At 45.3% G+C, this 143,709-nt stretch overlaps 3 protein-coding genes and 1 long non-coding RNA gene across 8 annotated transcripts in view; 2 read left to right on the forward strand and 2 right to left on the reverse strand.

Annotated features, from left to right (window-relative positions):
• Positions 1-27,315: 27,315 nt before the first annotated feature.
• On the forward strand, positions 27,316-66,629 carry GALNT15 (polypeptide N-acetylgalactosaminyltransferase 15). The gene is made up of 10 exons (XM_060011513.1): positions 27,316-28,450; positions 44,259-44,425; positions 45,832-46,036; positions 49,994-50,161; positions 56,524-56,641; positions 57,958-58,152; positions 58,887-59,018; positions 59,605-59,709; positions 63,606-63,749; positions 66,337-66,629. The coding sequence occupies exons 1-10, from the start codon at positions 27,774-27,776 to the stop codon at positions 66,481-66,483; spliced, it is 2,058 nt and encodes a 685-aa protein (XP_059867496.1). The 5' UTR covers positions 27,316-27,773; the 3' UTR covers positions 66,484-66,629.
• On the reverse strand, positions 58,422-71,835 carry LOC132425111 (uncharacterized). The gene is made up of 3 exons (XR_009519340.1): positions 71,804-71,835; positions 62,132-62,196; positions 58,422-58,512 (listed from the first exon to the last, which is right to left on the reverse strand). It is a non-coding gene; the product is annotated as an uncharacterized lncRNA (long non-coding RNA).
• Positions 71,836-105,396: 33,561 nt separating this feature from the next.
• DPH3 (diphthamide biosynthesis 3) lies at positions 105,397-110,456 on the reverse strand. 2 transcript variants are annotated; one of them, XM_060011514.2, is made up of 3 exons: positions 110,214-110,426; positions 109,628-109,702; positions 105,397-107,890 (listed from the first exon to the last, which is right to left on the reverse strand). In XM_060011514.2, exons 1-3 carry the CDS (start codon positions 110,319-110,321, stop codon positions 107,825-107,827), a joined length of 249 nt encoding a protein of 82 aa, XP_059867497.1. In that variant the 5' UTR covers positions 110,322-110,426; the 3' UTR covers positions 105,397-107,824. The 2 variants fall into 2 exon arrangements, with proteins under 2 accessions (XP_059867497.1, XP_059867498.1); XM_060011515.1 differs by lacking the exon at positions 109,628-109,702 and having other exon boundaries at positions 110,214-110,456.
• Positions 110,457-110,691: 235 nt separating this feature from the next.
• Positions 110,692-143,709, forward strand: part of OXNAD1 (oxidoreductase NAD binding domain containing 1) — a 55,876-nt gene continuing 22,858 nt past the window's right edge. For 2 of the 4 annotated variants that reach the window (XM_060011517.1, XM_060011519.1), the window contains exons 1-5: positions 110,692-111,037; positions 120,824-120,976; positions 122,767-122,884; positions 123,196-123,259; positions 138,310-138,416. In XM_060011517.1, the coding sequence (XP_059867500.1) occupies positions 122,775-122,884; positions 123,196-123,259; positions 138,310-138,416 (281 nt within the window). In that variant the 5' untranslated portion in view covers positions 110,692-111,037; positions 120,824-120,976; positions 122,767-122,774. The remainder of the gene's footprint in view (positions 111,038-120,823; positions 120,977-122,766; positions 122,885-123,195; positions 123,260-138,309; positions 138,417-143,709) is intronic. The other 2 variants (XM_060011518.1, XM_060011521.1) reach the window with 2 other exon arrangements.

The following is a 143,709-nucleotide window of genomic DNA, read 5'->3' on the forward strand; positions in this document are numbered from 1 at the left end:
TAGGATGGTCAATGTAGCCTCAAGGGGAAAAAAAAAAATCAGAGGCTGCTACTAACTAAAGAATCTGTGGGACTTGAACACAGGGAGGGGGTGTAGGGGTGAGGGAGTGGACAGGCAGGGCACCAAAAGGACTGACGTCCGAAAAATCCGTCTGTGAAAAAATGGCTTCCAACTAATTAAACATAAAAAACCTCTTTTAGGGAAGATGATCCTATTGGATCAACTTGCAAGGTTTTTCCAGCCAGCTTCTGCCTCTTGGAGCTTCAATTAAAAGCTGTTTCACAGATGGCAATTTCTGAGTCACAAAGTTAGATGCTCTGGCAACCATGTGCGCTTTTCGTTTCCCAGGGGATCCTGGCCACATATGGCCCTGGAAGAGGTGTGACAGTGCTTTCTTGGCAGGCAGTAGACAGCCCCTCTCCCATCTTAACACACAGATGACAGGCATTTCAATGTACCCATCAAGGACAACTAGCAGGAGGGTCTTCCTTGTTAATTCAGGAATTTGGGGGCTCTGGAAGTCGTAACATATCAATTGATTTTGCCTGAGAAATGGAGCAAAACATCATGTTTAGGAATGGAGCCTAAACGTCATCTAGTGCAACCCCTTCTTTTTACAGAATGGAGAAACTGAGGTTCAGAGAGGTTATGTAATCTATCTAAAGTCACCCAGCAAGGGAGAAGCAGAGTCAGGACCAGTCTCATTTTTGTTTACTATAGACATCACTTCTCTGTTTATTTTGGGACTGAATACATTGCCTGATCCTGTCCTTATACTCATGGCATTCCTAAGGGACATCTTCCCAATGATCTGACAAATTGGCCAGCAGAGGGGCTTGAAAGGGTCACTTTGTCCACCTCCTGCTTCATTGCAGGACAAAATCAGGACCCTCTGAAGTGGAAATTCATTGCTCTCCTCTTCAAAGCTTCCTACTAATGTTGAAGTCACAGCTTCCCTCGGGTGTTGTCAAAGAGAAACAAAGCTGGACACTAGTTAAAGGTGGTAGGACAGATTTTATTCTGTTCTACCGCAGCTGGGGAGAGACTTCAGCTCAACTCCACTGAAACGGAAGATGGGAGGCCTTTAAACACTAGGGTGTGCTAAAGGAAAAGTACTGAAGGATATGATGTGGGGTTAAGTGTTTGCTATTGAAGTTAGGCTCCCACCCTCCCATAGAGGCTGGGAGACAGGGCCCTGCACTTCTTGGTGATTACATTTCAAGTGATGGCTCTCAGGTCCTTGAAAAAGACAGACCTGGCTTGTGGAAGATACATCACAACAGGACAGAGAAAGGATTTACAATCGCAAGTTCTTCAAAGTAAATGCTTCTAAGAAAAGGGAGGTCAGGGACATATAGTCAGGTTTTTGGAACAAACAGGAAATACTTTTGGCAGTGTTGAGATTTCTCAGGCAGGAACTTAAGGGGACTGGGACCATTGTCCTAGGGACGCAGGCTTGAGGCGTTAGTGTTGTTCAAGTCTTTTAGGGTAGAAAGTGGACAAAATCATTTGTGCCAAGAGTCTGCAGTGCTCATGGGCCAAAGATGGAGCCAGTCAAGAGCTCAGAGGAGCCTGATTCAACTTTGGCCAAAGACAGAGTCTCTCTCCGTGCCGGCGAGACTTCTGCTGCTCTGACCGTCAGGAAGTTGATTCAAATATTTCCCCCAATATCCCACTATGGTTTAAGCCTATTTCTTCCTGTTCTTTACTGGGGCTGGAAGTTGGTTCATGTTCTACTTGGATTGCCTCTTCATATATTTATAGTCAACCTTTCCCAAACTGGATTTTGAGTTGTTTGAAGATAGGGCCCATGTATCACATTTAAAAAAAATCTTCCATTGTACCTTGTAAGTAGCTGGCTTGATAATTATTTTCTGACCAAAATCCCAGATGACATTGCATTTTCAATGGTGCTAACAACATTCTAAGGCCATATCCTATTTCTAGAACCATCTCTGTGGTTTCTTCTGAACCCTCTTCCAACATGGGAGGCCAAAATAAGGTTTTGCCATTTACCTCGGTTCATTTCATGAGCACATTCTCTTTCCAAAAGGCCCCCAAGATTCAGTTTGTTAACGTCTTACTGAGCACGAGCTATAGGCCAAACTGATACTGCCCTGGGTGCTGGGGAGGAAAAGATCAGTGGGTCAGGGCTTCTGCTGTCAAGTAGCCTAGGAGGGAGACTGACTGGTAAATCAGTGATTCCAGGACTTAGCGAGGAGCTCAGTGGTAGAGGTGGGTGCACAAAAGAGGGGTCCCTAAATCAGTGTGGGTGGAAAATGGTCCGGGAAAGTCTTCCCAGAAGAGATGATGTCTGCTTGGGTGGGGTTCCCTCAAAGCAGAGTCTGGAAGGAGAAATCTTGTACAAGTGACTTATTGAGGGAGAGCAGAAGAAGCCTGTGAAGAACTGAGGCAAGTGAGCTAGAACAAGGGAAGAAGTTGGGTTCCTGCTGGAGTCTAGCCTCTAGTCCTGGAGGGTAACTGGACGGAGGGTGAATTACACCAGAGTTGTCCTTCCTTCAACCAAAGACACCAGACTTTTGTACTCCTTATCATCCAGTCACTGGAGTGTTGGCTTCTAGCTTTGAGCTGTTAGAAGCTAACACTCAGAGCAGCTGGCGGATGGGTGTACCTGCCCAGCTCACAGGGATCTGGATGGGTGCCCCCAGCTTCCCTCTAGTACAACACCTGAACTGACCCCTGAGAGAAGGGAGTAGTCAAAGTTAGTTAGATGGGATATATGGGAGGGGAAACAGTAGGGCATTTCAGGGCAAAGTTACAGAGGGAAGAGAGGACACGATGCATTTGCCAAAGACAGAGGTTTCGTGCATGGTTTTTTGATTTTTTTAATTTATTTATTTTTGGCTGCGTTGGGTCTTCGTTGCTGTGCACGGGCTTTCTCTAGTTGTGGTAAGCAGGGGCTACTCTTCATTGTGGTGCACGGGTTTCTCATTGCGTTGGCTTCTCTTGTTGCAGGGCATGGGCTCTAGGCACACAGGCTCAGTAGTTGTGGCGCGCAGGCTCTAGAGCGCAGGCTCAGTAGTTGTGGCGCACGGGCTTAGTTGCTCTGCGGCATGTGGGATCTTCCCGGGCCAGGGTTCAAATCTGTGCCTCCTGCATTGGCAGGCGGATTCTTAACCACTGCGCCTCCAGGGAAGCCCGAGGTTTTGTATGTGCTTTAACTCAGGCTGCTATAACCAAATGTAAAGGGGGTGGCTGATAAACTACAGAAATGTATTTCTCACAGTTGTGGAGGCTAGAAGTCCGAGATCAGGGGGCCAGCACTGTCAGGTTCTGATGAGAGCCGTCTTCTGAGTTGTAGACTGCTGTTTCCTTGTTGTATCCTCACATGGCAGAAAGAGGGCACAGAGCAATCAGGAGTCCCTTCTATAAGGACACTAACCCTAATCACCTTTCAAAGGCCCCACCGCCCAGTACCATCACACAGGGGGTTAGGATTTCAACTTATGAATTGGGGGTAGGGGGACACATACATTCAGTCCACTGCACTGCAGATGGGATAGACAGAATACTGGGTTTAAAAAGAAAAGGGTGTGTGTGGCAGCAGTTAATAGAGCGGGCGAGGAGTCCTTTCCCATCTTGGTAATTGATGTCCACCCTTCTTCCACCTTAAAGGAGACTGCCGATACCGTCACTGGAGAAACTGAACCAGAGGGTGGAAGAGGGCTCTGACCAGGATACACAGAATTATGACCAGTTGAAGTTATGCAACATTTGAGTGGGTCCAGTTCACAAGGTTGTATGAATTTCTCCCCCAGAAGTAGGAGATGTTTATAAAATCTTCTCAGGCCAGGCGCCGTTCTTTCAAGAGGCATTTGATTTATTCACCTGCAGTCAAACAACCAAGAAGCCCAAATACAGTCATTCATCACTGTGCAATTGTTTACCCAGCCTGTCACTCTCACTGGAGGCTGAGTTGGTCCTGGTCCCAAATCCATCTCCCTCAAGCCAAGCTGGTTGCTCAGGACCTCGAGTTCTGCCTGGTGACCACAAATGGATAAATTGGTGTTTTGTTCTGTTTTTCTCTTTTCCTGAGAAGTTCTTCCCTTTTGAAAACATGGGCACCATTGTAGCTTTTCCCCCTTCTGGGACCTCAGTCTGCCACGTGTTCTCAAAAATAATAGCTGAGTGTTTTGCAGTAACACTTGTCAACAACACCTTACGTCTCACACTTTGCTGGCTTGAATATACTCATCTTCAAACAGCTCTTCCTCTATGGAGTTTAAGTTGACAACAACTTTCCCACCTATGGGAGACGATACTTGTTTTGGTATGTGATTATAGTTAAATCTTTGATAAATGCATTAACGAAGTTGCACGAACCAAGGATCTACTCTGAACCTAACTTTTAAGGGTGTCAAAAGATTATCAAAGGCTTTTGTTGAGATGGTGTGTGTTAGTGTACACACAAATTTGATTGGATGGTGGTTATATGCAAAATTACAAAACAGCATCCAAGTTCCACAGTTGTTGTCCTATATAAGCTGCATATCCTTCTGCACTTTCCTAATCGCCAAAATAACTGTGTATCCTCAGGAACTGTTCTGATTTTCATTTTCACCTTGGTGGCATTCCTCATGTATTTTCAGGCTGTTGTATCCATTCATTCATCCCATAAATATATTACAGAGCATCTGTTGTACGGCCAGGTGCTGGAAATACAACAATGGACAAGATACTTAGGGTTCCGGCTCTCATGGAGTTTACAGTTTAGGAAGAAAAATAGATACTCAGTAAATCATTTTAAAATGTTTAATCACGATTGGGAGAGTTTTAAGAAATAAAAATACAGTGGTGTTCTGGTCACCTATGGCTGCGTAACAACCAGCCCAAACTCAGTCTGAAAGTCAACAGACAGTGTGATGTTGATGATCACTGGACAGGGGTGGCTCACCCAGCTCTGGATGGCGTTGGCTGGGGTGGCATAGAAGCTGGGCGCCGGAATCATTTGAAGGAAAACCCCCTTGCCTGTCTGGCAGTTCATGACGGCTCTCTGCTGGGACCTCAGCTGGACCTATCAGATGGAATACACCACGTGGCCTCTCCGCCTGACCTGGGCTTCCCGACAATGTGGTGGCGGGGCTCCCAGGGTGTGTGTCCTGAGAGAGAGCAGGGTTGCCGTACCATCCATGCAGTCGCAATGTCCTGCACAACTTCAAGGGGAAAGGAAATAGTCCCTACCTCTTGATAAGGGAAGATGAGGTTTTGGAACAGCACGTAAGATCACAAACGTGGCTCGGGCAATTTTTGGAAAATGTAATCTCTCCCAAGTGGCTATGAGAGAGCTAAGATTTTATTAGAGGGATCCGGGCAGGGGTTTTTAAGCTGGGACCTGGAGGAGGGAGGGAGGAGTGGAGAGCATTCTAGACAGTGGGTCCTGGCTCAAGAGGAACGTGGCTCTAGGGAGAATGGAACGAAAGGGGGCCAGGGCAGCCGTGGCATAGTGAGTGAAGGCGCATGATGGAAAACTGTCAGCAACGTAAAAGTCCTCAGTGGGGGCCCTCAAGGTATTTAACCAACCTGTAATTAGCATCTGGCTTACTATCGCTGCATCACAAACTACCTCAAACTTCTTGACATAAAAGAGCACCATCATCTGTTATTTTTCTCCCACGGTTCTAGAGTTGCCTGGGCTCAGCCGCGCAGCTCTTACTAGGGGTCTCTCATGTGGCTGTAGTTGGATGGGGGCTGGGGTCATCACGAAGCCTTCCTCACTCACATGTCTGGTGCCTTGACAGGGAAGACCCCAGCAGGGGGGGCTCCTCAGGCACCTCTGGCTCTGCTCTCTGGTCTCTCCATGTAGTGCCTCCAGCATGCAGATCCAGGGCAGCGAGGCTTCTTACAGGATTCTCTGCTGTCACGTACCACTCACCCAGGCAGTCACAAAAGCCCATCCGTTTCCGAGGAGAAGGGACACAGACTTCTTGATGGTTAAGAGTGTCAAAGAATCGGCAGACATGCTTTCAAACCACTACATCTGGGGCGAGCGTATAACCCACTGTCCAAAGCAAGACATCCTTGAGAGTGAAAGTAGGTGCTTTTCCAACATGAACCAGGACTGTCCTTGCTAGACCAAGACATATGGTCCTTCCTGCTACAATGCCCACAGCCCTCTTCAGCTCCTTTGCCTTCTGACATTCACTGTGTCATTTTCAAACACACTCATTGAAATTTGTGTTTTAAATTTTATTTTCTGTTTCTTGATCATTTCTCACTTCTAGATCACAAATAGTATCTTGAGGTTGCTTTTTCCTAATGAGCTTGAAACTTGATCGTTATAAATCTTGTCCTACAATATCTTTCATGCAAACTGGGGCAGCTTCTGGCGCTGTGGATATAAGCACTTAGGATGCCTTCCATGTCAGATGAGAGAAACCCAAGCAGTGGAAGATTTTGCTTCGAGAAATGCTTTTTTAAAAACCTCATTTTTTGGCTAAGTGGTTAAAAAAAAAAAACAAAAAAACACAGGGATGACTCACCAGTTGAAATCAAATCCTTCATCCCAAAAAAGTGTTTTTATAAGAAGTGGGTGTTTTTTTCTTTCCCCAAAGGCAGACTGCATAATATTTGGTGCTTCTCTCTTCTGAGTAATATATTCCATCTCAGCAGAAAGTGACAGTTTCTGACTGGAGCCAATAATGCTTTATTTTCAGAGCTGGGCATGATACCCCCTTATGTGCCTTCAGCCCTAAGAAGAGTTCAGCTGTGGACACACTGACACAATCCCCCTTTGCCTCCCTTCCCTTCAGTCAACTATTAACCTGTCTTTCTGAGGACCCTGGAGCAGAACGGATGCTCACGGAGAACATTTGGAAACAGCACCAGGTGTAAACAGCACCAGCTGTAAACAGCAGTCAGGCATTAACAAGCACGGCAAGTTTATCGTCCTTCAAGAGTCCAACCACTGTCCAGCTTTCTCTCCGAATCCCAGTTCTCCATTCAGGAGCCTTTATTCTTCTCACAGGTCTCCACCAGAAAACCTTTTCTTTCTGTTGTTTCTTTCCCAAGACTCCACAACTCTGTGTCATTACTGAAAAAAGTCGATGTGATTCATTTCTGATCCATGCACCCCATTCCACTCTGTTTGTCTTCTTGGAAGCTTCCACAAACACTCCTTGCTAGAAAACAAAAATGTAAAACTCGTATGCATTTCTGTTCCAGACTGAAGTCCACAGGAAACTTGTACGAGTCCTAAGCTATCGCCTCAGCTTCATAAATTGAGAGAGTATTTAACAGAGATATAACAAGAGATGAAGACTAGGAGAACAGAGGGGAAAGAGTTAAAAGAGCCACTAAGGGTGGCAACAGCAGCACCAACAGCTGCTCAGAACACAAGGGGGGTTGGACTTAGGGTGACCAACTGTCCCATGTAGCCTCTGGCTGAGTGGGTTCCTGGGCCATGGGACATTCAGTTTTCCAATCTAGACGTTCCCAAGAATACTAGGATGAGTTCATCACCTGAACTGTCATCCTCTTCCTTTTTTTTTAAAATTTTATTGAAGTATAGTTGGTTTACAATGTTGTGTTAATTTCTGCTGTATAGCAAAATAACTCAGTTTATATATATATATATATACATTATTTTTCCTATTCTTTTCCATTATGGTTTATCACAAGATATTGACTAGAGTTCCCTGTGCTCTACAGTAGGGCCTTGTTGTGTATCCATTCTATATATAATAATTTGCATCTGCTAATCCTAAACTCCCAATCCATCCCTCTCCTCTCCCATACCACCCGCCTTGGCTGGAGTCCTCTTCCTTAATCAGAAGCTCCCCACTCTGCTCTGCTGGGAAGAGCCGGGTTCTGCTCTGGAACAGGAGGAGGAAGCAATGCAGGGGCCTGGAGGGAAAAGAACAAAGCCAGAGGACTGCTGGTTACTTAGGCTTCTAGGTTCAGGGGACTAAGGGATGCTTTGGATAAGAAAGTGGCAGTGGTAATGGTGAACAATACTGTCAATGGATCAAAAGGACCAAGGCAGAGCTCCACTCCATAAGGAAGGGATCACTTAACGTGTGAGATGAACAGGTTCAAATGAGCTTTTAAGGTCCCTTCTGGGCAGCCTTCCAGAAGAATCTCTGGGGTGAGGGGTGGTCTGGTCTCTAGTCCAATCCCAGGTCTCCACTCCATCCCTCTCACAGGCTCTGGGCCCTCCTCTCCATGTCCATCCCCAGTGGGAGGGCATTAATTATTCAAGCTTCTTTTTTTGTCCTCACCAGCCATCTGTACCCCTTGTTGCTTCAAGCCAAGAGAAAAATCTGGCGGTGCTGCCCTGCTCTGAAATAGCTGGAGGGGACAGTTAACATCACCATGGACTCCCCTCTCCAGGTCACTTCTCTCTTCAAGAAAAACAATTTCCAAAAGTCAGAAATAAAGCAAAAAAGGATGCAGAAAAGAATGGCTGCCTCAGGGGCATTGGACCTTCTAGAAGGAAATAACTTTGACTTACTATTTACTCTTGATTCCATATTTCGCAAGTCTCTAAAATTAGCTATTAACTTGTTGAAAACCATTAAGATACAAATGGCTTTTATCCAAGTGGTGTAAATGATTTTTTTCCTGTAGAGATAAAAATGACTTTCTGTTTATAGAGAAGATAACACTAAAGGTTGTAGTTTTATTGCCTCGAAGAAAAATAATCAGTGTTGTATCTAACTTAGCGATCTTAACTGCCCATTTTTTTCTTTTACTAACCATATATCAGGTTGTCTTATACATCTGGTTCTCTAATGAACGAATTAAAACAAAACTTTGACATGTACTCATTAGATACTTGTAGGAGAATTATACTTTCTTTTGCCTTTATAACTTTTTTTCTTGCCTTTTTAACATTTTAAACATACTTTCCACAGTTCCCCCCAACCACCACCACAGCTCTGGTTCTGGTTCCCTTTGGACCCACAAAAATGCAGTTCCAAGTCCTCTGTGTCTTTCTGTCCTTGAAACACTGATGACACCCTGGGCCTCCCTCAGGGCTGTGGTAAGCGCACCTTTGGGTACAAATTCTTTAAAAGGAATTACTCAGTTGCAGATAATAGCAAAATCTGGACACCGAGATGTCCAGCAATAGAAAATTATGGCACATCCACACTAAATATCATGCAGCCATTAAGTGTGATCGTTGTCAAGTCTATTGCAGCCACAGGTAAATAAATGCTTAAGCAAATTTGTGAAAAGATGGTGCATAAACAATGAACCGGAAGGTAAGACCAACGTGAAAATATCTGTGAGGAGGGGCTATTAGGAAGCTTTCTTGTTTTCTTCCCAATTTTTTAACATGGTTTTTGTCCTCTCAATCAAAACAAATGTAAGAAAGAGAGTTTAAACCCCAAGCAAGCAGAACACTAATATTATATGATATTATGAATAGGAAATGGATAGTTACCACCAACATGGTCATAAAACGATGGTTGGGAGATTTCACTGAGTAACTCTCCTGAAATCTCCCACAATTACTCATTCTGTCACCCTTTCACCTCCGAAAGCTTAGGGACCTCGGAAGTCCCTTTAACTCCATCTGCTCTATGGCTGGTCAGGGAAAGGCAAGACCCAGGGCGTTAGACGAAACTTGGTGGGGGAGCTTCTAAAGGTCTATGAGGACACACACAAGACCTCATCTCTCAGACTCACGGACAGATATTAGCAGCTCTGCTCACAGACCCCAGGCAGGCCCCCAGGTCCCTTTAGGGGGCTGTCAATTCCAGCTGCCCATCCCTGCCCGTGTGACATTGTCACAGCTGCCAAACCTCTGCCAACCCACCCAAATACACCTTTGGGCCAGAGAAGCTGAATGTGCACCCTCTAGACCCCACACTGGGACCAGGACCCATACCCTTTTGCTCACCCTGCCTTCCCATCACTTGGAACAATCACCCCTGGCCACGGAGAGCCCTTCCTGACCATGGACGTGGTGCCTAGCTATCCTTCTGAGCACAAACGTTTCCCTCCCACCCTCTTGGAGGAAACCACAAAAACAAAGCAGGAGCCAGCTTTGTTCCGAGGGGAATGTTTTCACCCTGTTCCCACTTCATGAAGCTCTTGGGCCCGTAACACAGGCAATGAAGCATTTTGAGGCTTCCCAGAGGTACCTATGCAGCTGGCCTAATGGCCTGCCAGCTTGGACCTCACTTGGAGCTGCTTTCATTTCTCTGGCAGCTGACATTTTTAAGCTGGCTCATCTTCTGAGTACATGTATTTACAAACAGACTTTACTGACATTCCTTAAAAATCTCCCTCCTTCCAAGTCCCTGAGTCAGTCACAGGGTCATATTTTATTTTGTTTGGTAGGTTGGTATGTTCTTAGCTTTTTTTTTTTTTTTTTTTTTTTTTGGCGGTACACGGGCCTCTCACTGTTGTGGCCTCTCCCGTTGCGGAGCACAGGCTCCGGACGCGCAGTCTCAGCGGCCATGGCTCGCGGGCCCAGCCGCTCCGCGGCATGCGGCATCCTCCCGGACCGGGGCATGAACCCGTGTCCCCTGCATCGGCAGGCGGACTCTCAACCACTGCGCCACCAGGGAAGCCCCTTCTTAGCTATTTTTTAAGCGCAGATCCCGAGCATAAGCTCCGGATGGGCAGGGACATATTTTACATTTTTTAACATCCTAGCAGCTAACGTAATGACCTACACAGAATAAATATCTATTGGCAGCCTGGAAACAATCCTAACATTCATCAGTAGGAGGGTGGATAAACAAATTATGGTCTATTTATACAATGGAACACTATTTAGCAATAAAAAGGAAAGAATCACTGATGCATACAACAACGTGGATGAATCTTGAAAACATTACACTGAGCAAAGGCAGCCAGACACAGAGGAGCGTGTACCGTATGATCACATCTGTTTGAAGCTCTAGAGCCAGCAATGCTAATTTGTGTGGACTGAATGCTTGTACCCCTGTCCCCATTGTTATGCTGAATCCTTAACCCTCAGTGTGGCTGTATTTGGAGATGGGGCCTCTACAGAAGTAATTAAGGTTAAATGATATCATAAGAGAGGGGCCCTGATCCTACAAGATTAGTGTCCTTTTAAGAAGAGATAACAGAGGTCTCACTATCTCCAGATACAAAGACGAGGTCATGCTGGAACAGGGTGAGAAGGCAGCCATCTGAATCGACTGGAACCTTCCTCTTGGACTTCCAGCCTCCAGAACCATGGGAAAGTAACTTTCTGTTGTTTAAGCCACCCAGCCTATGGTATTTTACTATGGCAGCCCAAGCTAAGACAAGACCAGAATAGTGGATGCCTCTGGGGGAGGCATTGACTGGAAAAGGACACAGAGAACTTTCTAGGGTGAAGGAAATTACCTACATCTTATAGGATGGCGGTCACATGAATATTTACATATGTATATGCAGAAAAGGTTTGAGCTGTATACTTCAGACGTATGTATTTTACTCTATCTAAATTATAACTCAATAAAGAAGTGAAAATTAAACCTGTTGCTAAGAATGATTATCTCTTCACTGTGATTCATACCCTCCAACTGATCAATTTGGGATGAAGGTTTGACAAGCACCTACTGTATACAGATTCTTGCACTAATCACTGGTGTAGCAAAAGGGGAGGGGGTGGGGGTGCAGGGGAGCCACCCTGGACCCTGGTTCCCAGGGACACTTCTCCAGCTCCAGAATCAATACCTGGAATTCCTCAAGCCACAGCCACTGAGCCAAATTGGACCCAGAACTAACAGCTCCTTATTTAAGAGACTTTTTGACACCCGGGAAGCCACGTTAACCTGTCATGCTTCCACAGAGGCAGCTGTTGCCTGGTTCCTTCGAGAACCAGCCAGCCCCCAGATCTGCTCAGCTGCTGGCAAATTCCACCAGGGAAAACAAGAGGGAAACGGGAAAGCTGATGCAGGAAGTCTTAATGAGATATTAAACTGTGAAATTCTGACCGTAAAGACTCCCTCTACTCAAGCAAAAGAACCTGAAAAACAACCTATGCCCACATTCCAGCAGTTAGCTTTTCCATGGTGTGCAGAATTAACAGATCTGTTAGCACCTTGGCACAGAAATGAGAAATGCCCCCCCAGGTGGCTCCCACTCCCTTCTTTCCTGACTTTGGCAACGCCGATGAGATGCAGTCAGACCCCACCGCAGAAGCATCATAAACAGGAACAAAATCTACGTGTTCCTCCCCAGGGAAAATTGTGCCATTTCACTTGGGGATCCTAGGTTCTTTGCAATTGAAAAAAACAAACGTTCTTTTCATAAAATCGCTGACATTCTAGAAAAGGTAAACCCAAGGCATGCCTGCCACCCATCTTCCACCCGGAGTCCTTAGCAGATGTTCTTAATTGAATGTTGTTCACCATTTGTCACTGAGCCCAGTTCTAGAAGCAGTGATGTGTTGGAGCCGCTGGTACCAGCTCATGAGAGCCGATGGTTAAATTTCAGGAATCTTGGGACTTCCCTGGTGGTCCAGTAGTTAAGACTCTGAGCCCCCAATGCAGGGGGCATGGATTTGATCCCTGGTCAGGGAACTAAGATCCTGCATGCTGTGTGGAGCAAGCCAAAACATTAAAAAAAAAAAATTCACAGGGCTTCCCTGGTGGCGCAGTGGCTGAGAGTCCGCCTGCCGATGCAGGGGACACGGGTTCGTGCCCCGGTCCGGGAGGATCCCACATGCCGTGGAGCGGCTGGGCCCGTGAGCCATGGCCACTGAGCCTGCGGGTCCGGAGCCTGTGCTCCGCAACGGGAGAGGCCACAACAGTGAGAGGCCCGCGTAACGCAAAAAAAAAAAAAGAAAAAGAAATTCAGGAATCTTGCTAGCTGCTTGTTAAGCATATTCATTATTAAAACTTAAATGATATAAGTTTATACTTAAATGGATTATATTAAAAGAAAAAGTAATGGCTACTCAAAATTCATCCCTTCCTAATTGTCTTGTCACATTTTATTATTATCTGTGTGCCTGAGGTTACCTACAAATATGGTATCTGGCAATACTACATGATGGCATTCTACTGTACATCTCTTCCCAACTCTGTGTTGACAGATATAATATCCGTAGCTTGAAATATGTCACCATAATAGTATTTACATCACAGAAACCAGCAAATCCTACAAGTCAAGGCATCCTTCCCACTCCCCTGGCAAGAGCCAGTTGTTAAACATCTACCAGCACACCACCATTGGATGTCAACGTCAGATGATGAGAGACCCCAGAGGAGGCAGACTGAGCCAACTAAACTCCTGCTGCCTGTGATGGGGGAAGGAGTGTTGGTCACCATGCCTTTCCTTTAGAATCGAAAGATACAACTCTGAGCACTCATAGAGGAAGTCGAAGCAAAGAGATGGAGAGAGTCAGTAGATCCAGCCATGCCTGAAGCCAGCCAGATCTGCTACATTTCTTACTCATGTGAGACTTGACTAGGGGCATTGTTTTCTCACTCTCACAAAGACACACAGCTTAGACCAGGAGGGGACAGGTAATTGTTTGCCCTGGAGTCTTCCATGAGAGTGCCAGAAGGAGTCAGCCAAGGGCCACGGGCCAAGATCAGTCAAAATCAGAAGCAAACACGGGGTGTAGCAGCTGGAGAGGCTGGTCAGAAGGAGGGCATTTGGGAAGCCGTGAAACCGGAGAGTGGTGCAGGCAGGGGTGTGAGGCTCCAGAGAGCTGATCTGGGGGTTCTTGCTGGGCAGCCTGGCTTGGCTACAAGGGGTAGCAGGGGCTAAAACATGGGCAGAGAGCAGGCCCAGGCCTCAAGGAACTTGCTCACAGAATTGTAACAGAGATACTTTTTTCTTATTTCAGGCAGTGAAACCCACAAAGGGGAAACATCCCCACAGTCGGGACCAAACGAGGGCACTATGGATAAGTGTAGGAGCCTGAAAGTCTGCCTGACTCAGCGACTCCAACAAGTGCTTACCTCTCACAGCTTATTCCCTTTCTTTTTTTTTGTTTTTGTTTTTGTTTTTGCAGTACGCGGGCCTCTCACGGTTGCGGCCTCCCCCGTTGCGGAGCACAGGCTCCGGACGCGCAGGCTCAGCGGCCATGGCTCACGGGCTTAGCCGCTCCGCGGCATGTGGGATCCTCCCGGGCCGGGGCATGAACCCGTGTCCCTTGCATCGGCAGGCGGACTCTCAACCACTGCGCCACCAAGGAAGCCCTCCCTTTCTTTTTTCCCCCCTTACTTATTTTGACTTAAAATCCTGCTCTAAAATACTGGAGCCCAATCTTCGCCATGCATCAGAATCACCCAGGTACCTTTCCTAAAATGCAGATTTGGGGGCTGTGCCCCTTGGAAATGTGATTGAGAGATTCCGGAATTAGGCCAGGAATTAGCCAGGTTGTGAGTCCCTCGGGTAAAATTTCCCATTTTAATTTCAGTTTTTTCCATAACGGCACCCCTGGCAAAAGCAGCATAAGTGAATCTGTTTGGGTGGAACGAAGGTGGAGGGGTTGCCTTTGGGCTGGGTGGCAGGCAGATCTGGCCGCGGAATTTGCAGGGCCTGGCGTAAAGTAAAATGCAGGGCCCCTTGTTCAAAAATTATTAAGGAGCTCAAGATGATGACAGCAGAACTGTTAAACCAAGCCTGGATGCTTCTGGGCAGGGGCCTTAATGAGTGAGTGTCCCTGAAACCAGCCCTGGTAGCAGGGCACCATTTGCCTGTGGGGTTCCTGTGTCATCTAAGCGTTTGTGTTACTGACCACGGTTCTTGGCCTCCTTAATCAATAGAAGTTGATCAGAGAGCAGACAAGAAATTCAGGGAAGGCTTTACTGGGGCCCCTGCTGCAGCAGGAAGGATCGAGAACAAGTAACAGGTTTCGTTGCTCGCTCACTCCTCAGGCAGGGGCAAGCTGGTTCCTTACATGGGGTGAGGGTAGCGGTGTGTCCAGGGGTCGGGCCAGAAGGGTGACTTAGGTGGTTTGCCCACCTCTTTGGTGGTGTTGTGTGCAGGGGGCATGCACAGTACCCTGCTTTTTCTCCTGACACCCTGCTTTTGCTCCTGGCTCTTCAGAAGTGGCAGTTGTGGTTTTGGTCTTTTTGTATCTTGTTGTCCATAATTGCCCCCAACTGTGCATGTGGGCAGTTATTTTTAGTACCTTAGAGTTTCTTTGTATTTTGTTGCTGAAGGAGACGTTTGTCCAGGTGAAAGCATTGCAGCAAAGGGCCCCAGGTCCCAGGTCCCGGCCTGTTTCATTCGTACCCCAGGGGCTGCCCACTGGCTTTCCAGGACAAAGGCTCCAGGCAAAAGACAGTGAGTCTCAAAGCCCTGTGTCTTGACTTTGGAGAAAAGCCATGGTCCTACAGCATCTGACAGAGCAGATCTTCAGAGTTTGGGGAAGTTCCACTTCCTCCCAGGCCCCAGAGGCCCCAGAGCTCTGGCTGGGCCCCTGCTGGAATCCGGGATGGACACAGAAATGTCTCAGGGAGATGGGAACAGAGGTGGGGGGGAGAGGACCCTGCATCTGGCAGCCCAGGTAGAAAGGAAGACACAGATAAACATCCACAGAGGGTCAAACCCGCTTGGCTTCAGGCCTGACTCACCCTTTCCACTCTCTGATCCTGTCTTGAGAAGAGACCAAACCATTGGGGTGACCAACTCATCCCAGTTTGCCTGGGGCTTTCCTAGTTTTAGCAACGCAAGTCCTGTGACCCAGTTAGCCTCGGTGGACCGGGTTGGCTAATCAGCGTCTGTAAATCAAAGTCACAACAAATGCCCACCAGGGTCCTGTATGCAAGGGCTCGGGTATTCCTGTGGGCAGGTATCCTCCAAAACTCATTGGCTAAGTTCCCACAACCTGATGCAGCAGGTCAACAGCTTCACTACCTGCAGGTTCATATTTCCTCCGTGTTCACCAGGATTTTCCATCACTCACAATCAGATCCAGCAAGGACAGCTTATTAACTGTGGGTATGGCCAGTGATTGGTTAGCAAGCTGCTCTGGGGTTTTCCACCCAAAACAACCCCATGCTCCGAGCAGTGGTGGTCCCCATCTCTGGGGACACATTAGAATCCCCTGGAGGACTGGACTTCAGTGTTGTTCAGACCTCCAAGGTCGGGGCTTCCCTGGTGGCTCAGTGGTTAAGAATCCGCCTGCCAATGCAGGGGACACGGGTTTGAGCCCTGGTCTGGGAAGATCTCACATGCTGCGGAGCAACTAAGCCTGTGAGCCACAACTGCTGAGCCCACGTGCCACAACTACTGAAGCCCATACGTCTGGAGCCTGTGCTCCGCGACAAGAGAAGCCACCACAATGAGAAGCACGTGCACCGCAATGAAGAGTAGCCGCCGCTCACGGCAACTAGAGAAAGCCCGTGCACAGCAACGAAGACCCAGCGCAGCCAAAAATAAATAAATAAATTAAAAAAAAAAAAGCTCTAAGGTTATTCTGATGCATAGCCAAGGTGAAAGACCCACAGTACTAAGACCTAGAACACTGGGCACTTAATTTCCCCTCTGTAGGGAACCCTCTTTCACTGTTGGTGAGAATGTAAATTGATACAGCCACTATGGGGAACAGTATGGAGGGTCCTTAAAAAACTACAAATAGAACTACCATATGACCCAGCAATCCCACTACTGGGCATATACCTTGAGAAAACCATAATTCAGAAAGAGTCATGTACCAAAATGTTCACTGCAGCTCTATTTACAATAGCCAGGACATGGAAGCAACCTAAGTGTCCATGGACAGATGAATGGATAAAGAAGATGTGGCACATATATACAATGGAACATTACTCAGCCATAAAAAGAAACGAAATTGAGTTATTTGTAGTGAGGTGGATGGACCTAGAGTCTGTTATACAGAGTGAAGTAAGTCAGAAAGAGAAAAACAAATACCATATGCTAATGCACATATATGGAACCTAAAAAAAAAAAAAAAGGTTCTGAAGGACCTAGGGGCAGGACAGGAATAAAGACGCAGACATAGAGAATGGACTTGAGGACATGGGGAGGGGGAAGGGGAAGCTGGGACGAAGTGAGAGAGTGGCATGGGCATATATACACTACCAAACGTAAGGTAGATAGCTAATGGGAAGCAGCTGCATGGCACAGGGAGATCAGCTCCGTGCTTTGTGACCACCTAGAGGGGTGGGATAGGGAGGGTGGGAGGGAGGGAGATGCAAGTGGGAGGAGATATGGGGATATATGTATACATATAGCTGATTCACTTTGTTATAAAGCAGAAACTAACACACCATTGTAAAGCAATTATACTCCAATAAAGATGTTAAAAAAAAAAAATTTTCCCCTTTGTCCCAAACAGTTTTTTTCAGGACACTCTTGGCTCTGCGAGGGGTCTCTTTCAGCTCACCTTTCTGCAGCTGTGGAACGGGCCTCCACTCAGGCATAAGTCCTGGTTTAAGCAATTTTTTTTAAACCAAAAAGAACATCTGCCCTATATAACATTTTCTGGATTATCAAAGCATTTGGCACTGCCCTTTCTGATCAATGCAGACATTTTATCTCCAGGTACCTGTCATTTAAAGATGAAAATCCTGAACTCCATGTTTCATGGGCAATGACCAGGAGGATCTATTGATTGTCCAGTTGGAACATTCTTATTCTTTGGGTACTGTGAACCCGATGACCAACCGTGTTCCCTTCCTTACATTGGCTGCTAGGAAGCTCAGAGTGGTTCACTTTTGCAATTGCTTACATAATTTGTGTGTTAACTTTACTTCTGGTTTCATCTTACTCCCTAAGCTTACTTTTCCTTTGACCCAGTGTCCTTAGCTATTTATTCTGTCCTATTGAATTGAATGTACACTCAAGCCACCACAAATCCTTTCCAAAAAAGGAGACTAATATATTGATAAAAACAAAGTGCAAATGGTAACTGCTATGATTAGGAAGAAGCAGAGCACAAAAAGTACTGTAGACTCTACAAAGCAGGTCATGCTGACTTTCATGATGCAAGGCTTCCAATCTCGGATGCATGCTTCTGCCCCACCGCCACCTCTACCTCATGGAGAAAGAAGTATTAACGCTCAAACACCCAACCCAGGGAATTCCCCACGGCCTTCTCTCTGAAACTGTCTCCTGGCCTCTCCACACAGTCCCAGCTGTAGAGCTGACAAATGCCTTCAACAGCACACTTATCCTTCCCAATCAAGGGCACAATTATCTTGATTGGTTCATAAGCTCAACTCTGTGCTCTGTAGGGGTGATGTCACTGCTGGGTCGGAGAGCTACCAGAGTCAGTTATTCTAATGAATTCATTTACAGAGTTGCCGCAGGGCCTTTTGAAATCAATATGCAAATGTCACTTAAAACCTGCAGCGATATTTTGAGCCAAGAGCATGGGCCTTTTTATCGGGAATGCAGGGTCGTCTTAAACACCTGAAGTAAAGCTCTTTGTGGCTGAAGACTTGGTTCTCTGTGGGGTTATATTTGTAGAGGCCAGGAAGTTGGTTATTCCAAGAATGCTTTTGCTCAGAAGGCAGGGAGGCTGGGTAGAATATTTAAGGTTTCTTCATTTTCCTCCAGCTGCGTGACTATTGGGAGATTCTGTATAAATGGCTCAGGCACGATCTCCATTTTATAATGCATGTTCAGTTTCCATCATAGTGCCGAAAAATCTCTGGAGAACATTTAAGCCAGCCCTTTCCTTCCGTGAATATATAGGGACTTGCAAGTTCACACGGAGAATAGGTTGCAGAATTTGGACTGGGATCCAACGTCCATCACACCTGTGACCACCCCAGAATCAGGTGCATTACCTTCAGTTCTAAGGTTTAGGGATAATTTAGGAGTTTGAGATTGAAATATACACACTATTATATATAAAATAGATAATCAACAAGGACCTACTGTATAGCACAGGGAACTATATTCAATATCTTATAATAACCTATAATGGAAAAGAATATATATATATTTATATATATGTATAACTGAACCATTATGCTGTACATCTGAAACTAGTACAACTTTGTAAATCAACTATATTTCAATAAAATTAAAAAATAATAAAGTATTAAAAAAATTCAGTTCTAACTTCTTAAGACAAACTTCATAGACTTCCTCCAAGCCCTACCTCCAATCTACTCAATATTCAAGGTACATTCACAAAGATGCCCATCCTCCAAGCATTGCAGAGTTGCCTGGAGCATCTATGCCCCCAACCATCTGCATGAGCAGCCTTCTGAACACATAACTGAGCACGAGTCCTGATGGAAAGCACCATAGACCATGAGAGTTCTCTGTCAGGAATCCAGCCCTGCCTTCCCTCCACAGCCAGCAAAGGCCTACATTTCTATCTGTCCCACTCTTGCTTATTAGCAAACCACTTTTGTCAAGAGCCATCTCCAGCTTCGTATACACTCTCTTTCTCAGGGATCATATCATGTTTGCAAAGAGACTGCACAACGTTTTCAAAAGGCTCTTTTAGAGACAGTCCCACCCTTGCAAATTGGGACACAGCACAGGGCACATCCAAGGGGTAAAGCCCAGCCGCCATCTTGGGAACTGTTGACCTCATGGCCTTCCTCCACCCACGTGTCCTCCCACATGCCACCCTCCCCTGTCAGGTCTTGCACAGTGTTTGGGGAGAGTTGGGTGCTAAAGTGACAGCATCTGGATCACATCAGATCTTTAAATGTCAGGCTAAATGTATTTCCTAGTCTTTCCCTGAGGGCTGAGAGTGGACTACTCGTAAATTCATCTCCTCTCTATCTGCATGGATTTCACCCTGTAAACATTCACAGATCAGCCATTTCCAATGCCTTCCCATCCCATGGAAGAGCTCAGCCTCGGCCAGGCTGCCAAGACATCACGAGCTGTAGGCATGTGACCCATTGTTTGGGTGTTCAAGATGATAGTAATGCTGGCTGGAGTTTATTTCACATAGCCACTCTGTTGTCTCTGGCTCTGGTCCAGCCTACAGAAGGGAGGCAGAAGCTTTGAAAAATGATAATAAACAATGAGGTCACAGACCAGAACATCCCAGCCCCACTGGACCCAGCCAAACCAAAACAGTCTTAGTGGCAACAGAAGCCCCGTGGGTCACTGTGAGTCAGGGAATCATGGCTGGTAGTGCCAACCAGACTGGGACTCACAAATTGGGGGATCCACTTAAGGGTCATGGCTTAGAATTGAATCTCAACACCAGTCTCAGACTGCCTGCTATCCTAGGTTCTAATCTCTAGCACCTCAAGCAGTGCCCAGCACACAGCAGGTGGTCAATAACCCCAACTGCCTTCCCTGTTGGGCTGTGATTCCAGAGCCCAACACAGCACCTGGCATATAATAGGTATTCAATAAATGTTGGTTGACTGATTTCATTCAGAGAAAATTTACTGGATGGACAGATGCATGGAAGGAAGGACGAAAAGAAGGAAGAAGAAAGGAAGAGAGGGACAGGGGGAGGGAGGGAAGGAGGAAGGAAGGATGTTATTAAATCTCTGCCTAAAGCTAACAAGTCAAGGAGTTGGACTCAGGTCCTCACAGGGCAATCCCTTCAGCTATCGGACATTTACACTAAATGTTATAAAGTCCTCCCACTGATGGAGCCCAAATCTGCCATGTTGTAACTCGCTCTTGGCAGTTCTAGTTTTTTCATCTATGTCTTCCTGGATCTTTCTAGAGCATCCTTCCCAAAAGGAATCAGACCTTCCCTCCTGCATTCTCTTTCTGTTAGCATTGGAAAACTAGCAAGAAACCACATAAGGTTTTAGCCGCAGAATCACAAGAAGGGAGGATTTTAAGAAATCAACAAGTCTTTGTTTCCTCGTAGAATTTGTCTGTTCTGGTTCCCCAGGCAGCTGTGGAATGATTTCTTTGGAAAAACCTAGGTCTGCCAAGCTTGTTCCTGACACCAAGAGCAAACTTCCCTATACCAAGATAGTGGCCACAGAGCACTGAAGCCCATGGACATTGTGATGACTTCATAAGGTATCAATTAGCTTGACTGACCTACATTTCCCAGAATGCTCATTTTTACACATTTTCAGTGGGGTTGGTTATATTGTTTTCCCCAGTTCAGATATTTGAATGGATTCTCCAGACTCCACAGAGTATACTTACATTAAGACTTTTATTTAAAGATGAAAGATCCAATGGAGGGAGAGAAAGAGAATGCAAGGGAACAGGGTCGTTTCTGAGAGACAAAATTTGTGCATCGGGGCCCAACATTTGTCCACACAGGCCACACTGAATCTCTGGATTGAAGGGCCAAGATCTGTGTGAGGAACCTTGGCTTTAGGAGAACTCACTGAAAAGAGCCAGGTGGCTTTTTTTTTCTTTGACAGGAAAGTAGGATTTATGGGTGGGCATGAGTAAGGAGGGGACACAGCCAACCAAGTGGCTCTTTAAGTCATCCAGCCAGGCTTCTCAAACTGGGGAGGCCATTGCAAACCGCTGGTAAAGAAGATAACCCTGCGCTTGTCGGGAGAGGTTCAGACCTCACACAGCATACCACACATCCCATTGCCTTTATCTCGGTCATACGTCAAAAGTCAGACATTCAGGCACCCCCAGAAGTGAAGACAGAGCTGGTCTAGTATCTCCACAGTGGGGCACAAGAGTGATTCTTGGGAAATCTGGAAGGGCAGAAGGGAAGCAACAGACATTAATGTAGCTCATACTACATAATGTTGCTAATCTGCTGACTCACGTCATTGGTGGGAAGCGGTAGAACTTCCCCTGAATCCTCCTTCAGCTCTTCCGCTCCTGTGTCTGGGCCAGGGGTCTGCGTTTAGCTCCACACCAAAGGACGCCTGCTTCTGCAGGATACCCACACCACTTACACAGAGGCAGCAAGGATTGACACGGGTTTTAGTCCATCAGTGTGGGGTTCCATCTCACACTGGGGTTCCAGCTTGGTCTTGATTTCCGCCACTTTGCATCTATCTTTCCTTCGTAGCTGCCTGTCTTGTGGACTTCAGGCTTCAGCATCAGATGTGAAGACAACAGCTTTGCAGAGACCGCTTTCCAGCTCCCAAGATTACGTGAGATCATATCTCTGTAACGAGTCATATATCTCCCATTTATGTCTCTTGGTGGATCTGTTTCCCTGGCTGACTCCTGACCCCTGGCTGACAGGTGCTCTGCATTTCCCTGGGAGCACAGCCATTGGCTTCTCCCTCCCTCTGAGTTGCAGAAAATGCCAGATGGTGGCCAATTCCCTGGGCCCTGCTTCCCCACACACTACCACTCGACTTGCAAGCTCCTCTGACAATTTCTAGTCTGTGTGCAGGTGGAAGGCTGGGCAGGCAGCCCTGTTCTTAGTGATGGAGTGGGCTGACCGGCTGTGCAGATGAGCAGATGCCAGACGAATAGCCCAGGAGGCTCAGCTAATTTCTCACAGGAGGAAAAATGCCAAAACAGTGACAAGAAATCGCTGGAGAACTCCTGTAGCCACGAGGAATGGTGGTCCTTGGACTTCTAATAAACCTTGAAGCAGGAGAGTCAGGTGAGCTCACCGGACAGACACAGGGACGCCTAGCCACATGGATGTCAGGGCAGACTTCTAGGCATCTCTTGGCACTCCCAGAAGGCTTAGCGTGCACAGGAGATGACGATCCATTTTCTCCAGCCTCATACCCAACAGGTGGGGTTTCGCGCACCTTCTACCAGAGAGATTGCAGATTGGTGGTCCGTGGGCTGAAGTTGGCCTGCCGCCATGTTTTGTTTGGCCTTCATGGTGTATTTAAAAGTTTTTAAATTCACTGCCAGCTTTTACAAATTTAGGATTTCACATTTTTAAAAATCTGAATTTCCCACTTTTCTTGAAAAACCAGAAGATTTGGCAAGTCTCGGCCTATTTTCCTGCATGGCAAAAATTGGCCATAGCTGAGGAACAGCTGTTCTTGTTAGACAGGAAGAGAAACTCTCGGGTCCTGCAGCCCCCCTCGGCCTACTGCTCTTGCTTATATTACCTGCCTGGCTTCTGGAAGCATCTGAGTTTACAAGCCCTGGTCATGCCATCTGCAGCAGATGCTTGGATCCTCTCCCCCTGTAGTAGAAACCCAGGCTGGACTTCAATCACCAGCGTCTGTACCTCTTTCCCTGAGGATTTCCTTTGGCATTCAGTACCTCTGTCTGCTCCCTAGCAGGCCCTGAGTGCCCCTCCCCAGCAGACCTCAGCTGATGGGGGGTTGGTGCATAAATACCCCAACTCCCTCTCCCTTGATTGTGATCACCCTGAGGCGTGCTCTACTGTGGCTCCCAAACAACTCCAATGATATTAAGCTCTAGGTCCCCACAGTAATAGCTGCCCTGATGACATGCTCTTCAAAGGCTGCCTTCCCTTCCCTCTCTCTCTTCCTCTCTCCCCTCCATGAATAAACTACTTGTTCAGTTTTTTTGTACAGTAACAAGACTTCGTAGGAGTGATGTTCTACAAAGTTGCTATGAATACTGAATTAGCAAATACAGAACCACTGCTCCCTGGTCTTCTGGTCAACCAATCAATACATAACCTTGTTCTATATGTTTATATTCAAAGACACCTTAATATATTTAATATATATAGTGGATTCACTAACATTGAACTCACGGCCAACAGCACTAGAACTTATGCCGGAATGAAGCTCATCTAACACATGCATTTTCCCCGTAAGGCTCATCACAGCCTTCTACGCTTACGACCCTAGACAGCACTTCAGCACTAGGCTTGGGGGCCATTTTAAACAGCAAAATCACCAACATAAAGCACAAAAAATGTGTAAACATAGCACTAGATAGAACAGGTTACTTGTTTATAATACGAGAGCTGGAACAAGGTCAGAGTGTCACCTGTGTGACCTCAGCTGGGAATGTGCACATCACATAAGTCAACATTTCTGCCACTCCGCACTCGTCCACAAATGATTGTGAAAGTGACACAAGTGTTAATTTCGAGGTTACAAATAAATTGTAGCAAGTAGGCAAATTCACACAACCAGAACGCATCAGGATGAACTATACCCCAGAGCCCGCTACTAGGGGACTCCAAATGAAGACAACATCACAGAAGTGCTTTCCTCCTCAAGTAATTCAGAGGCAACTGAAAGCCCTGGAAGAAGTATAAAACAATAGTTTCAGGAATTGTCCTTAGGTAACAGGGAGAGCATCCCTGAGAGAGGGGAAACAAATGAGGTGAGACCTGTGAGTGTGTTGCCTGGAGACCGTTTCCAGGCTACCGTGCAGGAAGGGGATCCCAGGTGGAGCGGGGTGTGGCCCTGACTTGAGATAGAACTGGGAGACTGGGGAGGCCAAGGGGGTTAGAGCATGCAAAGCAGAGGCCTGGGGAGCAGAGAGCTACACACAGAGAGCTCCGGAGATTTGCAAGGAGCCCAAGTCTTCACAGGAGCTCTGATCAGAACATCCCTGTGGGAAAACTACTCAAGGCCAGAGAAGGAACCAGCTAAAGGAGCAGAGGGAGGACTCCTCAGAGCTCACACAGGGCGGGGAATAGTCAGTGCTCCCACCGGCGAGAGTGGAAACTCGTCATTCATGGGGCATCAGGCCGAGTACTCAGAAGGTCTTGCTTCAGTAAGTGGGGGGAAATTGGCCCTTAGCTAAAGACGGCTCAAAGATCAAACCATTTGACCTTCCAGAGAAAAAGCTCAAAATATGTATAGAAATACGGACATATCCAATATCCAACAAGATAAAATTCACAGCATCTGGAATCAAAGTTAAAATGACTAGGCATGCAAAGAGCCAGTGAAAGATGACCCATAATGAGCAGCAAAATGAATAGAAACAGATCAAGAAGTGACACGGATGAGTATCTTACTCACCGAGTATTGAGAAGAGCCATGGAGACACGGAGAAAGCAGAGGGGAAGCAGACAGACAATGCCACACGTGGATGGAGGGCTTCTGATGGGAAGAGGTGGGTTGGGGAGCTCTCCCTGAATAGGCGATCTTGGAGTTGACATCAAAGTGGGGAAGTGAACCATGTGGCTGGACTTCTGGGGAAAGGGCCATCAAGCAGAAGGAAGGCCAGGTAAAGGCCCTGAGGTGGGACGAGGCTGGCAAGTTGGAGGCCAGTGTTACTGGAGAGGATGGAGGAGGGCGCTCTGCCCGAGGGCGGAGACTGTGCACCCTTAGATCTCCGAAAGCTTCCTGGAATCAAAACTCTCCATCCTATCATCCTCGTTAACCCCCAGATGTCCTTACATTCTAAACCACATCTCCCAGAACGCCTGCCTCTTAAACCTGGAAGTCATACAATTCCCATCCCCAGGACATCCTGATGTGGGATTTGGAAAATACAGTCCAATATGGCAATTCCTATGAGCTGTCCATTGGGCGCTGTGCTGGGCTGTCGAGAACAATCGTTTAGGACCCACTCTTTCACCTCTGACTCAGTGGCTTCAGGGAAAACAAATGTGAACACACACACATGCACACAGGCTGGAAGCAGCAACTGAATCCAAAGGAAAAACATTTTTTTCCCCATGAGATGTTTATGCTCACAATTTAAGATTAAATCAAATCAGAAACAATGAGCAATTCATCCAGGAACCCTGCAATGACAGCCCTCCCCACCCCACCCCTGGTTCCTCTTCAGACATCAGGATGGTGGCATCTCATGGTGCCAGCTACCCACCCTCCATCAATCCGGTCCACCTGACGCCCGAGGCCTCTGAGCTCGCTGGCTCCCCTCGTCTCTCCCGTCTCCATCACTCCCTCCAGGATCTTCAGGCACCATCTATGTGCTGCTGGCGTCTGGCTGTTTATCTTCAGGCCAGACCTGTCCTCTGACCTCCAGCTATCATATATCCCCAGCATCCATATATCCAGCTGCCCACCCTTCCCCTCCCCTTGGCTGTTGAAACGCCATCTCCAACTATGCGTGTCCCCAACGGAACCACTGCTTTCACTGCCCTCTCCATGCTCCCAGCCTTCCCCATCTCCCTTGACGGCAACTTGATTCTTCCAACTGCTCAGACCAAAAACTTGTAATCATCCTTGACTCATCTTTCTCTCACACTGGACGTTAATTCACCAACCAATCGTATAGGTTCTTCCTTAAAATGCGTCCAGAAGCCGAGCACTGCCCCACCTCCAATGATGCCCTTATCACGTCTCACCGCAGTAACACCTCAGTTGGTCTCCCCGCTTCTGCCCTGTTCTCCCCAACTGTCTAACCTCAGCATAGCAGCCAGAGTGGACCAGTTAACGTCCGAGTTGACTGTGTCTGTCTTCTGCTTACAACCCTCCAAGGGCTCTCATCTTACTCAGAGGAAAAGCCAAAATCCCGACCTTAGCCCCCCAAGGTCCTAAGTAATCCCCCCTCTTACCTCTCTCATTCCATTCCCACCCTGCCCACTCTGTTCCAGCCACACGGGCCCTCTGCGGGTCCTCAAAAGGCCAGGCATGCTCTTGGTCGCAAGACCTTTGTACTTGCTGTGCTCTCTGCCCCAAATGCTCACCCCACTGAGCTGCCCAGGCCTCCTCGTTCACAAATGCTTCTGAGAGCCCTTCCCTCGCTCAGTGTCAATTGCCAACCCCAGCCCCTGTTCCCCAGCCCCTTTCCCTGCTTTATTTTTCTCCTTAGCCCTTATCACTGTCTCTCCCACTGTATATTTTATTTTTTTATTATTATTTTAAAAAATATTTATTTATTTATTTGGTTGTACCAAGTGCTAGCTGCGGCAGGCAGGCTCCTTAGTTGTGGCTTTTAGGCTCCTTAGTTGAGGCATGGATGTGGGATCTAGTTCCCTGACCAGGGATCGAACCCAAGCCCCCTGCATTGGGAGTGTGGCGTCTTAACCATTGCGCCGCCAGGGAAGTGCCTCCCACTGTATATTTTAATTATGTCTGTCTGTCTTTCCCACTAGAATGTAAGTTCCACGAGGTGCACATTTTGCTGTTTTATTCGTTGCTATACCCCCAGTCTCCGGGATAGTTTTGGCACATGGTGGGTGCTCATCAATATTCATTGGTTGAATGAAGGACATTTACAACTGAAGGAGCATGCCCCTCTTCTTCTGACTCCCCACCCCCCACCCCCAGCCTGCTCAGAGGCCAGCGCAGAGCAGGCATTCAGGTGCTGTTGTGGGCAGGAGGGGCTTGTGACAAAAGCATCTCCCCAGCTCCACTCCTTTTCAGAAGGTTGAGGACGGTGGTCCTCAGACCTGTCGGAGGCTGAGTGTGCAAATAGGCAGCGAGCTCCCTGCATTTCCATCCCAGGTACAGCCTTCCGGAAATTAGGAGGGCATATTCTTTCCCGCCCCTTTGGGTGGGGAAAGAAGCCTTCCTGTGAAGGAGATTCGAATCAGAACTCCTAGGGTGTTCCTGTTGGGTTTGGTCCTAGCGGTGACGGCGTTTGTTTTCCCCGGAGTCGGGTTCCTCCGGTTGCACAAAGCCTGGGAATAGTGAGGGCATTAGGACCATGAGCGAGGCGCACGCCTGCGGCGTCTGGCAGAGCTTCTCGGGCCGGCTGCGCGGGGAGCAATGTGTGAAAGGAAATTAGCCTGCTGCCGACTTCACATCTGTTGAGCTGACCCGACTTGCAGGGTCCAAAAGAGGACGGCTGTCAGCTTTGCCAGACTGAGGACCCACCGGCTACCCCCAGACATCTCATAGCAGCCTGACAATTCGTGCAAGGGGGGGGAAGCGAAACACGTGGGACTAGGACCCCTGAGCAGAAAGGAAACATTATTTTTCCCAAAGAGGAAAAGGGCATCAAAAGGTGGGGGTGGAGGGAGGCGCAAACAGTTCAGTCTGAAGTCCCTGTGAACGGGCTTTTGGAAGGCAATTAAAGACGTCCGCTCAGAGGGGACCTGGGCTGGGACTTGGGTCCGTGGCTTTCTTATTGTAAGTGGAAGCCGGTCTTACACACGCTGCTGGCAAATGTCAGCGGGGGAAAAAAGGAGCAGGTTAAGTGACCGGCAGAAAAACCTTCCAGGTGGACCCAGGACGCCAGGTTCTGCTGCCAGCTTGGAGGAACCCGGAGCAGGAGGAAACAGTGAATTTGAACATGACCTGTTGCGTTTGGCAAGTTCCAGCCACATGCTGGTAAGGAAGCGATGCAGGCGTGGACCTTGCAGGCTGCAATTCCTGCTGCTGGGATGTGTGTTGCTGATGCTGGCCGTGCTGCACCCTCCCCTGCCTGCCCTGCCCCAGGCTGTCCCAGCTCAGGTCGCCAAGCACGACCCCGAAGCCGGGTACCGCCTGGACTTTGGGGAATCCCAGGAGTGGGTGCTGGAGTCCAAGGACGAGGACCAAGAGTACGGCCCTCTGGAGGGTCTGCCGCCCTTCATCTCGCTGCGGGAGGATCAGCTCCTGGTGGCTGTGGCCTCTCCCAGGGCGAGAGGGAACCAGAGCCAGGGCAAGAGAGGTGGCAGCTACCAGCTCATCAAGCGGCTGAGCAGGAGGCCGGACGAGGACGCCCCCGAGAGGGACTGGGCGGCCGAGGAGGAGGACGCGGGGGCATCTGAAGAAGAGGCGCTGACCTCGCTCAGCCTGGAGGAGGCGCTCAGTGCCCGCATCCCCCTGCAGAGGGCGCTGCCGGAGGTACGGCATCCACTGTAAGTAGGCCCTTGCTTCTCCTTTCCCCGTTCCTGGAGGGCAACCAGCATACTCAGGGATGCAGACTTTCTGCATTCTGCTTCCACTGCCTCAGGGCAGCGCTTCTCCACGTGTGGTCCCTGGACCAGCGGTGGCATCCCCTGAGGACGTGTTAGAGATGCAGAGGCAGAAACCCTGGGTGGGGTCCAGCGATCTGTCTTTAACCAGCCCTCCAGGGGAGAACCACCGTCCTAGAGACAGAAAAGGAGGAACCCTTCCCTGTCCCTTCTCTTCCCGTCCTGGGTTCTAGTCCTTCTGTCTCTGTGGATTGTCAAACAGCTTTATCTCTATAACCCAGAGGGGCCTAGGGTGGATGTTCTCCAAGACGCTTCCAGTTCCAGCACATTTTAATAGTATGATTGTTGGGTTTACTTTTATTTTGGATGAAGGTAACAATTGCAGCTAACCTTTATGTGGCTCTTGCCATGTGCCTGACTTTAATCAAAGAGCTTTTCATGTATTGACTCAAAAATCCTTACAACTTATAAGGATGGGTGCTAGCACTACGATCATGCCTATTTTATGCGTATGAAAATGACGCACAGAGAAGCCAAGTGACTTACCCACAGTCACACAGCTAGTAGGTGCCAAAGCAGGGATTTGCTCCAAATTGCCTGAGCCCCCCACTCTACGCCCCCTTCCTTAGTCGGTGAAACTAAGGGGACAGGTCCAGGACCCAGGATCTAGAACACTGCACTCATGCAGCCTGACCTGGCAGGGTGCCCCCGCCCCCAGGAGGCAAGCTGGGAAGTAGGATGACATACAGGCTGTGCCCAGGGAAACGGTGGGCTCGTCCTGGACCCCCTGCCCTCCCCACCATTACCATGGCGGGTGCAGAGGAGGGGTCTGGTTACCAGCATCCAGGAGCAGGGCAGCTGGGTAGTTGGGTGACTAGGTCCCTTCCCTATAAGCACTGCTCTTTCCAGAGCTCAGAGTTTCCCGGGAAGCAAACCCATCCTCCAGCCCTCTGGGCGGGAGGATTGGAGTGAAGCAGCAGTTGAGAGCCGGACCACTTACTTCTCAGATCCCTGATGGGGCTCCTCTGAGCCTGGCCACTCAGCCACTCGCCCTCAGGGGCGTGCAGATGCAGTCGCCTGGAGGGTGAAGCCTCCTTAGACTGTGTACCTCAGAGTCTCACCCATGTCACCAAAGCCCCAGCTCTGATGCTCCGACTCCAGGTCTTGGCTGCAACAGCTCTTTTCAGGCAACTCCCAGACCCATCCAGGCCCCGCCCCCTCATCACAGGTTTGTGCTCTCTGCAGCCTTAATTCGTAACACTCATGACAACCGAAGCTAAATGGTCATTGATGTATCCGTTTATTCGGTGCCTGCTTCCCTTGCCATGCAGTGAACCTGTAGTCCCAGCACACAGTAAAGAAACAATTGCTGAATGAATCAATATATCGTTTTCCAATTCTTTTGATACATCTTTTCATTGGCCTGGAGCAAGGACGTTTTACCAACCAGACACACGGCCTCGATCAAGAGTCTCTGGCTCCCAAAGCTGTGAGTGTGTGTGTCTCTGTGTGTCCGCATCGTGCAAGTGTGGCTGCATTGTGTTGTGCGTGTGTCAAATGGATGCTGTGCATGTGTGTTGTGTGTAGTGTGTTAGTGGTGCCCGTGTGCCTGGTGCCTGTGTATGCTGTGATGTGATGTGCACGGGTGCAAGCTGTGTGGTGTCTTGTCATGTGTGCATGTGTGTTGTTGCTGTGTCAATGTTCATGCGTGTATGCATCGTGATTGCGTGACACGTGCACGCATCATGTATGTGGTGCACATGGCATTGTGCCTGTGTGTGTTGTTATGTGGTGCTTGGGCTGTATGTTTTTGTGGTACGTGTGTCATGACTGTGTGCACGTGTGTGATATGTATGGTGTGCTTGTGTGTGTTGTGTGTTTTCCCATGCGTTGTGTAAGTGGTGTGAAGGGCACGGGTGTATTGTGTGTGTGTGGTTCATGTGTGTATGCTGTGCACGTGGCGTGATGGGCACCCCTACTGTGCTTGTGTGCCTGTGTGTGTGCTGTGATGTACGGCTTGTTCGGCGTGTTTGTGTGGTCTGCGTACATGCGTATTTGTTGTGAGTGTGCTGCACATGTGCATTGCGTGGTGTGTGCTCCTTGTGTTATAAATGTGTTGTGCAAGCGGCGCGTGTGTACTTTTGCAAGTGTGTTGTCTGTGTTGTGCTTGTGGTGTGAAGTGCATGGGTGAGTGTTGTGCATGTGTGGGTACACTGTGTCATGCGTGTGATGTGCACGTGTGTATGTGCATGTGTGCACCACTTCTGTGTGTGCTTCTTCCAGCCAGAGTGACCAACTAGTTTCAGTTTGCCTGGACTTTCCCATCGCAGTAACCCCTCCGTCCCAGGCTAACCAGGCCGGTAGGTCTCCCCGCCCACAGCTTGGTTCTGTCCGGCAGGATGTGGCGCCCTCTTCTGGCCGAAGCCTGTCCCTGCAGCCTGTGCGCCCGGCCTGAGATCCCAGACTCCCCTCCCCCAGAAGCGCACAGGCACTGGCGCCGCCCCTTCCTGGCAGGCTCCAGGATGCACAAGGGCTTCTCTGCAAAGTAAGGCCACAACCCTCCCTCCAGGGTGCCAGGACTCTCCTTCTCCCATCACTCTATTTATTAAATTTTTTTTTTTATTGGAGCATAATTGCTTTACAATGTTGTGTTAGTTTCTGCTGTACAGAAATCCGCTATATGTATACATACATCCCCTCCCTCTTGGACCTCCCTCCCCCCCACCCCACCCATCTAGGTCATCACAGAGCACAGAGCTGAGCTTCCTGTGCTTTATAGCATGTTCCTGCTAGCTGTCTATTTTATGCATGGTAGTGTATATATTTCAATCCTTATCTCCCAATTCATCCCACCCTCCCCTTCCCCACCCCCACCCCCGCCCTCCGTGTCCACATGTCCGTCCTCCACTTCTCCGTCTCTATTCCTGTCCTGCAAATAGGTTCATCTGTACCATTTTTCTAGATTTAAAACTGGGCCCAAATACAACCCATAAAAGAACAGCCATTTCTCAAGCACCTACCCTTTGTGTCTGAGGACACTCTTTATGCCCAGCAGATTGCATAGAGCCTGTTTCTCAAATTTCAACATGTATGCAAATCGCCCCAGGCATCTTGTGAAAATGCAGAGTATGTTGGTAGTTGGCCAGGGGTGCAGCCCCAGATGCGACATTTCTATCAGGTCCCCCAGCACTGATGGTCCAGAGACCACAGTTTTGAGCAGCAAGGGACTACATCATTGGTTCCCAAACGTATGTGCATGTTAGATTCCTGCAGATTGTTTGTTTAAAATGTAGATTTTTCAGGGTTTCCCTGGTGGCGCAGTGGTTGAGAGCCCGCCTGCCGATGCAGAGAACACGGGTTTGTGCCCCGGTCCGGGAAGGTCCCACATGCCGCGGAGCAGCTAGGCCTGTGAGCCATGGCCGCTGAGCCTGCGCGTCCGGAGACTGTGCTCCGCAGTGGGAGAGGCCACAGCAGTGAGAGGCCCGCGTACCGCAAAAAAAACAAAAAAAAATGTAGATTTTTCAGACTCCATCGCTAGAGACTATCGGTGGCTCTGAGTTGGAACCCAGCGATCTGAATTTTTACAAGCTGATACTAGACAGGATGGTGAGTGGAGAGGTAGTAGGGTTCTGGAAGTTTCCATGGAGGAGGTAGTTCTGGGATTGGAGAATAGAGAAGAGAGGCAGAAAGGAACACAGCCCCCTTCATGGCCCAGGGTTTTACACTTAAACGCAAATGTCAGGTCAGCCGTAGCTGGCTGCACGCTACCTGCCTGTGCCAACTTATAACTTGTGTTTACCATTTGGCCCACGTTTCCCTGGTTTATATGCCCGCAACTGTGACTAAATCATACGCCCGTAGAACAGTGGACCTGGGGTTGAATTCTGGACACCAACCCTTACTGTGTGACCTTGTGTAATCATTCAACCTCTCTGAGCCTCGGTTTCTCCAACTGTAAAATGGCGATGATAATAACACCCTTGCGTAGGGTTGTGGATCAAATGAGATGAAGTGTGTGCTGATTCCCCCCCCGCCAACCCCCCCCCCCCAGTGTTCAAGGCCAAACAGAAGATGCCCTTATTGTATTCTCTAGCATAGGCCCTAGGAGTGAGTTGTAAAGACGGAGGAAGATTGGAGCGGGCAGCTGTGGGCCTCACACCACTGTCCTTTCTCTGACCCATGGGTTATTTTCTGCCCCTCCAGCTGCTAAGTCATCACAAATTTGGCAGCACATCGGAATCACCTGGGAAGTCATAAGAAGGACTCCTGGGCAGGTCCCACTTTCAGGGATTCTTATTTAGTTGGTCTGGGGTGAGGCCTGGGTGTCCCCTGGTAGTTCCAACATGCAGCCAGGGCTGAGAACCAGGGCTGCGAGGCACCAGGCACTCCCCTGCCTGGGAGAGGGAGTGGGGGGAGGTAGGAAGGAGCATCTCCTCCTCTGCTCACCCCGCCCCCCTCCTGCCCCAGAGGCCCCTTTGGCAGGAGCTTTGTTGTCAAGGAGGAGGGGTGCTGCAGGCCACAGGGTCAGGTCAGTTCCTGGTGGGCAGCGAGACACCCCAGGATGACTTTGGCACCTGGGCTGCAAAAGAGAGGAGAGGCAGCTGACAGGGCATCACCAGTAAATCTGGGGGAGTGGGCATGCCCCTTGGGGAGGGGTTAGTAGCCTGGGGCAGAGACTGGGGGCTGGAGCCCAGCGCATCCCCCACCCCGGCAACAAGAGAGGGAAAACAACCCAGTGTGTGTGGGACTTGGCCAGCCAGGTGTCGAAGGGAACCCACAAGCACCAAGCCCCCGAGGCCAGCGTAGCCACGGCCGGGAGCGGCACCTCCCTGGACCTCCACCCTGGATCCGGCCCCCACAGTGGGGTTGTGGTGTAGACAGAGCTGAGTGTGACTCTTTGAGATCGAATGCACTTATGGTGCCCAGTGCAGTGGGGTCTTGTCTTGTGCTTCGGGCCAGCCTCGGGGGTTAGATCAGAAGTGATCCACCTGCATCTAATCTTTTTTTAATTACTGGGGAAAGCTGGTGTTATTTACTGCAGTGCCACTCAAAGTGTGGGCCTCAGACCCGCAGCATCAGAAATGCAGAGTCTCAGGCCCACTCAGACCTACTGCTTGAGAAACTCTGTTTTTAACAAGATCCGCAGGTGGTTTATGCTCGTGTTAAAGTTTGAGTAAGCTGATGAGGGTTCACAGCCCTGCCTGCATGTGAGCGTTTTGTGAATCATCATGGCCAGGCTCCCCACCCGCAGACCAACCGAGCAAAATACAACTGACCGGGACTCGCTCTCTAAGTGATTCTTGTGTGCAGCTAGGCGGGGAGCTACTGATCTAGGTCCTCTTAGGTGAAAAGGAACAGAGACACTCATGTGACTGCAGGTGGCAGGGTTGCTTCGAGTCTTCCCAGGGAAGTAAGGAGCAGGGACTGCCCAGGGAAGACTGCAGGCAGTGCAGGAAGGGGACTCACGGGTCACAGTGCTTCTGGGATTGTGCCTTCCTGACGTCCTCTGGCAGCTGGAGGCCCGGCACTCACTCCTGTTGCAACTTCCCTGCTGATGTCTTGTCCTCTACTCAAGCTGTCGTCTAGCACCCACCTGTATCAGCATCACCCGGGAGCTTGCTCACGAGAGATGCAGACTCTCAGGCCCCACCCCAGACCTCCTGGACCCCAAATCTGCATTTGTGGAGATGCCGGGTGATGTGGGTACCTGTTAATATCTGAGAAGCGCTGGGCTACCTCTTGGCTTCTGCTGCCTCATCGTTGGCTTACTGCCCATTCTGTGACCTGCTACCAGCTGCTGACCCTCGCCGTGTGTCTGAATATCACCTTGAGACCAAGGATCGGTCTGGGGCAGCTGGCCATTCTTGGGGCAGCTGTCCCTGTTAGGCGGAGCTCTTGCACCAGGAGCCTTCAGTGTTCAGACCAGAGACTCCTAGTCGGTACCCATCTTTAGTCCAGGACTAGGGAGCCAGGATCAGAGCAAAGCCAAGGGTGCCTGGAGCCCCTCAGAAGGAGGCTGGGAGAATTCAGAGGACTCCCACAAAGGGAAGGGGATTGCACGCACCCTGTGTGACTTGTCTCCACTGTGGCGAGTGACAGCCTCAGCCTCACCTACAGGCTCCAGCCCTTCCACATTTCTCGCTCATCTGTAAGCTCCTTTGTCCATCCTTCTAAGGCACTGTCTGCAGGCTGTATCTCCAGCCGCTCTATCCCCAGGTCTGGCCTGGAAATTGGTGTCCCCAAGATGAGCTCTACCAATTAGAGACACAATGGGCTGAACCTCGGGGTTTTCCCAGAATGCAAGAAATTGGTATTATTGTCCTGTGTCTATAGACAGCCAGCCTATACACCCCTTGAAAGCAAGAACAGTGTCCACCTTCATTCATTGAATAATTATTTGTTTAGCGACTATTGGAAGTGAGAAGGTGAGCAAGCCCCAGCCCCACCCCCAAAGAGCTCAGGGTACACTGAGGGATGCAGCTGTTACATCACTGGGCTCAGGGCTGAGACAGGGAAGCCCATCTCAGTGGGGGGGCCTCTGCTGATTTGGTAGGAGCAGGGGGTCAGTCACTCCAAACCAGCTTTAGAAAACCCGGCAGAAACCTTTGTACTCTGGCCAGGCAAGGGAAGGGCAGGAGAGGGTTTGTGTCACAGCCAGGCCATCTGGTGCACTGCCGTGACTCATTCTCTTCAGAATCAGCCTCCAAATTCATGTTCTGAGTTCACGGGGGACCCTGGAACTGCATGAAGTGAGGGCGTGCATCTTTGTGTAAACACAGACGCAGGCTCTCCTGATCTTGGAGTGTGAAGACATAAAGTTTGCACTCATTGAGCGGCTCTCCTGGGCCTGAATGATCCCTTTTAATCCAGGCAGCAGCCGTGGGCTGGAGAAAGGTCTCAGGCTCCCTGTGCTGGCTAATTAAGGGATATAAATAAATAACAGAGCCAAGATTCAAAGCCACATTGATTTGAGTCCAAAGCCCTGGGTCTTTCCTTCCCCACCTGCTGCCACTCAGAAGATGGACAAATGAGGTCAGGGTGGGCTTTTGGATACTTGTGTGATGTGTACAAACTGGGACAGTAAAATATTCACCAGGTATATGGTTGAAGGACAAAGAAAATGCCTCCATTATTTAATAATGAAAACAAGGATTTCTTCTTGGATCGCTTCATGAGTACCTGGTGACATTTGGACACTGCTTCGCAATGCACAAGAGCTGTTTCTCTGCCCTGCCTCATTCACGCCCCCCAGCAAAGCCGTGGCACAGACAGAGCAGGAAAAACATCCCCACTTGACAGAAAGAACCCAGGTCGCCAGGGGAGGGAAGCGACTTGCCCAGGGCCCCTGTGTGGACCACTTACCTTTTGCTCTCTTCTTTGTTTACCTACGCACTTTATTCCCTCAAAGGATTTGAAGATACATTATGAAATACAAAATTGCTATTAATATCATGTTTAGTCAAGATAAAGGGAAGCACACTTTAGAAAATCTTTCCTTCCTTTCCTGGTACAGGCCAAGCCCCTTCCCACCTCCAGGCCTTAGCAGAGGCTGTGACCTCTGCCAAGAACACCTCTCCCCTCTCAGTTGTTGAATAATTCTTCGGTTTTCTGTTTAATAGGATATAAACTCCATGATATCAGAGACTATCTGAGTTTGGGTTCCCCCAAAGCAGACCCTGAGGATAAAGAGTTGTTTTGCAGGTGATGCCTGGGAGCCCTGGTAGGGAGCAGCCAATGAAAAGTGGGTTTGCAGGCAGTTACCTCTGCAGGCAGCTAGAGCTCAGCCCTGGGGGGAACCTGGGAGACAGCATCTCGTTGTTACCCACCCCCACCCTTAGGGTCTGGGTTGCTGGATATTAATACACCAACTCATTTTAGTCACTGACTGAGGGCAGCTCCCAGGGGTGGAGGGAGGTTACTCTCCACCTTTTCAGGCAGCTGGTGCTTAAGGAGAGCATCTCTGGCAGTCAGAGAAAACGCTCGGGCAATTGGAAGTCAGGCTGTGCTGTATTATATGATATCCCCGAGGGGATATGGGCAGGGCACCACAGATTCTGCTTCAAGGATTTTATCTACTTAATTCATCTTCCAGTCCTCACACATAGTAGGTTGTCAGTCAATATCAGTTAAATGACTGGATGGAGAGATGGGAGATCAAGATCAAAGAGAAAATTAGAATGAAAATAAGCAACCAATGACTAAATATCCTAATTCCTTACTCTGAGCTTCCTGGCAGCCAAAGTGAAAAAGGAAACTCAATAAGTATCATGATCCTTGTTGCTCAGGAACAGGAAACACGCCAGGTCCTCAGAGGAGGAAAAGCTTTTCCTGGCACTTCTATCTGCCAGGAATTTCCCCCTAAAGTTGCATGGAGGGGATAGAAAGCGCTGGAGGAGACAATTCCCCTCCACAGGTGTTACAGAGACTGTAATGCCAACCAGGTGTCCTGAAATGCCTTCATGTACTGTTCTCTGATCAAAGCTGAGAGCATGGTGTCAAGCAGAACTCCACAGAAGCAAATTTCTAAGGCAGCCAAGACAGTGGGATCAAAGTAAATTGCTTTCTGAGGACTTTACTGAATCAGTGTAGACAGTCCAGAGCTTGTGATGAAACCAATGGATTGCATGTTCTTCAAATAACGCCCCCCCCATCACAGTCAGTGTGATCTGGACATCAGAACCCAAGCCTTATGACTCTGAATCCAGAACATTCTATTAGCACTTCAGTCCAAGATGGGGATATGTATATACTGGTCAAGAGCACAAGGTTTAGAGTCACACTGACCATCAGCAACTTGCTGTGCAACTTTAAGCAAGTCACTTAAGCTCTCTGGACTCTAATTTCCTCATCTTTAAGATGGGACAGTGTATCCATTATCTAGTGCTGCATACACACGACCTCAAAATTTAGTGGCTTAAAAATTGGACGTCATAAAATTTTTAATTTTGTGCTTGAAGAAAGTGAAGACACAATCCCAGAAATGGTAGAAAATATTTGCAAATCATATATCTGATTAGGGATTTATATCAGAATATATAAAGAACCCTTACAATAACAATAAAAAGATATCCAACTTAAAAATAGGCAAAGGATTAGAATAGACATTTCTCCAAAGAATACATAGAAAATAGCCAAAAAGCACATGAAATGATCCTCAAATCATTAGTCAGTAGGGAAATGCAAATCAAAATCACAGTGAGGTACCATTTCACCCACACTGGAATGGCTAAAGAAAAACCCAGACAATAACAAGTGTTGACAGGGATGTGAAGAAGTTGTTGGTGGAACGTAGAATGGTGCAGCTGCTTTGGAAGACAGTTTGGCAGTTCCTCAAAATATTAAACACAGATTTACCACATGACTCGGCAATGCCAGTCCTAGCTCTATACCCAAGAGAACTGAAAACATATGTTCACACAAAAACTTATACATGAATGTTCACAGCAGCATTACTCATAATAGCCAAAACTGGAAATACTCAAATGTCCGTCAACTGATGAATGGATAAATAAAAATACAGTCTATTCAAACAATGGAACATTATTCATCAGTAAAAAGGAATAAAGTACTGATACATGCTTCAACACGATGAACCTTGAAAACATTATATTAAGTGAAAGAAGCCAGACACAAAGGCTGCATGTTATGTGATTCCATTTATATGAAGTTTATAATCTTTAAGTAGTCCTCTAAAATAACTCTACTTCTTATCCTCATTTTACAGATGAAGAAACTGAGGCCTAGAGAGGTATTCAGGCCTTTGGGAGGCTTACAAGAAATAATAATAACTAGCATGTATTGAACTGTTACTTATGAGTAAGGCACTGCTCTAAGTACTTTGTATGAATTAACTCATTTGATCCTTCCAACAAATCCATTTCACAGATGAAAAATACTGAGGTTAAGTAAAATGCATGCTCAAAAAGGACATACTGGAATCAAAAGTATTTCAAAAAATAACAATTGATTACTACAGATGTGACTGGTTCTGCGGATCTGGAAATTGTTGAAAGGAAAGATGGTTATCAGAGAGCTTATGTCGCTTGTCCGAGTCACACAAGGACAGAGCCAGGATTTGAACTCAATGCCAAAGCTTGATGACACATACGGACTCTTCCTAAGATGCCCTGAACTGTCACGGTGTTTGAGCTCTCAGGGTATCGCATGCCACACCCCCCTTCTCCACACTATGCTACCACATGGACCCGTCTGCCCATCCCTACGAGACCCGGTGCTGCCCACAGGCTGATGACCACCGACCGCAGAAGCCCAGGCATGTATCCAGAGCCCTTCCTTCCACGGGGCTCTACACAGCCTGCCCTGCCCACAGGTCCCTGCGCCTCCTCACCCCGCCCCCCAGAAACAAAAGAATCAATCCTGGTTCCTCTAAAGAGCATCTCCCTGGCCCCGAGACACAGGCCTCACCACCCTCTGTTGATAATACTTAGCACCGCGCTCAGACTATGGTGAGAGCACTGGCCTTCCCGCAGGAGCCCACGGCGCTCGGCCCTGAAAGACCACGGTACCGCCACGGCTATTTCCAGTTTGCGGCTCCGGGCAGTTCTGCGGTTGCCTGAAGAGGTGTTCCAGCACCACCTGTTTATGTCTTGGAGGCCGTGTGAGCATCTTTCCACGGGGCAGGTGAAGGGTCCTCTCGGAGCTGGTGCCAGGACATCTGCCTCCGCGGCTCAGGGAGGTACCGCCCTTGGCCTTGGAACAGCTTCCAGAAGCCCATTTGCCTTTCAAAGTCCTCACAGCCTATTGAGCTCATCCCAGCCTTGCCTGTCATCTTTTCACCCACCTCTCTCACCAGGAAGAGAGAACACAGTTCTATCTATGCATAAAACCTAGAAAACCCTAGTGGAGGGAGAGGAGAGGAGTCCTCTGAGATTCTCTTTGAAACCCCTGCTCCCCTGGTTTGTCCTCTTCCCTTCCCCCTCTCCTATGCACAGAAGAGTCAGGAACACAGAATTTCAAGGCTGGAAGAGCCTTCGTGATCCATCCTGCAGTGATAATACATCCTCTGATCATGGCAGCGAATACTTACACAGCGCTCAGTGCCAGCACCGTTCTTAGTGCTTCGTGAAAAAGCCATCTCATCTTCACAGCAGCCCTGCAACACGGGGGCTACTGTCACCCGCCTGCAGAAACCAAGGCCCCAGGAAGCCACGCTACTTGTCCAGGGTCGTTTACACAGTTAGGAAGTAGCGGGGCTCCCGCGTCCACAGCTGAATCACCTCTGCAGGGAATGTCCTGTGAGGCCAAGGAGAGAAAGTCAGTTGCCCGGGGTCCCCATCTCTGTAGCCTGGCAGGAAGCTCCCCCGTCTCCTGACTTGAGGAGAGTTAAATATTGAGTATATTACCCAGAGAAACTCAGGGAGCAGCAGGGGGGAGATTCAAATCAAAATTTTTCTGATTCCAAGTCCAAGCTCTTTTGACTACCATTCTACAAGGACATATGGGTGCACATAGACAAAGACACACAGACACACACACACAGAAGTGTTGTTTCCTGTCCACATATTCTATAGATTGGGGTGGAGAAGGGGCCAGGCCCCGGGGAAGGCTGTGTTCTGCCCTGAGGTGATGAACTTCATTTCCTCTGAATCTGCACCCATGGGCGTCCCATCTGCAGACCTCCTTGCCCCCAGACTCCTCTCCTGTCTGACTTGGAAAACAGCCAGCCTCCGAGCAATCGCCCAAGTAATGTTTTTTGGGTTTTCTGTACTCACTGAATCCACTGAGGCAAGATTTCTTTTCAACAGCCATTGGAGGTCCCCATCTCTAGAACCCCTGGATCCGCCAATACGTACAACCACACAGGAAATGGAGAACACACAAAGGAAAATTGGAACCTGTTTGTTTGTGAGCAGATCTAGAGCAGTTCTGGGGGCAGAGTGGAACTTCTCTAACTCGGATAGACTGCAGGAGGGCCTGGGGTGAGAGGAGGGGCTGCGGGGTGGGAGAGAGGGAGGGTAGAGGGGGTCGAAGACTCAACCGAGAGCGCAGCGTGTGCTGGGGCCTCTCCGTTATCGTCCCAAAACTTCATGGGAACTGGTTCCACTTTGGATGCGTTATTTGACCATCCTGAAATCAAGCTGTAAAGGTTCATGTATAGTATAGTTCATTATTGTATTCATCTTAGGGATGCTTCTAAGGACACTGTCATCTCTTGAGGGACTTCTTTCTAAAGTCCTTAGGAATTTCTTTTAGCAATTAGTGCTAGGTGTAAAAACTAGGGAAATCTAAATGAGGTCTGTATTTGAGTTAATAGTATGGAACACTGTCAGATTCCTGGTTTGGATCATTGTGGATCATTCGGCAAAGCTGGGTGAAGATAACATGGGAACTGTCTGTACTAATTTTGCAACTTCTTTTGAGTCTTAAATGATTTCAAATGAAAAAGTTATAAATTGTAAAAAAAAAAAAACAGTCTAGAAAGAACATTGCTTTCCCCAAAATATCTGGTATGTAACTTTTCTGATGGTAATAATTCTACTGCAGAATAAACCTCCCATTTTACTTTGGCTACCAGGAAGCTCAGAGTCAAATTTTAGATTCTCTCTAGAAATACCAAGGCCCTTTTGACCTATGAATGTATGTTCTTTCTCCAGATGTTGACTTTCTACTTGTCAGCTAAAGAAAAATGCACAACCTAAGAGTTTCCAGTTATGTTTTATTTGGGAACCTTACTGAGGACCATAGCCGGGGAGACAGGCTCTCAAATAGCTCTGAGGAACTGCTCCAAAGAGGTAGGGGAGGATATATAGGAGGTTTTGCTGAAAACAAACAAACAAATAAACAGACAAACCATGGAGCTGAACATCAAAAGATAACTGCTAATCACAAAACACAGGTATCTCAAGTTAATGATTTTAGTGCTTTTCTACATAAGGGAAGATGCAAAAGTCTGGGCTCATTGAAATTATTCCTTAGATAAGTAACTTAAGTATCCTCTTTTTCTGCATCCTGAATCCCCTCAGGGTGCATTGTGGGTGAGGGATGCACTGGCTGTTGGCTTGATGGCTACAACGTTCTTTTCTTTTTACTGGAATGGCAGGCGACATTCTTTGTCCGCACACTCTTACTTCTATTTCCCTACTCTTGACTTTTCAGCCTTATTTTTTCTTTTACCATTATTTTATGGTACTTATTTCTTGAGAGTGACTTTAAATACTTTATGAAAAGAAATAGTGTATAAATACAGAAACAATAAGACAGTTGTCACAGCTACCTTATAAGATGTTCATGCGCTTTTTTTTTGCGGTACGCGGGCCTCTCACTGTTGTGGCCTCTCCCGTTGCGGAGCACAGGCTCCGGACGCGCAGGCTTAGTGGCCATGGCTCACGGGCCCAGCCGCTCCGCGGCATGCGGGATCCCCCCGGACCGGGGCACGAACCCGCATCCCCTGCATCGGCAGGCGGACTCCCAACCACTGCGCCACCAGGGAAGCCCTCATGCGCTTTTTTGTTTAATTATCTAAGATTTCTGTTTTACCATTAAGTTAAAGCACTTACCTAGTATCAATCCCCCACCACATAGGATTTTGCCCAGAGAGTCACGGGCAGGTTTCCAGAGTGTTGAGAGCTCCAGCTTTGGCTGGGACGCACCCGGCAGAGGGATGTCCAGCAGGTGAGCAGCTCGGGCTGACCCTTCAGGTGGCATCTCCCCCGAGCAGGGCCAGCCTCCTCTGATCATCCCTCTGTGTGCAGTCCCACCAGCACAGATGCCTTTAGATGCTGGAAGTTTGAGGTCCTTGGGACAGCCCCAATTCAAATGCAAATACTCCTCTGAGGAGGGACCAGTGGTTTCAGCAGCTGCAGCCTAGAAAGGAGCACTCTGGAAGTGCATTTTAGGAAAGTGCCTTTTGTGGACAATGTGAGCCACACATTGCTCCATGGACCAGATTGTTATTAGAATTCATTCCACTGTGGATTCGCTCAGAGCTCTCAACAGACCCGATGCACAACAAATATAGAGCATCCCATTCCCCTGGAGAGGAAAGTGGGACCTGACAGCCTCTGGGCAGAGGCCACACCACGCACCGCACCGCCCCACAAGTTAAAAGATAAAGAGAGGATTCTAAAGGCAGAAAGAGAAAAACAAAGAGTTCCTTACAAGGGAACCCCCATAAGGCTGTCAGTTGATTTCTCTACAGAAACGTTCAGGCCAGAAGGAATGACAAGATATATTCAGAGTCCTCAAGGGGAAAAATCTGCAACCTAGGATACTCTTCCCAGCGATATTATCATTTAGAATAGAAAGAGAGAGAAAGAATTTCTCAGGCAAGCAAAAGCTAAAAGAATACAGCAATACTAAACCTATCCTAAAGGAAATATTGAAAGGTCTTCTCTAAATAGAAAAGAAGTAAGAATCTATAGGAAAGAGAAAATCACAGTTGGAAAGTAAATCATTTAAATAAGGCAGTACACAGATTTTTTTTTAAATTTTCTGTTAAAGCGATCATAACCACAATGAACAGCAAAAGAATGAAAATGAAGATGTAAAATCATAAAATCATCAAAATCATAAAATATGGAGGAGAGTAAAGAAATATAGATTTTTTTTTTCTAGAATGTGTTTGAGTCTATATGACTACCAGTCTAAAGCAATTAGATATAGGAAGATGAGTTAACATACTTGAAAAACAGGATAACCACAAATCAAAAATATACAATAGAGTCACAAAAACCAAAAAGAAAAGAACATGAGCATAATACAAAGAAAATCATCAAACCAGAAAAGGAAAAAGAAAAACAAAGGGACAAAGAAGAAATTTAAAATCAATGGGAAAACAAGGTTAAAATTGGCAATAAATACATATCTATGAATAATTACCTTAAATGTCAATGGATTAAATGCTCCAAACAAAAGACACAGAGTCGGGCTTCCCTGGTGGCGCAGTGGTTGAGAATCTGCCTGCTAATGCAGGGGACACGGGTTCGAGCCCTGGTCTGGGAGGATCCCACATGCCGCAGAGCAGCTGGGCCTCTGAGCCACAACTACTGAGCCTGCGCATCTGGAGCCTGTGCTCCGCAACAAGAGAGGCCGCGATAGTGAGAGGCCCGCGCACCGCGATGAAGAGTGGCCCCCGCTTGGCACAACTAGAGAAAGCCCTCGCACAGAAACGAAGACCCAACACAGCAAAAATAAATTAAAAAAAAAAAATGACACAGTCTCGAAAAAAAAAAGACACAGAGTGGCAGATTGGATTACAAAAAAAAAAAAAAAAACTACAGTATGCTGCCTACAAGAGACCCACCTTAGGGCAAAGGACACGCATAGATTGAAATGTTGATTAACATGTATTATGTGTCAGATGCTGTACTAGATTATAGAAATACAAAAATAAAGAAAATAGTGTCCCTACTCCTAAACCGATGATCTTTCATGTTCACAGGACACTTACTTTGTACCTCGTCCTGTTTAAACCTCACAGCAGCTCTAAGAGGTTGGTGATATTGTCATTCATTCCCACTTTACAGATTAGGACAGTCGTCTGCTGAGAATGGTGGTAATACCTCTCAACTGCTATGGGAGAGGCACGGGTTAACACTGTAAAGAAGCTCTCGGAACCCGAGTCCTGGGAGATAGTGGACAGCACTTCTGTCAGGGTGTAATGGGTTCTGTTTATGTGGAAATTCTGAGAAAACCCAGAGAGAGCCGGTGAGTTGGGAGGAGAGCCATTGGCTGAAGAAGCCCCAGCCAGGGCCTGCCCTTCCCCTCAGCGCCCTGCTTCTCTTCCCTGCAGGTGTCTGCAGCAGCAGCCCGGAGACAGCCTGCCCACAGCCAGCGTCATCCTCTGTTTCCACGATGAGGCCTGGTCCACCCTCCTGAGAACCGTGCATAGCATCCTGGACACAGCGCCCAGGGCCTACCTGAAGGAGATCATCCTGGTGGACGACCTCAGCCAGCAAGGTGCCCGCGGGCTTCCTCCAGGTTCCCTGGGGAGGGCCTGGACCCTGGGGGGTTCCCGTGCACAGACTGGGGTTTGGAACCTGTGCAGGCAAGGTTCCCCCAAGCAGACCTGCAGATGGGATGCAGGCGCAGGTAACTCATTAGTGAAGAGCCCCAGGGGCACTGCTTCTCGGTGAATACCAAAGACGTATTCTGCTCATTGAATCCTCAGATGCAGAACCCTCAGACACAAGGGCTGACTACGCTGTCCTTTTACATAAGGCACTTGAACATCTGCAGATTTTGGTATCTACGGGGGCGGGTCCTGGAACCAATCCCCTCACCCAGATACTGAGGAACGACTGTACATTGTTCTTTCCATCTCCACTAGTTTGCTTATCTGGGTGTACTCAGCCTGCCCATACACATAGCATTTCTGATCTTGAGTACAAAGCCTAACAAGCTTCTCTCATGCTGTCAACTCTATAGACTGTCATTCCTAAAAGAACGATTAGACTTTTGGTCTCAATTTCCTACCTCCCACTTTCTCTTCGACCCACTGCATTTTGCCCAGTCACCGCTACCACTGCAGTGAGACCGCTTTGGCCAGGGCCACCAATGACCTACTGGCAGTCACATGAAATGGACCCTCTGTCTTTGACTTCCTTGACCACTGTGTCTTAGCTCAGGTACCCTAGAAGCAGAGCCTGAGATGGGGCCTCATGTGCATGTGATTTGGCGGGGGCGGTGCCCTCCGGGGAACACTGTAGGGGAGTGGGGAAAGCCGGAGAGGCAGAGGAAGGAGCTGAACTTAGATGTGGTGTCAGACGAAGTTCAGCCACAGCCTGATCCCAGGGGGAGCTCTGCAGTGTAAACTGCACCTCAGCATCTGTCTTGCCTTGAGGCAAGGGAGCGGGCTTGGTACCCCGGCAATGGCCGGTCGTTGACTCTGGCACCTGGCGTAAGGGGTATCATTCTGCATGACTCCCTGCCACTTGCAGGACAGGTGGTTCCAATACTCTAGGGCACATCTCCAGGGAAGGCTGCTGATTGCCGTTAGCAGCCAGCCCACAGCAGCTGGGCACATGCAAAGCAAACCAGATCAGTAAAAGGGATCTCAGGGCTTCTGAGTAGGGCACCAGCAGTATCTGCTTCAACCTCATTGCTGCATTTAGAGAATGTGAGCGGGTTCTCTCCTCTCTTAGTTTTACGAGACCATTTCTTCTGGTGTTTAGTGGAGAGAATCCTGACCCACCGAAACTAACGAAGCGTTTTACACCTTCACAACCACCACCATGTACGTGCTGCTCGGGACTCTTGAGCTCACCACAGCTCCCAAGATAGACCTGTTGACAGTGTTCCTAGTGAGGGTCATGGCAATCTCGCGGGCTGTGGCATCCGTGACCCCACTGTCCTGTTGCTTCCAGGACAGCTCAAGTCGGCTCTCAGCGAGTATGTGGCCCGGCTGGAGGGGGTGAAGCTGCTCAGGAGCAACAGGAGGCTGGGCGCTGCCAGGGCCCGGATGCTGGGCGCCGCCAGGGCCACCGGGGACGTGCTGGTCTTCATGGACGCCCACTGCGAGTGCCACCCGGGCTGGCTGGAGCCGCTCCTGGCCAGAATAGCTGGTGACAGGTAACTCACCCCCAGGGGCTGCAGAGCAGGAGGTGGGAGAGGGGGAAACAGTCCACAGCCTCAGCCGCTCAGAGAACACCCACCCATCACTGCCTGTGCTGACTACCAGCTCTAGGGCCCAAGCCAAGGAGTAAGAGTCATGGCCAGAGAAAAAGGAGAATTTCCAAGGGGAAATGGGCAACACCCTCTTAGAGGTATTCCTGGCTCCAGAGGCTGTCAAGAGGCTCAAGAGCTGTTTCCCACGCGAAGACTGGTCTGGGCTCCTGTCCTAGCAACACCTAGTTCTTAAGGTTACCTAGTTCTCAGCCGGGGCTGGGCCTGCTCCACAGGGAGAAGCAAGGTGGGGCAGGGAACAGAGCACCTCCGTTCGAGGGCGTAAATGATGGAAGGCAGTCTGAGGAATCCTGTGTGTGTGTGTGCGTGCGCGTGCGTGCGTGCGTGTGTGTGTGTGTGTGTGTGTTGAAGAGCAGCGAGGGGATCAAGATGCCTCCAGCCCTGCAGAGGGAGCAGGCTTCCTCCTGTCCGATGCCCACAGGAAACTCTCCAGCCTCCATCCTTCTCCACTCCCCTCAGCAGGCAGAGTCCTGGAAGGGCCAGCGTCAGTCTTGGGGTCGCACCTGAGCAGCAGAGCTCTGGGAAGAGGGAATTCAGAGCTTTTTGCTTCTCAGTATAAGATACTTCTCACAAACACGGAGAATTTGCGTGAACTTCCAAAATGACTTTATACGTTGTAGAGCTGGAGGAACATCCAGGCCTGGGGAAAATAAAGAGTGGGTGAGATGAACTAGGGTTCATTCTTCCTTGCGGTAAAAAGTTTGGTTGGGAAGTTTGCAACTGCAGGTAGCTTTTGGCTCTCTGGACAGTGGCGCCTTGGTTGACCTCACGTATTTCAGTTAGCTGGTGTTTGTTGATGGCTCCATTGAAACCCAAACGCTTGACCTCCTGGAGCTTAGAAAGGCTTAAGAGAGGATCGATCTCGTGTCTGCCTGAGAGTTAAAACCCAGTTCACAAGTGACAGGATGATGGAGTGAGCCCTCTCCTAGCTCCTTCCAAGTCAGACAGGGAAGCTTTGCTATTTTGTTTTAAGTGAAGTCCAGGAGCACCAGCTACATCGGTAGATTCGAAACACAAAGCTAAATATAAGATTTTTTTTTTAACCACCTTTTTTCGAGTCCCTAGACTGTAGTTACTTCCTAATTCAGCTCTGATTGGGCAGCCGCTATGGTCCATGGGAATGAAAACCAAAACAAGGAAACATCTTTCACCTCATTCATTGACACTTTATTCTTTATCTCTATCCAAAATGTACTCAAAGAGGCTTATGATGAATCACTTATGTATCTGGCTAAAATAGAAGGGAAAGGAGATTTCAGAAAGGAAAAGATAGTGTTAGAAATCGGGGATAGGGACTTCCCTGGTGGTGCAGTGGTTAAGAACCCACCTGCCAATGCAGGGACACGGGTTCGAGCCCGGGTCTGGGAAGATCCCATATGTTGTGGGGTAACTAAGCCCGTGCGCCACAACTACTGAGCTTGCTCTCTAGAGCCCCCGAGCCACAGCTACCAAGCCCATGTGCCACAACTACTGAAGCCCGCACGCCTAGAGCCCGTGCTCCACAAGAGAAGCCACCACAATGAGAAGCCTGCGCACTGCAACGAAGAGTAGCCCCTGCTCGCTGCAACTAGAGAAAGGCCGCACGCAGCAACAAAGACCCAACACAGCCAAAAATAAATAAAGAAATAAATTTATTAAAAAAAAATAAAACATACAGGGAAATCTGGCAAATTTAAGTTTAAAAAGAAAAGAAAGAAATCGGGGATAATACAGTTATTAGAAGTGAGCTTTACGTATGACTGAGCCTCCAGCAAGACAGAGTAAAAAGAGAAATTTGATGAATTTTAGGGTGATCGTTTTCTGATGAAAAGGGATGTACACCTTTTATCAAGAAGGACACAGCTCAGAGGTCTGGGATGAATTGATTGTGTGGACGCTTGAATGCAGTTTCCTTTCTTGTCCTGTTACCATTACTGAGATGGCACAAACTTGATGGGGTTCTTCAGAATTCAGCCGCACAGCTTCCCTGCCTCTTGATTCTGAAATTCCACAAAATGCTTTGCCAGTAGCCAAATACATCTCGATGGCTCAGCTCATTCCACAGTAAGCGGAGACTTGGGACGGTGCCCTCCTTTCCTCCTTGACCTTGCTTCTCACTTTTCTTAGGTCAACGCGAGGTGCCCCAAAATAGTGGAGGCCAGAGAGATTAAGTTCCCCTTACCTTCCAGAGGGAACAATGTGAAAAGCGCAGGACAAGCATATCAAGATCCTTGCTGTAAATATAAACCCATGACTCTTCATGCCAAGGCCAGTCACTTGAGGCCACAGATTAAAGCAGATCATTGAATCCCAGGATCACCCTGGCCCTCTGCATAAGCGCCGGGCTCGTGCCAGCCCTGGCTGTCTCTGAGGTGGATGGAAATTGATGGGAGTATGAACAGCATGGCTGGCATCTCTTTTCCAGGAATCTTCCTTTTCTTAGACTGGTAACTTCCAGCACCCCTGAGTTCAGGCCTGATTCATCGCATGGTACGGATTTTAGAAGAAACTATTGTGAGAGGTCAGAAAAAAAAATGTGAGTGAGATACTGACTAGGTAGAGGGCAGCTCCTGCTACACCTAAGTGATTACTTGTTTAATTAAAAGGCAGAGTTTCCAACTTGTACCAATTTTCCACATTACCCTCTCTGAGGTCACGTAATCCCAGGCTGTGCAAAAAAATTGGGATAAAATACAATTACCAACAGCAACAGTAAATGAGCGAATCAACCTAGACTCACGACTTTGCTGACAGACACCACGTACTCATACATACACACACCTTAACGATGAGGACCCTTTTGGGGCTTGACAATCCTGATTCCTCAAGCCAATGAAGTTTTATGATCCAGGGAGGAACAAGAACTAGACCCTAGAGCAGTGAACCCTCTGCAGCTGTGCACGATATTTTGTATATGTGCATATGATTATTTTCTGGGGAGGGGTCCATAGATTTCCCCTGATTCTCAAAGGGATCAAAGACCCCCAAAGAAGTCAAGAGCCACAGCCCTAGAGCATTACAGCTGAGAAAGACCTTTGTGAGAAGTAGTTCAGCCTCCCATTTTATGAATGAGGAAGCTGAGGCCCAGAGAGGTGCAACAGCTATCTCAAGATCATACAGCACATTAGCGGCAGAGCTGAGCCTAGGTCCCTATTCCCCTGTGTCTCAGTTTTATCCTGCGAGTTTTTTGTTTTTGTTTTTGTTTTGCGGTACGCTGGCCTCTCACTGCTGTGGCCTCTCCCGTTGCGGAGCACAGGCTCCGGACGTGCAGGCTCAGCGGCCATGTCTCACGGGCCCAATCGCCCCGCGGCATGTGGGATCTTCCCAGACCGGGGCACGAACCAGTGCCCCCTGCATCGGCAGGCGGACTCTCAACCACTGCGCCACCAGGGAAGCCCTATCCTGAGAGGTTTTTAAAGAAAGGGGCAGGCATGCTTTTTAATGAAATAGGCCCCCGATTCCTTATGGAAAAATATATTTTCTAGGAGAGTACTGCTCAGTAGAAATAGAACATGAATCACAGATATAATTTAAACATTTCTAGCAGTCTCATTACAAAAGAAAAAGAGACAGATGACATTAATTTTAACAAAATATTTTAGTAAACCCAATATGTCCAGAATATTATCATTTCAATATGCAATCTGCGATTTGTACATCTTTTTTTTCAAACTAAGTCTTCTAAATCCAGGGCATATTTTACACTTACACCACATCTCAGTTCGGACAGATGCTATTTTAGGTGCCCAGTAACCGCATGTGGCTGGTAGCTGCCCTATTGGGCAGCACGTGTCTGGATTATGTTTCTGTCTCCCAGCAAGTTGAGGGTGTGTATCCCTAATCTGATTCCACGATTCTTTCCAGGAGCAGGGTGGTGTCTCCAGTCCTAGACTCGATTGACTGGAAGACTTTCCAGTATTACCCCTCCAAGGACCTGCAGCGCGGGGTATTGGACTGGAAGCTGGATTTCCACTGGGAGCCTTTGCCGGAGCGAGAGAGGAAGGCCCTCCTGTCCCCCATCAGCCCCATCAGGTGAGGCTCCTTCACTCAGCCTGCCTTGCTTTTACTTCCTCAGGGTGGACTCAGCACCAGACTGCCTGGGCTAATCCCGGTTCTCCTAGTTTCCTAGCAAGTTACTTAATCAGTAAATTGGGGATAGTAACGGTACTTACCTTACAGGGTTGTTGTGAGGTTTGAATGAGCTAATATATGAAAAACATTCGGAAAGTGCCAGACACGCAGCTATAGGTGTTATTATTCTTACAATGTTATATGGATGGAGTCCAGCGAAGCTTCCAGATACTGGAGTGGAGAGTGGAAGCACCTTGTCTGGGGCCTCAATCCAGCTCTGTCTTACCAGGTAACACTGGAGTTTCCCTGCCTGGGGTGCTTTCTTGGTAAAAAGGAAGAATTCAGCCGGGTGAATGCTAGGACGCCATAAGTCTCAAAATATGTCCAACTTTATGGTTTGCTTCTCATGTGTTTGGTTTTTGGACAACTATTCTATTTAAGTCAATGTTCTAGATACCTTCTGCTTTATAACAAACCATCCAAACTTAAAGGCGTGAAACAGCTGTTTTATTAAGAGCATGGACTCTGGGTTGTGAATTCTGAAAGGGAGCATTGGCGTTGGCTGTCTCTGCTCCGTGGGGTCTGGGGCCTCCGCAGGACTATCCTTTACTAGACTAGACTGGCTGGAAATGACTCAACAGCTCCGGGCAGGAATCCCCTAGAGTTTGACTCTGGCCGTCGCTGGGACCCAGCAGGAGCTTCTTCCCCATTCTCTCCTTGAAGTCACTGAAGGCAGGTTAGTTGGGGTTTCCTACACCCCGGCATTGGGTTCGGAGAGCAAGTACCCAAAAGGAGCCAGGCAAACCAAGCTGTATCCCCCGACCGATTAAAACAATAATCTATTGAGGTGAAATTCATTTAACATAAAATGAACCATTTCAAAGTGAACAATTCAGTAGCATTCAGTACATTCACAATATTGGGCAACCACCACCTCCTTTTAGTTCCAAAACATTTCCATGATTCCAAAGGAAAATCCCTTCCTTAGTGTCTCCAGCTGTCCCCTTTCCCCAGCCTCTGGCAACGCCCAATCTACTGTCTGTCTCTATGGATTGATCAAATCTGGGTATTTCATATCAATGGAATCGTACAATAGTTAACCTTTATGTGTCTTCTCTCACTTACTGTGATGTCTTAGCGTATGTATCCCCTTTTATAACTAAGTCTCAGAAGTCACCTAAGGTCACTTCCTCCAAAGTCACAGGCCCACCCAGGTCCACAGGAAGGAGACATGGACCCACCTCTCAGGGGTGTCAATGTCAATGTCATGTTGTAAGAAAAGCCCGTGGGATAAGGAATCTGCCACAGCTGACCTGCCCAGTGCCAAGCAGTTACCCAAGTTGTTTCCAAATGCCTAGTCCAGGGACACGAAGTGAAGGCATTAGGCACAAACAGGACTTCCAAGGGACTGCCCGAGGGTGTGCAACTCTCACAGCTGACATGTGATAAACCATGAGCTTAGATACGCAAAAAATATTTCTTTTTATTTTCTACTAACCGGACTTAGGCAACTTCTGTCTTGACCCCTGCTTCCTAATGGCAGAAACCTTCCAGACAAATTAGACAAATTCAGTGATAGCTTAGTCATCTCATCTTTAAATCTGTCATCCATGCTTGTCCACCCTCCCGTCCCCCCGGGGTTGACTTTGAGTTCCAGGCTTCTGTCGGGGAGGTGGGTGGGGAGGGAGTGCCCCACCTCAGGCTTTAGCTGTCCTGCATCGGTGTTCACCACGATGCACTTTCACTGGTCGTGGCCTCTGATGCAGGGCTGGCACGCTGTCCCCAGTGGCCTGCACCTTCCACGTGGCATCTGCTGAAGTCCCACATCTTCTCCTGGCCCCCATAGCACAGCACACGCTGGTGTGCTGATGGGCTAGGGGTCTCCATGGAACTGCACCCACCACCTTCGACCTGGATCCCCAGGGCCCCCGTGACCTTCTGCCTGGGTCCCCAGGGTACCACCTAGACCCGTCTCCCGGGACCGAAGGTGGTCAGGGGGTTCCTGAACTCCCAGGGCAGCCAGATGGGAGGTGGGCAACATGCCCCCTGCTCTCTGATTCCCAAACAACAAGCATGGGATCCTCTTCTTCCAGGAATTAACCCCGAAGATGTAAAGGTGGACATGAGGTCCTTCTCAGGGATCTACCTGCACCTTTGTCTCTTGGTCTCCCCACGGGCTCTCTCTTCTCTCCTCAGGGTGGAGGATCTTATCTAGTTGGACATAGAAAATACTGGCTCTGTGAGGGCGATCCCTCATCTTAGGCATAGGCGGCGGCTTTGTCACTCAAACTTTAAAGCTCAGAGTCTGGTGTCTTCGTTCTTGGCTGTTGGGCCATGTTGTAGTCAGCTCAGTGGTCATAAGAAAATACTGCATGTTGGGTGGCTTAACCCACATTAAATTTATTTTCTCACAGTCCTGGAGGGTAGAAGCCCAAGATCAAGTTTCTGGCCAATTTGGGTTTTGGTGAGACTTCTCTTCCTGACTTGCACACAGCCACCTCTCCCTGTGTCCCCACAGGACAGAGAGGGGGTCCTGGGGTCTCTTCCTCTTCTAAGGGCACTGAGTCTATCAGATCAAGGCTCCCCCCTTATGACCTCATGTATCCTTAATTACTTCCTCAGAGGCCCCATCTCCAAATACAATATACGCTGGGAGATAGGGCTTTGCCATGTGAATTTGGGAGGGACACATACATTCAGTCTGTAACAGGCCAATACCAACCTTGGGCCTTGTATACCCAATGGGGAAGTTTCATGGTATTAAGATGTAACTATGTGGGGTCGGGGTGCAGAGCCAGATAGATTTCACCTCCTTCCATCATAGGTATGAATCCTGAAAGGGCAGAGAGCTTTGAATGCTTTCTAACCTCTTTCCTGGTCCATCAGCCTCTTCTGAGCACCTGTTTTATGCCAGATACTCTAAGGGCTGTGGACACAAAGAATTGAAAGAGAAGTTTCCAGACCTCTTCGATTTATGGTGTGGGGAGGGTAGTAGATTGGTGAGCAGTATGAGGGGTACCGGACAGAGGGGCCCACAGGGAGTTAAGAGAGGTGCTCGCTTGAGGGAACAATTTATTCTGCTCCAGCCGAAGCAAAGGGATTCTATTGAAGAGAACAGACTTCTCAGAGGACCTTTACCCAACCTGAGGCAAAGGCACTTTGACCCCAGGCATCAATCCTCTCTGGAACCTTCTAAGCCTCAGGGCCTCTCTGATGGTCAAGGTCACTGTAGGTCACCTTGACCTACCATCGGCCAAAGTCAGCGCCAGAGAGAGCCCAGCCACCTTTGCCCTCAGCAGCCGGTCCTTCCCTGAGACCCGGCTGCTACCTGGGGCCCCACGGAGGCCTCAGCCTCCCTATCCAGGGCCCAGATCCCTCCTCACACACATTCATACTTTTCTACCTATGTCTTCCCCACCCTGAATACTCTGACTTCATGGCTTCTCTCATTAGTCTGGTGAGAGAGCACGAAACGAGGAATTAGGACAAGGTTTGGTACAGACTCTATAGATACTAAGAAAATTCGAGAAAGGGTATCATCATTTGTATACTTGCAAATGATAGTATTAAGGAATATTTACTGAACATATATTATGTGCTTAGCTAATGCTGTAAACATAGTATACATATTAACTCAAACCTTACCATAATTCTGTAAAGCAGTTATTGTTACTAATTACAGTTATTAATCCCATTTTACACGTGTGAAAAGTGAGGTGTATAGAGATTAAATTACAGATGAAACCCCCAGAGGTTGCCCAGTTCCATAAGGTTGTTAAGAGGTAGATCCAGGGTTAAAACCCTTATGGCCTGGGGCTTCCCTGGTGGCGCAGTGGTTGAGAGTCCACCTGCCGATGCAGGGGACACAGGTTCGTGCCCCGGTCCAGGAAGATCCCACATGCCGCGGAGTGGCTGGGCCCGTGAGCCATGGCCACTGAGCTTGCGCATCCGGAGCCTGTGCTCCGCAACGGGAGAGGCCACAACAGTGAGAGGCCTGCGTACTGCAAAAAAAACCCCAAAACCAAAAAAAACGCTTATGGCCAGTCCCCTGACACAACGCTCTTCACGGCTCTGATCTGCTGTGTTCTTTTGTTTTTTTTTTAAATTTATTTACTTGTTTATTTATTTTTGGTTGCGTTGGTCTTCATTGCTGTGTGTAGGCTTTCTCTAGTTGTGGCAAGCAGGCGCTACTCTTTGTTGTGGTGCGCGGGCTTCTCATTGTGGTGGCTTCTCTTGTTGCGGAGCACAGGCTCTAGGCACACCGGCTTCAGTAGTTGCAGTGCATGGGCTCAGTAGTTGTGGCTTACGGGCTCTAGAGCACAGGCTCAGTAGTTGTGGCACATGGGCTTAGTTGCTCCACAGCATGTGGGATCTTCCTGGACCAGGGCTCGAACCCGTGTCCCCTGCATTGGCAGGTGTATTCTTAACCACTATGCCACCAGGGAAGTCCCCTCTGCTGTGTTTTAAATACAAGTTTTAAATACAGTCTGTCATCCCCAGATACCCACGTCAGTTCAGGACATGGTTTACTGCCAGATGCATCATGAAAAAGCAGTTGATTTTCAGAGATCTTTGGATTTTGGCATGCACATGTGCTTTACATGACATTTCTTTTAATCCCCACAAAACCCTATTATGAAACACTATTACTGTACCCGATTAGAGGTAAGGAAATTGAGACCAGACAGGTTATCTGTATCATCCAAGATCTTACAAACTGTGAGTGGTAGAATTGGAAATTGTATCAAGTAATAACTACACTACTGGTTTTCAGTATTGTGGTATAACTTAGTATATTTAATAACGTAAAGGTCAGTAGTTTTGTTAATGTAAGACTATTTTCTTAGTAATTAAAAAAAACTCTGAGTCACTCACTCCTTGAGGCATACCCAGAGTTTGGCTGCATTAAAATTTGTTCTTTTATGGAGGTTCCTTAAAAAACGAAAAATAAAATTACCGTATGACCCAGCAATCCCACTACTGGGCTTATACCCAGAGAAAACCATAATTCAAAAAGACACATGCACCTCAATGTTCATTGCAGCTCTATTTACAATAGCCAGGTCATGAAAGCAACCTAAATGCCCATCGACAGACGAATGGATAAAGAAGATGTGGTATATATATACAGTGGAGTATTACTCAGCCATAAAAAGGAACGAAACTGGGTCATTTGTAGAGATCTGGATGGATCTAGAGACTGTCATACAGAGTGAAGTAAGTCAGAAAGAGAAAAACAAATGTCGTATATTAACGCATATATGTGGAACCTAGAGAAATGGTACAGATGAACCGGTTTGCAGGGCAGAAATGGAGACACAGATGTAGAGAACAAACGTATGGACACCAAGGGGGGAAAGTGGTGGGGAGGCAGGCGGTGGTGTGATGGATTAGGAGATTGGGATTGACATATAGACACTAATATGTATAAAATGGATAACTAATAAGAACCTGCTGTATAAAAAAATTTTTTTTAAAACCAAAAAAACCCCAAAAAACAACAACAATGAAAATTTGTTCTCTTTTGAATAAAGAGATCGCCTCCATCCTCCCCAGTTAAACCCTTCTGAGGGATGCTGTTGCCATCTTCATTCCCTCACTCGGGATTCCAGCTTTCTGTGTTTTTAATTCATGTGTATTTCCCCCAGAGCAGATGGGGACCTATCTACTTCCAGAGTCCCTGGGGGATTCATCTTAGAATTGGGGAGGGGGTGAATGGTCACGAAGCAAACAAGAGCGTGAGATCAGGGGTGAGGGAAGAAAGAGGACTGCCGGTTTCCTTGGTCCATGCCTGGTGCTGCCGGCCTTAGGGCATCTTATTTAACCAAGGTCTTCTTCCCAAAATCTCGCCAGAGGGGCCTCTCCCTGAAGGAGCAGTACCGGAGGATGGGGTATAAAAGGCCCAGGCAACCAGAACTCTCTCTCGCTTTTTTTTTTTTTTTTTTGCGGTACGCGGGCCTTTCAGTGCTGTGGCCTCTCCTGTTGCGGAGCACAGGCTCCGGACGCGCAGGCTCAGAGGCCATGGCTCACGGGCACAGCCGCTCCGCGGCACGTGGGATCTTCCCAGACCGGGGCACAAACTCTTGTCCCCTGCATCGGCAAGCGGACTCTCAACTACTGCGCCACCAGGGAAGCCCATAGAGCTCTCTTTTCATGAAATACTGGATTTCTGACATGCTTGCTTGGCTCCAGTCTTGAGATCTGTCTGAGCCCTGAGTCCACTCTCTGGGCCACTGGAGCGCCCCCTACCTGCCATCCCCCCACCGCTCACCAGGTGCTCCAGGTTCTGAACTTTTCTACATAGTCTCACCTTCTCTCTCCAGGAGCCCTGTGCTGCCCGGCGGGGTCGTGGCCATGGACAGACATTACTTCCAAAACACTGGAGCGTATGACCCTCTCATGTCACTGAGGGGTGGCGAAAACCTCGAACTGTCTCTCAAGGTACTTCCTGGGCCAAGGGAGGCCCAGGTGGGTTCTTTGGAGCCCTGTGTCTGGTCACAGCTTGGAGGTCAGGGCTAAGGCTTCGGGCAAGTTACAGAGTCATTATACGTAGTGTGTCAAACCCTCATTTCTCCCCCTTTTTCATCTCTCTTGAGTTCACCCCAGCCTCCTTCTTGAACTCGCCTGTCAAACCTGCCCTTAGGAAAGGGCGAGTTTTCAGTCATCTCCACCTGAGTGCAAAGCTTCCCCTACATTCTCCATTCCCGGCACCCTTAGCATCTTGACAGTTTTCACAGCACCCATTGGCCAAAGCAAATACCAAGCAGTTCTGTGCATTGAGTAGTTTGGTCCAAAGAACTTAGTAAGTATTTGTCCGAACAGCTTAGCACCCACTGGGCGCCAGACAGTTTCTCAAACCTTGGAATCAGATTGGACCCGCCACCCTCATTTCCTGTTCCATGTTGATTTTTAACCTGATGCAGCAACCACTGAAAACCCACCCCAACAAAGACATATATCGCTAAAAGGGCAGTGATCTAAGGTTGAAACAATGAATTGCCTTGAACTTGTACTTTTCAGAACACAGATGTCACCGTGTTTCTCCTGAACAATGAAAATATCCCACATGGCCTTTGAGTTTGCTGCAGCACCCTGCGGTGCCTTGGCACCCAGTTTGGGAACCCCATCGGTTTGGGTTCTTGGTGTGTTTTGCTTCATGTACTGCCTATCTTAGGCATGTTTTCACTTTCCTCTTTATTCCCAAGGGGAATAAAAGGCTTCCTGTCAAATGAACTTCAGGCATTTGGGAGTAGGAGGGAGTGAGTGGAGAGTAGAGAAATTTCCAGAAGTAGAAAGATTCTGGTTGAGGAAAGCTTGCTTTGACCTCCACACAGATGGCTTCTGGTGCCTTTGCAGCAGGAGACTGCACAAGCTTTTAGAAATTCCCCGGCCACTAGGTATACCCTTTTCCCCGAGGAAGCAGCCTTGGGAGAATCCAGGCGCTAACTACGGCATGGCTGCATCCTCTAAGTGCTGAATCTGGTCACGTGTTTCAGTAGGGGTGGGGAACCACAGGTAGTGGCAAGGGGTGTGAGCCCCTCATACCACGAGTTCTGACCCAGGACAACCGCCCTCATTCTCCCCACCTTGTCCCTCCCCAGCCCAGAACCCTCAGATCTGGAAACCCTGCTCCATCCTGAGAACAAGAACCATCGTTCTCTTCTGTGCTCATGATTTCTGGTGCATTTTGCCAGCCCCTCACTCCCCACGTTGCTGGCGAGGAGTACAGAGGTGTTGATCTTCTCCTTTCTCTGCAGACCTGGCTCTGTAGGGGCTCTGTCGAAATCCTTCCCTGCTCTCGGGTGGGGCACGTCTACCGAAATCAGGATGCCCACTCCCCTTTTGACTGGGAGGCCACCCTGCGGAACAAGGTTCGCATTGCTGAGACCTGGCTGGGTGCGTTCAAAGAAACCTTCTACAGGCACAGCCCGGAGGCCTTCTCCTTGAGCAAGGTAAGGGGAGAGACTGGCAGGGTCTTCTGTGCCCACCCAGGGCCACCAGGTGGAGGCTGTGCAGGACCACCTCCCCTCCCGCCTGGAAGGGCAGATAGAAGCTTCTGGCTAGTACTTCCCTGAGTGGCCCCTGTCAAGTGGCTCCTCTACCTGGCGGGGTTGTCCTCTGTCTCTTCCAGCATCTCCCAGGGGCATCATGGCCTGGAACCCCCTGATGTCTGTAGGGCTTCTGTCATCACATCTAAGGGGTGTGATCCTTCATCCCGTGGCCGGAGGAGAGGCTGGGTGAGGAGTGAGCGCTGCAGTGGGTCTCCAAGGGCCCTCTCATCCCAGGCAAAGTGCTCAAGGCTGTGAAATTACCTAAGATGTGAAACAAATATAACATTGATTTACAGTGTTGTGTAAAATTACCCAAGACGTGAAACAAATATAAGTATTTTTTACTATAAAATATAAACATAAAGGACATCCCCAAAAAGGCACAGAAAAATAAACATTTTAAACATTTAATGAAATGTCTGCAAACAGTGCATTTTCACCTGGTCCACTACCACTCAGCGCCGTTCTGATGGTGTGACATGTAAATGCTATTTAATGTGGGACGTGGTTCACAGTGATGCTTGCTGTCTCCCTCCTTCAGCTTGCTCCCAGACACCTCTGTGCTTCCCAGCACATGAACTGTGATGTAAAACCAGCTTTCTCCGTCCTGCCGCCTGTGTCTCTCTCCTCCCCAGGCTGGGAAGCCGGACTGCACTGAACGCCAGCAGCTGCAGAGGAGGCTGGGCTGTCGGACCTTCCACTGGTTTCTGGCCAACATCTATCCCGAGCTCTACCCATCCGAACGCAGGCCCAGGTTCTCTGGAAAGGCAAGTCATGATAAAAACAAAGTGCAGAGGGCTTCCCTGGTGGCGCAGTGGTTGAGAGTCCGCCTGCCGATGCAGGGGACACAGGTTTGTGCCCCGGTCCGGGAAGATCCCACATGCCGCAGAGTGGCTGGGCCCGTGAGCCATGGCCGCTGAGCCTGCACGTCTGGAGCCTGTGCTCCGCAATGGGAGAGGCCACAGCAGTGAGAGGCCTACGTACCGCAAAAAAAAAACAAAAACAAAGTGCAGAGAGAGAGGAAGAGAACGGGTTGGGTGGTCTCCCAGGATAGGAGCTGAAGTTCAGATGCTCTTCCATGACCCTGGCCACCCAGTCCCAGCTCAGAAGGGCCTCCTTGTGGGGGGTGGCTGGGCTGCCCCATAACCCATCCCAGGGCCCCTTCACCAGGACAGGTGCTGTCACCTCCTTCAGGAGGCCTGTCCTTAGGGTCACTGGCTTCAGATTGACCTCGATCATTTTTATGATCTGAGCATGGAACCTTGAGCTACACTGCAGAGGGTGAAGGAGTGGCCGACAGAGGGCATCTTTACAGCAGAGGGCGGGATTCACTTCTGTGAACATTGCTTACAGCTCCACAACACCGGACTTGGCTTCTGTGCAGACTGCTTGGCAGAAGGGGACGTCCTGGGCTGTGCCATGATGCTAGCTCCTTGCAGTGACAGCCAGCAGCAGCAGGTGGGTGGTCAGTGTTCTCAGACCTGCAAGGGGTCTTTGCTGGGATGGCTCTCCCTTCCCTTTGGGGCATCTCCTTTCAGTGGTCCCATGTCCCTTGACTGTGCATGGTCCCCCACTCTGACGACCCATTCCCCAACCTGCCCCAGCCCCAAGCCCAAATGTGGACCCATCAGAGAATATGAGCATCTGAGCTCGAGGGACATGGCGAGGCTGTTTAGCCAATGTCTTCATCTGACAGATGAGGAAACCGAGGCTTGGAGAGTGGCTAGCCCAGGGGCTTCAAACTCAGGTGTGTCTCCAGGGTTTAAGTGGATAAAGGAAACAAACCCGGGGAGCTGGGCGGAGGCTGTTGTCACAGAGGAGCGCCTGCCCCAGCCTCAGTAAATGTCTTTCGTTTTGTATGAAACCAGATCCAGTATTACAAGATCATCCAAAAATTTAAAAGACACTGGAAATCCAGAGTTTATGGAAAGGATCCCCATTTTTTTCTTTTTCTTTTTTTTTTATCGAAGTATAGTTGATTTACAATGTTGTGTTAGTTTCTGGTGTACAGCACAGTGATTCAGTTATACATATATAAATATATATATAATCTTTCTCAGATTCTTTTCCATTATACCTTATTACTGGATATTGAATATAGTTCCCTGTGCTATACAGTTGGACCTTGTTGATTATCTATTTTATATATAGTAGTTTGTATCTGCTGATCCCAAACTCGTAATTTATCCCTCCCCCCTTTTCCCCTTTGGTGATCATAAGTTTGTTTTCTATGTCTGAGTCTGTTTCTGTTCTGTGAATATCCTAAGTGAAGTAAGTCAGACAGAGAAAGACAAATATCCTAACATATCTCTTATATGTGGAATCTAAAAAAATGATACAAATGAACTTATTTATAAAATGGAAAAGCTCCCCATTTAAATTAAAAATCTATAATCAGAGGTCAAAGAAGACCTGTGTGCAGGCAAATTTCCACCAGGGCACCTTTCTGAAACATCTGGACCAGCTCAAGATCGTTAGCCACCTAGAACCAGAGATGGAGAAAGTGGGTCACCGAGCAGGCACTATAGGCACAGAAACACTGAGGAATCGAGGGGACCCTGGAAAATGTTACCCATTTGCAGCAGTGCCTCAAACCCATAGCTCGTGACTGTGTTCCTAAGACTCCAGGCTTCTGACGCCGAGTCCTGCCCAGAGTAGCTATGCTGTGTCTTTCGGGCATTTAATGGGGATCTATGGGGGCCAATACTTCTGGGCCAGAGGGGGAACTTTAGGGCATCACAGGAGCCTGGGGTGTGTGTGTGTGTGTGTGTGTGAAGTGGGGAGAGGGCTGGATCTGGGTAGACAAGGCTCCTGGCCTCTGGTGACCCTCTGCCTCACTTGTCAGAGGAGACCTTACACACAGATGGGGTCATCGGGTTTCAGAGCTGTGGCCTCATTCGGAACGTTTCCCACACACAGAGCAATGTGGTTTGTGAAACTCCTTCCACAGGGAGAAAGGCTTCCACTGCATGGTCAGGAGGAAGGCAGAGGGTACAAACGCCCCTGGGGATGGGAGGGAAAGAGCACACGAGCTCTCCTGGGGCGCACTGGAGACCAACTCCATGGATTTCCCGGGGCCTCACTCTGCAGCATGGCTGGACCCTTCGGTACCGAGGAAGGGCGGGGTTGCCCTGTGACGACAAAAGTTTATGGCCCAAAGGGCAACACTGAAAGTGACTGGCAGGCACTGACCACAGGGAGAGTCTCTCCTTGAGCCAGAGGTCCTGCTCGTGGGTACATATGGCCAGAAGGGACCTGAATCAGGTCTGAAATCCACACTGAGTCAGGGGAAGAATCTAGAGACAGAGGGTCCTTCCGGCACCATGTGGGCTCCTTGGATATCAGGAAGGTCTCCTTCTATGTTAGAGTATTTCTTCTCTTCAAATTTCCATCTCAGGAATAACTGCCCAGGTCGTGGGACGTCCCCATGATGCTGGATGGAGGTTAGTGTGTCTACTTCTTATCACAACTTGGATGACAACCTGGAAAGTCTAGCCCGCCCCCCAAACCTTTCTCTTTTCAGCCTGTGATGGGGCCTTTGCATAAGTTGTCCTACCCCAAAGGCCTGTATTAAAAAACCAACAACAAAGTGTAACTTCCTGGAGATATTGATCAAATGAGTCAGGTGAGGCCCCAAGAGCCTGGGGTGAAAGGCAGAACAAGTCTTGGAGGGTCCAGCCCTGCAGGCAGGACTGGCGAGGCTCTGGGACCCTAGGGGAAGGCCCTGAGCCTGGAGGACACCCGGGGAAGCAAGTTCTCAATATCCATTTGTCCCCTTTCAGTTTTGCCCTTTTACCAATGTTCTAGAACACCCCAATGGGCACTCACACCTGGCACAGGAGGACAGAGAGATAGCTCTGTGTTGGTGGAAATAGCTCACCTTCTAGCTGTGTGACATCAGGCAGGCCTCTTAACCTCTCTGAGTCTTGGTTTCCTCATCTGTAACTGGGGATAATGGTGCAAAAAGAATGTTAGCTTTTGGATTTATTTATTTATTTACATTCTTGGTGGGGAGGTGGGGATTAGCAAGGGCTTCTGTATCCAGAAAAATTGTGAACTTGCTAAGCTGAAAGCACCATATGCCATATAAAAAAGAAGAAACACCCTCTTTTATGCATAAGTAACTATGTTTATAACAAAGGGAAATCTCCAGGGGCCCCGAATCCAGAGGCAACTGAAATAGAGTCATAGGGCCATGGCCAAGCTCTCCTGCAGGGTGAAGGGGACAGTTTCTGTCAAACCTCAGGAACCCAGAGGCGTTGGTTCCAAGCAGGAGATAGTGACGAAAGCCCATCTTCAGCCCATGACAGATGAGGGGTTGGAAATGGGACACCCATACAAAACCAACTTTGACCTTCACAGAGTAACCTATCTGTGAAAACCGGGACTAGAAAAGACTACCTATTGCCACCAGAAGATGACAAGGAAGCAGGTCTGTAGACAGGTCTTTGCGTTGGAGAAAATGACTCTTCCCTGAAAATTTTTAACCACAAGTTTGTGTCCGACGTGGGTTTAGGGTTCAAATTTATAGGAACTGTGTTGTCTGGGAATCCTCAGGTGGGACTGGCTACCTAACTTGTTGGGCTCAGTGCAAATGAAGATGGTGAGACCTATCACTCAACAATTATTAAGAATTCCTAGACAGTATCAGCATTAAACCAAATATATTACACCAAGAACATTAAACCCTTCTAAGCATGAGGCCCCTGCAGTTACACCGGTCACATGACCATGAAGCCAACCCCGTCTCCCAGCCACAAAGTTAGCGTCAAAATTAGTTCAGGCTGCATTTAGCAGGAACAAACGGAAAATGGTTTTATCAGGATGTGTTTCCAACCTGGGCCCACGAGCTTCCCGCAGCTAAAGCCCCTCTGCGAAGGAATGCATGATCCAGTCCTACGGAACCCAGGAGGAAATGCAAACCATGAGCGAGAGTCAGCAGATACAAAAGACAGAAGGAAAATCACTTGCAGGGCCAGCACAGACATCTCCAGAAAGAGATCCACTCGGGCCTCAGGAGTTTCCTCATCTGCCCTTCCAACTGTACCCTCACAAAACACACAGAATCCTTTATGGCCTCACCTATGATACAGTAAATGGAATAATGGAGGAACTTTCCAGAATGTATAAATATGAATGCAAAAGTAGATGGAATGTGGAGATTTCAGAGGCCAGGGCTAGTCCGGCATCATATCTGTGGACTTGACTATGAGACAGGGTCTTGCTGACCCCAGTAGAATCTGAAGGTTGCCCCCAGACCTCAGCCCTATTGCAATGAGCTCTCCTTCCTTTACCTCCAGCTTTGGAGAGGATCTCCTTCTAGCTGTGCTAACAGCCATTTCCCTCTGTCCCAGCACCTGGATCACATGGGCAGGAAGGAGATCCACTATGGCAGTCCCCACCACCTGTGCTTCGATGTCAGGCGAGAGCAGGTGATTCTGCAGAACTGCACCAAGGGAGGCCCTGACATCCATCGGCAGCAGTGGGACTACCAGGAGGTAAGTAACCCAGCTAGGAAGGATTCAGCGGGGCGGCTGGCTGGTGCGTGTCTCAGGCTCTTCCAAGAGGTCAAGTATTACCATACAAGCCTGTGTCCCTGCTGTTGAACTGAGTGACTTGGCACTAAGGCCTCAGGGGGAGGTGAAGCCAACCTTGCAGCAAAGTTAACCACCAGCATCTTGAAATGTACTGATTTGCCAGGTTTCTGTATAGCTCTGGTCTTGATATGGTGGAGAGAGGAGACAGCCTCTTTTTAAAGTTTATTAGCTTAGGTCACAAGTAGGACCATGGAGCGTGTTACAGAAGCAGTCAACCACGTTGGTGGTGTGGTTTTAGGGGCAATGGAAAGGCCTGCCTCCTGTTCCACAACCAGATAGATGAGGATGTAGATCGTTCTTTCTTCCTTTGCAAATTCCACTCTGAGCATTTCATCAGTTTAGTAAGGCTTTGATTCCCATGACTCCAGAGAGAAGCTTGAGATCATTTCCAGAGGTTATGCATCAATAAAGAGGAAATAGGAGTGTAAGTATTAGGAAATAGGAGGAGTGTAAGTATTTAGGGAGAGTGAGCCGTTTACAGGATTGGGATTGGAAGGTGACAGTATCAACAATAACTGTCCATACATAGTTTTTCCTTCACCTCAAATCCCTTCTGAAATGAGTTAGGGTACAAGTATACAAACAAACAGATTAATACACACATCTTTTAAACATGCCTTTCTTCAACTTTTGCTTGGGAATAACAGGGGCGGGGGGATTAAATAACTAAGCAGAACTCCATGCATCGGTACTCTTAAAGCAGGCTGTGAAAGAGGAAAATCGTATAGTGTAAAACTTAAGCTGAGCTCACGATAAACAGTTGAGAACAAAGCTCTTGGGGCTTTGGTGACAAGTGAACCTAGGCCTCAGGGGGCCCACACATGCTCAAAGAATTCTTAGAAACCAAGTTAAGGCCCTTTATGAATGATCATAAAGGATCATTCTAAGAAAGTCCTCTGGATAAGATAGATTTAGAAACAGCATTTAAAAATAATATGTAAAAGATTAGTGACTAAGATACACCCAGCATCTTTCAGGCATTAAAAAATAAGGCTTTAAAAAAGTATTCTCATTCAGCCATAAAAAGGAGCAAGATACTGTTCATAGCAGCAGTATTCACAATAGTCAATAGGTGGAAGCAACCCAAGGGTCCAGTGATTGATGAATGAATAAACAAAATGTGCTATATATATACAATGGACTATTTTCCCACCTTAAGAAAGAAGGAAACCCTGTCATTTGCTTCAACATGGATGAAGCTTGAGGACATTATGCTAAGTGAAATAAGCCAGTCACAAAAAGACAAATACTGTATGATTAAACTTATATGAAATATATAGAGAAGTCATATTCATACAAACAGAAAATAGAATGGTGGTTACCAGGCACGAGGGGAAGTGAGGAGAGGGAAGTTGTTGTTTAATGGGTATAGAGTTTGTTTTGAATGAAGAAAAAGTTCTTCATTCAAAAAAGGAGATCTGTTTCACAACAAAGTGAATATACTTAACATTACTAAATTTTACACTTAAAAATGGTTAAGGTAGAAAGTTTTATGTTACATATTTTTACCACTACAAAGAAAGAAAGAAAGAAAGAAATTAGGTACTATTTTGTGCTACAACATGGATGAAACTTGAAAATACCATGCAAAGTGAAAGAAGCTAGTCACAAAAGGCCATATATTATATGATTCCATTTATATGAAATGTCAAGAAGAGACAAATCCATAAACACAGAAACTAGATTAATGATTTCCAGTGGCTGGAAGGAAGCAGGAATGGGAAGTGACTGCTAATGGATAGTACATTTCTTTTTACAGTGATGAAATTTTCTGCAATTAGATAGAGGTGATGGTTGCATATACTTTGTGAATATACTAAAATCTGCTGAGTTGTATTTAGGGCATGTGAATTATATCTCTAAATAAATAAATGGACATTATCAGCACTGTTGGTTAAGGTTGTTTAACTTTTCATAAAGAAATTGATTTTTTTTCTTGAAAAGGGGATGGCTACATTCAGTATTAAGTTTGGTAGATTTTGGGCAGGAAGCAGTTATGGTCTTCCAAACATGGCTGACTCAGGCCTTCAGTGTATCCTTAAAGTCTTACTGTATACTGCAGCCTGGTGGCAGCAGTACTAAATTGCAGGATTAACAGAGGGCAGAGATTAAATTAAATCCTTTTGAAAGCAGAAATTTACAAGTACAGTGATAACAATGAATGTCAACAATACAGTATAATGATTGAACATGATCTTTACACTGGCATTTTACTAGCCAGAACTCTCCAAGAAATGGCATAATTACCCAACCACAATAATAATAATTGAATTAATGACCCCAAGGCTCTGTATGATATTTAAATTTTAGGGTTACCTAAATTATATTATATAGTAACCAAAATACTCCAATTCCTTACCAAGCCAGTTCATATCACCTTTATTATTCTCTTAATGATTAGCACAAATCTTAGAAATTTCCTTCTTTGCTGACTGATTGTGGGGGACCAACTCATTTTCTTTTTTTTTTTTTCCTTCTCTCTTTTCAGAATGGAATGATTGTTCACATTCTTTCTGGGAAATGCATAGAAGCTGTGATGCAGGAAAACAATAAAGATTTGTATTTACGTGAGTGTGATGGAAAAGCCAGCCAGCTGTGGCGATTTGACAATGTCAGCACCGTGGATGAACAATGAATGCTACCAACAGAAGGAAAAGAGAAATGTGACCATAGAGGTTCAACTCAAGGGAACAACAGGAGCATGTGCATATCATGAAGGAGACCCTTTGTATTTGTGCAGTGGTGATAGTAGAAACAAAAACTCCACAAATGAATATGGGAAGTCTTTCCTTCCCGTACCTTACTTCATTGACCACTGGCTGTTTTAGAAAAAGAAACACATGGACCCATTGTCTCAATGTCTTCATCACTGGTAGATGATCATTACATGGTACATAAGATTCTTGGGGTTTTTTTTTTCCATTGAGCAGTAAATAATTGCTTTTATCTCTGACTAAGGAAAGAGGCCTGGCAACACCTTCAGGATACACAATTCTGATTGATCAGTTTATCTCAAATGGCCTTATCTTGGATTGTCTGTGTCACCAGCCATGAAAATTAAAGCATGAAGAAAGTGCAAAGTTCTGACATCCAAAAACCATTGCAATAGGCTTATGAGGACAAATTTCATGTTCATTGGTTGAGGCATAGCTCAGAGGAAGGAAGGGAAGTAAGCTACTGAGAGAAAATAGGGTTGGAGAGAGCTTTGACCCAATTCTTCAGCTCAGCCTAGTAGCTGAAAAGAGTCAGTAGACCTGGAATAAGATGTTCTCATGTTAATGAGAATTTCCTCAGAACTTTCTATCTCCATTCACCCTGCCCTTGCTGTTCTCTATCTAGATTAACCACAATCGGATTCTCATGCAATATTCTTTTCTTTAATCATTGGTGTTGGGTCAGCTTAGATTGAACACTCCCACTAACAGAAATGTGTACAGTTCAGAAACTCTCCTGATGCCCTGTTACAGGGTTTGCGCTGATTGGATCAGAATGAGCAACATTTGCAAAAAGGCAAACCTCCCTGGGAGGGAAATGCCAGCGTCTGAGCCAAAATTCTTATGAGAGGAACTAGAGGTGGGTGTTAATGTCCATGAAAGGGCTGTCTCTGAGCCAGTAGGAAATGTCTGGGACCCTCAAATATGCCCACACCTGAACATTCAGTCATAGAAGAACACATCTCCATCAGGGCAGAGCCCATGCTAGCAAAAGCTGAATGGCCCTCTTGTTGTGACTTGGCCCACCCAGTTGGGCTGTAAGAGTTGCTGAGTGGGGGTGGTTCTGTGATTGAGAAGACATGGTGCTGGGTGGGGGACCCTGACACCCAAGGAGATGGGAAGAACCCCCAAGCGAACCAGTAGGATGTGGGGGAACTGAGGGGGAAGGAGAAGTGGATGCTAGACAGGACCGGCACCCTTGAAGGGTGGCTGAGAGGGGGGAGGGGTTCCCACTCCTGGAGGGACCTCAGGGGCTCAGATCAGGGGCCCAGCATTTCCCCTGCCCAATCGGCCGGGGAAATCTGCTGGGCTCTCAGGCTGGGTCCTATGCCCTCAGAGGTCCCCTCTGGGCTGAGTTGGTCCTGGGGACATAGGAGAAAGGCCGGGAGAGAACAGGAGAGGCAGACGGGAGGGACCCTTCAGGACCAGAGGAGTAGGAAAGGAGCAGAGAGGGTTTGCCCCACCCACTCAGGCACAGGGAGACTGCTGAGCTCCCAGGCCAGTCTCCCAACCTCCAAAGTCCCCTCTGGGTGCGTGGGTCCTGGGGGCATAGGAGGGAGGCTGGGGAGATCAGGAGAGGCAGGCGGGAGGAGCCCTCTGGGACCGGAGGAGTGGTAGAGGAGTGGAGGGCATTTGCCCTGCCCATTCAAGCCCAGGAAACCTGCTGGGTTCCCAGGTGAGGTCCCCCACCCTCTGAGACCAGAGGCAGGGGCACACCTGGGCCCTTCTGTTCTGTTGAGCCTAAGTCCCACCCCCCCCACCTTTTCCAGCCCCATGTATCCTAAGCATAGGCCCCACTCACTGCTCAAACCTCACCCCTGCTCAGGCCCTGCCCTCCACAGCGAAGGCCTTTTCCACCTTTTCTTTTTTCTCTTCCTCTTTTTTACTATTGTGGCTCTGTTTTACTTTCCAGTTGTTGTTTCATCTATATTTTTATTTTTAGTCTAGGGAACTAACACAGCTGTTAGTTTCCTAGTCTAATTTTATTTTTTACTTTGTTATGGTTCTCCTTTTTTTTTTTTTTTAACCACCCCACGCAGCTTGCAGGATCTTGGTTCATGAGCCGGGGGTCAGGCCAAAGCTCCTGCGGTGGGAGCTCCAAGTCCAAACCACTGGACTAACAGAGAACCTCAGAATCCAGGGAATATTCATTGGAGTGAGGTCCTCATCTCAGCACCAAGACCCAACTCTACCCAACAGCCTACAAACTCCAGTGTTGGAAGCCTCAGCCCAAACAACCAGAAAGACAGGAGCACAACCCCACTCATAAGAAAAGAAAAAAAAAATGAGATGGGAAAAAAATATGTCACAGATGAAGGAACAAGGTAAAAATCTACAAGACCAAAAAAATGAAGAGGAAATAGTCAATCTACCTGAAAAAGAATTCAGAGTACTGATGGAAAAGATGATCCAGAATCTCAGAAATAGAATGGAGGCACAGATTGAGAAAATAGAAGAAATATTTAACAAAGATCTAGAAGAACTAAAGAACAAACAGAGATGAACAGCACAATAACTGAAATGAAAAATACACTAGAAGGAATCAATAACAGAATAACTGAGGCAGAAGAATGAATAAGTGAGCTGGAAGACAAAATGGTGGAAATAACTGCTGAGGAGCAGAATAAAGAAAAAAGACTGAAAAGAATTGAAGACAATCTCAGAGACCATTGGGACAACACTAAATGCACCAACATTCGAATAATAGGGGTCCCAGAGGAAGAAGAGAAAAACAAAGGGTCTGAGAAAATATTTGAAGAGATTATAGTCAAAAACTTCCCTAACATGGGAAAGGAAATAGTCAACCAAGTCCAGGAAGCTCCGAGAGTCCCATACAGTATAAAACCTAGGAGAAATACACAAAGACACATATTAATCAAACTAACAAAAATTAAATTCAAAGAAATAATATTAAAAGCAGCAAGGGAAAAACAAAAAATAACATACAAAGGAATCCCCATATCACCTGACTTTTCAGCAGAAAATCTGCAGGCCAGAAGGGAGTGGCAGGATATACTTAAAGTGATGAAAGAGAAAAATCTACAGCCAACATTACTCTACCCAGCAGGGATCTCATTCAGATTCAATGGAGAAATCAAAAGCTTTTCAGACCAGCAAAAGCTAAGAGAATTCAGCACCACAAAACCAGCTTTACAACAAATATTAAAGAAATTTCTCTAGGCGGGAAACACAAGAGGAGAAAAAGACCCACAAAAACATACCCCAGACAATTAAGAAAATGGTAATAGGAACATACATATCGATAATAGCCTTGAATGTAAATGGATTAAATGCCCCAACCAAAAGACACAGACTGTCTGAATGGATACAAAAACAAGAGCCATATATATGCTGTCTATAAGAGACCCACTTCAGACCTAGGGACACATACGACTGAAAGTGAAGGGATAGAAAAAGATATTCCCTGCAAATGGAAATCAAAAGAAAGCTGGAGTAGCAATACTCGTATCAGATAAAATAGACTTTAAAATAAAGACTGCTACAAGAGATAAACAAGGACAAGAGATAAAGAAAGACACTACATAATGATCAAGGGATCAATCCAAGAAGATATAACAATTATAAATGTTTATGGACCCAAAATAGGAGCACTTCAGTATATGAGGCATGCTAACAACCATGAAAGGGGAAATCGACAGTAACACAATAATAGTAGGGGACTTTAACATCCCACTTACACCAATGGACAGATCATCCAAAGAGAAAATAAATAAGGAAACACAAGCTTTAAGTGACACAATAGACCAGTTACATTTAATTGATATTTATGCAACATTCCACCCAAAGTGGCAGAATACACTTCTTTCTTTTCAAGTGCACATGGAAATTTCTTCAGGATAGGTCACATCTTGGGTCACAAATCAAGCCTCAGAAAATTTAAGAAAATTGAAATCATATCATATCACGCAGCTTTTCTGATCACAATGCTATGAGATTGGAAATCAATTACAGGAAAAAAAACTGTAAAAACCACAAGTACATGGAGGCTAACAATGCATTACTAAATAACCAAGAGATCACTGAAGAAAGCAAAGAAGAAATTTTAAAAAACATAGAAACTAATGACAATGAAAACACAACAACCCAAAATCTATGGGATGCAGCAAAAGCAGTTCTAAGAGAGAAGTTTATAGCAATTCAACCTCACCTCAAGAAACAAGAAAAATCTTAAATAAACAATCTAACTGTACACCTAAAGCAACTAGAGAAAGAAGAGTAAAGAAAACCCAAAGTCAGTAGAAGGAAAGAAATCATAAATATCAGAGCAGAAATAAATGAAATAGAATAAGAAGAAAACAATAGCAAAGATCAATAAATCTAAAAGCTGGTTCTTTGAGAAGATAAACAAAATTGATAAACCCTTAGCCAGCCTCATCAAGAAAAAAATGGAGAGGACACAAATCAATAAAATTGGAAATGAAAAAGGAGAAATCACAACTGACACCACAGAAATACAAAGGATTACAAAAGACTACTACAAACAACTATATGCTAATAAAATGGACAACCACGAAGAAATGGACAAATTCTTGGAAAGGTGCAATTTCCCAAGGCTGAACCAGGAATAATTAGAAAATATAAACGGACCTATCACTAGTAATGAAATTGAAACTGTAATTAAAAATCTTCCAACAAACCAAGGTCCAGGACCAGAGGGCTTCACAGACGAATTCTATTAAATATTTAGAGAAGAGCTAACACCACTCCTCAAACTCATCCAAAAAATTGCAGAGGGAGGAACACTCCCAAATTCATTCTACAAAGCCACAATCACCCTGATACCCAAACCAGAAAAAGATATCACAAAAAAAGAAAATTATAGACCAATATCACTGATGAATATAGATGCAAAAATCCTGAACAAATACTAGCAAACAGAATCCAACAACATATTAAAAGGATCATACACCATGATCAAGTGGGATTTATCCCAGGGATTCAAGGATTCTTCAGTATACACAAATCAATCAATGTGATACACCATATTAATAAATTGAAGGAGAAAAACCATATGATCATCTCAATAGACGCAGAAAAAGCTTTTGACAAAATTCAACACCCATTTATGATAAAAACTATCCAGAAAATGTGAATAGAGGGAACCTACCCCAACATAATGAAGGCCATATATGACAAACCCACAGCAAACATCATTCTCAATGGTGAAAAACTGAAAGCATTTCCACTAAGATCAGGAACAAGACAAGTGTGTCCACTCACCACTCCATTTCAACATGGTTTTGGAAGTCCTAGCCACGGCAATCAGAGAAGAAAAGGCAAAAAAAGGAACACAAATTGGAAAAGAAGAAGTAAAACTGTCACTGTTTGCAGATGACATGATATTATATATAGAAAATCCTAAAGATGCCACCAGAAAGCTACTAGAACTAATTAATGAATTTGGTAAGGTTGCAGGATACAAAATTAATACACAGAAAGCTCTTGCATTCCTATACACTAACAATGAAAAATCAGAAAGAGAAATTAAGGAAACAATCCCATTTACCATTGCAACAAAAAGAATAAAATATCTAGGAATAAACCTACCTAAGGAGATGAAAGATTAGTACTCAGAAAACTATAAAATACTGGTGAAAGGAATCAAAGATGATACAAACAGATGGAGAAATACACCATGTTCTTGGATTGGAAGAATCAATGTTGTGAAAATGACTATACTATCCAAAGCAATCTACAGATTCAGTGCAAACCCTATCAAACTATCAATGGCATTCTTCACAGAATTAGAACAAAAAAATTTACACTTCATATGGAAACACAAAAGACCCCAAAAAGCCAAAGCAATCTTGAGAAAGAAAAACGGAATGGAGGAATGAGTCTCTTTGACTTCAAACTATACTACAAAGTGACAGTAATCAAGACAGTATGGTACTGACAAAAACAGAAATATAGATCAATGGAACACGATAGAAAGCCCAGAGATAAACCGAGGCACCTATGGTCAACTGATCTATGACAAAGGAAGGCAAGAATATACAATGGAGAAAAGACAGTCTCTTCAATAAGTGGTGCTGGGAAAACTGGACACCTACATGGAAAAGAATGAAATTTGAACACTCCCTAACACCATACACAAAAAAAACCCCTCAAAATGGATTACAGACCTAACTGTAAGACTGGTCACTATAAAACTCTTAGAGGAAAACATAGGAAGAACACTCTTTGACATAAATCACAGCAAGATCTTTTTTGATCCACCTCCTAGAGTAATGGAAATAAAAACAAAAATAAACAAATGGGACCTAATGAAACTTAAAAGCTTTTGCAAAGCAAACTACAAACCAGATGAAAAGACAACCCTCAGAATGGGAGAAAATATTTGCAAATGAATCAATGGACAAAGGATTAATCTCCAAAATATATAAACAGCTCTTGCAGCTCAATATTAAAAAAACAAACAACCCAATCCAAAAATGGGCAGAAGACCTAAATAGACATTTCTTCAAAGAAGACATACAGATGGCCAAGAAGCACATGAAAAGCTGCTCAACATCACTAAGTATTAGAGAAATGCACATCAAAACCACAGTGAGGTATCACCTCACACCAGTTCGAATGGGCATCATGAGAAAATCTACAAAGAACAAATGCTGGAGAGGGTGTGGAGAAAAGGGAACCCTCTTGCACTCACTGTTCATGGGAATGTAAATTGATACAACCACTATGGAGAACAGTATGGAGGTTCCTTAAAATACTAAAAATAGAATTACCATATGACCCAGCAATCCCACTACTGGGCATATACCCATAGAAAACCATAATTCAAAAAGACACATGCACCCCAATGTTCATTGCAGCTCTATTTACAATAGCCAGGTCATGGAAGCAACCTCAATGCCCATCGACAGATGAATGGATAAAGAAGATGTAGTACATGTATACAATGGAATATTACTCAGCCATAGAAAGGAACGAAATTGGTCATTTATAGAGATGTGGATGGATATAGAGACTATCATGCAGAGTGAAGTAAGTCAGAAAGAGAAAAACAAATATTGTATATTAATGCATATATGTGGAACCTAGAAAATGGTACAGAGAAACCAGTTTGCAGGGCAGAAATAGAGACACAGATGTAGAGAACAAACGTATGGACACCAAAGGGGGAAAGTGGGGGGTGGGGGTGGGAGTGGTGGTGTGATGAATTGGGAGATTGGGATTGACATGTATACACTGATGTGTAAAAAATTGATGACTAATAAGAACTTGCTGTATAAAATATAAGTAAAATTCAAAAAAAAAGTAGTAAAGAGAAAAAAAAAGAAAAGATCTCAACATCACTAATTATTAGAGAAATACAAATCAAAACTACAATGGGGTATCACCTCACACCGGTCAGAATGGCCATCATCAAAAAATCTACAAACAGTAAATGCTAGAGAGGATGTGGTGAAAAGGGACCCCTCCTGCACTGTTGGTGGGAATGTAAATTGATACAGCCACTATGGAGAACAGTACGGAGGGTCCTTAAAAAACTAAAAATAGAACTACCATATGACCCAGCAATCCCACTACTGGGCATATACCCTGAGAAGACCATAATTCAAAGAGTCATGTACCAAAATGTTCATTGCAGCTCTATTTACAATAGCCCGGAAATGGAAACAACCTAAGTGCCCATCATCGGATGAATGGATAAAGAAGATGTGGCACATATATACAATGGAATATTACTCAGCCATAAAAAGAAACGAAATTGAGCTATTTGTAATGAGGTGGATAGACATAGAGTCTGTCATACAGAGTGAAGTAAGTCAGAAAGAGAAAGACAAATACCGTATGCTAACACGTATATATGGAATTTAAGAAAAAAAAATGTCATGAAGAACCTAGGGGTAAGACAGGAATAAAGACACAGATCTACTAGAGAATGGACTTGAGGATATGGGGAGGGGGAAGGGTGAGCTGCGACAAAGTGAAAGAGAGGCATGGACATATATACACTACCAAATGTAAGGTAGATAGCTAGTGGGAAGCAGCCGCATAGCACAGGGAGATCAGCTTGGTGCTTTGTGACCGCCTGGAGGGGTGGGATAGGGAGGGTGGGAGGGAGGGAGATGCAAGAGGGAAGGGATATGGGAACATATGTATATGTATAACTGATTCACTTTGTTATAAAGCAGAAACTAACACACCATTGTAAAGCAATTATACCCCAATAAAGATGTTAAAAAAAAAAAAGGACATGTACTACAGTGTTCATTGCAGCACTATTTACAATAGCCAGGACATGGAAGCAACCTAAGTGTCTATTGACAGATGAATGGATAAAGAATATTACTCAGCCATAAAAAGAAACAAAATTGAGTTATTTGTAGTGAAGTGGATGGGCCTAGAGTCTGTTATACAGAGTGAAGTAAGTCAGAAAGAGAAAAACAAATACTGTATGCTAACGCACATATGTGGAATCTAAAAAAAAAAAAAACAGGTACTGATGAACCGAGTGGCAGGGCAGGAATAAAGACGTAACCATAGAGAATGAACTTGAGGACACAGGAGGTGGGGAGGGGGAAGCTGGGGCGACGTGTATGAGTACATACACTACTGAATGTAAGATAGATAGCTAGTGGGAAGCAGCAGCATAGCACAGGGAGATCAGCTCGGTGCTTTGCGATGACCTAGAGGGGTGGGGTAGGGAGGGTGGGAGGGAGGCTTAAGAGAGAGGGGATATGGGGATATATGTCGGCATATGCCTGATTCACCTTGCTGTAGAACAGAAACTAACACAGTATTGTGAAGCAATTATACTCCAATAAAGATCTATTAAAAAAAAAAAAAAGACCTGGTACCCATCTCTCTTCCAGGTGGATTTCCCTCTTCACATGGTCAGCTTAAAACCTCCCCTCAAAGATGCTGATCTCCTTTGGGCTGTCTCAGGATACAGTGTGTTTCAAATAACAAACTCTAAGCAGGAGGTAAGGGTTTCTAAACAGTACACATCATAACTATGCATTTCTTCACCTGTTGAAGTCAATGGAACACTGCATTTTTCCTTCCTCAGAATACACTCTAGACCTGGGCGAGGAGCCAGTGGCCACATGTGGTTATCTAAACGTAAATTCATTAAAATTAAAGAAAATTTAAACTCAGTTCCTCAGTTGTACTGGCCACATTTCTAGTGCTCAATAGCCACTGTGTTGCAAAGCACAGAGAATAGAACATTCGTCAGTGCAAACAGGTCTATTGGATAGCACAGACCTAGACAGATTTATCACCCCGTTGAGAGAAGAGATTCAGCCACCATCTTCTTGCTTCAGACTTGTCTATATTCAACACAAATTCCCCTAACATCCTGAGGCTGAGACAGCTAAAAATTCTCAGATGGCAACCTTGTAAAGGGTATTATGGTTGAAAAATAAAAATTAAACAAGACCTCTATTTTTAAAATGAACTTTGTTATTGGCATTGTTGGTATTTGAAGTTGCTGGAATAGATTAATATAATTAAATAAAAGGCTGGATTCAATTGTATAAGTTGTGTCTGACAGTAATTAACAAAAGGACCCAGAAGGCTTACTGCTTAATTGGTTGAACAAAGCAAGAATGTGGTGTTTCTTGCTTCTTTAACCATCCGCATGATTTATTACCTTATTACAGAAATGGTGGTCAGCTCAGTCCCTGGCTGGTACTTCAAGACCCTTAATTTAAACAAAACAGATGCCTCCATTTAGTTCTAAAAAAATTCAACCTTCTTCTCCTCATAGAGCAACAGAGTGTTCAAATTCTCTTCTCTATGGGCTCATCTCTGATTTTATCCACAATGATCAATTTAAAAGTAGAGAAACTTGGCAGTCGGAAGATTTGATTCCCAAGAGTTTCATTTGTCTACCTGAATTTTATGATTGACTTTATTGTTTGGGTTGTAAGACTGAATTCATCATCACCCCCAACAAGCTCGCCATCATTAGTAAGTATCCCACTGAGGGGACAGAGAGAAGTATTCAGCCAACAATCTAGAGTCAACACTCTTTGTGTTATTACACAATGAAAGCAGATGTCATCCCTGGAGGGGCCCTGATCTATTTCCTCTTTGGTCTCAATGCCATCCATCTCACTGACCAACTTAGAATCCCAACTCCCACAAACATCAAAAAGTCCCCCAGGTCCACGAGACGGTGCTGTCACTGCACCAGAATTTGACATCATTAGAGTTCGTGTTATTGTGCCCACCTCAGGAGAAGCCTTCCATTTTCCCCTGAAAGGCCAAGAAAAACCAGTTGGACACCAAGTGATCTGTGACCAGTCACCAAATCTGGACATTGACACGGGCTGCCTTGAAGGGCACAACTCTACATATTGGGTACACTGTTTATGCTTGTTCTTTAAAAACTCTGTTCAGAATGCAACTTGTTTGGCCAAAGCCCAAAGCACCTACAAGTCCGGCCCTGATTCTTCAAGCACCTTGATTTGGGCATATTTCCAGTGATTATGTTAAGTGCAAATAGCCAAGGAGGTGATATTTTCAGGATTCTAGAATCCTCTCCTATTTCTTTATTAATAACGGTCCCTCAATCTCCAAACTCTTTGCAGTTTCAACCTCTTCCTCCATGAAATGTGCTCTTTAAATATGGAAGTGTGTCCTTAGTATTGTTTTGATATTGTGAGGATCTTTGCTGGCGTGGTAATTCTTTCCACAGGACTGGCACGTTGATGTTCTCTCATCACTGAAGTCTCTACATGATATCAATACACTATGCTATAACGACATAAAAGCAGCTCACCTGATTTTATTTGGCTCAAAAACAGAGTCGGCCTGGTTACTTCACTCCTAGGGTGATAGTTCACAAGCTCAGCCCAAACAGATTAGATTCATGTTTGAAAATTAAAGTTTCCCAAAAATTCCTAAACCGTACAGCTAACACACAGTTAACTGATATTCCAGAACGCTTGACAAATGCTAAATGAAGATGGCAGGGCCAATTCTGCTGCAACTTGGGCTTATGAAAGCCTTTAAACTTTACAGTAAAATGTGAGCAGAGGATAGGGCAACTTTACTTCACTGGGCAACCTTCAAGAAGGCACTGCTGACCCCTCTCCTTTAGGAATTGGCCAAGGGTGGCATTGCTTAATGTTTTATTTAAATAAGACCCAGGAGAGCATGAGAAGCTGTTTTTAAAGTCATGACCTGTCCAGATACACCAATGCTAACCCTGTTCAGAGGGTGGAGAATATCTGTTGTGTGGGAGGAGAGCAACAAATGGATTATCTAACCAGCACAATTCTCCAGCTCTAGCCATGTGGCTCCAGTGGGACCTGCCTGTTATCGCCACAGGATTCCACCCTCTGATTGGTTCCAGGGAGGACACTTGACCTAATTGGGTCAACCAGCACATTCACCAATAATTTTGCTACTGAGGCTAAGAAATTAGTCTCTCTAGCAGAAATGTAAGAGATAATGTAAGAATTTATGAGCACTGAACAAATCAATTAATTGCTCAAATTTTCAGCTATTCCCAGCCTCAGCTCCTCTCCTGGAAGAGCCCACAGTATGAAGGCACAGAAATACCATTTACTATGGACATAGGATGAGAGGCTACTAGAGGTCCTGCCGATAGTGGTGGGGATATGGTCCTTGTCTCGAGGAGGCAGCTGGGGCCCTGGAAAGCAGGTAGCCCCATTTAAGTAGAGGCTGTATAGGAACCCTCTGGAGATGATCCAGGACCTGTGGCCTCTGAAAATAGCCACATCGAACAGACAAACATGAGATTATATGATCAGAAAACAAATCATGCCGAAACCCAAAATTTGATTCTCTCAATCCTGAATCCCACAGTAAAGTTAAAGCACCATTAACTAAGAAAGAGATGTCAAATTCACCCTTCAACACCAGAGTCTGTAATAGTGACATAGAGTGTTCTGGCCCTGCCCACCTCCCTCTGGTCTTACAGCTTCAGTGAGCTCCTGAAGAAATGACAACAGTGAGCATCTGCATTTCTTTGCCTGAGGGTTTTCCTCAAAGATAAAGAAGGCTTCTTTATGATGTGTGAAGCCCAGCCATGCCTTGGAAGTCACCCCCCAGGAGCAACCCTCAATCACTGACTGACAGGAGTTGGAGTATAAACACCTCAGCTCCCTCACCTCTCCAGCAGGACAACTCTGAGGTGCATGTTCTACACCATTTTCCAGCGTTTACTGTGGGATTAAGCTCTGATCACCCAAGTGGTAAATGGCTTGATGGCGCATCTGTAATTGGCTGCATTCCCGTCCACACACCCCAACTGGTACTTCCTAGGCTCACCTTCCAGATAGGCCACTTGCCCTCAAATCCTTATCTCCTAATAGGAAAACCCACCCTAGAATACATGGCCTGGCCCACCAGAAGCTTCCATCTACAAGAGTTAGTTTGTTCATCAAATTCCATTCTTCATTTATTTATCAATAGTCCCACCCCATGCACCAAATACCCCTATTCCCCTGAACTGAAATTATCCCACCAAAGAGCAAGACCAGAGTATGGGCTTCCGGGAAGCTGTGTCCCGAGAGAAAGAGACTGAGGAAGGGGCACATGGTCAGTGCTTATCCCAAGCTTATCAATAATATTAGAAGTCCTTCCTCTGGGTAAGAATGAGTGAGGCCACTCATGTTCCACTAGCTGATGTCCCTCCTTGTGGAAACCTGAAGCCTAGGGAAGCAAGGTTCCCTCCTGCATCACACAACATTTCCCTCTCATATTCCAGTTATTTTCCAGTAACTGGTACATACCAGTATTAGAGGATGTACAGGTATACTGTGTAAGTCAGTAGTGGAGAGCATGATAGCTCTCCAGGATAAAGTGAGGGGGATTTAGATATGAGGTGGGTATTGGGGAGGAGAAGGGCAAAACAACATGGTGAATATCTAAAGAGCAAGATGGTCAGAAAGGTATTCCTAGTGGGGGCAGGAAGGGTTGCCAGAGGGATGTTCAGAGTGAGGTGTCTAGTCCTCAGTCTAAAGTTGTGTGCTTTATTTCCATCACTCCACACTTTCAGCCAAGCCCTCCACACTGACCGTGTCCTGTTTTGGAGAACAGGAATCAAGGAATTGGGTCGAGCTCACTGTCCAGGACAGAGCTGGCAAAAAGCAGCCTTTGCAGTCAGATAGATCCAGTAAGACTGGGCTCTCAGGAAGCAGAGCAACATTGGTATAGAAAAGAATGGACACCCATCCTAGCCACACACCACCACACAGTGCCGATCAAGATAAATTCACTTAGGTCAGATAGTATTTTAAAATTATATTTGACTGTGAACTAAAGCAGGGGTCAGCAAACTTTTTCTAAAAAGGGCTACATAGTAAATATTTTTGGCTTTGCAGCTCCACAGTCTCTGTCACAACTATACAACTCTGCCATTGTAGCACAAAAGTAATCAGGGTCAATAATAAACAGATACCCATGCCTGTGTTCCAATAAAACTTTATTTACAAAAACAGGTGGCAGGGGCTTCCCTGGGGGCGCAGTGGTTAAGAATCTGCCTGCCAATGCAGGGGACACGGGTTCAAGCCCTAGTCCAGAAAGATCCCACAGGCTGCGGAGCAACTAAGCCCGTGCACCACAACTACTGAGCCTGCATGCCACAGCTACTGAAGCCCGTGCACCTAGAGCCTGTGCTCCACAACAAGAGAAGCCACCGCAATGAGAAGCCCACACACCACAATGAAGAGTAGCCCCCGCTCACCACAACTAGAGAAAGCCTGCGCACAGCAACCAAGACCCAATGCAGCCAAAAATCAATCAATCAATCAATTAATTAATTAAAAAAAGAAAAGAAAGTCGGCACTGTTTAAAAAAAACAAAACAAAACAGGTGGCAGGCAACTAGAGAAAGCCCACACGTAGCAACGAAGACCCAACGCAGCCAAAAATAAATAATAAATTAATTAATTAATTAAAAAAAAACAGGTGGTGGGGCAGATGTGGCCCACAGGCATCATTTACCACCACCTGCACTAGAGTTTTTTGTCTCATTCCAGCTGCAGAAGGAGACAAATGACAGATGCTTTAAAAACAGAAATATTCCCAAAGAAATTGTAAATCAGCTTGAAAAACATAAAAATAGGGTGTTTTTACAGTATAAATAACCAAAAAAGCAAAGAAAACAGAAGAGGGGAAATATTAGATCTTATTGTAAGCAGACTCCAATCCTTTTCAGAAAAAAATAGAAATAAACAAATGAATCATTTTTGTAAATCAAAATATAAAACATTGACACTATAGCCCTCAGCCGCCTTTCTTTTGGACACCCAGATGCCACGGGCCCTCACTGTTGACAGAGCTTGGGCAGGACCAGCTTTCCTTATGTGACCACAGGCTGCAGTAAGAACATCCACGGGAAAGGGAGGGCTGCTAAGAAGCAAAGCAGCTCTCAGCACTTCAGCCAAGCCAACAGGATTCAACTGTAGTAACAGATGGAATCTGACACTCGAGGTTTTATGTTATAGTGGTGAAGAGACTCACAAAACACAATGCACACACTCCCTGCCTTCCCCCAACACAATCCCCTTGCAGTTGGGATGTGAGGACAATCAGATACAAGCTCTTGCGTGGAGCAAGAGCCATAGCCTCTATGTATTTATATAAACTCCGATCCTTGGCACCCAATTCAGCCAGACTTCAAAACACCAACAGGAGGAGTCAAGCCAAGTAGAGGGACTCCCAATAACAGGGCTTGAGGCCAGGCTGTACGAGGCCGGCAAACCTTCCTCCCTGTGCTCCTAAGCCAACATGGGCCCATGGAACACGTTTAAAGGCCAGACCCAGGGGCGCCTCCTGCCTGTTACAACACACGTTCGGGGCTGCCAGCCCATCATGCCCTTGGAGCGTCAGTGCCGGCACATCCAAGTCTGGCTCCTGATAAAACAAACAGCCTGAGGACCACCTGCACCCCACATGCACAGACAGTCCAAAGCTGTCTGGCCCCATCTCTACTCTCCACACTGCTGACCCCACTTGTCATTGTCCAGCGAGCCTTCACCAAGCACAAGGACCAGGCAGCTCCATCACTCTGGCCATGCAGTTGGGAGGCACAGCTGAGGCCTCTTGTCTTCTGCTGTGGTGAGATCTTGGTTTGTTCCTCCATGTGGGTCAGATGCCTCATATAACAGAAGGATGAGAATCCCCTATTCTTACTCTTTGTTGGGAATGCTATTTTCTTCTCCAGTCAACTCTTTGAGAATATCCTCGACTGCTCTCCATGGGAGGCCTTTGCACATGGCTCTAGGTAGTGGTTGGTTTGCTTGGTGGTGGAGCTCCTACCGTCTCCCTGAGGCTCCAGCTCCTGACAATGACATCTCCTCACAGATTGGTTTGAGCAATGGCCCTCCCAGCTGGTCAGGTCTCCAGTGCCCTCCTCCAACCCGCTGGCTACATCCTTGCATTGCCTCCCTACCCATCTGGCCTTAGGCCAACAGGTGGGATCCAGATGGAAACATGATATATGTTGCCTTAAGATGGCCCTTGTCTGACATTTCTATTCAATACAGTAAGTCTCCTACATATGAACATTCAAGTTGTGAAATTTCAAAGATGCGAATGTGCCCCTGTATGCCAGTTGTTGTACTGTACTACTGTACTTTTCAAGGTACTACACTGTAAGATTAAAAATGTTTTCTTTATTTTTTGTGTTTGTTTGTTTTTTATGTATTATTTGTGTGAAAAGTGTTATAAACTTATTATAGTACAGTACTACATAGCCAATTGTGTTAGTTGGGTACCTAGGCTAACTTTGTTGGACTTACGAATGAATTGGACTTACGTAAGCACTTTCAGAATGGAACTCGTTCATCTGTAGGGGACTTACTGTGTAGCTCATAGTGGAATTCTATCCCAGACTAAGCAATAGGCTTTTTTAAGCAAAGAGTCATGGTCTATACTTCCTTGTTCCCCCTCACCACTTACCAAAGGGCTGGATGCTCGACTCCATGGATTCTATCACGGAGGAGAGAAAACCAGGAGCTGGAGTACAGATGAATGACGTTTCAAGAACTGGGAGGAAAATCAAGTACAAAAAACTTTGGCCGCTAACTGGACAAGAGACAATACGACCTCTGTGAGCAAACATAGGTACCCATCATCAGAAATAATAGTAATAACTGCCCCAGGTGTTAAGCCTGTGCCTAGCCCTTTACTCACACCATCTCTTGTTGTATTTACAATAGGCCAACAAAGTAGGTACCATTATAATCCTCATTTTATATTATCCCATTCTATAGTTGAAGAAAGTGAGGCTTACATGGATGAAGCAATTTTCCCAAGGCCACACAACAAGAAAGGGATGCAGCCGTATCCCAAACCCAGGTTCATCTGGTTCCAAGGCCTTTAGTTTTTATTTATTTATTATTATTATTTTTTATAGAGCAGGTTCTTATTAGTTATCCATTTTATACATATTGGTGTATATATGTCAATCCAAATCTCCCAATTCATCATACCACCCCCCCTGCCACTTTCCCCCCTTTGTGTCCATACATTTGTTCTCTGCATCTGTGTCTCAACATCTGACCTGCAAACCGGTTCATCTGTAACATTTTTCTAGGTTCCACATATATACGTTAATATACAATATTTGTTTTTCTCTTTCTGGCTTACTTCACTCTGTATGACAGTCTCTGGATACATCCATGTCTCTACAAATGACCCAATTTTGTTCCTTTTTATGGCTGAGTAATATTCCATTGTATATATGTACCACATCTTCTTTACCCGTTCATCCGATGGGCATTTAGGTTGCTTCCATGACCTGGCTGTTGTAAATAGAGCTGCAATGAACATTGGGGTGCATGTGTCTTTTTGAATTATGGTTTTCTCTGGGTATATGCACAGTAGTGGGATTGCTGGGTCATATGGTAATTCTATTTTTAGTTTTTTAAGGAACCTCCAAACTGTTCTCCATAGTGGCTGTATCAATTTACATTCCCACCAACAGTGCAAGAGGGTTCCCTTTTCTACACACCCTCTCCAGCATTTGTTCTTTGTAGATTTTCTCATGATGCCCATTCGAACTGGTGTGAGGCGATATCTCATTGTAGTTTTGATTTGCATTTCTCTTATAATTAGTGATGTTGAGCAGCTTTTCATGTGCTTCTTGGCCATCTGTATGTCTTCTTTGGAGAAATGTCTATTTAGGTCTTCTGCCCATTTTTGGATTGGGTTGTTTGTTTTTTTAATATTGAGCTGCATGAGCTGTTTATATATTTTGGAGATTAATCCTTTGTCCATTGATTCGTTTGTAAATATTTTCTCCCATTCCTAGAGTTGTCTTTTCGTCTTATTTGTAGTTTCCTTTGCTGTGCAAAAACTTTTAAGTTTCATTAAGTCCCGTTTGTTTATTTTTGTTTTTATTTCCACTACTCTAGGAGGTGGATCAAAAAAGATCTTGCTGTGATTTATGTCAAAGAGTGTTCTTCCTGTGTTTTCCTCTAAGCATTCTATAGTATCCGGTCTTACATTTAGGTCTCTAACCCATTTTGAGTTTATTTTTGTGTATGGTGCTAGGGAGTGTCCGAATTTCATTCCTTTACATGTAGTTGTCCAGTTCTCCCAGCACCACTTATTGAAGAGACTGTCTTTTCTCCATGGTATATCCTTGCCTTCCTTTGTCATAGATTAGTTGACCATACGTGCGTGGGTTTATCTCTGGGCTTTCTATCCTGTTCCATTGATCTATATCTCTTTTTTTTTGTGCCAGTACCATATTGTCTTGATTACTGTAGCTTTGTAGTATAGTCTGAAGTCAGGGAGCCTGATTCCTCCAGCTCCAATTTTTTCCATCAAGACTGCTTCGGTTATTTGGGGTCTTTTGTGTCTCCATACAAATTTTAAGGTTTTTTTTGTTCTAGTTCTGTAAAAAATGCCATTGGTAATTTGATAGGGATTGCATTGAATCTGTAGATTGTTTTGGATAGTATAGTCATTTTCACAATATTGATTCTTCCAATCCAAGAACATGGTATATCTCTCTATCTGTTGGTATCATCTTTAACTTCTTTCATCAGTGTCTTATAGTTTTCTGCATACAGGTCTTTTGTCTCCCTAGGTAGGTTTATTCTTAGGTATTTTATTCTTTTTGTTGCAATGGTAAATGGTAGGGTTTCCTTAATTTCTCTTTCAGATTTTTCATCATTAGTGTATAGGAATGCAAGAGATTTCTGTGCATTAATTTTGTATCCTGCTACTTTACCAAATTCATTGATTAGCTCTAGTAGTTTTCTGGTAGCATCTTTAGAATTCTCTATGTATAATATCATGTCATCTGCAAACAGTGACAGCTTTACTTCCTCTTTTCTGATTTGGATTCCTTTTATTTCTTTTTCTTCTCTGATTGCTGTGGCTAAAAGTTCCAAAACTGTGTTGAATAATAGTGGTGAGAGTGGGCAACCTTGTCCTGTTCCTGATCTTAGAGGAAATGGTTTCAGTTTTCCACCATTAAGAACAATGTTGGCTGTGGGTTTGTCATATATGGCCTTTATTATGTTGAGCTAAGTTCTCTCTATGCCTACTTTCTGGAGAGTTTTTATCATAAATGGGTGTTGAATTTTGTCAAAAGTTTTTTCTGCATCTATTGAGATGATCACATGGTTTGTCTTCTTCAATTTATTAATGTGGTGTATCACATTGATTGATTTGTGTATACTGAAGAATCCTTGCATTCCTGGGATAAATCCCACTTGATCGTGGTGTATGATCCTCATTTCTTTTCTTTCTTTTTTCTTTATTCTGTTCCGAGCAGTGAATTCCACCATTCTGTCTTCCAGCTCACTTATCCATTCTTCTGCCTCAGTTATTCTGCTATTGATTCCTTCTAGTGTATTTTTCATTTCAGTTATTGTATTGTTCATCTCTGTTTGTTTGTTCTTTAATTCTTCTAGGTCTTTGTTAGACACTTCTTGCATCTTCTCGATCTTTGCCTCCATTCTTTTTCTGAGGTCCTGATCATCTTCACTATCATTATTCTGAATTGTTTTCCTAGAAGGTTGCCTATCTCTACTTCATTTAGTTGTTTTTCTCCGGTTTTAAATCTTGTTACTTCATCTGGTACATAGCCCTCTGCCTTTTCATCTTGTCTATATTTCTGTGAATGGGTTTTTGTTCTACAGGCTGCAGGATTGTAGTTCTTCTTGCTTCTTCTGTCTCAAGGCCTTTACTTTTAACCTCTACATTTTATTGCCTCCCAGTGTTTGCGACAATGACCTTCTAAATGGGAATGGGTGAAAGCAAAGGTCAAGTTGTTTTAGCATCTGCAAATATTAGATGCATCAGTTCAATGAGTTCAGGTGCAAGTATAAGAATAACCAACCCCCAGAGGCTGAAGAAATAAAGGTCTTCAGTTATTTCACACTCCTGATTCAAAGGTAGGTTCCCCATTGGCTGCATTCATCAACAGGCTCTTTTTAACCTTCTGTTCACCATTCCTGTTGGCTTTTGATTCTGACATCTATTGCTTCGTGGTTACAGGATGTCCATCACAACCCCAAACATGACATCCCTGTCCTAGCATCCCAAATAGTAAGGAAGAGATGCCACACAAGGAAGCTTTCCTCTAACATCTTTGTCTCTGTTGAGAAAGAGAGGTCTTTCCCAGAGACGCCCTCCCACTTCCCATCAGTGGACTTCCCTCTGCCCCAGTGGCCAGAACCATGCCATGTGGTCACGGAAAGTAACCCACAGGGAGGAAAGGGCTGGGCACCCTGCCACCCAGGCCTCACTGGGGTTCTGTGGGCCAGGAAGATGGGAGGTTGACTGGTGCAGGGCCAGTGTCTGCAGTTGCAGATGACTCCTCTCTCAGGCAAGACTGGGCTCTGCTTCTGTTCTTTATCATTATGAAATGAAAATTGCCAGACCCTGAGTCTAAGACCTATACAGTTCTGTGCTCACAACTCCAGGGTGTTCTCCAATCAGCTCCTGTCCCACCCCAAGGTAGGGATCTTCCAGAACCCCCCAAACCAGCTCAGTTTTCTCAGTTTGGGGTTGTGAGGAAGGCATTGTGTGCCTGCCATCCAGATCCCACCGTCCACCAGCAGGGCTGTTCAGACATGCTGAGAGGCAAAGGTGTTTTGATCTCGTTTCTTACACACCTTCTGGAAAGCATTGTGGCCCAAAGCACCATCCCATAAAACTCTTTCTTGGGCTTCCCTGGTGGTGCAGTGGTTGAGAGTCCGCCTGCCAATGCAGGGGACACGGGTTCGTGCCCCCGTCCAGGAAGATCCCACATGCCGCGGAGCGGCTGGGCCCGTGAGCGATGGCCGTTGAACCTGCGCGTCCAGAGTCTGTGCCCCACGATGGGAGAGGCCACAACAGTGAGAGGCCCTCTTACCGCAAAAACAAAAACAAAACAAAAAAATCTTTCTTTATTCCCATCTCTGAGAGGCAGGTTTCTATTTGCTTTCTAAAAAAAACCATGAACAGCAAGTAAGTACGGCTTCTGAAAGTGAGAAGGGAACTTCCCTTGGGATTTATAATGAATTTCTTCCTGTTTTGTGTATCATATGGGAGTATATGATATAGGAAGTTGTTTGGGGATTTTATATAAAACAACAGTTTCAGCCTGTTAACTCCATCTGCTTCCTGTGAGCGGGAGAAGTCATTACACGGCAGTGCCAAGGGGCCTCTGGATTTCCTCAAGGCTTTCTCATAATGTGAGTGTTTAAGACAAAATCCTTCAACACTTTGGTCCTAATCCTCGCCTTCCTTGTCCAGTCATTAAACACAGAGGTATGGCATCTGGTGAAAACCTTTCTGTGCTCTGACAAATTTCGATGGCTGGGCTTTCGGAGGCCCGCAAAACACAAAGTTAAGCTTCTGGATGATACGTTTACTAATAGCAACCAAGACTATATTGCTCTTTCCAGAGTGAATTCTAGACACTTAGGGTCACTTTCCAAATTCAAAAACTACAAATATTTCTCGAATCTCTATTAAGTACCAGGGACACGGCAAGGTCCTTGTCCCACGTGTTTCGTTGGGAATGCTAAGCTTGGATGACCTTGATGAGTCACCCATGAATCAGAAAATTGCAAAACATCATCTTTAATGCATATTATGTCACCACAGACTCAGACAGAGTTGGATATGTACCCTCAGGTTTCTGGGAAGGCAGAGCTATTTATTTCAAAAACAATTCCAGGAAAGTAAATGAATATGCTTTTTTTTTTTAATACATTTGCCAAGTGGGACACAAAATAGACTTACATTTGTAAATAACTATTTGTCAAAAATTGCCATGGCAACAGGCCCAGCATCAAGTGACCCTTTAAATACCTATTTGTGATGTAATAATCCACCTATGTTCGGATAATTCCCAGGTGTTTCTCCAGCCTTAACCCCTCCTTTGAAGGATTCACTCATTCAAGCACCGTCAGTCTTCCATAAAGCTCGAGTGATCTCGCCAAAATGCTCCCCTGATGGAATCCCCTCCATGGCTCCCCATTATTTCAGAATAATGCTCTAGGTCCCCGACACGGCCTGCCTACAAGCTCCTTCCTTGTCTAGCCTTCAGCCTCTGGACTCACCTCCTGCCACTCACCCCACTGTCCCCTAATACATCACTCTTTCTTTTGTCCCTGGTTTTGCCACGTTGCTCCCTCTGCCGAGAATGCCCTTTTCTAGAGAACCCTCCTACATTGTTGGTGGGAATGTAAGCTGGTGCAGCCACTATGGAGAACAGCATGGAGGTTCCTCAGGAAACTAAACATAGCCTGGCTCTAGGAGTCTCGGCCTCTCTCATGGTCCCTGCAGCAGGGCTGTCAGCTCTCTTACCCAACGGCTCAGCACACCCAGACCAACACAGAAGCTTCTGGTCCTCTTAAAGACCAGACTTGGAACTTGTATAGCACCCCTTCCACTGTTCTCCTTGCTCAATGCAACCGAGATCAGCCCACATTCAAGAGGAGGGCAAACAGACCCCACCTAACAAAGGGAGGAGTGAAAAAATGCAGCCATCGGTAAAGAACCATCCCCACAGGCTGAGCGGCAGAGACCGGGTTCATGTCCCAGAATTCCCAGCAAGAGCTCTAAGGGTCACTCCGGTTAAACTGGCTTGGGGAATGCGCATGCCCCTGAACCAAACTCTGTGACCAGGGGCTTGGGAATTTTGATTGGAGCTGGGGTGTGGGAAACAACCCCAGCCAACATTACGGCTAGGAAATTCTGCAGGCAGGAGCTGGGGGTGGGTGCGTCCTAGGGAGGCGTGTTACTTTGGGGTAACTTAAGAGCAGACGAAACAAGGCCTTGGATGTGGGTGCTTTATTTGAGAGGTGACCCCAGGGGGCAGGAGTCAGGGAGTCAGGAGAGTGTGGCAGAGAGGGAGGAAAAGCCAATGTAAGGGGGTCATGAGCTTGGTTCTTCCTACTCTGAGATGCCTGCAGAACATGTTCCAGAGCCATCCACCGGAAGGGCAGAGGCCGGGACGTTTTTCCACCAATTTTTCTCCCTTCCTGGTTGACATGACCTCTGGGGACATCAGCTCTCTCCAGGGCACCTTGCAGGCTGCAAGGGCAGAGAGGCTCCCAGGCTTCAGAGAAGGCCCCCAGGCAGGAAAGCGGAGAGGACTGGGCTTGACCGTCACTCCGAGCCCACATGGAAAGGCGCCCTAGAGCTGAAATCTGGAGGGGGGCAGGGACAAGACACTGGGCACCAAAATGTCTGCCACAGGAGACAATCAAGTGCCCCCCGTGGGGCCAGAGCCCCAGTCGCCTCCCCCAGTGGCTGCCAGGAGCACTTCTGCAGTTGATGAGGGGACACAGGAGCGCCTGCTGGGCAGCAGGTCAGCACTGGCCTTCTCCAGCCAGCCAACACCATCAGGAATACACCCGTGGCCGCGGAACTTGGGGTTATTGCCCAGGGAGACCACACACCGTATGGAACCTTGGGGATCTCAGCAGGAGGGTGCAGAGGGGCTTGGAGATCAGAGCTTGGGCAAGGGGACTTTGGAAAGGGTGCTAGGAAGCATGGTCTTGCTCTAGACTGGATGCGATGGGGCAATTTTATGATTGGGCATCTCATTTTTTTTAATTTTTATTTTTTTATATATTTATTTATTTTATTTTTGGCTGCATTGGGTCTTTGTTGCTGCGCGGGCTTTCTCTAGTTGCGGTGAAGGGGGGCTACTCTTCGTTGCAGTGCACGGGCTTCTCATTGCGGTGGCTTCTCTTGTTGCGGAGCACGGGCTCTAGGCACGTGGGTTCAGTAGTTGCAACTTGCAGGCTCTAGAGCGCAGGCTCAGTAGTTGTGGTGCATGGGCTTAGTTGCTCCACGGCATGTGGGATCTTCCCGGACCAGGGCTCGAACCCGTGTCCCCTGCATTGGCAGGTGGATTCTTAACCACTGCGCCACCAGGGAGGCCCGTGGGCCTCTCACTTTTATATAGAAGGTGATGGGAGGAACAGAGCGGGGCTAACGCTATCACTGGTGGACGGACAACCACTCCTGCTCTCCAGGAGAGGGCCTCTCTGGTCATTTTTGTAATGTGCCCAGCGTTCTTGCTTTGTCTTAGCTCACACCGATGACAGTGTGGCTCTGTTTTGGTCTCGCTCCATCACAACAGGCACAGAGCAGCCTTGTCTGATGTTGGTGTCGGGGAAATTGTGTGCTGAGGAAGAAGGGGGCTCCACAGTCTGGGGGTGGGTTTCCTTTCTCAGGTCTCATATGACACAGGCTCTGTGCCCTCTTAGGAGTGGCAGGTGCCCCATTAGCCCAGCTGTGTGAGTCTAGGCAACAATCAGCTCATGGAGAACAAGGGCAGAGAACAGACACGGATGAAGAGGGCTCTTCTGTCTCTCGAAGAGTTCTTTCTAAGTGTGGCTGCAGACATTTGAGTGGATTCTCTCCACCTCCGCAGTGACTCACAGCCGGGATGCTCACGGTTGAACCCAGGAATGATGCCAGCAGCAAGGAAACTGACAGGGCTCGCCGACCCATTTCCTGCCATCCGTTTCAGGGTAACAGAGCATGACGGTGACAGCTCAGTTAATATTCTGGGCCACAAAATCCTTAAAGTAAATGGAGCCAGGCTGTCAGGGAGGAGAGTGACAGGCACTCCACATGTTGCAGTCTCTGCAGCGGGCTGCAACCATCACAGGAGAACTTGAATGTGATTTGGAGCCTGCAGAGCAATTCTGGAAGCAGAGTTTGTGCACGGCCACTATGTTGACCAATGCCAAGGTGGCCCAGTCAGGGCAGTACAGTCAGGCATCCTAACACCATTGGGCAAATCAAAGGCTTAAGGAAGTCGTCCTAATTGGGGTACACCATAGAGAATGTTACATGTTCCGGACGAGGTGCAGACTCTTGATCCGCAAATTAGCCTCAGCAATGGCACTTAAAATGTGCAAAATCAAATAAAGATCTTGTCAGAATTTCTGGAAGCTCAATTCTTTCCTGTCAGGCCCATGCTTAGATTGGAGTTCTGCAAAGAGGCTACATTCTAGAGATAAGCCAGAGACTATCTCATCTGGGGCAGCAACACCTCCCACAAGCTGGTGTTAGGGGTCCCCAACCTAACCGGTCCGGTTAAGTACCGGTCCATGACCTGTTAGGAACCAGGTCACACAGCAGGAGGTGAGCAGCGGGGGAGTGAGTGAAGCTTCATCTGTATTTACAGCCGCTCCCCTTCGCTCACATTACGGCCTAAGCTCCACCTCCTGTCAGATCAGCGGCAGCATTAGATTCTCATAGGAGCGCAAACCCTACTGTGAACTACACATGCGAGGGATCTAAGCTGTACGCTCCTTATGAGAATCTAATGCCTGATGATCTGAGGTGGAGCTGAGGCAGTGATGCTAGCGCTGGGGAGCGGCTGCAAATACAGATTATCATTAGCAGAGAGGTCTGACTGCACAGAGACCATAATAAATCAATTGCTTGCAGACTCCTATCAAAACCCTATCTGTGAGTGGCAAGTGAAAACAAGCTCAGGGCTCCCACTCATTCTGCATTATGGTATAATTGTTGTATAATTATTTCATTATATATTACAATGTAATAATAATAGAAATGAAGTGCACAATAAATGTAATGCACTTGAATCATTCCGAAACCATCCACCGCCCCTGATCTGTGAAAACACTGTCTCCCACGAAACTGGTCCTTGGTGCCAAAAAGGTTGGGGACCACTGAGTTAGGTAACTTACAATATGCAGCAAAGTTCAGTAAGGCTGTTGGTGACACCTCCTATGCCTGCATCACATGCCCTCAGGCTGGCTCTGCTTCAGCCCCAGTTCCTGGTCAGCTCCATGTGGCTCTGATTCCTTTTGCCCCATGCCAAGGGTCTTCTGCCCCAGGGTCTTCTCTGAAGGCAGAGACCAGGAGCGAGCATCCCTGAGAGTTAGCACCCCAGGCAACTCTCAGTCATTGAGGGGACAGGACCCAGTGGAAGATCGCTCCAGCCTCCACCTTTCAGGAGGTAATTCGGAATGGAGGCATTCTGTTCGCCTCGCAGAATCAAGCAGAATCAAGCAGCAGCTGTGAGAATGTGCCCTTATATTCACCTTTCCTTCTTCCCCATCTCAGTTCCTTGCTCACACTCCCCTGCTTCCCAGGCTCACCTCCCACATCAACCACCTGCACCCAATCCTTGCCTCAGGCTCTGCTTGCAGGGGAAGCCAAGCAAAACCGCACATGAACACAGCCTTCCTTTATGATGTGGCTGGTCCCGGCTAACACAGCTGATGCCAAGTAGGCCTTCAGGCTAATCCTGCCTACAGGGTTGGCCCTGCATCCCAACACAATCAAGAAAGTCTTATCAGTTTTCTTAAGTGGCTCTGCCTTTCTAGCAGGCACCTTTGGGTGGCGGGTGATAGAAATGCAAATTACACAAGCTTAGTCCTGCAGAGGCTGGGGAGATTTGTAGGAGAATAACAAAGCATCTCATGTAATTGAAGGGAAGGTTGCACAACCAAACCATGGGAAGGGCAGGGGCACGGCAGGGCCTCAGAGGACAAGCTATGATGCTGGCTTTTTCACACGGGGAGGCAGGTGGCCCCCAACTGCTCGGGTGGCCCATAGAAGACAGGTGCATATATAAATATTGTAACATGAATGGGTTTCTGTAAGTTCCAGGAAGAAGCTTTGTTGCTGTTGTTCACTGATTAACCCTAGTGCCTAAAACATATCTGCAATATGGTATATATGGTTAACAGATCTTTGCTGAATGAGTGAATGAATGAGTAAATAGAAGGAGGAGAGGACAGGAAAGAGAGGAGGAGGGGTGGGAGAAGACGTTCGGGTGGGATTAAGGATGAAATTATCTACCCCCCAGCTTTAGACAGACACTGCTTTTTCTAGGGTTTGGGGCTGGTAATGTTGCCCTGTCATTCCTCAACTCAGAAGGCAGCTGTGGCTCCGCACTGCATGTGACAAAAATGGATGTGCTTAGTGTTACATGCAATCCCCCCCCAACGCAGCTCTAACAACCTCCCTTCACAACGCTGCACTCAGGGCACATTGGCCCACAAGCCTAGGGCTGTCCTGAGCCAGTGTCACTGTCCCTCCTCTGGGGAAAACATCATACATGTTTTGAAAGGGATTTTAAGTTGGTTGTATGGGGCAACATATTATCTTGTTTGTATAATACTCTACAGTGGAACCCAGTGGGGAATAGTAGGCTCTGAACACATAGTAACACTCTTCTAGGGTTGCTATGTCTTTTACCATTATTTTAGCTCTTCAGAATGTAGCTTTTTGTACCTAAATGCATTTGAACGAGAGGAAATTTTGGATGACTTAGGTACTGGAGGGTAGAGGGTATGTCTTGTATGCCAGTAACCACAATAGTGTGTGTGTGTGTGTGTGTGTGTGTGTGTGTGTGTGTTGTTTGTAAGACACTCTGCGCCTTTATGAGCCATTGCATAGAAACACCGGTCGATAAATGTGCACTGAATGAATGAAAGAGGAAAGAGAAGGGCCAGGATTACAGAGCACCCACTGTGCGTCTGAACTGTTCAACGCGCTTAGCCTTTGTCATCTTATTTAATCCTCACAGCTGCCCAGCAAGGTGATTTTCACCATTCCTCATTTGCAGAAGGGGAAACTGGCTTTCCCAAGGTCACAATGCAACAAAGGACTCAAATCCAGTAGCGTCAGAGCTCAATCCTACGCGGCACTGCGGCGCTGAGAGGCGAAACTGCGCCATCTGGTGGCCAGACTGGATCAGACACAGGCCAACGCGCCGGAACTAAGCACGCCTCCTCTTCACAAAATGGCTTGTGAAACAAGGAGAAGCAAAACCTCACTCCCAAACCCACTATCCAAAAAAGGCAACGAAAGCTACTGGGACTGTTAAAAGAAGAGCAAATAGCGCCAGTATGTTTCAGGACAATTAACAACCACTGGGCTGCTGGTCCTGCCCTGATGAGGTGAAGTGATTCAGAGAGGAAACTCCCATTTTATTTCCTTGTAAGCATCACCAGGCTTGGATAGCTCAAGTCACCCCCTGAAGATTCCAGCTACGATTTTAAATACCCATCATGTGGAAGATGAGGTGTCAGGCAGGGGCTGTTGTAAGCATCTAGTTTTTAACTCTGAAACCTCTACTATGGGACTTATCACATTTCATTTTTTTCTTTTTTTAATTTAAACATAACTTTTTTAAACTTATTTTATATTGGAGTATAGTTGATTATCAATATTGTGATAGTTTCAGGTCTACAGCAAAGTGGTTCAGTTATATATATATCTATTCTTTTTAAATTCTTTTCCCATTTAGGTTGCTACATAATATTGAGCAGAGTTCCCAGTGCTATACAGTAGGTGCTTGTTGGGACTGACATGTACACACTGCTATATTTAAAATGGATAACCAACAAAACTTTTAATAAGTGACTCTTCTTTACTTAAATGAGCTGGAAGAATCTTTGTAAATCTAACAAACTGATAAGACACCAATATGTCACCCCATCTAAAGCTTATGGTTATAGCCCAGCCACTCAGAGGGGCCTTCTAACATAGGTACCAACTATCTCTGTAAATTCCACAGCAATGCCCTCCCACTCTATTCATCTACCAACTGGGGAACTGAGACCAGTGAAAACTGACAACCAAATCCATCTGTAACCACAAGGGACCCAGATTATCACCTGAATCTGCACTCCCCAACATCCTCTACCCACACCTCCCCAGATCAGCTACCTACTCAGGAAACTCAGTCTTCAGAAAGCTCTCATTTATCAGATTCCCTGGGTCAAACAGAACCAAGAAGATGGACCTAGATAGGATTTATCAACTTCAGCACTATTAACATTTGAGGCCAGATAAGTCTTTGCTCGAGGGCTGCCATGTGCATTGCAGAACTTTTCAGAGCATCCCTGGCCTGTCCCTACTACACAGATGCCAGGAGCACCACTCACCACCCAATTATGAAAACTAAAAATGTCTCCAGACATTATCAAATGTCTTGTAGAGGCAAAATCATGAGTGCTTTAACATTAATTCTATGATTTAACCTCACACCAACTCTTTAAAGCTCAGAGAGAAAATCTGGGATAAGATTTCCAAACTCAGACTAGAGCAAAGAACTTCCATTTCCATGACCAAGGTCCTCTCCACCATCCCACCCGTACCCAAAATGAGTGCTAAAATGCAAATGGGCCAAGCTTCATTGGATTTTTCTGTTCAGTGCTAATCCTGCTTTTTAGGAACCAGAAGGCACATTCACAACCTTCCAGATTGCTCTCTTCTTGATTTGCTTATTGCTTTAGTAACTCAGCTTCACCTCAGATAACCCAATTCATTCACCAACAGATATCACTCCTACTTATTAGATTTTTGGATGGATTTCACAACAGACTTTCTTTAGGATACGCTGTTCAAATTAGTTTTTCTCATTTAACACAGAAGCATCTAATGCCTGGACACTGGAGTCATGTGAGGTGTGAGGATGCTCCTAGCCAGGAAGAAGACAATGCTGACTACTGAGCTGGAACTTAACGACTCCCTGTGAAAAAGGGAAAAGAGGAGCAAGGGCAAGGCCCGCATAATGGGGATCTGAGCTTTCTTTTCGTCCACGCTTGCTCTAGAGCACTGCCACCTCTAAGCCAGCAGTTATCACATTTCTTTTTTTTTTTTTTTAATTTTTTGCGGTACGCAGGCCTCTCACTGTTGTGGCCTCTCCCGTTGTGGAGCACAGGCTCCGGATGCGCATGCTCAGCGGCCATGGCTCACGGGCCCAGCCGCTCCACGGCATATGGGATATTCCTGGACCGGGGCACGAACCCGCGTCCCCTGTATTGGCAGGCGGACTCTCAACTACTGCATCACCAGGGAAGTCCTATCACATTTCATTTTAATTGTTGATTTAAGAAACAAACCAACTCTTCTCTGGCCACAAATGTGAATTTCTTGAGTCTGTCTGCCTCCATTTCCCCTAACTTCAGCACCTGCCATGGTGCCAGGCACAGGACAGGTTCTCCGTGAATGATAAGAGAATGCAGATTCCACTGTTCTGTTCTGTGGGACGACCTTGGGACAGGATCATGCAGAACACGAGCTGGTAACTAGACTGTTGCCGTATACATTTCAAAAAGTTAAAAACTATGACCCTCTTTCATAGTAGGATAAGCATGTGGCAAAGATTTATTTAACTCATAAATGAGAGAACCAGCAGATTGGTAAAGCTAGTTCAAAGAATAGGAAAGATTGATATAATGTTAGTGAAAAAAAGAATGTTGCCTTCCAACAAAGAAAAACAAAAAAGTAAGTAAACAAAGCAAAATAAAGCCAAGAAGAAGAAGGAGGGGTGGGGGAGGGAGGAGAAGAAGAAGAATAAAAGATGTTGAAATAGATTGCAAAATTAGATAATGTCTTCTTACAGGACAATAAATCCTTTGGGAGTTATATTTTTTGGTGGATAGAAATCATTTGCGTCTGTAGCAGGCTAAAATCACTTGGAACTTACTACTCTTCTACACATTAATATCTGACTTCTTAGAGTCTGAGCCCAAATCAGTAATACAGAGTAAGCCAAACAGAGGTGCATTTCTATAGCGATTTAGATGACCTGGGTGCCTTGACCCCACCACCCCACTTCCTTTCATGCCCAGAGGTGTACATGTCGCTCACCCCTTCCCCCCTTCACTTTCCAGCTGACCCCTCCTCAATCCTCGGAAAACTATTCAAAGATAATTCTCGAAAAAATGGTAAAATCATGACTCTCATACAGATATAAAAATGAACACATGTTAAAGATTTTATTGATTTCATGTGGGACCAGTAGAGACTATAACCAGTTCAAAAGAGACACCTTATACAGGAGGAATATTGACAAGAATATGTACATAAATGGAGGCAAAACGGGTCTTGTCACATGGTGGGCGAACAACTGAGCCTTTCCTGGGCAATAGAGGACATGCACACTTAGAGACAAGAGCGACCTCGCGTTGCTGTCAGCTGCCCTCAACTACAGAGTTAAAACAGCTCAGAGACAGTCAGAGTCTAGAAGCAGATAAATTGGAGGTGATCTAACCTCTAGATGAAACATAGTTTCCCAGTGAAATACACTTTTTTCTCTACCCTGGGAACATAGAAGGCCCTAACCATCCCCTTGCCCCTTCCAAATTTCCAGGGCTTCCCTTGACCCCAATCTGTAGATCTTTTAACACCAAAGATCTACCTTGTGTCTCTCTCTGTCTCTGTCCCTGTCTCTCTGTCTCTGTCCCTTTCTCTCTCTCTCTTTCCTTCCCTCCCTCACTTGCTGTATCTGTATCTTTCTTTCATACACATACACACACACACACACACACACACACCTGATAGAAGATCATATATAAAATTACATTTAAGGGGACTTCCCTAGTGGCACAGTGGTTAAGACTTCACCTGCCAATGCAGGGGACATGGGTTCGAGCCCTGATCCGGGAAGATCCCTCATGCCACGGAGCAACGAAGCCCGTGCGCCACAACTACTGAGCCCATGTGCCACAACTACTGAAGCCCATGCACCTAGAGCCCATGCTCTGCAACAAGAGAAGCCACCGCACTGCAACGAAGAGTAGCCCCCACTCGCCGCAACTAGAGAAAGCCCGTGTGCAGCAACAAAGACCCAACTCAGCCAAAAATAAATAAATAAACTAAAAAAAAATTACATTTAAGAATTTTGAAGTATAATACAAAGTGAGTGTAGCAAAGTGCAGACAAGCTGCAGGTGTCCGGGGAGAGGCTCTGGGGCCAGGTACTGAGGGCAGGAGGCCTCCTGAACTTGGTCTGTGGTAGGGGAAATGAGGGGCTGCCAGTCTGAGGGCTGTTGTGCCTTCAACTCCTAGGAGAAAAAAAAGAATCCCCCTGGGAGGAACAGAAATGGAATGAGGCAAGGGAAGTTGGAATTATAGGAGCTCTTGTTCTTTATTTTCTTTTGTTTTTCCTATAATGGGGCTGCATTACTTATAGAATGAGACAAAACAATAAAATAAACAATAAAACTATTGTTGAACATTTAATTTGTACCAGTGGAGCCCCTATTTTTCAACATTTCTGTCCTTCCTGCCCTCAGTACCCGGCCCCGGAGCCTCTCCCCTGTAATTATAAACAATGTGGAACCAAGAATATTGGCAAAATATGAATAAGAAATAAACAGAAAATAATGGAAAATTCTGAAAGTTGTCCAAAAGTGTATACATGTGCAAAGCAGTTGTCGAATGTCCCGTGATGTAGCAAAATTACTAATCCTTGAAGGAATATTGATTGGAATATATGCATTGTAGATATTTGTTTTGACCAAATTCTTCCTTGAAATTGTCGGCTGACTTGCTTTTCGGCCCCAAATGTGAACCCCAGGTTTGTGGGCAGGGCTGGTCCCTCCCTTGTCTGCCCCTGGGCTCCTTTGTTCTTACAGCCCCCGGGCCCCTCGCCCCCCTGCTCCGTCCTTCGCAGCCCACTTGATCGCCAACTCCCCTTTTGCAAAAGGCACACAGGCTCCCAGAATCTGCCACCTGCTTCCCCAACTAATTCACAGTAGGACTTGGGGCTCTTTCCCAGCTTCTTCTAGAAAACTGAAAGGACTTTTTCTTAGTTGTCATTGAAGTTAGAGTGATTTGAAATCTCATGCAAGACAAAGCCCCATAGTACTTAAAATAGAAATTTCACTTCATGGACTTTTATAGGAGAAATCACAGGATTGGGGTTATCAGTGAGTCTGCCACACACTTAGCAGGCTACTCCTCTCCTTTCCTGGGCTACATCCCTACTGGGCTCCTGACAACCAGAGCACCTTCTCTCTTCTGGTTGGGTCTCAAATGCTGGCGTCCCAGGAGGGGAAATCAGCCAGAAACCCAGCCTTTCCCTCCAATCTGAGCCCATCACCTCCAGAGGGGGGCTTTCTCCTCGCCACCTCCACTCCGCATGGGAAACTCAAGTCTCCTTTGGTCCTGTTGGAGAAATAAAACAATCCTGCCAACACAAAGACCCCTCCGTACTAATACAGAACGGAGCGAACATGACTCATTATTGGTAAGAACTACCAGACTCACGTGCATTAAGGTAACACGAAAGTGACTTCAGAGTCTGGACAGAATTTCCCATGAGTTTATGCAGTAAAGTAGAAGAAGGAACAATGAAAACGTCTCTCATTCCTTTGATAGACAGATGGGTGGACCATGTGATTGTCTCCTGTCCACCTCCAGAGGCTCTGAGTTCATTTGCACAATGTGTGTCTATGGTTTTAAGGGTCCGAAGGCCCTTGACCTTGCATTATAAAATCAAAAGGTTGGGCTTCTTATCAGGCCTATTAATGTTTTCAAGAAGACCCACTAAGGAGAGGGGAGTGGGAAGGAGTGGCCTCTCTTCTCAGAGGAAGTATCATTATTTTACCTTTACAGTCCCTTCTGAAAAACCACCAATATTATTCCAAAAACCACCTCTTTTTTTGACAGAATTTTAATGGCTATCACCCCTCCCTTTTCTCTTTGTGCATCGCTTGGTGAGAATATGTACAGTGCATAGGGCTTATCAGCAACTTCCTGTTTACTATCCCATCTGATTTTCCCAACCCAGGGAGGTGGTTAATTATCCTCGTTTTATTGACACAGAAACAGACTAAGTAACTCTCGTAAACTTGATGTGGGGAAGCTGAGGCTTGAACACAGGTCTTCGATATCAAATGTCTCTAAGAATCTATGGGGACTTCCCTGGTGGTGCAGTGGTTAAGAATCCGCCTGTCAATGCGGGGGACACGGGTTCGAGCCCTGGTCCGGGAAGATCCCACATGCCGCGGAGCAACTAAGCCCGTGCGCCACAACTACTGAGCCTGTGCTCTAGAGCCCGTGAGCCACAACTACTGAAGCCCGCACACCTAGAGCCTGTGCTCCGCAACAAGAGAAGCCACTGCAATGAGAAGCCCGCGCACCGCAACAAAGAGTAGCCCCCGCTCGCCGCAACTAGAGAAAGCCCACGTGCAGCAACGAAGACCCAAATGCAGCCAAAGATAAATAAATAAATAAATAAATAAATTTAAAAAAAAAAGAATCTATGGCCAAGATATTCCAATGCAAGCAAAGAAAGAAACGTAATAGAAGAAGAGGAAGTCCAGAGAGGTGTTTTATGTTTCTTCAGTATACGAGCACTCTGGCGAATTCTGGAACAGAGCTCTCCAGTAGAACTTCCTGTGATGATGGAAATGTTCTTTACTTGGACAGTCCAATATGGTAGCCACAGGCCACAGCAGCAAGTGTACATGAGTACTTGAAATATGGTAGTATGGCTGAGGAATTGACTTCTTAATTTTATTTCCTCTTAATTGAAATATGAACTTTAGCTACCACGTTAAACAGGGCAGCCCTGGAACTCAAAGGCCTGGCTAAGTGTGTCTTGAGATGCTGAGGCCAGTAACCAGCGGGCGAGTTTGCCCCAGACCTGGGCTGAAGGTCCCGCAGGTGGCATTTGCATTAAGTAGGCTGCCCCCTGGGAAAAAGGACACGTGGGACAGGGAGGTTTTGGCCGCACATGTCCTTCTGCAAGCTGGCCGGGCTTGGGCTATCCACACTCGTGTCCAGTGGGGCTCTGGCTCTCCCGACAGGCCCTGGCCGCTGTCATTCACAGTCATTCCTGCGAGGGCTGCTCTCCTCCACTCCTCTCTTCCTGACCCCGCCTCCACTCCTCTCTTCCTGACCCCGCCTCCACTCCTCTCTTCCTGACCCCGCTTCCCAGCCCAAAGCACGGCTGTCACCTCAAGGTGGCCCCTGCAGGCTCGAGAGGACAAGTTCATCGGAGACTGGCAATAGTCATTCACCCACTCAATGTCACATCAGAACAGAGCTAAGATGTCTGAAATCATTCCTTCAACTCCTCCCCCCTCCCTGTATTACAGTGGAGAGACCAAGGCCTGCCCAGGTGACCAGTACTGTCCTTGGCCACTTTGCCCAGGGCCCTGCCCCACTGAGTCCACAGATGGGGAGGAACACGTGTGCAAGCGAGGAAAACAGGAGCCATCTGGCCGAGGTCAGGCCCCATTCTGCCTCATGATGTCCAGATGGTACTTAACTGCTTACAATTCCTGATGAGTAAGGGGTGTGTTCGGCAAAGAGAACAAAGTTTCCACTCATTTAGCTCCCAATACCTACATCTGTGTCACTCATTGGTGAAAAGCATTTCCATCCTGTTCTTAAAGTTAAGATTAGGCCTAACTCATAAACAGAAAATGCTTGCGGCATCTTTATTGGTTGAATGACACTGCTTATCCATTTTGGTGGGTAACTACTAATAACCTTAACACTTCTACAAGCAGAGAGTCCTTTTTTATGTCTAACTTCACGGATGTTTTTCCCCTTGACCTCAGCATCATGTGACGAGTGCTTAGCCAAGCTAGATGGACAAGTCCTGAGTAGGCCATATTTTGCCAGGAATATAAAAACTATATCTGGCAGATTCTGTTCAAGGTCCAAAGTTCAAGTTTTCAGGCCTGGCCATGCAGATCATGTCAGACTTAATGTGTGAGCTTCTCACCTGATTTGAAACGGTCTGGATAACAAACTGTTGGACACCACTGAAATGTATCAGGGAATTTGTTGCAATAAAAACACTCAAAACGCATCATCCCCAAATTCCGGCAACCAGGAAACCAGACCCATCAGTAAGGGGAGGTGGGGGGGCGGGTAGTCTAGGTTCCCAGGGGTATTACATCTCACTTTGAATGACATTGTATGAACATATGTCCCATTTCTCTCTAGAATTAGAGCTAATAAATCCCTTCATGTGGATATATAGAGCAGACTTTGGAAATATTAACCTATTATTACTAGAATGACATTGCTCTAAATTTGAATGCAGAAAACACAGCCAAAACCTTGTTCATCTCACAACGCAAGTGTAGCAAAAATTAATCTCATGGAACTGTTGTCTGATGTCTGGCCAGCAAGAGAGGCTGACTTGATCTAATGTTTCAGTTAACATGGGGATAATGAAATCAACACCACAGTGTGATCTAAACGACGTCATGCTATTATCACTTTACCTGTTTAAAAACAAAAATGGTGTCCCACCCCTGCCTCGGCTTCCCCAACATTGTGTATGGTGGCAATCGGCTAAACTGGGACTATAGGACTACAGTTTGCAGAATTCCTTTCTCTGTATGGTCCGGGGTGAGCATCGACCACCAGAGAAATTTTGTGCAAGGTTTGGAGATGAGGGTGGTCCAGTGGTTAGGACTCGGTGCTCTCACTGCCAGGGCTCGGGTTCAATCCCTGGTCGGGGAACTAAGATCCCGCAAGCTGCACGGCCAAAAAAAAAATTGGAAATGAGAAGGAAAGCAGCAGACATATTTTTATGTTCGGAAGGTTGGAGCAGGGCAGCAGGTCAGTGGGTGCTCACACACACTGTTGCCATCTCTGCCTTGCTCTGCGCCAACTACTTATGCAGTTCCCTGGGGAAGGGTGCCAGCCTCCTACAGACATCACCCACTGAGTCAAGGCTGGCAGTGGGGAGAGACAGATGTAGCTCCAGTTTGTATTTTCTTTTGTTCACACCAAGTTTGGCTGACGTGTAGCTACTTTAGTCTCAAGACCAGAAGCAGAGATAACAGCCTTGATGCCTCCTTCTCGCTCGCACAACCACATAAAGTCTAACCCTCAGACACATCCCTCGTCCTCTACTGCTCGTGGCTCTTTTGCTTTTCTGGGTTGACCCCTGACACATCATGGCTGAGTTCTGTGCCATCTTAACCTTTAAATTCAGGCAAGTTCCTCAGACCATAAGTCTTGGGTCATTTCTGATAGAGCAAAAAATAAGCACGATTAAACTATTTTTTATTGAGCTCTTACTATGTGCAAACAGTGTGCTCACTGCTTTACATGTATTATTTCACTTAATCTCATTAAATGGTCCAAAGCCCCCATCCTCGCCAGTTCACTCTTTCATCATCACCAGTTGGTAGTTCAGAGATACCTGCTGGCTACAGTAATAGTCCAGGTTCTGCCATTTGGGATAGTAGACTAGGACCCAATGCCCTCTGGGGTGTCCCTGGGTGCCCTGTCCTGCCCTCATGGAAAGAGCCTAGAACACAGGTGGTGCCCATTAAGAGTCTGTTTCTCCTCTTCTGCACCCTCAGTCTTGGCGTTAATCTTTGCCCAAACGTACAGGAAAGAGCTCAATTCCCCTCTAAAAATGAAGTCTAGCCCCAAATCTTTGCCTAGTGACTGGGTCCTGCTTGCCTGTCTCAGTGCCAAGTGTTGACCCCCTGAAGCAGTGCCTGGGCTCTGTGCCACATACTGAGATGCCCCACCCCTTACTAGACATTCACCTCTATTTGGGAGTCACTTCAGATGGAACCCCTTGCCCCATCAAATACCCCTCGTTTGCCAGGACCAAGGTGGCTGCCTTTCTTGGATATCCCTCCTCCATTTTAAGAATTTTGTGAGCTAGTATTTTTAACTGTGATTTCTTTTTTATGTGTCCTTTTTTAAAATATATAAATAATTTTATTTATTTATTTATTTTTGGCCACGTTGGGTCTTTGTTGCTGCGTGTGAGCTTTCTCCAGCTGTGGTGAGCGGGGGCTACTCTTGGTTGTGGTGTGCAGGCTTCTCATTGCGGTGGCTTCTCTTGCTGCTGAGAACAGGCTCTAGGCACACGGGTTTCAGTAGCTGCAGCATGTGGGCTCAGTAGTTGTGGTTCCCGGGCTCTAGAGTGCAGGCTCAGTAGTTGTGGTGCACGGGCTTAGTTGATCTGTGGCATGTGGGATCTTCCTGGATCAGGGCTCGAACCCATGTCCCCTGCATTGGCAGGTGTATTCTTAACCACTGCGCCACCAGGGAAGTCCCTTTCATGCGTCCTTTGTTTTCAACTCTTAAGAAGGAATAATTTGTAAAATGGTTTCCCAATGTAGTATGTAATCATGAGCAATTTGCTTTGTAGGAAGTAGGGAATGGAGTTAAAGCAATCCTAATTACTTACACATGCAGAAGCTGTCACTTCTGTAAGGTGTGTAATTAGCAGCCAGAGTGTGTTCTGGGAAAATGTGATTGTTTAAGCAGGGGGCGCAGCTACGGGGCTACCCAGATAGGGGCTCTCCCACTGGGGTCATTAGCCCAGCTAGGGCTCTGCGGTCACTTGTTAAGGCTGATTGTATGTCTGGACACAAAGCAAGTGGCCGACTGAGCCCACTCCTGTTTCACGTGCAAACAAGGTGTGACCATTGAAAAAACTGGATCCTTCTTACTTTGTGATTATGAATTTTCTTTTCCAGCTGAGTCTAGTGGTTCTCAGCTTGGTCTGCACGTTAGAATCACAAGGGAGACTGTACTATTCCTGACGTCCAAGCTGCACCTAGACCAAATAAATCAGCCTCTCTTGGGCAGCACGGCTTTTAAAATCTCCTCAGGTGGTTCTAGTGCATTGCCAAGTTCGAACGCCAGTGCTCAACCCGTGCTTCTCAAAGTTAGCTGCATCAGAACCACCTGGAGGGCTTGTCAAAACCCAAGCCCAGAGAGATTCAGTACGTGTGGGCAAAGGGTGCCCAATACTTTGCACTTTTCGTATTTATTCTAATAATATTGTCAGTGCTCAAAACAATGAATTCCTTTTGGTATTAGATAACTTTTTGCTTTTGCACATATGACAGGCATTGTGCTAAATGTTTTAGTCATTAGCTAAGGTAATCATTTTCACAAAGCTGCTTCATTCTCATCCTTCACGTCTCAGAAAAGGTGCCAGACCTGAGAAGCCTTTCATCTATTCTTTAGAAAGGCACCTGTAATCACATCACGTGGTTTGTTTCCTCCTGGGCCCTAAACACAGCCTGTTCTCTTATTTCCTCTCTTCTAGTTGCAAGGAAGCTCCACGATGGCAGAAACCTACCTGTCTTCCTCACTTAGTATCCACCATGTGGCAAGCACTCCACAGACCCTTGCTGAATGAAGGAATCCACAGGGCAACACTGGGGAAAAGGTACTATTATGGTCTACATTTCACAGACCAGGACATAGAGATACAAAAAGAAACCTGTCCAAGATCACAGTGGAGGAACTGAGATTCAAACTGTGCCCTAACTAGAGCTGGGCTCTCAAAGCACTGTAAGAACTAATCATCAGTCTTAAATACCAGCCTTCCTTCCCAGCAATAAACTGAATTACTTACAGTCAACTATATCTGCCTTTCTGCCGCTTACTTCAAAGCTATTTTTTTCCCAAATAACAATAAAAATCCAGAGCTGAAACCCACGTGGCCAAACAGTAGAAACAGTGGCAATTTCTTTCCTACTTAAAAACTGTACTGTCCATAACAGAAACCTTACAAAGTTCTAAAGCAGGTTAAAGATTTCTACCTCATATAAAAATCACATTATAACCTTTTAATACATAATGTTCGTATTTAGGGGAAGAAAAACTACATGAAAACAAATGGATGTAAATAATCTGGCTTTATTTAGCATGCCAATACAATTTATTCTGGTAATAAATTAATACGTACAGTTGTCAAAAATGTTGGGTGCTTTCCAATAAAAAGGTTTCTGACTGTGTACACTAAAGTATATGCAGAATCCTTTGACATGGAGTTACTGAAGAATGGAGTGTCTTTCTCTGTAATTCACCTTCAGCTCGTGTTTAGTTTAAAAAGGTTTCAATTACCATTCCAGCTCCTGCAAACTATGAAGCCTAAAATTATAGTACTGAGTTTAGAAATACCCTGATCCAGTCTCCGAATCGTACGGATGAGGAATCCACTGGTCTTGCCAAAGATTACCAAGGTAGCAAGAGACAGAGCCTGGATTACAACTCAGTCCTCAGAGGGTCTCTGAAATGTCTGTGAAGCTAAACAAGGCATATACACCACACTGAACTTGAGTCGTATCTGTAAGACCCTGGTTTTACTTTCTGCTTAACACAGGATTAAATCCTGATGTGTTCTTTTGCGGTTAACAGATTTAGCAACTCAGCTGCTTTGGAATGAAATCATTCCCGTTATCACAGATTATCACCAATCACCAGTAGCGTTGGCTTTTCTCCTGGGACGTTTGGGCAACTTTTCTTCCTGCTCTTCTATGCTCACAGTGTAAGTGACATCAGGGATGTCTGTTCTTGTTTGAAATTCATCATCAGTTACCAGTATCTACGAAACCATCAGATCTGAGTATGGGACAGTTCGTTTCTCTCTGTAGCTCATCCCCACCAGTCAGCACACACCCTGCTCTGTTCACCTGAGCCGTCACTCATTCCAAAGCAACTGTGGATTACTTCTGGGGTGTCAGTGTCCCAAATAGCGATGAGATTTCTCAACACATCAACATGCCGTATGCTTCACATAATGTACCAAGCAGTTCTGGCATACAGTTTTTGGTGATTTATGTCTCAGCCTAATGGCTTCACATAGCCATGCTGTTGGCAGGGGAAAAAGGGCCACTGGCCTGTTTTAATTTAAACCCCCAATGAGTATGCTGCACATTTATCAGTTAGTAATAAAATGCTCACATGCTGGCAAGCTATTTTTCTAACTGCAGAAGCCATTTACAGAGCAACCCACCAAACATAGGTGACTTTAACTTTATGTACACACAGCAGAGGTGTGTATATAAAGGGAATTTCGGAATTTCTGTGCAAGTGGTTCTATTTCTTGCTATTCTCAGGGCTGTAGCAAAGGAAGACCGATAGCCTATCTTTGTATGTTTCTTTTTCTCCAGAGCAAGAGTGAATGTCTGATGTGGTTGCAGCTTATAGAGGCTTATTAGATGTGCCCTCAGGGGCATATTTAATTGGAACAGGCATTTTTAAGTTTTCATTTTTAAGTTCCTCCTCAGCAAATACAAGAGTTGCTGTCGAAGCTTTACCTTTTAGGACTAGTAACTCGATTTGGTGGTAATGCTGAAAGCAGGGCCGCTAGCCATGAAGACTTGACATTAACCCCTACCTAGAGTGAAATTTCCTTAGCCTTATCTAAAAACAAATACACACACAAGAACCCAGATACAGAAATGTTACTAGCTCTGTTCTCACAAAACCACTGAAGCAGTTAATTTACTAAAAGTAGGCATATTTTTCTCCTCTCGTCTGTTACCAATTTCACTTTCTTTGGCTGTTTTTGTTTTTATCTTGTCCTGATTTTCAAGGAACATGCAGAATATTGATAAGGAAATTCCACATTCTTCGACCATTTCACTTTTTGACTTTCTTCTTAACTCACTACCTTTTAACTCTGGAAAAATTGTGAGCTCAGTATATTTTCTCTTTAACACCATGACCAGAACCCAGTGTATGAAGTATAATGGAAATGACATGCTTAACAGAACACAGACATCTGACTCATGGCCAGCTCTTGAAAACTGGCCTGGCCAACTGAAGGTACAGTCCCGACTGACTAAAGGCAACTGATTTCCTTCAGTTTAGAACAGCAGAGCTGATGTCAAACTACAAAGAAAGGGCTGATTTTAATAATCTTAATAACCAACTAAAAAATAAAATCTTTTTTTAAATTAACGAATCCTAATGACTTTGAGGTAGATGAAGCTGTTGTCAGATAATGAAGTAATTAGGTGTAAGATATAAAAATAACAAAATTGAGCAAAAGAAAGCACTGATTTGAAATTATCTTCTTTTAAGTTCAGATGGAAAATTAAGAGCCCATCCAATTCAAAGTTTTGGCACAAAATCCGGGTATGTCATGTGGTGGACTTGCTTCTTCAACTGGAGATGAACTTGGCAGCCGATGGAAAGAATCCACACTCTATGGAACACCAAACTACAAAATGACTGTCCCCATGAAGAAGCCAGTGACTTTGCATTTGATTTTTCCAATTTGGCTCATTCCCCAAAATTCAGGCTTTGGAATCCTAAAGTCTGCTTCAGCACTTAACTAGCTCTTTGTTGGTGGAAGGGGTCAGGACTGTCTCTCCACACATAAACTGATCCTAAGACAGAACAAGAAATTATATTAATCACGGAGTGTCTGTGTCACAGATGCATCAATGGTATACTCATTTTGTTACAGAATCAATCCAGCTCTGCTAATCTAAGTTTTTCCTTTGCTCTATCACTTCATTCTTGTTCAATGAGTCAATGCCAGCATCAGAATCATAATCTTACAAATGTATCCGTTTTTAGTTCTGAATTCATATTTAATGCACCTTACCTTATAAACAAACATGTCCCTCGTCACTACAGAGCACCCATTTCTCAGAAATCACATTTATAAAACAGACGTCACACCTTTTAAGTTTCTGTATTAATTACTATTTGTACTACTACTTCTCCACTTCAGTATTTGGTCACTCAAATACCTACCCTCTTCAAAGTAATCACTTTTTTCAACTAAAGGGATAGCTCTTTATGTTTCCCAACATAGATAATCTGCAAATTAGCTATTTTGTAAATGAAGTTCAATCTCTGATGATTTAGCCTGGCTTACACCAGCCAGCCCAGGAAACCTCTGCCTCCCAGGTTACCCCTCATCTCCTGCAGTCTGATCCCCGTAAGGATCTGCCTGTATTCTGTCCCTATCGATCTCTGACTCCTGCCCAGCACCTGGAACCCTCCCACTGTGTTCTTTGGAGTTTATGGTCCACCAACAACACAATGCTCCACATTCTTTAAAATGGCCCTGTGGCTTCCTGCTCTAACACAAGGTTCTCAAGGGGTAGTGGGGAGGAGGCATTGCTTTTGTCTCTGGGGATATTTGGCAATGTGTGGAGACATTCTGGGTTGACATACTGTGGGGTGCTACTGGCATCTAATGGGTAGAGGTCAGGTATGCTACTAAACAAGCTACAGTACGTGATCATCCGATTTAAAATTGCTATCTCTTCTCATACCAGCACTCCTGGTCACCTTTACCCTGTTTTCTTTTTGTTCCAGAACACACTTAAATGCAAGAATAAATCAGTAAACCTCTTAAGTGTAGTCTAAATTATAGGCTGCTTATGTCATGAGGCTAAGTGCCTTGTTCCCCCACCTTGCCTATACTCATTTTAGAATTCATCCTTAAGAATGTTAAGCTTTGTTATATGACAATTATATCTCAAAAACAACAAAAACAAAAAACAAAACCCAGAGAAAAGAATGTTAAGCTTCTTATGATGTTAAGACTCCATTCAAAGTAATGACCAAAAGTTGGGGTGGAGGTGGGCATTTATTTTGTTTTCTATTGTCAATATCCTTGGGTGAAAACAGCAGGACAACTAAAGACTAAAATGAAAATTGTAAAATTGCAACTATGACTTACATCTCAAACAAGATAATGCAGAGTTCGACGTATAAGCCAGGTAAGAGACACTATACAAATGTTCCCTCAAAATAAGTCCAAGAGCTCTAAACAATTTTAATTGCTTATTAAATAAGGGAGGAATAAACACTGTCAATTAAATAATCTTTATAATTATTTTCTTCTATTTAATAAGTAATCATAATATTCACTAGATACAGAACAGTTTTCTTTACTGCCTTCTCCAAAGCTAAAAGAGTAATCAATTTGAGCTTTTAAAATTTTAATTTACCATACAGCTGCTTATTAATGGTTTTAAAAATTTGTTTTAAAAAACACAGCATTTACCTGACACAAGATTAGAAAACATTCTGCACCTACCTATCACAGGCAGACTACTCTAGGTGCCTGCAACCCTCCCCCCACCTTTTAAAATTTGACTCCTTACTTTGTCATAAATCACTTTTATAATGAGAGAGCAGCTAGGGCACGTTGCCACGTCTTCCCCATTCTCCAAATCTTCCTATAACAAAATCGAACACCGCACGGTCAGCATAGTCTTCTCTTGGCGATCTCCTTCTCCCAAACCCTCCCATCTCTGTGGGCAAGCTCCTTTGAGGCTGGCCTCCCCACAAGGCATGTGAGGACCAAAAGCATCTTCCAAGAGAAATGCCAGCCCCACTCTTCCCTGGAAGCGTCACTTGGGATAAACACCCAGGAGAGTGAGTCAAGGTTCAGTCGCCTCAAAACCCCCAGGAAGACAAAAACACATACCTTCCTCCAAAAGAGTACCCCAGGAAGTGGAAGCTTAAGTTGGGAAGGATGGCGCCATCCACACCCTCCCCTCCCCGCTCCGGCCCGACTAAAGGCCAGAACCAAGTGCCGCCGACAGCGCGGAGTATCAAATTTGAGGGAATTCAGAAACAGATAAAAAAGGGCGTGGATAACTATGAGCCGCGTGGATCGGCGGCAGGGACTCGGCAGAGCGAAAGCGCGCCTGCTCCTTGGAGTCGCCGGGCGGGTCCCCGAGTTACCTTGGTGATGCAGAAGTTATCTCCACACGGACAAGGGTAGAAGTACGTCTCCAAGTCCTCGTCATATTGGAAGTCCTCAATCTCCACCTCGTCGTGAAACACCGCCATCGTTACTGGGGCGAGCAGAGATCTGTCACCTCCGCCGTCCGACCCAGGCCGGGACCGGTCCAACTTCCAGGACGCCGGCCCAGCTGGACGTTGTCGCAGTGCACCTGCGCAGGAATGACCGCTTCCGGCTCAGAGACAATGACGCAACTCAGGGTTTGAGGTCAAACGGGTGACCGGGTAGCGGTCACCATGGAGATGGCGGAGCTAGGGGGCGGAGACACGAGCGGACGGCGGTGGCTGCTCCTTGAGGTCGCGCCCCGCCCCACCCATCGGACGGCAGCGACCAATAATATGTGAGGTTCGCTCGCGCAGCTGCTGCGTCACGTGGGGGAACACCGGAAGCTCTCCGGCGCCGGGGGCGGAGCTTGTCCCTACTCTGCGAGCTGAGTCCCAGAGGCGGCGGTGGTCTGGAGGTTCCTTACTGAGGGGTTGGTTACCTGCCTCACGTCCGCGGGCCTTAGAGAGGCCTTAACCAGACCCCGCAGCGGGCGGCGGCCGGCCTAGGTAGCGTCGGCCCTGCCCCTCCGCGACGCTGCGGAAAAGCGGGCGCGCTTTGTGAGTCAGAGGTGGCGGCGGGAACTGCTCGGACTCCGGAACGTCCCTCCCTGCCTCCCCGGTGACTGACGAAAAGCTCCCCTGGAATAGTGATTTCACCGAGTGACCGTGAGCTCTGGGCGACGCGTAGCTTGTAGTTCTGGCTGCACTCGGCTATTCAGGTACATCCCCGCCTCTTCCTCACCCTAGATTGTCTTCAAATGCCCTAAATTGTGTTGTCGAAAGGACCAAACAAGATCTGTTACGCAGATTGAGTTCTAGTCCTGTGTTTGCCAAGCATGTATTGATAATATTATATAACTACAATCAGGTGTTTCGCTAAATATAATTCTTCCATCAACCTTGGGACTTTAGATGTTATTCCATATTATTAATCTTTAAACTGATATACAGAGAGTCACGTATCTTGACCAAAATCACACACCTAGGAAATGAAGAGCCTGTCTGTCCCCAAGCCTATGAACAAATTACTTAACTTGCGTGAACCACAGTTTCTTCTTTGTAAAAGAAATGGCATCAGCATGCAGAGTTACTACCATGAGGCCTTTGTATACCTTAATGGGAAATGCAAATAAAAAGTGATTTGTCTCGAAAGCAGTACTAGTGCCTGCCTTGGTAAAATGGGAGTATTGCTCCATTACTAGGCATTTATTCAAATCTTGGTAGAGAAGGAATGCTGTGAGAAAACCACTATTTAGAAGCAGATCTGGGCTCAGAAGATGACCGTTGGGAACTAACTCTGGGGGCTGGACATTTACATTCTTTGGGCCTTATTTCCTCTTCTGACTGAAAGAGGGTTGGATGAGAGATGATTTACAAGATTCCTTTCAGATCCAACATTCTACTTTTGCGTGGAAATTACGAGTTTTACTTGGTTCAGCAATCACATATACGATATTCCGTTTATATTTATATAATACATATGCATAATATACACACGTACACATCCTTATGCTTATTTATGTACACGTACTCCGACGTTTGCATGAAGTTACCAATTTTGTGCACGCTGAAGTTCCACCTGGTTTAGCCCTTTTAAAGCTTGAAAACCTAAAGGCAGAGGAATCTTTGGGAGAAAATTTAGAAGTTATGTTAAAGGGATTAGTAGAAGATTATTTCAGAGGTTTCACCAACATTCTATTTTGCCTAATTGGAGATCTACCCAGGAGTTAGGAAACATTTGCTAAACTTGTTGAGGGTTAACTGGGATGGTTCTGCTCTGAGCAAAGGAGAAAGCCCACATAGCTCAGAGCCCACATAGCTCAGAGGCTGCTCCCTGAATCTTTGCAGACACGGATACTTCCCAGGTAGCCTCTTGGAGAGAGGAGGACACAGAGTCTCCAGTGTTTATTCTGTAGTCCCAGCGATCATTTTGAGGTTGGGAACTTTCTTTAGTTCTTCAGTGCTTCTGAGCATAAGTACCTACAAAATAAAGGTGAGCCATTTTTGAATGTACAGAAATGGGTGCAGTTATATTTGGTTCATGGAACTATAAATTGGTAGACCTTTTAGAAAACAGTTTGGATCTATCAAAAACAATTTGCTGGGGAATCTTAAAATCTGAGGTTTGTAATCCTAAAAGTTTCAGGAGTCGTTGGATAATTTTTCTTTATAATTTCCTTGTAATTTTCCAACTTTTCTTTGATTATGTATTACCTCAAATGGAAAAAGAAAAATGAGTGAACCACTTATTAATAGTAATTGACACTGTGTGCCAGGCCCTGTACCAAATGGTTTACATGCATCATGTCATTGAAACAGCCCAGTGAGGTATAGGTATCATTAATCCCATCCTCAACATTGGGAAACCTGAGCTTTAGGGGCTTAGGTTTAGGAGCTTACCGAAAGGGGCAAAGCTGGTTAAGTGACATGAAGCTATGGTGATCACTCAGACCTTTCTGACCCCTGAAACTAGGCTCTTAATTACCTTCAGTGCCATCTGATATGATGGTGCTTGAAGCAAAGCTGGATTAAACAAACAGCCCTGGCACTCTGTAGACTGCTGAGATTTTCTGCTAGAGCAGTGCAGGTTCCCTTGAGGCCTAGATTTGGGGGTCTCCTTGGCCTTCCATACCACTTTCAGCCTGCCGTCTGTTGCCATATCCCTTGTCTGGCCAGAGGTGGTTTCCCATATCATTCTGCCAGTTTGAGTTCATCCTGTGCTGACGAAAGTAAAACTGTAGTCAATCCTGTGAGGCATTATTTTACGCCACCCAGCATTTTTTAATAAAACATCACGATGACTACTAAACTTTACATTTATTCCTAAAAGGGAATAGACATTTTATAATATAATGAAACATCTTTGGACTCTGAGAGCATGACAAAAGCAAGTTTACTAGTTGCTATACAGTCATTTGAGATCACAAATTTATGGTTTAAAAATATTTTTTTTTAATTGTAACACTGCTGATTTGGAAAATAACAGTGACCAAAATTCTTAGCGTGAGATTGAATTTAGAACTAGATCATACTTACTTACTGTCATAGCAGCTGTTTTTTATGAGTGCTGTTGTAGATCAGGCTAAGGAGTTGTTCATTGGCAATATCAACCCACTGCCTCTCTACATTGTTTGGCAGGGATAACGTATTTGGGTTGATTTTTAGTGACACTCCTGCTTGCTAGGTATTTCCCCGGACGTTTATTCCTTTCATCTAGTGAGGTAGTGTTGTCATTCCCATTTATAAATGGGAAGAGGTGACTGGCGTAAGGTCAGAAAGCAGAAAGGAGTCAGATCTGAGCCCAGTTCTGCTGATTCTGAGTCGAGCACTCTGTTGTAACTTGTATTCCACTCGGGTCCCCTTACCAAATGCCGGGATCCCTTGTGCTTCCTCACTGGCACCTAGGATTGTAAATCAGCAGGTGCCATGCTAGCTCTGTGAGTTTATCTCTGCATTCATGCTCTTTGAGGCATTCTTGGTTTTTCTTTCTCTCTCTGCTTGCTCACACCTCATCCAGTCTATCAGCAAGTGATAGGGCTCTAATTCCAAAATCTGTTCCATGTTCATCTGCTTCTGTCTGAGTTTTATCCTATCTACGCTTAGCCTGGTGCCTTCTAACTGAACTTCCTGCTTCAACTCTTGCCCCTCTGCGATCTGTTCTTTACAGCGCAGCCTGAGCGATCCTTTAATGTAAATTAGATCACGTCCCTCCCCTGGTTTATTTAAACCCTTCAGTTGTTGCCCATCACCTTTAGAAGAAAGTCCACACCCTTCCTGTGGCCTGCTGTGCCCTGGCCCGTGTCTCCCTGCTTGACCTCATGTCCTGTCACTGTCCTTGGCTCACTGCTCTCCAGTCACACTGGCTGTACTTCCTCTACCACACCAGGCTTGTTTCTGTGATGGGGCCTCGCTCCAGTGCTCTGCACTTAACGCCTGCTTGGCTGCCTCTTTCCCCTCATTCGGGTCTCAGCTCTGATGCCTCTTGAGAGAGACCTTTCCTGATATTCCCCCACCTACCCCATCACTCTTATTTCCTTTATCACACTCATTGTAATCCGTGTCTTGTTAATTATCTGTTTATTATTATCTGTTGTAGACATTGTGATAAAAGCCTCATGATGGCAAAGGCCTTGTGTCTGGTTGTTTATTGTGTCTCCACAACCTAAAATAGTGCCTGGTGCCTCAGTAATTGTTAAAGAATTTGAATGTAGCTATTGAACAGAAACTAGTATCATTCATTTTAAATCTTAATCTGTTGCTTGCAGTTCATTGCTTAAATGGATATCTGTTTTATTTAGCATTTATGATACTTTTCTCTCTTTTAAAAATAAAATAACTTTTTGGTGAGATAAGGCCCATGAGGATACAAATATTGATGGAATATTCTTTCTTGTATGGTTTTGAAAATTACTTAATATGTTAATTTTATATAGTTAATACATTGAATATATAAAACCATTGGACATAAATTTCAAAATATGTGTAGTTTTTTTCTTTTTTTGTATTTTTTGTATTTTTTGAATGTGGCTTTGTTTTTTAAAAAAAATTTATTGAAGTATAGTTGATTTGCATTGTTGGTTAGTTTCAGGTGTATAGCACAGTGATTCAGTTATACATACATAAGTATATATGTTCTTCAGATTTTCCTCCCTAATAGGTTATTACAAAATATTGAGTATAGTTCCCTGTGCTATACAGTAGGTCATTGTTGGTTATCTATTTTATATATAGTAGTGTGTATATGTTAATCCCAAACATGTATTCCTCCCCTTCTTTCCCCTTTGGTAACCATAAGTTCATTTTCTATGTGTGTCTCTGTTTCATAGATAAGTTCATTTGTATCATATTTTGGATTCCACATATAAGTGATATCATGTGGTTATTTGTCTTTCCTTGTCTGACTTCACTTAGTGTGAAAATCTCTAGGTCCATCCATGTTGCTGCAAATGGCATTATTTCATTCTTTTTAATGGCTGAGTAATATTCCATTGCATATATATATATATATATATATATACACACACACACACACACACGACATCTTTATCCATTCATCTGTCAGTGGCCATTTAAGTTGCTTCCATGTCTTGGCTATTGTAAATAGTGCTGCAGTGAACATTGGGGTGCATGTATCTTTTTGAATTATGGTTTTCTCTGGATATATGTCCAGGAGTGGGATTGTAGGATCATATGGTAGCTTTATTTTTTTATTTTATTTAAGGAACCTCCATACTGTTCTACATAGAGGCTGTACCAGTTTACATTCCCACCAACAGGGTAGGAGGGTTCCTTTTTCTCCACACCCTTTCCAGCGTTTATTATTTGTAGACTTTTTGATAATAGCCATTCTGACTAGTGTAAGGTGATACATCATTGTTGTTTTGATTTGCATTTCTCGAATTATTAGCAATGCTGAGCATCTTTTCATGTGTCTTTGGCCATCTGTATGTCTTTGGAGAAATGTCTATTTAGATCTTCTGTCCATTCTTTGATTGGGTTGTTTGATTTTTTGATATTGCACTGTATGAGCCGTTTGTATATTTTGGAGATGAGCCCCTTGTTGGTTGCATTGTTTGCAAATTTTTTATCCCATTCTGTCGGTTGTCTTTTCGTTTTGTTAATGGTTTCCTCTGCTGTGCAAAAGCTTTTAAGTTTAATTAGGTCCCATTTGTTTGTTTTTATTTCCGTTACTCTAGGACAGCGGCCCCAACCTTTTTGGCAGCAGGGACTGGTTTCGTGGACGACAGTTGTTCCACAGACCGGGGTGGGGTGGGGTGGGGTGGGGTTGGGGGATGGTTTCAGGATGATTCAAGAGCATTACATTTATTGTGCACTTTATTTCTATTATTATTACATCATAATATATAATGAAATAATTATACAACTCACCCTAATGCAGAATCAGTGGGAGCCCTGAGCTTGTTTTCATGCAACTAGATGGTCCCATCTGGGGGTGATGGGAGACAGGGACACCCGAAATGTGTTGCTTATGTCCACTCTACTCCGTGATCTCGTTTTGGTTGCTGTCCCTGTAGAAAACCCTGCTTCACAAGGATAGGATGTTGGAAATGGAAGCAGGCTTTTCAGTGCTTTTGTGGCAATCTCAGGATATTCCACCTTGACTTTAATCCAGACTGTATGGAGATTTGAAGTTGACTCAAACATACTTTTAAGGCCACCGTCATTTGCTGTCTCAAGCAGTTGATTCTCTTCTAGCACGGACTAAGTCGATTCACCTGGCTTATTCACAAATGGGTCACGGATCCATACCTTCCTGGTTCGGGAGTCTTTTGTGATTGGGAAGTAATGCTCAGACTCTTTTGAAAGCTGAGATAGGTGAACATGCACTAGTGGGAGAAAGAAGGCCCTGGCTCAGTCTCTTTCAAAATCTCTGCTAATGTTTGAAACATGTCAAAAATCCCAACGTTCACTTGTCACCTCCATAATTCCAGTTTGGCTTTGAATACAGCCATTTTATCTGCCAACTTGAACACAGTTGTCATTCTCCTGTGAAGTGACAGATTGAGTTCACTGAACAGGTTGAATATGTCACACAAGTAAGCAAGTTTTGCGACCCATTCTGTGTCACTGAAATGTAGTGCCAGTGGTGACTGTTTTTCTAAAAGAAATCTCAGGAGCGGCTCTCGTAACACAGAAACTCTGGCCAGTGATCTACCTTTAGAAAGCCATCTCACTTCTGTGTATAAGAGAAGACGTGTGTGCTCTGTGTCCATCTCCTCACAGAACTGCGCAAACAGATGGGAGTTAAGGGCGTGTACTTTAATGTGGTTGATAATGTTAATCACATCCTGCAAAACGTTAAGTTCAGGTGACATTTTTCGGCTAACCAGCCTTTCTCTACGGATGACACAGTGCGTAGACTCACATTCATAAGCGACCTCTTTGACCCAAGTGGTGAAGCCAGAGAGCTGTCCAGTTGTGGCAGGTGCTCCGTCGGCACATATACTGACACAAAATGACCAATTCAGGGCTTCCCTGGTGGCGCAGTGGTTAAGAATCCACCTGCCAATGCAGGGGACACGGGTTCAAGCCCTGGTCCAGGAATATCCCACATGCCTATGTGCCACAACTACTGAGCCTGTGATCTAGAGCCTGCGAGCCACAACTACTGAGCCCGTGTGCCACAACTACTGAAGCCTGTGCACCTAGAGCCCGTTCTCCACAGCAAGAGAAGCCACCACAAGGAGAAGCCCATGCACCGCAATGAAGAGTAACCCCCACTTGCCACAACTAGAGAAAGCCCGCGCACAGCAATGAAGACCCAGTGCAACCAAAAGTAATTTAATTAATTTAAAAAAATGACCAATTCAGTTTTCCTGATATGTCCTGATAAGTCCAAAGAGTTGAATAGTTCTGCAGCTGTGGTGTTGTTTGGCAACAAAAGTGCACATAACTTATCCTCATGCACATCCTTCTGAAAAATATATTGCACAAAAAAGCGCGTTGTTGCCTTGTTGTCAACATCAGTAGACTCATCAACGTGGATTGCATACCACGGTGACTCATTAATCCTCTCTAACAATTGTGTCTCAGTATCCTCTGCTGCTATTTCATCAGTTCATCTAGTTATGGTGCTAGCTGCAAGAGGAATACATGACACCTTTTGAACTGCAGCCTCTCCTAAAAGTTCCCGACAAATGTCCTTAGCAGCAGGCAGGATCAGCTCTTCACCAATAGTAAAGGGCTTCTTAGCTTTAGCAATGTGGTTGGGCACTAAGAAAGATGCTCTCAGTGCAGACACATTTGATGAAGTGGTGGCCTTCAATAATTGCTTCTGTTCTTCATGTCCATGTTCTTTTCTTTTGAAAAACTCCGAAGGCTTGTCTTTTAATGCAGGGTGCTTGGTCTCCATGTGGTGAAGCAGTTGAAGGTTTCATGGCTTTGTTGGATAGCCAGTTGCCACATATTATACAAAAGCAGGCTTGGAGAATGTGAATAACCTGTTGCAATGAACCCGTAATTATGTAGGACTCTTGGTATTTTCTTTTAAATCCAGCTTTCTTTCTGTTGGCAGTCTTAGAGTCTTCTGCTGTCTCATCATTGGGTCTTTCCCCATTTTCAAAGAAGCTCTCCAGAGACGTTTGTTTTTTATGCATTTTGGCTAGGGTTAGCTTGTGAGCTTACCAAAACTCTGACTGAGACAAGTGCGCAGTGCGGGAAGGAGGCACAATGGAAGTGGTAAATAAAATAATGGGTGGGCCACGCGTGGACTAAATAAGTGTTGGATTCTGACTCAAAGCCTGCCACTAGATGCAGCTGTACAATTGAAGTACAGCAACTCACTTGCCACTATAAAGCCTGCCACCAGATGCAGCTTAATTGTCACTTGTCACTCACTGATAGGGTTTTGATATGAGTCTGCAAGCAATTGATTTATTATGGTCTCTGTGCAGTCAGACCTCTCTGCTAATGATAATCTGTATTTGCAGCCACTCGCCAGTGCTAGCATCACTGCCTCAGCTCCACCTCAGATCATCAGGCATTAGATTCTCATAAGGAGCATGCAGCTTAGATCCCTTGCGTGCACAGTTCACAGTAGGGTTTGTGCTAATGCGGCTGCTGATCTGACAGGAGGCGGAGCTCAGGCCGTAATGTGAGCGAAGGAGAGCGGCTGTAAATAGGGATGAAGCTTCGCTCACTTCCCCGCTGCTCACCTCCTGCTGTGCGACCTGGTTCCCCCCTGCTGTGCGACTGGGGTGGGGGGTGGGGGGTGGGGACCCGTGCTCTAGGAGACAGATCCAAAAAGATATAGCTGCAATTTATGTCAAAGAGTGTCCTGCTTATGTTTTCCTTTAGGAGTTTTGTGGTACCTGGTCTTACAGTTAGGTCTTTAATCCATTTTGAATTTATTTTTGTGCATGGTGTTAGAGAACGTTCTAATTTCGTTGTTTTACATATAGCTGTCCAGTTTTCCCAGCACCACTTATTGAAGAGACTCTCTTTTCTCCATTGTATATTCCTGCCTCCTTTGTCAGAGGTTAATTGAGCATAGGTGTGTGTGTTTATTTCTGGGCTTTCTATCCTGTTCCATTGATCTACATGTCTGTTTTTGTGCCAGTACCATACTGTTTTGATGACCATAGCTTTGTAGTATAGTCTGAAGTCAGGGAGCCTGATTCCTCCAGCTCCGTTTTTCTTTCTCAGGATTGCTTTGGCTACTCAGGGCCTTTTGTATTTCCATACAGATTTAAAAATTTTTTGTTCTAGTTCTGTGAAAAATGTCATTGGTAATTTGATAAGGATTGCCTTGAATCTGTAGACAGCCTTGGGTAATATAGTCATTTTGACAATATTGATTTTTCCAATCCAAGAGCATGGTGTATCTTTCCATCTGTTTGTGTCATCTTTGATTTCTTTCATCAGCATCTTATAGTTTTCGGAGTACAGGTCTTTTATCTCCTTAGGTAGGTTTATTGCTAGGTATTTTTTTTTTGATGTGATGGTAAATGGGATTGTTTCCTTAATTTCTCTTTCTGATCTTTTGTTGCTAGTGTATAGAAATGCAACAAATTTCTGGGTATAATTTTGTATCCTGCAACTTTACCAAATTCATTGATGAGCTCTAGTAGTTTTTTGGTAGCATCTTCAGGATTTTATATGTATCGTGTCATAATCATCTGTTGCTTGTAGTTCACTGTTTAAATGGATATATGTTTTATTTAGCATTTATGATACTTTTCTCTGTTTTAGGAATAACTTTGGTGAGGTAAGGCCTATGAGGATACAAACATTGATGGAATATTCTTTTTTGTATGTTTTTGAAAATTACTTAATATATGTTAATTTTCCATAGTTAATTAATACTTACATTGAATATATAAAACCACTGGACATATTTCAAAATATGGGTAGTTTTTTTTTTCTTTAAATACCTATTGCTTTGGAAGGCACTTTGAACACAATTTGATGAAATACCCTTCTTTTTGCCAGTAGGTGGCGCTCTTGGTCATGGTTACTATTGTTACAAAACAAGATTTTAGAATTTTAAAGAGAACAGCTTTTAAAAATTAACATTTCTTTGTTTTCCAGTTCAGTTGAGCAGTAGACCGTTCAGACAGCATAATCACTAACATATGTGTCTTAGATGAGGACAACTTACTGTAGCAGTAGTTGTCCAAAACATTGAGCAGAACAGGGTGTCCGTATGTACCTACATATCGGTTAAATTTTATCAGGGAAGTTGACCCCAAGTGACATGTAACTCTATCATTCCAGCCATTGAGCTGGTTGTTCATGGGGTGGATACTCTAAGCAGCAGAAGTTACAGACTGATGGTCAAGGAAGATGAAAGAGAGAAGCAGCAAGACAGTCAGACAAGAAAAGTGGAAACAGGAGGAGGAATGAATGGAAAGGGGGTCTTTGAGAGTCGGCTTGCTCTGCGGTGATTCTTGCTGATTACAATGAGCCTTTCCTTTTGCCACTAAGAGACAGTGCTTTTTAATTTTCCCCAACATCGTTCTTATATGTTGTCTCTGCCATTGCAGGAACTTTGTGAGAATTTCAGTATATGGAAACACTGTCTGTGTTCCAACTGGTGTGTATTCCAAAGGTCTCAGTGTAAATGCAGGACCAGAATATTGCATGTCAGTCAGTCAGCCGTACTCTTAATGACTCCTGAATTCTCATGGACTTCTAAAGTAAGTTTTGCCTTCTTTCAATGATTTATGTACCATTTTTGGTTTACTACATTCAAAGGAGAAAAACTACGTGTAATAGTCTTACATGAGGTGAAAGAGGCCTTATACTTATTTCATTTACTAGAGAGAAAAGTAGCGAGTAGCATGCTTATCCACAGTGATGCTGCATGGCAAGAAATAGATCTTTTATCTTGTCTAAAGACTAGTTATGAAACAGTGGATTTTTGATATGATTTGATTATAACTGAATAAATTACATATGACTGATATCACTGCTCAATTTACTTACTTTTATTTATTTCTTGTCTCTGTCTTTTAAATGTAGGCTCCCTAAGATCTTTGTTTTGTTCATGTTTGTATCCCCAGGACCTGCCATGTGATGGGCTTTAATAAATATTTGTCAAATGAAGGGCTAAATTAATGAATGTGGAGTAGGAATGCAGCACACCTCACTTGAATATTTTTCTAACACTGTATTTGTTACAATTAATTCATGTAGTACCTTCCAAAGAGCTCAGGAAATAGAGTGTTCACATACATTTTCATTTATTCTCAAGCCAACTGAGATAGGAAAGGACAGATATATATGGCAATATAACGTGTTAAAAGTGGCCATGTTAGGCAAAGAAATAGTTAAAAATTGGCAGAGGAAAACAGTGATAGGAAGCAAAAAAAATGTATCATTTGACTTCCAATCAGTGCTTTCCCTGATAGGCCAGTAGTTTTTAGAATTTGAAATGTTGGAGAATCTTTCTGGCTTTTTTATTTTAACTTGTTATTGAAGTGTAACATATAAACAGACGTACATAAACCCTAAGAGGACTGCTTCATTGAACTTTTAAGACTTGATTTTTTTTTAGAGCAGTTTTAGGTTCACAGCAAAACTGAAGGCTAGTAGAGGGATTCCCCATACACCCACTGCTTACACACGTGCATCGCCTCCCCCAGCATCCACATCCCCCACCAGAGTGGGACAGTTGTTATAAGTGATGAACCTGCACTGATATCATAATCATCCCAAGTCTAACACCACGGCTCACTCTTGATGTTGTATGTTCTGTGGATTTGGACATATGTTTAATGACTTTTGTCATTATGGTACCATGCAGAGTATTTTTACTGCCCCCAAACTTCTCTGTGATTTGATGAACTTCTTTCAAAATGAAAATACCCATCAGCATTCATATTAAGAAAAGACATTGTCATTGGCACCTCACCAGGAGTAATTACTAACTTGATTTCTGACTGCGTAGATTCGTTTTTTCTGTTTTTATACTCTGTGTGACTGACTTCTTTGAGTCTGGCTTCTTTCATTCTTTTCATTTACTGTGATATTTGTGATACCTATGTTACTGCATGTAGTTGGAGTTTGTTTATTCTCATTGCTGTGAACCTCAGAAAATTTGTCCCTTTCACTTTATCTAACAAGAAATATTAAAGACTTATGCGGTGCTCTGGGCAGAATATAATTATTAGGCAGTTATAAAATCTACTGTCCTCTTCTGTAATAGCAGATTAGTCCCATGAGTTTTGTCAGAGATTTTGGAAACTAATAGAGAACAGAAATATTTGCATACCATAATTACATACGTATGTGCTGTGGAGATCAGTTGAATCAGTTGTATGTAGTAGCAGAAATTTTGTCAGGGTGAAGTTAATTGTTTTGCTGTTAGATCAGCTCATAATGTCAGCAACAAAAATCCAAACTCTTCTTCACTGGCCCCTAAGATAGTCTGATATTTCCCTACTTTTCCTTAAAATATTTTAACTTTCAGTTTGTTGTTTCCCAGGAAGCACCATGGCTGTCGTGATTCCTGCGTTGCTGCGAGGCTTTGTGGGGGCCATCTGCGCTCAGGCTGCTTCGAGTAGACTGACACCCAGCGCTTTGCGCCACCTTACTCTAAGCAGGTGAGTTGTCACCTTCAGTGTCATTTGAGGTTGATTTTCAAAAAGACCTGACCTGCTGATGATCATGGGAGGCATATTGTAACATCTTGCTTACATGTGCATGCTGTCAGTGGATCGTTAAGCTTTAGTTAGATGTGCAGATTTTCATGGGCCACTTTCTGGGATCCATGATGTTATATTGTATTGTGGATAGTCATGCTGTTGCTTTCCAGCTACAGGTATGACAGGTATTGGATAGTCACGATAATTACTAGTGTAATTAATTTTCAGGAGGATAATACTTAATAACCTAATTTTACTTTCTATTAAAGCGTAATGAAATCCAAAAGGAAAACTGATCACTTGGAGAGAACTGCAGATGTTGTTCGCCGGGAGGTTTGTATCTTGGGCCAGGGCAGGTTCTCCTCGCTGGCAGGTGGCACGCAGTTAGGACTGGCTTACTGAGAGGGCATTACATGAGCTTGATCCCTGTGAAGACAGTCAGGGCAAGTTTGTTATTTTTCTCTTCAGAACTTTTCTGAACAGGGCATATGACAACTGATTTGAAAAGATGACAGCAAAATACTCAAATTGTTCCCTTTAAACTTGGAATGGATGGATTTTTTCTTTTTAAATAAATAAATTTATTTATTTATTCATTCATTTTTGGCTGTGTTGGGTCTTTGTTGCAGCACGCGGGCTTTCTCTAGTTGTGGTGAGTGGGGGCTACACTTTGTTGCGGTGCGTGGGCTTCTCATTGCGGTGGCTTCTCTTGTTGTGGAGCACAGGCTCTAGGCACGTGGGCTTCAGTAGTTGTGGCACGTGGGCTCAGTAGTTGTGGCTCGTGGGCTCTAGAGCGCAGGCTCAGTAGTTGTGGCACACAGGCTTAGTTGCTCCGTGGCATGTGGGATCTTCCTGGACCAGGGATCGAACCCATGTCCCTGAATTGGCAGGCAGATTCTTAACCACTGCACCACCAGTGAAGTCCTGATGGATTTGTTTTTGATGAAGGAAGTGTAGCAGCAATGGAGGGAACTATCCTCACAGGCATAAGGTTTAAGGTTTAAGGTTATATTTTAGGGATAGAACTTCTTTTAGAGCCTACATTTTACGAGTAGCTTGCTTTTTCTTTCTTTCTTTCTTTTTTTTTTTTTGGCACCATGTCTCAAAGTCCTTGTTCTTATCCCTACTTTAGAACAACTTCCTATTTCATCAAAAGGGAGAAAGCACTAACATCTGAGAAAGGAAGGTGGACGAGCTCCTGTTACCCCTTCCCATGTGCAGATATTTTCCTCCATATTCAGACCATAGAAGGGCTAATCCACCAACCCAAAGGGGTGTCGAGGGCTGGGAAATAAAGGATCCTCACCCTTTATCTCTGTGAGTAACCCCATTTTCTTTTAAAAGTGTCAGTTGGATATTTGATTTTGCTTTTGAATAATTCTTCACGTATTTGAAAATACTTAGCTTAGTTTTGTAAGTGTATTTAAACTAACAGTTAGAAAACTATTTCATATAAGGAAGGATTATACACTTCTATAAACATGGTCAGAAATTGCATTGTCGCAGTAGTTTAATTTTTAGTGTTAATAATAGAATATACTTTAATGTAAAAGAGTATTATTTAGGCCCCACCCTCAAGCTTATTCTACTTTCAGAAAATTGCTTTGGGGCCAAGAGTGGTGTGTTTGTGGATTCAGCTTTAAGCCAATGTGTTTTTGAGGAGTTTATGTAAAGTAGTTCAGCATAATAGATTTATGGCTGTGTGGGAAAATATGCTTTTCCCGCTGATGATAAATCTGAAAACGCTTTTTTTTGGTTTGTTCAACACGCAAAAATGCTGACTCTGTAAAAGTGAGATTTGTTAGAATTTTTTTTTTTAAAGTGAAACCTTGCCAGCTTTGAAGAAAAAGCAGTTTATTTAACAGGTTTGGACTGTACTCTCTTCTGTTGTATTTTGAGGCAGGTAGAATTACGAGTTTGGTTTGGCAAACTTTTCATAAGGAGCCAGATAGTATGTTAGGCTTCCAGAGCCACCCTGTCTCAGTTACAACTACAAAACTCTGCCTTTGTAGTGTGAAGATAGCCCTAGGCAACATGTAAACAGATTGTTGTGGCTGTGTTCCAATAAGACGGCATTCACCAGAACACTCAGATTTGGCCTGTGGGTCGATTGTAATTTGCCAATTCCTGAATTCAAATTTTACAGGACAGAATTTCTGAGACTTCTGAGGGGTTATTTTGAGCCAAGTTTAAGAAAACTGCACAGAAAGTTAATGGAAACTCCAGTAGTGTGATTGAGCAGTTGAGAGTTGTAATGCCTGGAAGTCAGAGAATTACAGGGTAAGTCCAGCCATGGTATCAGCTAGGTGGGAGATTTTCCAGTTGCACCTCCCCTCCTTCTCTGTTTCTCATTTCTGCTCCTCTACCACACAGAATGAGAGTGGGGTGCTGGGGGGTGGAGCTGGATAAGCCAGGTGGTGCCTGGAACCACATCCTTAGTGGTGTAAGGTCATCAGGGGCTCACCTGCATCCCTCCAGAGTGCAGGTCCGAGCCATGGAACAGGCGCTCAGCTTGGACTTCTGGAAATGACCAGCACCTCTGGTCAAGCCAGACCACTTTCTCCTCTCTTGTCTGCAGACCCTGCCTTCCCTTTGTACGGCTAGCATACCGCACAAAACTCCCCATGCGTCATTTGCCCTTCAGTTCCAGCCTGTGAGGCAGCCTAAGGATAGCTTGGCATCTCCATGTTACAGCAGAGGCAGCAGAGCCTGGGGCCAGAGGGAAGCTCCAGGTCTCTGATTCCTAGGCCAAAGGACCCTGCTGCTTCCTGGAGTGGGTCCAGAATGGAGCTCTCACCCACCCGGAAGTGTCCGTTCTTTACTAGGCCTGGGGTTCCCTCTGGAGAATTTACTGAATGACCATATTATGATGTTAATATCTCTTACTTGGGGCTGTAACTGTAAGCTGTCTGGAGTCCTGCTGATGAGGGAAACTGAGCTCTGAACTGAATGACATTTGACTGTGATGCTGTGGCTAGGACTTAAAAAACTATGTTGAATAAAAGTGGCAAGAGTGGGGCTTCCCTGGTGGCGCAGTGGTTGAGAGTCTGCCTGCCGATGCGGGGGACACGAGTTCGTGCCCCGGTCTGGGAAGATCCCACATGGCGCGGAGCGGCTGGGCCCGTGAGCCATGGCCGCTGAGCCTGCGCATCCGGAGCCTGTGCTCTGCAACGGGAGAGGCCGCAGCAGTGAGAGGCCCGCGTACCGCAAAAAAAAAAGTGGCAAGAGTGGACATCCTTGTCTTGTTCCTGATCTTGGAGGAAATGCTTTTAGTTTTTCACTGTTGAGTACGTTTGCTGTGGGTTTGTCGTATATGGCCTTTATTATGTTGAGGTAGATTCCCTCTATGCCCACTTTCTGGAGAGTTTTTTATCATAAATAGATGTTGAATTTTATCAAAAGCTTTTTCTGCATCTAATGAGATGATCATATTGTTTTTATTCTTCAGTTTGTTAATATGGTGTATCACACTGATTAATGTGCCTATATTGAAGAATCCTTGCATCCCTGGGATAAATCCCACTTGGTCATGGTTTATGATCCTTTTAATATATTGTTGGATTTGGTTTGCTAATATTTTGTTGAGGATTTCTGCATCTCTAGTCATCAGTGATATTGACCTGTAATTTTCTTTTTTTGTGGTATCTTTGTCTGGTTTTGGTAGCAGAGTGATGGTGGCTTCATAGAATGAGTTTGGAAGTGTTTCTTCCTCTGCAGTTTGTTTGGAATAGTTTCAGAAGGATAGGTGTTAACTCTTCCCTATTTTAATTTAATTTAATTTTTTTATTGGCGTATAATTGCTTTACAATGTTGTGTTGGTTTCTGCTGTACAGTGAAGTGAATCAGATATATGTATACATATATCCCCTCCCTCTTGGACCTCTTCTCTAAATATCTGATAGAATTCGCCTGTGAAGCCATCTGGTCCTGGACTTTTGTGTTCTGGAGTTTTTAAATCATAGATTCAATTTCAGTACTTGTAATTGATCTGTTCATATTTTCTGTTTCTTTCTGGTTCAGTCTTGGGAGATTGTACCTTTTTAAGAATTTGTCCATTTCTTCTAGGTTGTCCATTTTATTGGCATGTAGTTGCTTGTAGTAGTTTCATGTGATCCTTTGTATTTCTGTGGTGTCTGTTGTAAATTCTCCTTTTTTGTTTCAAAGTTTGATTTGGGCCCTCTCCCTTTTTTTCTTGATGTGTCTTGCTAAAGGTTTATGAATTTTGTTTATCTTTTCAAAGAAGCAGCTTTTAATTTCATTGATCTTTTCTGTTTTCTTAGTCTCTATTTCATTTATTTCTGCTCTGCTCTTTATGATTTCTTTCCTTCTTGGTGTTTTGTTCTTTCTCTAGTTGCTTTAGGTGTAAGGTTAGGTTGTTTGAGACTTTTCTTGTTTCCTGAGGGAAGCTTGTATTGCTATAAACTTCCCTTTCAGAATGGCTTTTGCTATGTCCCACAGGTTTTGGATCATCATGTTTTTGTTTTCATTTGTGTTTAGGTATTTTTTTATTTCCTCTTTGATTTCTTCAGTGATCTGTTGGTTGTTTAGTAGCATATTGTTTAGCCTCCACATGTTTATGTTTTTTGCAGTTTTTTCTTGTTGATTTCTAATCTCATAGCATTGTGGTTGGAAAAGATACTTGACATGATTTCAGTTTTCTTAAATTTACTGAGGCTTGCTTTGTGGCCCAGCATGTGATCTGTCCTGGAGAATGTTCCATATGCGCTTGAAAAGAATGTGTATTCTGCTGCTTTCAGATGGAATGCTCTGTAGATATCAATTAAGTCTGTCTGGTCTAATGTGTCATTTAAGGCCTGTGTTCCCTTATTGATTTTCTGTCTGGTTGATCTGTCCATTGATGTAAGTGGGGTGTTAAAGTCTCCCACTATTATTATGTGACTGTCAGTTTCTTTTATTTCTGTTAACATTTGCCTTATATATTGAGGTGCTCGTGTGTTGGGTGCATATATATTTACAATTGTTATATCTTCTTCTTGGATTGATCCCTTGATCATTATGTAGTATATTTCTTTGTCTCTTGTAACAGTCTTTATTTAAAAGTCTATTTTGTCTGATATGAATATTGCTACTCCAGCTTTCTTTTGATTTCCATTCGCATGGAATACCTTTCTCCATCCCCTCACTTTCAGTCTGTATGTGTCTCTAGATCTGAAGTGGGTCTCTTGTAGACAGCATATATATGGGCCTTGTTTCTGTATCCATTCAGCCAGTCTATGTCTTTTGATTGGAGCATTTAATCTGTTTACTTTTAAGGCAATTATCCGTATGTATGTTCTTATTGCCATTTTATTAATTTTGGATTTGTTTTATTAGGCCTTTTTTCTTCCTTTCCTCTTTTGTTCTCTTCTCGTGTGATTGATTATCTTTCGTGTTGTTTTTGGATTCCTTTTTCTTTTTCATGTATATATCTATTACAGATTTTTCGTTTGTGGTTACCATAAGGTTTTGATATAGCAGTCTGTATATATACATGATTGTTTTAAATTGCTGGTCTCTTAATTTCAAATGCATTTCATATATCCTGCCCTTGTACTCTCCTCCTCATGATAACTGGTTTTGATACCATATTTGTGTGTGGATGATTTCCTACTCTTACTATATGTTTGCCTTTACCAGTGAGCTTTCCTCTTTCATAATTTTCTTGTTTCTAGTTGTGGCCTTTTCTTTTCCACTTAGAGAAATTCCTGCAGTATTTGTTATAAAGCTGGTTTGGTGGTGCTGAATTCTTTTAGCTTTGCTTGTTTGTAAACTTTTGATTTCTCCGTCAGATCTGATGAAAGCCTTGCTTGGCAGCGTATTCTTGATTGTAGGTTTTTCCCTTTCATCACTTTAAATATATTACATCACTCCCTTCTGGCCTGCGGCATTTCTGCTGAAAAATCAGCTGATAGTCTTATGGGGATTCCCTTGTATCTTATTTGTTGCTTTTCCCTTATTGCTTTTAATATTTTCTCTTTGTCTTTAATTTTTGCCAGTTTGATTACTGTGTGTCTAGGTATGTTCCTCCTTGGGATTAATACTTTTTTAATTGTACTAGTGTACTTCTTTTAGAAGCCTATGCCTTATCCTACAAATGCCTTATGTGTATTGTTGCCTGTTGTTTACAAAGCCCTCGATTAGACAATAAGTTGTTATTTGATTCTCACAGCCACCCTGGTGCTTATCCCCATTGCACAGGTGAGGAAAGTAAGGTTTCAGAGCTTTAGATAGGATGACCCTGCTTTCTGTTTGCCTGGGGTAGTCCTGGCTTATAACTCTTCCTCTGGTATAATTGTCAGTAGCACCCCCTTTTCACCTTCACAAGGGCCCTGTTTTGGGTGATAAATTACATTGTTGGCCTAAGTTTAAAGGACTTGTTCAAGTAAATGGAGAACTCAGCCCTTGAACTCAGATCTTTGTTATCAAATTGGTCTTTCTTTCTAATATAGCAGAGGATCGTGACACTTGATTTAGACAAAGTTCAATTGAGCAACAAAATGGGAGGTAAATTTCACACAGCCATTTCTCTGTTCCAGATCAAAACTTCACTTAGTATTACCGGGCATAACAAACGTGGGAGTTACTACTGACACAATAAAACCAAATGACTGGGCTTCTGAGTCAGAGACATTTGGGGATCCTGTGAGTCCCATTGCTGGTTATTGAGTGCCGAGAATCTGCTTGACTTTGGGTTTTGCTGAGGCTTGGATTTGAGTGGAATAGGCTGCTTAGTTGGAGAGCTGGATTGTGTTCTGAGTTTAACTCTTAACACTTCTCTGCTAGTCATCACCTGTACATTTGGGGAAGGTTGTGTGCTGGAGCGGCCTTCTTCAAGTTGGGAGGTGGGGGGGCATTTTTTTAATATGGACTGTTTCCCAGCAGTTGGACAGCTAATTTGCTTTGACTGATGGTCAGAGAACCTTTTAGAGATTATCCAGATTGAGATGAACAGTACTTGGCATTCACGGCACTGTCAGCTCTGACAGAGCAGAGAGTGGTGGGGAGACCTCAGGCACCTAGAGGCAGCTGGGGGCTTGGGGGGTGGGCCCCAGTCTCTTGGAGAATCTCCCAGGGGGGTGCAGTCTGATGGCCCTGGCAGCTGGCCTGCAGCTCCTCAGGTACCCAGCACCCTGCTGTGAGTGGAGGCCTACGAAGAGGGAAGCCACTGTAGCCACAGAACCTGGCATAGTGCTGACATGACATAGGCACTCAGTACCTGTTTCATTGAGTAGAATAAACAAGTGTTACTCCCACTGTGGACAAAGAATGTCGCCTGCCCATTTCAGTAAACAAAGGATATTGGGGCCATCAAGCCATCAGCCACTGTAGCCACCATCCCCCATGGTGCACACTGAGGGGATTCAGGATGGAGAAAAGCAGGATACTGGCCCTAGATAGCCAAGGTGCATATCAAAGGAATGATTTCAGTAAGCTCAGACTCTTGCATCTTCCCATACGTAGAGAAGCACTAAATTCATTAACTCGAGATGTCTGTTTTTTCTTTAATTAGCAGTAATCTTTTTTTTTTTTTTGCGGTATGCGGGCCTCCCACTGTTGTGGCCTCTCCTGTCGTGGAGCATGGGCTCCGGACGCGCAGGCCTAGCGGCCGTGGCTCACGGGCCCAGCCACTCCGCGGCATGTGGGATCCTCCCGGACCGGGGCACGAACCCGTGTGCCCTGCATCGGCAGGCGGACTCTCAACCACTGCGCCACCAGGGAAGCCCTAGCAGTAATCTTTTGATGGTCGATTACCTGGGTTTTTGCAGAAACTCCTATATATCCTGGCTCCTCCCTTACCTATTTGGACCAGTATCTCAGAGCTATCTGAGAGGCTGTATCCTAGACTTAAGTCTGCAGTAAGTCCACAGAATAAAGTATAATTCTCAACTTTTAGGTTGTGTATTTTTTTTCACTCGACACCTCTTCTGTGGCTGATTACCTGTACTGCCTTGGAGAGTCCCTTTGTAAAGTAGGGACAGTGATGATATGCAGATAAGGCCTGTGAAAATGAGAACTTCCCTCACCTGGTACTTCTTAACTAGACCCAGAACTTAACTTGTTAGTGTCTAAAATATATAGTGTCATTGCTTTTCACGGACACCCTTTTTTTCAACAAATTAAGTAATCTAAGAGGTGGCTCTTTTCCATTTTTCCCTTAGGGGATCCAATCAAATGAAACAGACATGCATTGAGTGCCTGCTATAACCTAGCCCCATTCCAGGTGTGGGGAATACAGCAGTGCATGAGGCAGGTAAAGCCCCTGAGGTATGTGGGGCTGGTAAACCAGAAATGTCAGATGTGATAAACACTGTGAAGGAAATAAAACAGGGTAATGGGGTCATGGGTGTTGGGAGCGTTATTTCCTATTGGTTTGTAAGGTTTGGGCTGAGACTCGAATAAGGAGGAAAGCCAGCCAGCCTAGTGCACAGCATTCCTGGCAGAGGGACTGGAGAGTGCGGAGACTTTGAGGCAGGAACGAGCACCGCGTGTTCAGAGAAGGTGATAGATGAGAGGTAGGAGGGCCCAGGTCATGGAAACTGCTGTGGCCTTGGACAAGGAGTTGGGGTTTTATTCTCAGGGCGACAGAAGGTTTAAAGCAGGGAAATGACGTGTGGTTTACATTGTAAGTGGGTCATCTGTTGGCTCGGTAGAGCTCTGGGCTTCTGCGGTGCTTTGACACCAAGTTGGAGGCTACTGACATAGTCCGCGGAGAGATGACGGTGGCTTAGGGTAGCGTGGTGGGGTTGTGGGTGGGGCTGATGGGATTCACAGGTGGGGCGGGGGGCGTACAGCTAGTGAGAGGACAGGAGACTAAGAGACTTCTAGTTTGGGATTTGAATCATCAGGGTAGATGATGGTGGTGGCACATATTTACTAAAATAGAGAAGAACAAGTTTGGAGGAGGGGGATAAAGAGCTCAGTTTGGGGATAATCTGGGGTGGGAGGTAGATGGAGTTACAGATGAGACAAGATCAGCCATGAGCTTTGTCACCTCACATCAGCTGTTCAATGTGGGTCATGGCTACATGGAGATTCATTATATTATTTTTACTAGTTTTGTGTATGTTTGATGTTTTCCATAATAAAAAGGAAGAAACTTTGAGAGATAAAAGAGTTCTATGTTGGATGTTTTGTTTGAAATGGAAATTGAAGTCAGCAGTTGGGTATACGAGATTGGAGTTCACTGCTGGAGATGAAAAGTTTAAGCCACATAGAGAGGAGAGGGAGAGGGCCCGGCACTCAGCCTGGGGCATGTCAACATCTAGAGGTCAAGCAGGAGAGGAAGGGCCAGCGGAGGAGATGGGGAAGCAGGGGCTGACCAGGCAGGTGGGCGATCAGCAGGTGTTGGTGAAGCCAGGAGGAAAAGTGTTTCCGGGAGGGAGCAGCCAACCACGTGGAAGTTTGCTGAGAGGCCGTCACTGGATATAGCAGAGTGGATAGTGGGCCACCGGAGTGGCTGGCTTCAGTTCAGTGCATCGCTGAGCGTGAACGCCTGATGGATGTGTTGGGGAGAGGGTGGGAAATAGGGAAGTGGAGCCAGGACCATGTATCCCTCTGAAATTTTTTATGTGGATGGTAGCAGAGAAATGGGGTAACAGCTGGGTTAAGGGAGAGGCTTGTTTTAATTGTTATGTTTTGAGAAGCAGCAAAGCACAGTGGTCAAGTGCCTGGATTCAAATCTCGGCTTTGCCACTTACTAGCTCTGGGACCTCAGTTTTCTCACATATAAAATGGGGATGATAGCAATACCCACCTCTTCGGGTTGTTGTGACGATGGAATGAATGCTGTACGTGGAGTGGCTAGCCGGTGGTGAGCGCTGTGTGTAGGCGTTTGCTGCCGGTGTCCTTATGTGAGGCGGCAGACCCGAACGCGAGTGTGTTGTCATGGAGACAGGGGAGCGGGGAGTGATGCATGAGAGAGTGAAGGCTTGAGGGGGCAGAGAGCAGACTCAGCCCAGGTGGATGGGTGAGTGTTTGGGAGGAGCAGGGAGAGCACATTGTCACAGCAGGCCGTGGTGTTGACGGCACACACCGTGGAAGAGGTTATACAGTTGACAGAATTGTGTGGTCTTTCCTTGTCAGTAATTTACTTCAGTAAAACCATTTTCTTTTAATCAGATTCCTACTCATCAGATTGGTGTTCAGCCACAGTTAAAATCATGTCTCTGGGCCTTGGCGTCCTTATGTGTAAGATGACACACTATTCTGGATGATGACTACATTTTCCTTCACCTCTGAAATGCTCTGTGCCCCACCTGTGTTTTTGTTTCAGGTCGTCTCTACTACTGACTTTGTCTAAATTTTTAAGCCAGCAAATGAATGAATGGGAGTGAACAGGGGAAGGCGGCCAGGTTTCCCAGAGAAAGGCCCATTTCCTGAACAGAGACTTTTGTAGCAGCAGTAACATCAAAATATCGTCCGTAAAACCCTTTCAGTCAGCATGATGGCATTTCCTTTTAGATGCTGACTCTGACAAAGCATTAAAAAAGTGTGCTAGTAAAAGTTGGCAAATGTATTGTTATTGTACTGAACAGTAGAAGAGTCTAGATGTTATTTTATGGAAAACTTCATTTCCTGCCATGTGTTTTAACTTAGGACATGGCTAGTTGAGGTTTCAGTTGCGAAATCTTTTGATCCATTGAGAACAAGTACAAATGTTAAAACATACAGTTTCTCCATCATGTTTTGCTTATTCACTAAAAGTAGAGAAAGAATGGCATATAACCAGAGCCATAATCATGGCTTAGTTATATGAAATAGCTTCAGAATAAAATAAAAGACACGGCCTTCAAAAAGATTTTGCTAATGTTTTTAATCCCCATTGCTAGAAATCTTTGTATAGTGAACAGTATTTATATTAAGAAAATAAGGTGTTAAGAGGGAGGCATGTCTTTAAAAATCATGAATTGTGCAAAGGTATTTTGTGTGACCAGTTATAGCAGTTTTGCCCAGATTATTTGGACTAATAGCAACAGGTATGTTGCCTTTTGTATTAATACCAGTAGGCATAAAGCATCTGGGATCATTTTTGGTCATGGGGGCTATCCAGATGAAAACAGAACTTTTTCAATGGGAAGTAGAACTTCTTTCCCTTCTTCATTGAATTTATTTGGACATTGGCAGATGATTGTTGAATTCATTTTATGTAGTCTAGCATTTGTTGGTCAAGCATGCTCATGTTTCAGCTGAAATTCTCTGTGCCTTTCCCCACCTCCCCTGTGATTATGAATGTCATTTCCCTGTGACCAGGTGACTCTTTGGGATGTGTTTAAAGCTTATACATATCTAGCTTTTAATGAATCCGACAGATGCCCATTAAACTGTTACAAATGAAATAATCTAGCTCTTGGCTGTGTTTTTGCAGATTATTGTATTGAAAGAAAATAATGACTTTACAAAAACAAATGTTTCTTTTTTGTAAACCTAAAAAAATAAGAGTAATAATGTCATGAGAGTCCTCTGCTGATTATTACTTTGTAATAAGATACTTAAAATAGAGTGTGTGGCAAACAAAGGAAGATTCCTATTCTACTGAAGAAATCCCTGCCTTCCCTGACTTTTCCACAGTTTTGAACATGAATTTAGATTTTCTTTAGTGGTCCCCCACTTGCTTTTTTTTTCTTTTCTTTTCTTTTCTTTTCATTTTTTTGTTTTTTTGAACAACAAATAACTCCTGAATTTCTACTAACCTTTGTTTTGGAAACCAATTTTAAGTCACTTTAAGTTAGAGTTTTCGTTCATTCTGCAGATATTTACTGAATCTTAACTATGTGTTTGGCCCCATGCTTGAGGCAGGGAAGTGACCTAGATGGAAATTCTATCCAGTACGTGACCTCAGGAGGCTTGTGGTCTGTGTGTGGAAAAGATCTGTTCATGAGTATTTATATTTACATTAAATGTGCTAAGTATGATAAGACAGGCGGAAAAATTTTATTGGCAGAGTTTAGAGGATGGAGAGGAGAGGGAGGACCTGGGTGAGGGGTGGTGTTTGAGCAGGGCCCGGGGGCCTGGGTGGGAGGGTGACAGGACTGAGGGCAGGTGCCTGCCCAGAGACCTCAGCAGGGCTTTGAGAGGGAGGCAGGTGTCAGTTGCCTTTAAGGACTGGCAAGTCGTCCAGTTTGGCTGGTAAACCAGGAGGAGCTCAGGCTGGCATGAGTTACCAAGGCCTCTGAGCATTTTGTTTGTAGTTGAGAGTTAGGGAGACCTTGGAGGGTTTTGAGCTGGTGAGTAACTCGGTGAGGTCAGAACATGAGGAATATTCGCCTGTTGTCTGTTTTGAGAGAGATAAGAAGGAGGCTGAGGCAGAAACTCAAGCGAGAAGAGCAGAGTTCTGGCTTAGGATGGTGGTGGGCGAGCAAGGGGAGGAAGAGGCGTGAGCTGAATTCGTGGAACTGGCCTGTGTTAGCGATGAACCAAGACTGTGTGCGCAGGTACCAGTAGATCATGGATTTGACTTACTGACTCCAAGGTCGATCCAGAATTGAAACCTTGGCCTGAAACCTTGGTCGTGAAAGGCGGCTGCTTTTGCGGGGCCCTCTGAGGGCAGGAGCAGCCTTCTCCACCTCTGCGCCTCCAGCGCCAGGCACCAAGTTCAAGAAAGGTTTGTGGAAGGAATGAATATGCTGGGTTTAGTTGTGCACATCAGTGCGTTTGCCATTGGATCAGGACTTTCAGGTGGTCAAGGGCCAAGCAGACCTGGGTGTGAATCCCGACACGGCCATTCCTGAGTGATCTGGAGCAAGTTACTGAACCTTTCCACTTCCTCATCTGCAGAATGGAGGGTAACAATACTGTCTCTCGGGATAGAATATGGTTATTCATATTAGCTGAATGAATTAATGCACATAAAACATTTAGCTCAGCACCTGGCGTACACCTGAGATAAATGCTCCTCAGACGTTGGCTGTTTTTACAGGGGCATGTAGATGTGAGCCTGTGATTGGCAGAGAAGTAACAGTGAATTGGGGTGGAGGGTTGTAGCTTTGGGAGTGCTTGAGGGCCTCAGCCCGGAGGTGAAGAGGGCGCAGGAGTGAGGCAGCTCAGAGGAAGCGCCTGGTAAGGAAGTGGGAGGAGGGGCGGAGAAGGGGCAGGAGGACCAGGTCAGAGAGGCAGGAGGGGGTCGGGAGAGTTCAGTGTCAGCCGTCCCAGGCAAGGAGGGTGCTTCAGGATGGAAAGGAAGTAGGAAGCATCAAATTCAGAGAGACCAGGGACGCTTGGAAGGGAGGCTGAGAACTGGGACTGGATGTTGAGTTTGGTTGTTCGGCAAGACATCCACCAAGCTTGGGAGAAGTCACAGGAGAGCAGAAGCCAGGTTTCCCATGGGTGCAGAGAGCATCAAGGGAGCAGGGAAGGTTCTGTTGGATGAAGAAGTATAAGTAGAGGCCAGTGTTAAAGGCAAGATTTCCAGAATAGCTTTTAAAGACGGTATGGCTTTTAGGTTTGTTCTAGCAAAACAATGAATAGGCTGTGGTACCAAGACCACCATGCTTTATAGTGTGTACTGTTGTCCATGAGAACAGCTCCCCGGGGTGTGCGGCGCTTGGTCTGCGAGTCCCTGCATGGCGGCACTGGTGAGGTGGCATGTGCGATCGTAAATGGATAAAGTGTGAGATTTCTTGTAATAATGAATAAATACTGATAAATTCATTATAATTAATGCAATAAGATACATAAAAACAGACACTTAAGGAGCACTTACTGTGGGCCAGCAGCGTTATGTGTGCTTTGCATATGTTGTCTCCTTTAATCTTCCCACCAACTCTGTGAGGTACAGGTGCTGTTATTCTCATCTCCCAGCTGAGGCGGCCTAGGGTCACACGTGTGGCCAGGGTCACACAGCTGGTAAGTGGTGGCACCAGGCTTCAATACCAAGCAGTCTAGCTGTGCAGCCTGTGCTGTTAAAAGCCGTACTCTGCTGCTTCCTCTTTGCTGCTGAATTGTTGAGGATGAGCAGTTAGCATTAGACATCATGTCTGATGAGTCAGGGGGTCTAGAGGAGCAGGTTGAACCTGGAGGAGAGGCTGGTGGGAGCTGGTGAAGCAGCGTTTCATGCAGGGCGGGGGTGGGGCCAGGCTCAGAGGCTCCAGAGGGGGTATTCACCCCACTTGCTCTCAGGGAGAGGAGGAGAGAGAGGACTGGCAAAAATACAGAGAAAGAGAGGCAGGGGATTTTACAGGAGCAAGAGAAAGGGAGAACATTTTAAGAGGTTTGTTGAGGTAGCAAGGGAGACCATCATCATCTGGAGAATTTTCCCGTGGATTTTTAAGAATTGTCTCCCACTGATAGTTTGACTGGACTTGGTCCTATTGGAAAAAAGGGGCTAGGGGAGCTAGCATTAGGGTGGGAGGCTCACTGACCTCGACAGATTCCCAAGGCGCCCCCTAATGGAGCTGTGAAGGTAACACAGTCAAGGAGAAGGACTGTGTTTGGTCACCTGCTACTGATTTGATTTGCTGCCAGAAGTGGAGCTGAAGGGCAGTAGGTGGAGGAAAGAGTCATATTGTCTTTTCAGCCCTGTTGTGAAGAAATCCCAGGTTTGGGAGGAAGAGAAACCCACAGGCGGAAGAAACAAGGAATGTAGGAAGTAGAGGCATTTGGAATTTGAGGGGTGTTGGAGGCATGGATGTCACTGAACTGAAGAGTACCTGACTCAGACCTTTTTAGGATTTTCTGGAAATCAGATACATCGTTTAAAATAGTGTTTGTCCAACGATCTGTAGCAAAGGGCTGTTTTTGTTGTTTGAAGGTTGTGAACTGTTTATATCTTGTAAAATATAATAAACAATGAATTAGAAAAAATAAATGAAGGAAACAAAGGCACAAGGAGTACAAACCCAGTTTGTTGTCTGTCATTAGATTAAACAGGCACACAACTTACTCTGTGAAAATTGCTTAAAATAAAAAAAAGTTTCTAAGTTCTTGGCTTTTAATTTCTGAAGTCAGCTTGGCGTGGGCTTCTGGAGGGCTCAGAACAAACACAGGCTTGTGGCTGACGGTGGGTCTCATTTACGTGCATAGCGCTGACAGAGCAGTCAGGCTCCAGGCAGGGCTGCATGGGGCTCCGGTGCCCCGGCTCTTCCCCAGAGCGCCCAGCCTCGTGCGTGGCACACACTGCACGCTCCACAAATACACGCTTTTTAAACGGTCCCTTTCAGAGGTGAGTTTTGTATGCAGAATAAAATTCTCCCAAAATAATTAAAATTTGTTCACCTGGTGGTAGGCAGAATTCTAAAGCAAAGTGTGCTTTACTTTGTTTTGCAATTTTCAAAACCCACATCTTTGTAGATTTAAAAAAAAAACCAAAAACCTACCTACCAGAAAGCCACAGTTTGTTCCTGAGTTGTGTGCACCTAACCTCAGCCACTGTGGTCTTTTGGCTCCAGGTCGTGTCAGCAGCTAAGGTGTGTGGAGCAGCTGATGAGTCCCCATCTGTGAAGAGGCTCCGCCTGCTTGTAGCTGATAAAGACTTTTCTTTTAAAGCCGGCCAGTGGTAAGTGGCTTTTCTGTTTCCTAAGTGTGTGTGTGTTCAAGGTGCCATCAGATACAAGAGCTTGTTTTTCCTTCTGGAAAGGACTTCTATGGCTACTGTTTCTGCCAGGGAGTAGGAATTCTAGAGCGTCTCCATTCGGCCTGAGCCTCTTTTTGGCATGGAGAATCATATTCATTTCCTATCCTCAGCTCACCTTGGTTTTGAGCACATGACCCTCTCAGTCATAGATGAAAATTGCCGCCTTGAGTTTTCCAGATTGAAACAAAGCAGCTAGTTGTGGTCCGAGGACCTGACAACTCTGATAATTACATTCTGCAGGAATGGCTGCTAATAGAATGCACTGCAATAATCTAATCTGCTTCAGTTATGTGTTGCTGGGGGTTGATACACTTTTTAAAAAATTTTTATTTTATTTTTTATATAACAGGTTTTTATTAGTTATCTATTTTATTCATATTGGTGTATATATGTCAATCCCAGTCTCCCAGTTCACCCCCTCCTGCCTACCTTGTTGTCTACATCGTTTGTTCTCTACATCTATGTCTCTATTTCTGCCTTGCAAAATAGTTATGTACCATTTCTATGTACCATCTGTACCATTTTTTCTAGATTCCACATATATGCGTTAATATACAATATTTGTTTTTCTCTTTCTGACTGACTTCACTCTGTATGACAGTCTCTACATCCATCCACATTTCTACAAATGATCCAATTTCATTCCTTTTTTATGGCTGAGTAATATTCCATTGTATAACTGTACCACATCTTCTTTATCCATTCGTCTGTTGATATGCATTTAGGTTGCTTCCATGTCTTGGCTATTGTAAATAGTGCTGCAAGGAACATTGGAGTGCATGTGTCTTTTTGAATTATGGTTTTCTCTGGGTATATGCCTGGTAGTGGGATTGCTGGGTCATATGGTAATTCTATTTTTAGTTTTTTAAGGAACCTCTATACTGTTCTCCATAGTGGTTGTATCAATTTACATTCCCATCAACAGTGCAAGAGGGTTCCCTTTTCTCCACACCCTCTCCAGCATTTGTTCTTTGTACATTTTCTGATGATGCCCATTCTAACCGGTGTGAGGTGATACCTCACTGTGGTTTTGATTTGCCTTTCTCTAATGATTAGTGATGTTGAGCAGCCTTTCATGTGCCTCTTGGCCATCTGTATGTCTTCTTTGGAGAAATGTCTATTTAGGTCTTCTGCCCATTTTTGCATTGGGTTGTTTGCTTTTTTAATATTGAGCTGCATGAGCTGTTTATATGTTTTGGAGATTAATTCTTCCTCCATTGATTCGTTTGCAAATATTTTCTCCCATTCTGAGGGTCGTCTTTTTGTCTTGTTTATAGGTTCCTTTGCTGTGCAAAAGCTTTTAAGTTTCATTAGGTCCCATTTGTTTATTTTTGTTTTTATTTCCATTACTCTAGGATGTGGGTCAAAAAAGATCTTGCTGTGATTTATGTCAAAGAGTGTTCTTTCTATATTTTCCTCTGAGAGTTTTATAATGTCTCGTCTTACATTTAGGTCTTTAATCCGTTTTGAGTTTATTTTTGTGTATGGTGTTAGGGAGTGGTCTAATTTCATTCTTTTACATGTAGCTGTCCAGTTTTCCCAGCACCACTTATTGAAGAGAGTGTCTTTTCTCCATTGTATATCCTTGTCTCCTTTGTCATAGATTAATTGACCGTAGATATGTGGGTTTATCTCTGGGCTTTCTATCCTGTTCCATTGGTCTGTATTTTCTGTTTTTGTGCCAGTACTATGTTGTCTTGATTACCGTAGTTTTGTAGTAGAGTCTGAAGTAAGGGAGCCTGATTCCTCCAGCTCCATTTTTTTCCCTCAAGATTCCTTTGGCTATTTGGGGTCTTTTGTGTTTCTGTACAAATTTTAAGATTTTTTTTTGTAGTTCTGTAAAAAATGCCATTGGTAATTTGATAAGGATTGCATCAAATCTATAGATTGCTTTGGGTAGTGGAGTCATTTTCACAATATTGATTCTTCCAATCCAAGAACATGGTATATCTCTCCATCTGTTTGTGTCATCTTTGATTTCTTTCATCAGTGTTTTATAGTTTTCTGAGTACAGGTCTTTTACCTCCTTAGGTAGGTTTATTCCTAGGTATTTTGTTCTTTTTGTTGCAATGGTGAATGGGATTGTTTCCTTAAGTTTTCTTTCTGATCTTTCATTGTTAGTGTATAGGAATGCCAGAAATTTCTGTGCATTAATTTTATATCCTGCAACTTTACCAAATTCATTGATTAGCTCTAGTAGTTTGCTGGTGGCATCTTTAGGATTAACTATGTATAGTATCATGTCATCTGCAAACAGTAACAGTTTTGCTTCTTCTTTTCCAATTTGTGTTCCTTTTATTTCTTCTCTGATTGCCGTGGCTAGGACTTCCAAAACTGTGTTGAATAATAGTGGTGAGAGTGGACATCCTTGTCTTGTTCCTGATCTTAGAAGAAATGCTTTCAGTTTTTCACCATTGAGAATGATGTTTGCTGTGGGTTTGTCATATATGGCCTTTATCATGTTGAGGAAGGTTCCCTCTGTGCCTACTTTCTGGAGAGTTTTTTATCATAAATGGGTGTTGGATTTTGTCAAAAGCTTTTTCTGCATCTATGGAGATGATCATATTCAGTGATCTCTTGGTTATTTAGTAATGTATTGTTTAGCCTCCATGTGTTTGTGTTTTTTACGTTTTTTTGCCCCTGTAATTGATTTCTAATCTCATAGCATTGTGGTCAGAAAAGATGCTTGATACAATTTCAGTTTTCTTAAATTTACTGAGGCTTGGTTTGTGACCCAAGATGTGATTTATCCTGGAGAATGTTCTGTGTGCACTTGAGAAGAAAGTGTAATCTGCTGTTTTCGGTTGGAATGTCCTATAAATATCAAATCTGTCTGGTCTGTTGTGTCACTTAAAGCTTGTGTTTCCTTATTAATTTTCTGTTTGGATGATCTGTCCATTGGTGTAAGTGAGGTGTTAAAGTTGTCCCCCACTATTATTGTGTTACTGTTGATTTCCTCTTTTACAGCTGTTAGCATTTGCCTTACGTATTGAGGTGCTCCTATGTTGGGTGCATATATATTTATAATCATTATAGCTTCTTCTTGGATTGATCCCTTGATCATTATGTAGTGTCCTTTCTTGTCTCTTGTAACATTCTTTAAAGTCTGTTTTATCTGATATGAGTGTTGCTACTCCAGTTTTCTTTTGATTTCCATTTGCATGTAGTATCTTTTTCTATCCCCTCACTTTCAGTCTGTATGTGTCCCTAGGTCTGAAGTGGCTCTCTTGTAGACAGCATACATATGGAGGTTTTTTTTTGTATCCATTCAGCAAGCCTGTGTCTTTTGGTTGGAGCATTTAATCCATTCACATTTGAGGTGATTATCAATATGTATGTTCCTATTACTATTTTCTTAATTGTTTTGGGTTTGTTTTTGTAGATCCTTTTCTTTTGTGTTTCCCACTTAGAGAAGTTCCTTTAGCATTTGTTGTAGAGCTGGTTTGGTGGTGCTGAATTCTCTTAGCTTTTGCTTGTCTGTAAAGGTTTTGACTTCTCCATTGAATCTGAATGAGATCCTTGCCAGGTAGAGTAATCTTGGTTGTAGGTTCTTCCCTTTCATCACTTTAAATATACCGTGCCACTCTTCTGGCTTGTAGAGTTTCTGCTGAGAGATCAGCTGTTAACCTCATGGGAGTTCCCTTGTGTGTTATTTGACATTTTTTCCCTTGTTGCTTTTTTTTTAAAATAAATTTATTTATTTATTTATCTATTTATTTATTTATTTTGGCTTGCGCTGCGTCTTCATTGCTGCATGCCGACTTTCTCTAGTTGTGGTGAGCTGGGGTTCTTCCTCGTTGCGGTGCACAGGCTTCTCACTGCGCTGGCTTCTCTTGTTGCAGAGCATGGGCTCTAGGCACTTGGGCTTCAGTAGTTGTGGCTCGCGGGCTCTAGAGTTCAGGCTCAGTAGCTGTGGCACACGAGCTTAGTTGCTCTGCAGCATGTGGGATCTTTCCGGACCAGGGCTCAAACCCACGTCCCCTGCATTGGCAGGCGGATTCTCAACCACTGCACCAGCAGGGAAGCCCCTCCCTTGTTTCTTTTAATAATTTTTCTTTGTCTTTAATTTTTTTCAGTTTGATTACTATGTGTCTTGGCATGTCTGTCCTTGGTTTATCCTGCCTGTGACTCTCTGCGCTTCCCGGACTTGAGTGGCTATTTCCTTTCCCGTGTTAGGAAAGTTTTTGTGTATAATCTCTTCAAATATTTTCTCGGGTCCTTTCTCTCTCTCTTCTTCTTCTGGGACCCGTATAATGCGAATGTTGGTATGTTTAATGTTGTCCCAGAGGTCTCTTAGGCTCTCTTCATTTCTTTTCATTCTCTTTTCTTTATTCTGCTCTGTGGCAGTGAATTCCACCATTCTGTCTTCCAGGTCACTTATCCTTTTTTCTGCCTCAGTTATTCTATTGATTCCTTCTAGTGTATTTTTCATTTCAGTTATTGTATTGTTCATCTCTATTTGTTTGTTCTTTAATTCTTCTAGGTGTTTGTTCTTTAATTCTTCTAGGTCTTTGTTAAACGTTTCTTGCATCTTCTTGATCTTTGCCTCCATTCTTTTTCCAAGGCCCTGGATCATCTTCACTATCTTTATTCTGAGTTCTTTTTCTGGAAGGTTGCCTATCTCCACTTCATTTAGTTGTTTTTCTGGGGTTTTATCTTGTTGCTTCATCTGGTACATCTCTGCGTTTTCATCTTGTCTATCTTTCTGTTAATGTGGTTTTCATTCCACAGGCTGCAGAATTGTAGTTCTTGCTTCTGCTGTCTGTCTTCTGGTGGATGAGGCTATCTAAGAGACTTGTGCACGCTTCCTGATGGGAGGGACTGGTGGTGGGTATAGCTGGGTGTTGCTCTGGTGGGTAGAGCTCAGTAAAACTTTAATCCGATTGTCTGCTGATGGGTGGGGTGGGGTTCCCTCCCTGTTGGTTGTTTGGCCTGAGGCGACCCAGCACTGGAGCCTACCTGGCTCTTTGGTGGGGCTAATGGTGGACTTTGGGAGGGCTCATGCCAAGGAGTACTTCCCAGAACTTCTTGAGTTTTCCAGATTGAAACAGCAGCTAGCTGTGTTCTGAGGACCTGACAACTCTGATTACGTTCTGCAGGAATGGCTGCTAATAGATTGCACTGCAGTAATCTATTGTGCTTCAGTTATGTGTTGCTGGGGGGTTGATCCATTTTTAAAAATCAGTCTTCTTTATATCAAATGCAGAGTAAACAC

Source organism: Delphinus delphis, chromosome 4 (genome assembly GCF_949987515.2).
Source record: "Delphinus delphis chromosome 4, mDelDel1.2, whole genome shotgun sequence".
In the NCBI taxonomy this organism is placed as follows: domain Eukaryota; kingdom Metazoa; phylum Chordata; class Mammalia; order Artiodactyla; family Delphinidae; genus Delphinus; species Delphinus delphis.

What these genes read in the sequence shown, in the direction of transcription:
- DPH3 (XM_060011514.2), bottom strand. Translation starts at nt 110,321, where the DNA reads ATGGCGGTGTTTCACGACGAGGTGGAGATTGAGGACTTCCAATATGAC. An exon ending in ATAACTTCTGCATCACCAAG is followed by an intron (nt 109,703 to 110,213) that starts GTAACTCGGGGA and finishes ATTTTGTTATAG; the next exon opens with GAAGATTTGGAGAATGGGGA. An exon ending in TAAAAGTGATTTATGACAAA is followed by an intron (nt 107,891 to 109,627) that starts GTAAGGAGTCAA and finishes GTTCTGTCTTAG; the next exon opens with GATCAGTTTATGTGTGGAGA.
- GALNT15 (XM_060011513.1), top strand. Translation starts at nt 27,774, where the DNA reads ATGTCAGCGGGGGAAAAAAGGAGCAGGTTAAGTGACCGGCAGAAAAAC. An exon ending in GTGACAGCCAGCAGCAGCAG is followed by an intron (nt 59,710 to 63,605) that starts GTGGGTGGTCAG and finishes CCTCTGTCCCAG; the next exon opens with CACCTGGATCACATGGGCAG. An exon ending in AGCAGTGGGACTACCAGGAG is followed by an intron (nt 63,750 to 66,336) that starts GTAAGTAACCCA and finishes CTCTCTTTTCAG; the next exon opens with AATGGAATGATTGTTCACAT.